Source organism: Oryza brachyantha, chromosome 4, assembly GCF_000231095.2.
Source record: "Oryza brachyantha chromosome 4, ObraRS2, whole genome shotgun sequence".
Classification (NCBI taxonomy): Eukaryota; Viridiplantae; Streptophyta; class Magnoliopsida; order Poales; family Poaceae; genus Oryza; species Oryza brachyantha.
In genome coordinates, this window is record NC_023166.2 from 17,733,877 (window position 1) to 17,868,075 (window position 134,199).

The 134,199-nt window shown below is 42.2% G+C and overlaps 22 protein-coding genes and 2 long non-coding RNA genes across 30 annotated transcripts; 10 read left to right on the plus strand and 14 right to left on the minus strand.

Moving 5' to 3' along the window:
* Positions 1–693: 693 nt before the first annotated feature.
* On the minus strand, positions 694–2,340 carry LOC121054129. 2 transcript variants are annotated; one of them, XR_005811538.1, is made up of 4 exons: positions 2,200–2,340; positions 1,227–1,400; positions 1,081–1,146; positions 694–893 (listed from the first exon to the last, which is right to left on the minus strand). It is a non-coding gene; the product is annotated as an uncharacterized LOC121054129 (long non-coding RNA). The 2 variants fall into 2 exon arrangements; XR_005811537.1 differs by lacking the exon at positions 2,200–2,340 and having other exon boundaries at positions 1,227–1,401.
* A 1,722-nt stretch (positions 2,341–4,062) lies between these two features.
* LOC102709640 lies at positions 4,063–5,942 on the minus strand. Its single transcript, XM_006652697.3, has 4 exons — positions 5,734–5,942; positions 5,491–5,626; positions 5,313–5,385; positions 4,063–4,522 (listed from the first exon to the last, which is right to left on the minus strand). The coding sequence occupies exons 1-4, from the start codon at positions 5,771–5,773 to the stop codon at positions 4,253–4,255; spliced, it is 519 nt and encodes a 172-aa protein (XP_006652760.1). The 5' UTR covers positions 5,774–5,942; the 3' UTR covers positions 4,063–4,252.
* Positions 5,943–7,259: 1,317 nt separating this feature from the next.
* On the minus strand, positions 7,260–8,433 carry LOC102706100. Its single transcript, XM_015836463.1, has 4 exons — positions 8,355–8,433; positions 8,120–8,231; positions 7,955–8,027; positions 7,260–7,863 (listed from the first exon to the last, which is right to left on the minus strand). The coding sequence occupies exons 1-4, from the start codon at positions 8,392–8,394 to the stop codon at positions 7,591–7,593; spliced, it is 498 nt and encodes a 165-aa protein (XP_015691949.1). The 5' UTR covers positions 8,395–8,433; the 3' UTR covers positions 7,260–7,590.
* Positions 8,434–9,009: 576 nt separating this feature from the next.
* Positions 9,010–11,212, plus strand: LOC107304033. Its single transcript, XM_040523241.1, has 4 exons — positions 9,010–9,078; positions 9,178–9,333; positions 9,437–9,514; positions 9,628–11,212. The coding sequence occupies exons 1-4, from the start codon at positions 9,010–9,012 to the stop codon at positions 11,044–11,046; spliced, it is 1,722 nt and encodes a 573-aa protein (XP_040379175.1). The 3' UTR covers positions 11,047–11,212.
* A 116-nt stretch (positions 11,213–11,328) lies between these two features.
* Positions 11,329–13,661, minus strand: LOC102710200 (V-type proton ATPase subunit G1-like). The gene is made up of 4 exons (XM_006652699.3): positions 13,557–13,661; positions 12,390–12,484; positions 11,836–11,936; positions 11,329–11,746 (listed from the first exon to the last, which is right to left on the minus strand). The coding sequence occupies exons 2-4, from the start codon at positions 12,475–12,477 to the stop codon at positions 11,603–11,605; spliced, it is 333 nt and encodes a 110-aa protein (XP_006652762.1). The 5' UTR covers positions 12,478–12,484; positions 13,557–13,661; the 3' UTR covers positions 11,329–11,602.
* Positions 13,662–13,834: 173 nt separating this feature from the next.
* Positions 13,835–16,177, plus strand: LOC102706380 (multiple organellar RNA editing factor 2, chloroplastic-like). The gene is made up of 4 exons (XM_015836076.2): positions 13,835–14,250; positions 14,341–14,438; positions 15,115–15,180; positions 15,791–16,177. The coding sequence occupies exons 1-4, from the start codon at positions 13,901–13,903 to the stop codon at positions 15,940–15,942; spliced, it is 666 nt and encodes a 221-aa protein (XP_015691562.2). The 5' UTR covers positions 13,835–13,900; the 3' UTR covers positions 15,943–16,177.
* A 216-nt stretch (positions 16,178–16,393) lies between these two features.
* Positions 16,394–18,953, plus strand: LOC102709920 (thylakoid lumenal 29 kDa protein, chloroplastic). Its single transcript, XM_015836652.2, has 11 exons — positions 16,394–16,687; positions 16,769–16,864; positions 17,059–17,143; positions 17,232–17,266; positions 17,351–17,416; positions 17,512–17,552; positions 17,669–17,799; positions 17,964–18,070; positions 18,197–18,334; positions 18,456–18,590; positions 18,678–18,953. The coding sequence occupies exons 1-11, from the start codon at positions 16,571–16,573 to the stop codon at positions 18,786–18,788; spliced, it is 1,062 nt and encodes a 353-aa protein (XP_015692138.1). The 5' UTR covers positions 16,394–16,570; the 3' UTR covers positions 18,789–18,953.
* A 67-nt stretch (positions 18,954–19,020) lies between these two features.
* LOC102706654 lies at positions 19,021–26,069 on the minus strand. Its single transcript, XM_040523242.1, has 9 exons — positions 25,574–26,069; positions 23,408–23,981; positions 23,246–23,317; positions 21,235–21,770; positions 20,876–21,124; positions 20,339–20,473; positions 20,050–20,232; positions 19,716–19,877; positions 19,021–19,603 (listed from the first exon to the last, which is right to left on the minus strand). The coding sequence occupies exons 1-9, from the start codon at positions 25,838–25,840 to the stop codon at positions 19,199–19,201; spliced, it is 2,583 nt and encodes an 860-aa protein (XP_040379176.1). The 5' UTR covers positions 25,841–26,069; the 3' UTR covers positions 19,021–19,198.
* A 401-nt stretch (positions 26,070–26,470) lies between these two features.
* On the minus strand, positions 26,471–30,479 carry LOC102707212 (maltose excess protein 1-like, chloroplastic). The gene is made up of 9 exons (XM_015836271.2): positions 29,993–30,479; positions 29,760–29,915; positions 29,393–29,683; positions 29,141–29,230; positions 28,216–28,317; positions 28,013–28,131; positions 27,299–27,361; positions 27,139–27,200; positions 26,471–26,936 (listed from the first exon to the last, which is right to left on the minus strand). The coding sequence occupies exons 1-9, from the start codon at positions 30,236–30,238 to the stop codon at positions 26,854–26,856; spliced, it is 1,212 nt and encodes a 403-aa protein (XP_015691757.2). The 5' UTR covers positions 30,239–30,479; the 3' UTR covers positions 26,471–26,853.
* Positions 30,480–33,911: 3,432 nt separating this feature from the next.
* On the plus strand, positions 33,912–38,740 carry LOC102710488 (pectin acetylesterase 7-like). The gene is made up of 13 exons (XM_006652700.3): positions 33,912–33,991; positions 34,121–34,263; positions 34,402–34,484; positions 34,608–34,734; positions 36,561–36,640; positions 36,716–36,802; positions 37,029–37,153; positions 37,251–37,311; positions 37,468–37,521; positions 37,608–37,685; positions 37,851–37,956; positions 38,090–38,238; positions 38,379–38,740. The coding sequence occupies exons 2-13, from the start codon at positions 34,122–34,124 to the stop codon at positions 38,484–38,486; spliced, it is 1,200 nt and encodes a 399-aa protein (XP_006652763.2). The 5' UTR covers positions 33,912–33,991; position 34,121; the 3' UTR covers positions 38,487–38,740.
* A 402-nt stretch (positions 38,741–39,142) lies between these two features.
* On the plus strand, positions 39,143–42,291 carry LOC102707489 (pentatricopeptide repeat-containing protein At3g22150, chloroplastic). The gene has a single exon (XM_015836078.2). The coding sequence runs from the start codon at positions 39,243–39,245 to the stop codon at positions 41,640–41,642; it is 2,400 nt and encodes a 799-aa protein (XP_015691564.2). The 5' UTR covers positions 39,143–39,242; the 3' UTR covers positions 41,643–42,291.
* Positions 42,292–42,441: 150 nt separating this feature from the next.
* LOC121054175 (alkylated DNA repair protein ALKBH8 homolog) lies at positions 42,442–45,437 on the minus strand. The gene is made up of 6 exons (XM_040523130.1): positions 44,932–45,437; positions 44,721–44,807; positions 44,056–44,181; positions 43,598–43,882; positions 43,055–43,120; positions 42,442–42,915 (listed from the first exon to the last, which is right to left on the minus strand). The coding sequence occupies exons 1-6, from the start codon at positions 45,343–45,345 to the stop codon at positions 42,856–42,858; spliced, it is 1,038 nt and encodes a 345-aa protein (XP_040379064.1). The 5' UTR covers positions 45,346–45,437; the 3' UTR covers positions 42,442–42,855.
* A 934-nt stretch (positions 45,438–46,371) lies between these two features.
* LOC102711061 (dual specificity protein kinase YAK1 homolog) lies at positions 46,372–54,755 on the minus strand. Its single transcript, XM_006652702.3, has 18 exons — positions 53,912–54,755; positions 53,240–53,439; positions 51,955–52,108; positions 51,762–51,868; positions 51,596–51,665; positions 51,069–51,151; positions 50,894–50,975; positions 50,751–50,791; positions 50,466–50,588; positions 50,107–50,251; positions 49,917–50,016; positions 49,357–49,445; positions 49,034–49,108; positions 48,531–48,605; positions 47,672–48,432; positions 47,224–47,379; positions 46,753–47,009; positions 46,372–46,654 (listed from the first exon to the last, which is right to left on the minus strand). The coding sequence occupies exons 1-18, from the start codon at positions 54,086–54,088 to the stop codon at positions 46,575–46,577; spliced, it is 2,775 nt and encodes a 924-aa protein (XP_006652765.1). The 5' UTR covers positions 54,089–54,755; the 3' UTR covers positions 46,372–46,574.
* A 1,529-nt stretch (positions 54,756–56,284) lies between these two features.
* Positions 56,285–59,837, plus strand: LOC102707769 (probable protein-S-isoprenylcysteine O-methyltransferase). The gene is made up of 5 exons (XM_040522910.1): positions 56,285–56,580; positions 57,614–57,857; positions 58,013–58,141; positions 58,472–58,581; positions 59,363–59,837. Exons 1-4 carry the CDS (start codon positions 56,349–56,351, stop codon positions 58,560–58,562), a joined length of 696 nt encoding a protein of 231 aa, XP_040378844.1. The 5' UTR covers positions 56,285–56,348; the 3' UTR covers positions 58,563–58,581; positions 59,363–59,837.
* A 1,998-nt stretch (positions 59,838–61,835) lies between these two features.
* LOC102711341 (putative glucose-6-phosphate 1-epimerase) lies at positions 61,836–67,051 on the plus strand. The gene is made up of 9 exons (XM_006652703.3): positions 61,836–62,109; positions 63,693–63,767; positions 64,119–64,175; positions 64,271–64,431; positions 64,534–64,674; positions 65,597–65,699; positions 65,766–65,865; positions 65,981–66,220; positions 66,775–67,051. Exons 1-8 carry the CDS (start codon positions 61,981–61,983, stop codon positions 66,190–66,192), a joined length of 978 nt encoding a protein of 325 aa, XP_006652766.1. The 5' UTR covers positions 61,836–61,980; the 3' UTR covers positions 66,193–66,220; positions 66,775–67,051.
* A 781-nt stretch (positions 67,052–67,832) lies between these two features.
* Positions 67,833–70,999, minus strand: LOC102712074 (probable E3 ubiquitin-protein ligase RHG1A). Of its 2 annotated transcripts, none has more exons than XM_006652707.3 (5): positions 70,882–70,999; positions 68,882–69,650; positions 68,596–68,667; positions 68,291–68,437; positions 67,833–68,193 (listed from the first exon to the last, which is right to left on the minus strand). In XM_006652707.3, the coding sequence occupies exons 2-5, from the start codon at positions 69,635–69,637 to the stop codon at positions 68,059–68,061; spliced, it is 1,110 nt and encodes a 369-aa protein (XP_006652770.1). In that variant the 5' UTR covers positions 69,638–69,650; positions 70,882–70,999; the 3' UTR covers positions 67,833–68,058. The 2 variants fall into 2 exon arrangements, with proteins under 2 accessions (XP_006652770.1, XP_006652769.1); XM_006652706.3 differs by having other exon boundaries at positions 68,882–69,656.
* A 3,076-nt stretch (positions 71,000–74,075) lies between these two features.
* Positions 74,076–80,299, minus strand: LOC107304034. 4 transcript variants are annotated; one of them, XR_005811665.1, is made up of 3 exons: positions 80,000–80,299; positions 74,998–75,484; positions 74,076–74,448 (listed from the first exon to the last, which is right to left on the minus strand). XR_005811665.1 is itself a non-coding variant. In XM_040523420.1 (2 exons), the coding sequence occupies exons 1-2, from the start codon at positions 80,082–80,084 to the stop codon at positions 75,291–75,293; spliced, it is 279 nt and encodes a 92-aa protein (XP_040379354.1). In that variant the 5' UTR covers positions 80,085–80,299; the 3' UTR covers positions 74,863–75,290. The 4 variants fall into 4 exon arrangements, 1 of the variants encoding a protein (XP_040379354.1); XR_005811666.1 differs by lacking the exon at positions 74,076–74,448 and adding an exon at positions 74,455–74,846; XR_005811664.1 differs by lacking the exon at positions 74,076–74,448 and adding an exon at positions 74,455–74,856.
* Positions 80,300–83,490: 3,191 nt separating this feature from the next.
* Positions 83,491–85,424, plus strand: LOC121054254. 2 transcript variants are annotated; one of them, XR_005811678.1, is made up of 2 exons: positions 83,491–83,960; positions 84,914–85,424. It is a non-coding gene; the product is annotated as an uncharacterized LOC121054254 (long non-coding RNA). The 2 variants fall into 2 exon arrangements; XR_005811677.1 differs by having other exon boundaries at positions 84,938–85,424.
* On the minus strand, positions 84,215–92,419 carry LOC102712526 (villin-4). The gene is made up of 23 exons (XM_006652708.2): positions 92,343–92,419; positions 91,963–92,077; positions 91,388–91,487; positions 90,807–90,875; positions 90,479–90,721; positions 90,229–90,406; positions 90,003–90,144; positions 89,683–89,845; positions 89,299–89,449; positions 88,884–88,984; positions 88,413–88,568; positions 88,081–88,149; positions 87,725–87,793; positions 87,459–87,596; positions 87,230–87,358; positions 86,462–86,609; positions 86,328–86,338; positions 85,946–86,086; positions 85,726–85,851; positions 85,527–85,592; positions 84,905–85,220; positions 84,650–84,810; positions 84,215–84,568 (listed from the first exon to the last, which is right to left on the minus strand). Exons 2-23 carry the CDS (start codon positions 92,016–92,018, stop codon positions 84,455–84,457), a joined length of 2,847 nt encoding a protein of 948 aa, XP_006652771.1. The 5' UTR covers positions 92,019–92,077; positions 92,343–92,419; the 3' UTR covers positions 84,215–84,454.
* Positions 92,420–94,131: 1,712 nt separating this feature from the next.
* Positions 94,132–95,422, minus strand: LOC102712800 (xyloglucan endotransglucosylase/hydrolase protein 24-like). The gene is made up of 3 exons (XM_006652709.3): positions 95,054–95,422; positions 94,731–94,930; positions 94,132–94,643 (listed from the first exon to the last, which is right to left on the minus strand). The coding sequence occupies exons 1-3, from the start codon at positions 95,420–95,422 to the stop codon at positions 94,241–94,243; spliced, it is 972 nt and encodes a 323-aa protein (XP_006652772.2). The 3' UTR covers positions 94,132–94,240.
* An 11,589-nt stretch (positions 95,423–107,011) lies between these two features.
* LOC102713348 (xyloglucan endotransglucosylase/hydrolase protein 24-like) lies at positions 107,012–108,303 on the minus strand. The gene is made up of 3 exons (XM_006652711.2): positions 107,933–108,303; positions 107,627–107,826; positions 107,012–107,541 (listed from the first exon to the last, which is right to left on the minus strand). The coding sequence occupies exons 1-3, from the start codon at positions 108,215–108,217 to the stop codon at positions 107,190–107,192; spliced, it is 837 nt and encodes a 278-aa protein (XP_006652774.1). The 5' UTR covers positions 108,218–108,303; the 3' UTR covers positions 107,012–107,189.
* A 3,975-nt stretch (positions 108,304–112,278) lies between these two features.
* LOC102713620 (xyloglucan endotransglucosylase/hydrolase protein 24-like) lies at positions 112,279–113,629 on the plus strand. Its single transcript, XM_006652712.3, has 3 exons — positions 112,279–112,581; positions 112,747–112,946; positions 113,036–113,629. The coding sequence occupies exons 1-3, from the start codon at positions 112,279–112,281 to the stop codon at positions 113,418–113,420; spliced, it is 888 nt and encodes a 295-aa protein (XP_006652775.3). The 3' UTR covers positions 113,421–113,629.
* A 56-nt stretch (positions 113,630–113,685) lies between these two features.
* Positions 113,686–117,136, minus strand: LOC102708055 (xyloglucan endotransglycosylase/hydrolase protein 8-like). The gene is made up of 3 exons (XM_040523430.1): positions 116,786–117,136; positions 116,068–116,261; positions 113,686–114,274 (listed from the first exon to the last, which is right to left on the minus strand). The coding sequence occupies exons 1-3, from the start codon at positions 117,107–117,109 to the stop codon at positions 113,824–113,826; spliced, it is 969 nt and encodes a 322-aa protein (XP_040379364.1). The 5' UTR covers positions 117,110–117,136; the 3' UTR covers positions 113,686–113,823.
* Positions 117,137–130,183: 13,047 nt separating this feature from the next.
* Positions 130,184–131,584, plus strand: LOC102713896 (WRKY transcription factor WRKY51-like). Its single transcript, XM_015836307.2, has 3 exons — positions 130,184–130,861; positions 130,973–131,098; positions 131,208–131,584. Exons 1-3 carry the CDS (start codon positions 130,254–130,256, stop codon positions 131,398–131,400), a joined length of 927 nt encoding a protein of 308 aa, XP_015691793.2. The 5' UTR covers positions 130,184–130,253; the 3' UTR covers positions 131,401–131,584.
* Positions 131,585–134,199: the final 2,615 nt, after the last annotated feature.

Consider the following 134,199-nt stretch of genomic DNA (forward strand, 5'->3'; position numbering starts at 1 on the left):
GGGCCTCATTTGGGTCTCTCTTCGTTAAGTTAGCAGGCCTTGGCTAACCTTGTCCGGACGAGGGATTGTGTATCTGGATAGGCGGAACAACTAATGAACTAAAGATGGTCTTGTTACAGGTGTGGGAAAGGCTTATTATAGGAATAAGTTCATCTGAGATCGCTCAACTTAACGTCGAGTCTGTTTAAGATCCCTTAACCTAAGACCAGAAATGTGTACCCCTAAACTCGTATAAACCATTTAAAAAAAAGGTCCTCGATAGTATTAACTCAACTTTTTACCGGTTTTACTGACATGGTGGGTCCCACATGTCAGTTTTTTATTTTATTTTTCCCTTTATGCTTTCATTCCCTTTCTTTTTTCTCCTGTCTTGTCATGTCTCTCTCCTGGCTCGCAGGCTCGCCCGCTGCAACTGCCGTCCGTCACATCAACTACGACGACTACGATGGGCACCGCCACCTGGTTCGCATACTGCCGGGTCACCCTGTTCATGCACAGGTTGGTTCGGGTTTTGGTGGTTTTTTGACCTAGCCCACCAGCGTGTGGTTTAGTCAGATTGGGTTGGTTTCAGCGGTTTGAATTGATGTGATCTAAACGGGTTGGTCTGGTCCGGTTTTACAGTTTGAATGGTTTGAGACCAGTTAATAATACCTATCAATTTCAGTTGCTGCTAACAACGTAACTATAGACACCAGTAACGCACACACCATTTTCAGTGAATGTACGTGAATACACAAATATAAGATTTAAATCACTTTATACATCGACAAGGACAAAATGGAATGGTCAGACTTTGAATTGATCTGATCTATTTCACACATCTTTCGTCTAATCAAACATCATTATAATCCAAAATTTTGTCATGTTAAGCCCACGCCTGATGAAAAGAGATCCTGCAAACCATAGAATTGATTAATTCATAGCTTCACTAGGTCAGTTCTGAATTTGAAACAATACAAGAGAAGGACAAATCAAAATAATCATCAGATCAAAATACAATACACAGCCTGCTACAGAAAATGGTCAACCAAAATAAACTATGCAACCGACTCTAAATTTCAGAAGGGACAATATTCTAACCTAGAGTAGCAATATAATGTTAGCAAGCTAGTTAACTTGTGCCTCCACCCACCAGTCTAGTAATTTCTGTAAAAAAGATAAACACCATGGTCATTTTAAGTTATGCTCTAAGCAGACTTAAAATATGCAAACATAAAAAAATTTACCTCAATTACATAAGGTGTTTGGCCCCCAATAGTCGTTGAGCTAATTCTGGTTGTGCTGTTCACCTCAACAAGATTTGTTACCCTGGTTTGAGTTTCAGATATTTCCGTCGGCACAGTCATAGTGTGCTCAGCCTCCACATTAAAATAGCATTGTGGTGCTACTTGATTGTCCATCTGCAATAGAAACATTCTTAAATTCAGAATAAATGTTATGAAGAAACAAAACAAACAAGAATCATCTCGCTGAATCTGAATAAGAAATACTAAATAGAGGACTAGTGCAGTGACAGCAATGTACAAACTCATTCATAGATTAATTTTAATCTATGAATAGCTATATTAACAAGGGTACAATTATTAGAAATCAGATCGAATTAAAAAACCTGCCACCATAATACAATAAATACCTTTTCAATCCATATATTCTTTTGCAAGAAAAAATAAAACCTATGCATGTTTCAACAGGTGAACCATAAGTCAAATATTCTCAGTGAATCTTACTACCAGACATTTCAAACTAAACACTAGCCTATTCACACAAATTACTGCTAATACCAGGCATCAGACAAAGGTCACAAAGGTTCCAGCCCACACGTACTGCATATATGAAAAAGAAACATATTAAGTGCTACATACTTACATGCCATTGCCTATATGCCTGACACTTGGGCATCATTTTCTGAACAAACGTCAGCACAAATTAGACCAAAATAAATCTAATAGTTGCATCAGTGAATGATAATGCTAATCTTGAACGGACTGCATCACACACCAACAAGAAACATGACAGTAAAAAAATGTCTATATCGAAAATCCTCTATCTTAGGTTCTTTCCTGACAGATCAACCCATCAGACTTAATCCAATCAGAGAAAAGATGCAAATCCAATCCATAGGATGAATCAGTGACCCATACCTCAGAACGGAATCAGAAAGCGTACCTTGTGCGCTCAGAACGGAATCAGAAAGCGCACCTTGTGCGTGCAGAGGAAGGACGCGTCCGCGACGGAAGAGGCAGAGAGAAGGATGGCGAGGAGGACGAAGCTCCGTCGTTGCCGCGCGCGTCGCGCCGCCGCCGCCGTCGCCGTCGTCGTGTGTGGGTTTCGAGCGTGAGAGCGTGGATTGAGACGGGTTTGGTGGTTTCACTGGTTCTACCCACCCTAAAATCTAACCCGTGAGTATTTTTAGTGGTTTTGACCCGGGAACCATCAGACCCGTTAAAACTATCAACAGCGGATTGGTCCGGTCTGGTTTCACGGGCTGGGCTGGTTTTGCTCGACCCGTGTGCAGGGTGACTGCCGGGCATGCATGTTAGAGTAAACCTCGTGCAAGCTACATTTCGTTACATAGCTGCATGACTTGCTTGTTTCTCCTTTCCGTTTTTCAGTCAAGACCTGCATATGCACGTTTCTCATGAGGTTCTTAGGCATGCATCTAGGATTCTTCTTGGCAGAGACTTGCTGCGTTCTCGTCGTGCTTAGTCGTAGCTTAACCTTCAGAATATCTCGCATGCATTCGTGGACGTGGGATGGCGCGTCTAGATCGAATCATGGCAGAGAGATCGGGGTGATTAAGTTGTAACCCTTGCATATAATAAGAGGTGGAAGAAAGCAGAAAAGCTGCGGCAAATTTGAGCAGCACAAAATACCGTGTCTAAAGTTTTCTTTGAACTTTGCTAATACCTCTGCTCTGTGCTTCCATCAGAAACTTGCTAGATTGGCAACAGTGCTTTAGTGTCTGATCGTGAGTGCTCCAATGAGCTGCAGTTCCGTGTCATCGGCTAACATGCCACGCTGCTGCACGAGTGGTTCGCAGAGTCGCTCAACGACGAGGACAACCAGCTGACGGTGAACGACGCTCGCCGCCGACGAGGATCCGGACGACGAAGCTACGACGACATCTGCCGAGCCAACACCTGCCGACACCTGTACATGGGCGCGGCGTGCGACTGCGATCGAGACGACGTGCGCCGTACGACCAGCCCTAGCCGCCGCCACCACCGCCTGCGCCGACTCTAGCCAGCGGCACCGCTCGTTCCTAGCTCGGCAAGCCCCAGCCTGTCCAGGTGCCTGCCACCGCCGCACGCCCAGCTGCCCCCCCCCCCTCCCCTGCGAAGTGAGCAAGAGGAGAGCATAGGAGAGAAGAAAGAGAAAGAAAAAGACAAAAAAAAAAATCTAGCTACTGACATATGGGATATCTTATGTCACGTCAGTGAAATCGGTAAATAATTAAGTCATCGATTGACCTTTTTTAAACTGTTTATACGAGTTTAGGGATACACATTTCTGATTTTGTGGTTAAAGGACCTTAAATAGACTCGACGTTAAGTTAAGAATCTCAGATGAACTTATTCCCTTATTATACCCTTTCAGTTTCAGCCTAATGGCCTCCCAGTGAGAAGGAAATCGCATTTAAACGACCCAAGGAAAGGACATTAGAGAGGAAAGCGAAATGCCAGATTGAGATATAGGAGGTTCATCTATTTTTTCGATAACTATTTAAAGGTTTAAACGACTAAAGTAACTATTAAAAACTAAAAATCTTGTTTTAGAAAGACCAAATGAGGAGTTTTTATATATAGAAATATTTTGTGCGAAATATACGTCTAGGAGTTTGAAAAGCAAGTTGCAAAAATTTCATACTCTCGTATTGTAGCTTTCGAGGGCAGTTGGTCATCCATGTTTTTTCTTCTCTGGAGAATTCTGTCCTCCATTGGAAGAAGGGCAAGAAAGCAAAGCAAATGCCGAGTAGCGCGATGACTTTATTTGGTCCCCAGTGGTTGCTGATGGCAATATGAGCTCAAAGCATAAGCCAGTAGTTCCAAGAGCCACAAAAGATTCAGAGAAAAAAGAACGAGTGTTTACAAGCGAAAAAAAAGTTCCATTACAGCATCGAGCACAATAACAAATCAAAGCAGCAACATCTATATATATCCCAGCTGCCTAATGCAGCATTTACACGTTGCGATCATACGATGCGTCGTTGCGAGCTTAGCAAGCTCTGAATCCCTGATTCGGATTACCTTGTCTACTCGACGCCCTCGGTGGATTTCTGGGCCATGACGACACCGAGGGTGATGACGGAGGCGTAGATGGAGTTCGGCACCTTGCGCACCACCTTGCCGACGCCGGGGACGCCCTCCGTCGCCCTCTTGGTCGCCAGCGCCAGCGCCGGCGCGGCCACCAGCGTCACCAGCAGCTTGAGGCTGATCGCGCACAGGGAGTCCGCCGTCAGCTTCCGTATGAACTCCGCGAACTCCTCGCGATCCAGGAGCCCGTCCAGGTTAATGTCGTATTCCTGCGCGTGTAGCATCACTGTATCAGTCGTGCCAAATCCAGAGGGATAACCGGACAAGAAATGCACCGAGGTAAAAACTGTCTTGTTTGTGCTCTAGGAGTAGCTCACAGAGTTGGTGCCTCACTTGTTGCCTGACTGCAGGTAGCGGTGCAAAAGAGTAAAAAATCGCAAGGTACACAATTATCTATACTTGTGATGGTGGTGACTTTGTCATCTACACTTCTATTTTCTGAATGGAAAAATAACTAAGACCTATATATGAAACTATTTTTATTAATTATATTTTAATGACAAGCTAATTTTATATTTTTAATAAAATTTTGTTATAACGCGCGGACGATACTACTCCATTCGTTACATTTAAGTATTTATTAGATTTAAATTTTATATTAAAATATAATTATTTCTAATACTATTCGTAAAAATATTTGTTCTATTGATCACTTTACATTCAAAATCTTTTTCATTTTATCTCCATATATTCTCATGTGCGTCAATTTCTTATGTATCAAAGACTAATATAGTATTTTTTTCAGCTTTTATCCTTCTAAACAATTGAAAAATAATTATTGAAACAATAAACAATTTAAAAATGATTATTGAAACAATAAGGTAGCAGACAAAGTGATTCCACTGTGCATAAGCTGAAACAGAGCATCATTCACATTTACCGAGAAACAAAGAGCAGCAGCCGAGATTGCTTTGCTTTCGGTACAAGGAAAAGCTGGAAGAAGTTCAATTGAAACTGATTATTAAACAATAAAGAGGAGGAGATGGGGTGGTGATTTACATTCATCATGGATTTAAGATTTTCCTTGGACGGTGGATCATAGTGCGGCCCTGGCAAGTACTTGTTGATGTCGCTGCCCACAACAGTCGCAAAATCCAATTAGGGAAAAACAGACAAGAATAGTAAACACAGGATAGATGCAAATACGTGTAGAAAACAAATCGGTTTGATTTTCTACTTGTAGACGCAGAGGACGGCGATGTAGACCTCCTCGAAGGTGAGGGCCTCTTGCTCGCGCTTCTTGGCGTCCTCGGTGAGGTGGTCGAACACCTTGTCCGTGATCTTCCTCACCTGCTTCTCCTTCCATTGCCTCCCTGCACCAACCAATTCGATCCGTATTTCACTCCCGAAGAACCCGCTATCCCCATAGTTCCGGATCGCAGGAGGACGCAAAATCGAGTGACGATGGGAGGTGGGTTACCTTGGAGCTTATCTTGGAGGGACGCCCAGGCCTGTCCCATGGCGACGGCGGGGAAGAAGGCGCCGGAGCGAGGCGGGGGGTTTGGAGAGGAGAAGGCTAGGAGGGGATAGGAAATGGAAGCATCTCCTCACTATCTCCTCCCTCTGTGGCTTGTGATTCTGGTTTTAGCCTAATCTAATCATGTGATTTCTGATTGTTTCATCTCTCCTCCCCTTTGTGGAGGCTTCTGCTGCTATGGGTACTCGTGAAGTGCACCCAGAGGTCGTTCCCACCGTGCAGCATTGTGGTAGATTAGGGCCGCATTCGGCCCCTCGTGTTAATTAACTTATCTCCCTCGAAACACGTATGTTTTTCGAACTGCTAAATGATGTATTATTTTCAAAAATTTTCTATAGGAAAGTTGTTTTAAAAAATCATATTAATCTATTTTATATTTTTTAATAACTAATAATTAATTAATCATGTAATAATCTATTACTACGTTTTCCGTGTCAAGGTAAGTTATCTTACGAGCGCTCAAACCAACGCGGCCTAGATAAGGTGGTGATTGGTTGCATTTTCTGCTATGTTACCATGATTGCTAAGAAGATAAGTAAAAATCTACCTAAACTTGTTTAGGAAAAAAATAAATTTCCTTGGGATTTTAATGCAAAGTACAGCAGTTCACATCCTTAAGCTAAAACTTACCACCCAAAGTCGAAATGCAGTCTTGATATTTATTTGCATGGAAAAGGCTCATGATTTGTACAACTTAGACACCTCAACAATGGTGTTTATGGCTCTTAGTGTTTACTCATATTTATAGAATTCTTATATTTCATGCAACAAAAAAATTTGCTTAGTCCGAGAGTTTCATATAGACTCTAAAACTCCTCACTAACTCATTTTTCTCATTGTAATGTCGATTTTTAACGCACAATCATTCCTTGTACTGTTATGGTTGTGTTCGTTGGGTCAATAAAAAAAAGAAAGATTATATGATTTTTTATAGTTATTTAATAAAATAAAAGATGAACTTAACTGCTGCAAAATAAAAAAAAACTGCTCTACAAATACGAGACGATGAAATTCTATATAGAATAATACATCTTTAATAGTTTAGAAAAAATACGCAAAAGCCTAGAAATAATCCAGCCTAAAAGAAAGCAACATTTTTATGCATGCTTTCATTGGGCTATGGATGATGTTTTTTTACCACCTATTCCGAGTTACACTATACTCCATTCGTCTTAAAAAGATTTTATTTTTGGCCAATTTCACACATACTAACACAAAGATAAAATACTTATATTGTTATATATCTTACCAAACTTTAATGTATTTGTCCTCCGTATTTTCACATGCAGTGGATTTGTCCCCCTCTTTAGCAAATTTCATGTCTTGATTGCTCTAAATATGGAGTCTTCGTTGGACAAATGAAGAGGATAAAAAATAAAGTCTTTTGTGCTAATTAAATTATAATTACACCCTAATGTATTGTAGTTACATTTGATGGGTTTTGAGGGGTTTTTTTATCTAATGTTACACCATAATCGTATTGTAGTTATCACACCATTTGAAGCACATAACACATAAGGTTACTGATATAGTAACAATCTGTCTAATGCTATTTTGTTTGCGTTGGGGGCACGGATGTTTTATAGAAGATTCTTACTGATTAGCCTCATTCTCTCTCTATAAGCACCTAACATAAGCATCCAGGATTGGGGATGGTCTAATTTGAGCATTTTTCATGCCTGCAACAAAGGCCTTGAACAGTACACGATAATACAGCAGAAATGCAGTTTACGTGAGGCCTAATGCATGCCACTCAATGAGTTCCTGCGAGCCCAAGTGATTCGGATGATTGCGCTTCGCTCATTGCTTGCCCGCCCGGATGTCCTGCAGGAACATGAGCCCGACGGAGAAGACGGTGAAGAGCAGCGGCGTGGGCACCTTCTCCACGGCGGGCCCGATCCTCGGCACCTGCTTGCCGGCGTTCTTGGCCGTGACGGCCAGCAGCGGCGCCGCCATGATCGCCACCGCGGCCTTGTTCGCGAGGACGAGCCGCAGATCCTTGCGGACCCACTCCATGATCAGACCCCGGAACTCCTCCAGTGTTATCCCCTCGATTTTATTCTTCTTGAAGGACTGCAAAATGTTGCAGTCAAAACGAAAAGAAAATAGATCATCATTACTGATACTTTGAACATTTGGCATGCCACTTAAGATCAAGCCGTACCTCCATCTTTTTAGCGACATCATTCATGCACGGCGGATCCTTATGTGGGCCAGCTAATTGCTTGTTTATCGAGCTGGATGAATTTTACGACCAAAACGGAGAACATTTCAGAAAGCCCATAGTACTCGATAAGGAACAAATGATTTAGAGTGATTCATTTCTCACTTGTAAACCATGAGGGTGGCGACATGGAGGGAGTTGATGTCCAGGAGCTGCTTGTTCTTGTCGGCCAGCTCCTTGAACACCTTGTCGCAGATCATCAGCACGTACAGCTTGCCTGTAAGCAACACGGGTAACGCGAAACGGGCCAAACGGCCCTGGAGACACATTAGCTACTATCATAGCCATCACAGCATGAACAAGAAAGGGAGAACAGGAACAGGATCGATCGATTGCGTACCCTGCGCCCTGTCCCACATGCGGCCGAAGAACTGAGCCATCCTTTCCTGGTCTCGTCACCGTCGGTGGATGAACTCGAGAAGAGGATGACGCCACATGGAGGACGGCATATTTATGCGATCGAGGAGAGCTGTTTTGGTTCTGGATGCCCCCCAAGTCGCTTGTAGGAAAGGCACTTCTTTCCTTCCCCTTGCAGCAACCGTACAAAAGAAAAGAAGGGAAAACTTCTCCGTTGTGTGGGCCTCTTTGGCGTGGAAGTGGCCCGGCCCACCGGACACTTCGGCCCGTCGCTCGGTCAGGAATTGGTCCCATTTCATCCTCGCACGCGCCGACGATTGCGTCCCCGTTCGCGGTCGCGCCTTTTGCCGCGTCGTCCCTCCTCTCCTCTCGCTCCTCCTCCTTGTTCGTAGTGACCAGTGTTTCCAAACGCGGCAGTTGCTCTTGCTCCTTGGAGACGCGGGAACAGTACCAGCAGCGGGGCGCGGCGGCGAGGCCACCGGAGTAGTTGGATCGACTGGACGTCGCCGGCCTCTGGTACTGTCAGGATCACTGTTTTTTTTTTATTCTCAGGGTGTATTCATGCGAGAATCGCTTTCACGAATGAAACTGCTTTGCGACACACTAGCACGAACGGCCGGTTTCGTATTGGTCTGATGATGGTGGCACATAAGAAGATGGATCCATCGGTTTCGTCTTCCCGTAAGCATGGTCTGTACCATTTTCTGGCATGTTTTTTCTTTTTTTTTTCCTTTTCGTTCAGAGACTGAAATTTCACTCGTTGAGGAGTACACCAGCGTATCTGTTTATAAGCTTTTGATCCATAGCAATCTGACGATCAGTGTTTTATTGGTTCTTCGATCGGCATCTCCCCTGAAGAAATAGGAACGCTAGAGCAAACGGAGATGGAGCAAATTTCTTCTGATCTACAGTCGTTGAAGACGCTCTATGGGCTGCTACACAAAGGTCCGGCGGATGAAAATGTGAGTACATGTAAGATTAAGACGAACGTTTCATCAACTTCATGACTTGCTATTCTGTACAGTTGTTGCTATCAATTCATGCTTATGTTTTGACGATTTACAGTTAGATGAAACATCAAGAGCCTTTCTGATGAGGATGTTAGATGATGCTACTCAGCAGACTCTCCTCAAGCAGGCAAAGGTGACACATTTTTGACCATTTGATCGTTTGGACAGTGCTTGCATCATTCCATGTGTTTCATCTCCGTTTGTTCCCGGCAAATGCTGATCCACGGAAACATCGCGTGTCTGCAGATGCTGTCAGGTTCCGCAATGTCTCCTGCGCTGGAGAGGAAGCTCTCGGTGCAGCCTGATCGCCGGAGGCGCGACGACGCCATGCCGTGCCTGAAGCCGATAGCCTCATTCAGCCCCAGCGTCCATGCCAGCGAGAGATCAAGCCGGCCGAGGGCGCAAGGCACCGTGAGAAGCCGAGACAGCCGCCATGTCCAAGGCGATCGTTTCCTTGCTCGCGTGGCCTCCAACCTCTCGTCAAGAACCGCCGTGCCGCCGCGCCGTCCGGATCAACGCATTTCCCGCCTCGCCTCGCCTCGTTCTTCGTTCAGGCCCGTGACGCCGCAGCACGGCACGGTGGCCGGTGGGACGCCGCGCTCCGACAGGAGGGGTAATGAGAACGGCCCGCGCCGCGGCTCCAGCGGTGGTGATCAGTCGTCGACGGAGCGCGGCAGCAGCAGGCGCGGCTCCGTCTACCGCGAGCCGTCGGCTGTACAGAAACTGCATCGCGGCGGCTCGGCGGCGGCATGGCCACATGGAGCGGAGGGCTCCTCGACGCGCCATCTCGGGAGGACGGACTCCGGCTTGTCCGTGAGCGTGCGGCCGCGCCGTGCCTCTCAGCGAGCCGCGCGGTGCGCGGCGGCGCCGAAGCTGACCTCGTCGAGCAACGCGGCTGCCACGATACGCAGCCGCATCGGGCCGAACCGGTACACCATGGAGCGCTCCCTACATCGAGCTGGTGAAGTTGAAGAAGAGAGCCTGCGGCGGCGACGGGGGAAGGAAGTCGCCGATGATGCCAGCGTCAACATGGGCAGATCAAGCCGGCCGCCGCGGCGAACGCTGAATAAGATCAACTCCGGCAGCACGTACAGCAGCGGCGGCTCATCACGTGCCGCTGCCTCGTTCGCCTCCTGGAGCCCCACAGAGGCGTCATCGTCGGGAGCTTCAGCTTCCGCCCCGTCGTGGGTGTCATCGAGGCCGAGAGGCCATGCGCCGCCGCAGCACGCATTTGATATAGGCGCGTCGACGAGCCGCCATCGCCGCCGCCGGGAACGCCAGGAGAGGAGGGTGGGGCGGCTGAGGTGGGTCAAGAACAAGCTCGCCCTGGTGTTCCATCACCGCCATGATCACCACCACCACCACTTCGGGCCCTCGGGCAACCAGAACCAGGAGGGGCTCCTGGCCAGTCGTGGCCACCACCACATGTCGCCGTGGGGGTTTCTCGGGGGCGTCTTCCACCGTGCGAAGAAGACTGTGCAGGCAAAGCGGCGTGGCGGCGCGCTGTTCAACGCACCGCCGGCGTACGTATGGGACACACGGAGGCCGCCGGCCGGCGGTGCGATGTGGCGTATGGGCAGCCGGCTGAAGGTCAAGAAGCTGAATTGGTTGCAGCGGATGAATCCACGGCGCCGCCGCCGTTCAGGATATGGAAAAGCAGTGTAGTCGCATACGTGATATACGTTCAAATAGGCATAACATGTGTGTTGTAATTTGTTTCACCAGATGTTCATGCCAATAAAAGGTTTCGGGGTATGTTAATACTCCGTAGAAAAATGTCGTTGGATACATAAATATGTTGTTCTATGAAATATAGATGATGCAAGGAGTACGTCACAAACTCACAATGGGTTACCCCAAACAAGAGAGCTTCATTTGCATCACTAGACCTCACTCTTCAAAGCTAATATTCTCCCATGAAAATTTCAGTTGTCAGAACAAATGAGAGACAGACAAAGCAGAGGAGAGATAGAATAAACTAACGTGAAACGATTCTCACATTATTTCGTTCAAAAGATACATGAAAAACAATATTTGCCAGCCAGGCAAGAAGGTTTTGGAAGTAGTACCAAATAAGGTTGCTGAAGAGGAGCACCAGCTTATTCCGTTATTCAGAACAAGGATTACAGCTAGAAGTGACGAAGTCATTCTTACCACCCTCTCAAAAAATAAATAGATAATACAACTTTGCCACCATATGTAGGGTAAATTGCACAACCAATCAGTTCTTCACAGTGGTGACATGCCTCAGAAGCATCTGAATCACTTCAGGGGAAATACTTGCAGCCTGCTGCTTGAGCTGTGCTATTTTCTCTGCTGTCTCTTGTTCAAGGCGCTTGACATTTGCACCAGAGTCACCGCTACTCTGGAGATAATACAATGGATATAAAGGAAATGAGGCTCTGTAGTTTTATATCAAACAATGAAACAAAAAGGATCATCAGATGCACATACCTCTGCAACCTTCCTCTGGAATTCAGCCTCCATCTGAGCACGGTATTCAGCTATTTCCCTCTCGGCCTCCTCTTTTGCTTGCCTAAGCCTTGCCGATTTAGCTGACAAACACAAAATATTTCATTTAAATTGCAGGCTTTATTGAAATGCATTTTGCGTTTTAACAAAAATCTATAGGAGCTCAAGGACATATTTCTATGGTTAATGCTATAGGATAAAATATGTTCTATTAATTCAATGACACAAGGTACAAATGCACTTTCACCCACTTCATTTATAGCTAAGGTTGATAACTGCAATGCTCCAACTTCACATAATATCCCCATGTAATTTTCAAGTGATATGTGGTCTAACAAGTAATAAAGTCATAGGCTGCAAATAATTCAGCGTAAGCTTAAGACTCGTCCTACCAACGTTCGTGTGTGTGTGTGTGTGTATAAATGATCTTTATATTCAACTGAGCATAACATGTTCTTCTTGGACAATCTACATCGTACTTCTCTAATGTTATGCTTATTCATAATGTTTTCTCAGAGGGCGAGAGAGAGAGTTACCGGCCCTAGCAGCATTTACAATTTGCTGAGCCTCTTGCTCTGCAGCCAACAATTGCTGAATTCCACTCTGGCGCCTGTTTGCATCCATCTTTGTGCTGAATGAAGAGTCAGAGTCAATAAAAAGCTCAGAAGAAGACCTTGATCAGAAGGCAGAAGCCCAAGTAAAAGCATCAAAAGTCCAAACATATATGGCACACATATTTTTGGACATTCTAAACAGATGGGACACATCTATGATCATATTACATCTGACAAGAAAGATCTGATCCAACCATTGTTCACAATACAACATATAATATATCTACACATAATAAAGCTGAAAATCTAATGTGGACATAACCTTTATTCAAATTTATTTTGTTTCAAGTTCAACCTGCTGAACTAAATAGTAGCGCATATTGCCCGTTTCAGAACTAATTACTAAAGTAACGCACCAACTAAAGTAAATATCAGTTATTATTGGCATCCACCACCTACACTATAACACACACTCCCTATAGCAAACACTAGTATTACACACTAAACTTCCAGATGAGATCAATTAAGATGCACCAACAGATTATATACTAGCAGGGGTGATCCCAACATAGGAATTGTAGGTTCAAATAAACTCCAAATACTTTTTTGACAAAAAATGCTATTAGCAATTAGTTTAAGGCAAAGGGAAATCTTCCAAATCTAGAAGAGATACTGAACGTTAAAGGCAAAGATGTGCGTATGGGTGCACACCGACGAGTATGGGCGAGTATGCGGCGGAAGCAGCAAGACGCCGGCGCCACTGCTCGAGAGTCAGAGATCGGCTCTGGCGGCGGGCGAACTCGTGAGGAGAAGGGTGTCGGCTTGAGGGAACGGGGAGATCGGCTACGGAGCAAGGAGGTAGAGACCAATCGCGCTATGGCCAATTACAAGGGGAGAAGGAGATCGACTGGGAAGCAAGGATCGAACAAGACCCAGCAACACAGGCTAGCTACTCAACAAACCACTCAAATTTCCTACCACCACCCAATCGGATCAAGCGAGCAGGATCGAAATCGAGCAGACGTACACGGATCATCTCCCCAGAGCAACCGATTCCCTAGCAGATCTGGTCAAATCGACGCAGCAACGCGAAAAAGGAATCGAGAGAAAGAGATCGTGTGGGGAGAGGGATCGGAGGCGGCACCATACCTGCGGCAGAGAAGACTCGCGAATCGAACCTGGGGGAAGCGACGAGATTTCGATTGGGGAAAAAGTTATTATCCTTCGTCCTCCTCCTCGCCCATGGTTCGAAGCCTATTTATTTCGGCTAATTAATTATTAATCGTTTTGTCAGCGTGACGGGCCGTAGTGGGAGGCCCAATTCTGTTCGGTTTTGACGGCCCATGAGAGCCAATAGCCCAAGCCCAACGTGGCTGCAAATATCTCCTCATCTCTTCGTCTCCAAACCCAATCAAAACCCCATCCGATTCGACGCCCTCCTCGCCATTTCGCCACCACCACCTCTCCTCCGCTTCCCCTATTCACTAGCTGCCATGGCCACCGCAGCTGCGCGCGCCGTCGCCGCCGCCGGACGGCCGGCGCAGGGGATTCCGTTGTCGCGGCGCCTTGCGGCGTCCTCCTCCTCCTCCGCTCGCCCGCTGCGGCCTCGCGGCGGCCGCGCCGCTGGGTCCGTCCGCTGCATGGCGCGGCGGCCGGACTCCTCGTACTCGCCGCTTCGGTCGGGGCAGGGAGGCGACCGCGCGCCCACGGAGATGGCGCCGCTCTTCCCGGGCTGCGACTACGAGCACTGGCTCATCGTCATGGACAAGCCCGGCGGCGAGGGCGCCACCAAGCAGCAGATGATCGACTGCTACATCCAGACCCTCGCCAAGGTCGTGGGAAGGTAATTACTACACCATATAACTCGCTTAAGCCACCCAATGCATTTTTGCATCCGAGGACGGCGCTAATTTTGGATGTCTGGTGGATGTAGTGAGGAGGAGGCGAAGAAGAAGATATACAACGTGTCGTGCGAACGGTACTTTGGGTTCGGTTGCGAGATTGACGAGGAAACATCCAACAAGCTGGAAGGTACACCTTGGCGAATTCTTATACATTTCCATACTTTAGAGCTTAGACATACTTTGTGATATCTGATAAATGGATGCCAATTTAGGTCTCTATTAATGTGCACACTTATTTCTGTTTTCATATTGATGGATGACTGTTGTATTAACACTGTTAAGTAATGGATTTTCTAAGTACGAGCCAAAAAAGATTTATCTGAGCACCGAGAATATTGTACAGTGTTCCCTTGTTGGGAATTGGTGTTCAAGGCTTATGTACTTAAGTTTGTCCTATGCTTTGTATAGTCTGTATAGTGTTAAACTGCTGCATTTGGTGGTCCTTTGGTATTGGTCTCATGAATCTTACCATTATATATGACTGAACTTCTTTTGTATTGTGGTAATACGTGAGTTTATCATTATTGGCATAATGACGTTTTCATATATATGAACAGTATAGTGCTTTGATGTAAGCATTTTCACATATACACTTGTTGCATGTTAAAAGAAAAGATCAATAGCTCGTCTAAAGATAATTTACTTCTTGCAGCTGAATATGTCCTTTGGTGTTTTGTGGTTATAACATTGCAAATGTGCAAGAATGCATCTGTGGGATGCCCGTAACTAATCTGTGAAGATTTATTTGTTGTTTAATATTGCTGTTATGGCTTGTAACTGGAGAGTATGTCCGCATTTGACAGGGCTCCCAGGTGTTCTATTTGTACTTCCTGATTCCTATGTTGATGCGGAGAACAAGGATTATGGAGGTAAGCTTTTTATTACCTACCTCCCCTATATATATTTTTCTTGTGTAAAGTGCTGTTAATTTTCCACTATCTGTTGTGTTAATTTACAGCCTTATTGTTTCACTTAAATAAGTATAAGCGAAATAACATATTACCAATTAAAAAATATTTCGTGGGTAAACTTTTGTATACGAGCTTTTATTGTTCTAAAAGCAAAGACTGTAAAATAAATTATGATGAAAAAAATCCTAAGATCTACTTCAAAATTAAGTTTTAAAATTTAAATTTAGCTTATAAGCATAAACATAAACAAAACGATAGGATCTATATTCCTTGATGGAAAGCCTGTTGTTTTTATTTTGGTCTCGTAGGCTTTCTTTTAAGGTTTATTGCAAGTTTTTTTTATTATGGAAATGATATGTTCTCTAAAAAAGAATCAACGTTTATTGCGCCCTGAATTCATTCGTCTTTAACTCTTTGTTCCATGTTCTTACTTGCACAACCATACCTGATGTATTCAGTTCAGACCTGAAATTTGTGCTGACATTCTGCACAGTTGATTGCCCTCAAGAATTAATCCTCAATATGAACAATTTAATCTAGGTTCTCATGTCATTGTCATTCTATGCAGCGGAGTTATTTGTAAATGGAGAAATCGTTCAAAGATCACCAGAAAGGCAGAGAAGGGTGGAGCCAGTTCCTCAGAGAGCACAAGATAGACCCCGGTACAGTGACCGAACTCGTTATGTGAAGCGGAGGGAGAACCAGGCGTACCAGCGGTGAAGACTCACCGAACGTTCAACCACCTAGATGCATTGGCTCCTGCTCCTGAGCTTAGAAGTGAACACCGGCTGTCACACGAGAAATGCCTTCAATTATATATGCTGCAGTGGCTGCACCGTATAATCTGGCCATGTTTTATGCATTTGGGCATGATGTATTTCTTGTCTACTTTCTTAGACTAATAAAAACAATCTATTGAACCGTGGCATAATATGAATTTGAACTTTGGGCGTCAGTTTGTTCTCGCACAAGCCGTGTTGCCGATGCCAAGTTGCCAACGATGGCAACGAGAATCGCCTACCGGCTACCGTGCAATCTGCAACGTTGCATCCGGGCTTGTGACGCTTGTCTGGTCTGGGTATCAACTTGGAAGCTATCGGCGCACGCCACGGTGGCCACCGCGGGTGAAATGGTGATACGCCCGCGGGTGCAACGTGTGGTGGAGGCGGGAAACACTAACGCACGCGATTCGCAGCCTTATCCTGCTTTTGCCCCGTGTTTTCGCCCCGCCAGCCGCCCCCCGCGCGCGACGCGACGAGGCCGCCGCTCAGCAGCAGCAGTCAGCCAGTCAGTTCAGGCTCAGGGCCGGTCGTGCCGTGCGTTGCGCTCGAGCGAAGCGGCGGCGAAAATGGCAGGCGCCAACTTCCTCTCCACCGTGCGGCATCCTCCCGCGCCGCTGCTCGCCTCCGCACGCGGCTCCGCCTCCGCCTCCGCCGTCTCCTCTCCCGCGCGACGGCACGCGCACGTATGTGCCCCGGAGCTCGCTTGGTTTGAGCTACTATCGTGGTGTGGTTTGTGTAATCCTCTGGATTTCTTTTGGGTGTAGAATCAGGTGTGCTGCCACGCTGCTGCGCAGGACGAGCCTCTGCAATTTCGTAGAAGGGATTTAATCGGCGGTTGCTTAACTACTGCCATTGGCTTGGTGAGTCTTTTTATTTTCTTATCATTTTGTTTGCAAGATCAATGTGGTCATCTTCCTGTGTTGGAACAAGAAAGTGAATGAAATGTAGTATTGGGAGAAGGATGTTGGCCTGCAGTTAGTGCATCTTTTTGGGAGACTGAAATTAGTTTTGTTTCAGAGGCGATAGACTTAACTACTTCATATCTTTTGGTTAGGAAATAATCGAGGGCTCTACAGGATTCACAGGAGTGGCTACAGCAGCTGATCTGATTGAGCGTCGACAACGCTCTGAATTCCAATGTAGGTCAGCTCTGGTTGTTTTTCCCCCCCTTGAATGCTATGTTCTTCTTGCCATGATTGTAATTGCTGCTTCCGATCCTTTATTCAGCAAGCATCAAAACCACCCTGGCCACAGCCATAACGGTGAGATTCCATATCAGTATTAAGTTATATTTTGTTTCACCTATCTGTCTCTTTTGCCGGCTGAAATTTGATAAATTTTTGAAGGCTAAGAAAGAGCTCATTCCGTCTTTGTTGACCTTGGCACTGAATGATGCTATGACATATGACAAGGTAATATCTCTAATCGACTTCCTGAATTATCAACTGAACCTCTCTGTATATGTACATGTCAGTGACACCTAGCTATTCAACACTCAAATTTGCAGGCCACAAAATCAGGAGGTCCAAATGGATCGATCAGCCTAAGGTAGTAGCTTCTGTTTGTACGTATTTGTGTTGACATTGGAAATATGCTCTGCAGATGAAAATCTAACTAGTTGCTTGTCCTCGTCGTTCCTTCATTTTCACCATTAAATAATAAAGTGCAGAAATAAGCAGACCTGAAAACCGTGGACTTTCTGCTGCTTTGGATTTGATAGTTGATGCAAAAAAGGAGATAGATTCCTACTCCAAAGGAGGACCCATTTCATTTTCAGATCTGATCCAATTTGCAGGTGTGACATACTTTGTACATAATTTTACTAGCACCCATGTATAGTTACCAACCAAGTCTATTGTTCCTTTGTTACTGTTAAGAGTTCTTTTTACAGTACTTGAAATGGTACCAAGAAGTAATGCACAGTAATAAACTACTCAAATTTGCTTTCACTTGCAACAGCACAATCTGCACTGAAGCTAACATTCCTCGATGCGGCCATTGCCAAATGTGGCGGGAATGAAGACAAAGGAAGAACACTATACTCAGCCTACGGTTCAAATGGCCAGGCATTCCTTGCACCATGCTACTCTCTTTGTCAAATAGAACTGCATCATGCTGAATTTCTTCAGCCTGTACTAGCATTATAGCATTATATTTTTTTGTTGATGTTTTGTTTGCATTTACCGCTGCAGTGGGGTCTTTTTGACAAGCTATTTGGTCGGCAAGATGCACAAGAACCTGATCCTGAAGGAAGAGTACCTGACTGGAGCAAAGCTTCTGTACAGGAAATGAAGGATAAGTTCGTAGCTATTGGTTTGGGTCCTCGCCAGGTCAGTACTGCCTTACATCGCTTAGCTATCTGTGTTACTGATCAATCACTTAATCCATAGGACTACAAAAACTGTGATCCAGCCGGTCTTGTCTTTAACACGACAAAATTTTGCGTTTAAGCTTGCTGTGATGTCGGTCTTCCTGGGGCCTGACCAAGCTGCCACAGAGGAACGGTTGATCGCTGATAAAGATTGCCGTCCATGGGTCGAGAAGTATCAACGCAGTCGCGATACTGTCTCTAGAACTGACTACGAGGTATGACCTAGCCATTTTGTGCATAACGGCAGTAATGCTGCAAGATTACGAACTGTTGATGCTAGAATGTGCTTATCTATGCGTCAGGTTGACCTGATAACCACGCTCACAAAGCTGAGCTCCCTTGGGCAGAAGATAAACTACGAGGCCTACACGTATCCTAAGCAAAAGATTGACCTAGGTAAATTGAAACTGTGAAGATTGTTACCTCGGTCAGTTGCGCTAATCAATAATGAAGAGCTTCATCTGGTATTCTGGTTCTGTGTGGCCATTTGGTTGCCTAAAGAGTGCTTTGATTTGGCGGGGACGCCATGTTCCTACAGTTTTACATGGCAATAAAGTATGTCATGTATAGATGGTTCAGATTCAGTGTCCACTCTGCTCTTATCCGAAGAGGATTCAGGCATGATGATTTCCATAAGCTACAGTATTCTGTAAAATGATCTTTCTTATATGCATGTGAAGAGGCAATAGCACCCCACTAATTAATAGCAAGTGTTTCTTCAAATCCTCTCCAGTCGGAAAATCACCAGACCACTGACATGCAAGCAAACCGCAGAGATGATGGCGAACATAAGTACAGAACCACAGACAAACTGTGAAATTCTTTAAGCTCTTGATTTGAAGTTCAGTACACTCGATATATTTTGCAACAAATTTCCAAATAGACCACGATGTGGTCTCTGCATTCTCGATATCAGCCATTGGTAATCGTCCAGTGCCTTTTCTGATAGAGGCTCTAGAAACTCGCATTTTCCCAGGATTTCAAGGGGTGGTGCTCCCCTGACAAGATTCGTGTCCAGCTTCGGCTTTCTCTTGTTTCGTTCTTGAGGAACTTCAGGCACCGGGTTCTCAAGGAACAATGGCGATGCTCCTGGGATGACATCTTGCCGAAAGGGTAAGCTCCTAGCGCTCTGCAGGCAGAAGTCAAACCACTGGTGGATAAGCGGAGATGGGCCTCTTGTTCTGCCGCCAATTCGGTCAGTCTGAAATTTGGTCGCAGACGGTATCGCCTAGAATGCATAAGATCAGATAAACCAATAAGAGACTGAGACCAATACATCAAACAATGCAATAATGGCCATAGGGAATTCGTAAGTTATTCATTGGAAAATCATAACATACCCATAGATCAGCCCATAGACTACTGCCTGACTTGGGAACCACCACTGCAACATTAGACATTCGCTTTGCAGCAGGAATGACATCACTGCTCCAACCTACTGCAACCCATACATCTCCTACTCCAAACGACTTAAGATAGTTCATGTTATCAAATAGTTGAACCTACAAAACGCAAGCGACAATACATATTGTGTCAGACATCACAATTTCAAAAGTTAACTCATTCCTAATATTAAGACATGTGCAGCCTTTTCACCCAAATTCTGGGTTGTCAGATAGAGAACAGATGGAACATAATATATAGGGCTGAAAGGGCAAGTTATTTGGTGCGGACCTGCTTCTGTAGTTGAGTCAAACTTTCTAAGACAGTTTCCCTACCACCATTCACTTCTGATTCCATGTCATTAGTGTTATATGTGGATCCTAGATACTTCAGGACTGCACCAATAACTTCTCTAGGAGAATCTACCATTGAAATTTTTCCAGCAAGTTCAGGCCTCCACAGATCCTCCCAGTCCTACATATTACACATCAATATTGAAACACCTACTGGGTGATATGTATTTACATAGAATGCCATGGAAGAAGTCAGTATTACAAATTTTATTTAGGAAAATGTTTACCTGTATTGGTTTCAGGTTATGCCTTTTGAACTTGTTTTTCTTGTAAGCAATGACCACGGTGCCCCATCTGTATGGAACCCCCCAAATTGAGCCATTAGGATCTACATCGCCATTGTGGTTCCTGCACAGATGAATCTGGTAGACTATAATGAAAAATTGAAAATAGAAATAACAGCTTACAGTCCTCTCCATTTTTTTAGATAACGACAGTCCTCTCCATTAAGTCACAGAAAAGGAATAGTCAATGAAACAAGTAATCGAAGTAGATATTCTCAGATATGAAATGCAAAAATGCCTTCTCTGAAGCAGAGAACAAGCAATAGACCTAGGTGCTACTCTATAAAATAACAAGAGTACAGAGTGGCCTAGTCTTTTGTAATTTTGAAATACTAGAATGGTTTTCTTGAAAGCTTTATGACCTAAACAAATTATATCTCAGCAAGAAAAATGTTCTCCATACCTAAACATTAGCTACTGCGGCATCCAAGGCAGCTATCATACTTGTTAAGAAAAAAGGCTTCAACTTTCAACTCTCACCTTCCATCTGTCACTTAGGCTACGAAACCAATCCTGTTCTTCAGCGTTCTTGACAGGCTCTAACAATCCCTTACGAATGGCATAGCCGAGCCAAGAGTCCCCAATGGAAACAACATCAGCTGCCATTGTGGATTTCGGCTGAAGTTGACCCTTCTCTAGACACTGTGACATCTCTGAGAAGAGCGCATCAAGGCTACTCCGGAACTCCGGGCTGAATTTGATCCTCTTCCCCTGAGCTTCAACAAAATCCTAGAAACACCAACACATAGTTACCCCCATTAACTAATAGAACCATCTGGTGGCTTAGATTCTAATGATAGCTTAGTATTCGAAGATGAATTGCAGTGTTTGAGCAGGACCTTGATCCACGCAGGAGGGAAGGAGCCGCGGAGCGCGACGACCCGCAGGGGAACAGAGAGGGAGTAAGTCTTGGACTTCCACTGCTGCAACGCGACCTTCCACTCCTCGTCGTCATCCTCCTCCTCCACCTCAACGGCGCCGGCAGGTGGGGGCGGGAGGGCGCCCACGCAGGCGCGTGCATAGGTGGGAAAGAGGAAGGCGACGGAGCATAGCGCCAGATGGAGCACCAACCCCGCCACGACGGTTGGCGCCCACCACTCCCGGCCTCCGCGGCTAGGCGTCGTCTCGGTCTGGTGGCTTGGCCGGCGCCGCAGGGAAACACCCAGCTGCCTCGCCTTCGGCCTCGGGCGCCGGTCGCTGAGGAGGATGCGGGAGGCGCGGAGGCGACGGCTGGGTACGAGGCCCGCGACGGGGAGGCGAGGGTGGGAGAGGAGGGGACGCAGCAGCAGCTTCCCCTCCATTGACACCCTTCCAGTTCCACTGATCGGTCGATCGATCCATCTTATCCCAAATGCCAATATTCCCAAACGTTTTCCTAGGGTGATGAAGGCTGGGCGCAGCTGTGGCCTTGAAATACCGGCCCAGTTTAGTTTTTTTTTAACACCGATCACGATATAAAACGCGTATTTCAAACGGTTAAACAATAGGTATATTTAAAAAAAATATCATCTCACCTTTTTGGAAACGGTTAAACAATGTATTTTTAAAACGATCATCATTTTATCTTTTTATAATATATTTTTAACTCGTACTTCATCTGTTCCATATTATAAAACTTTCCAGATATATCTAAATTCATCTATATATCAATATATAAATTTTAGATACGTGTCTAAATTCATTAGCACACAAATAAATCCAGCCAAGTCTAAAAAGTCTTGTAATGTGGAACGGAGATAATACTATTTAATATCATCGTTTATATCATTAAATATCTATTATAAAATAAAAAACATTTTATTTTTCGTCAAGAAAAAATACTGTTTTAAGTCACTAATGTTAGAGCAGAGGGAGTATATACAACAAAGGGAGTATATACGAAACGGATGAATGAATTAAATAAATAGTGTTAGTAAGTTAACAAATTGAGTTTCAAAACTATTTAAAAAAATAGGGATAATTTCGTTCTTGATTTTACCCCTCATTCTTAGGGTTTCATTTTTACCCATTTTTTTAACTCAATCCACATTCTGCTCCTCTTTTGGATGGATGATACTAACGGTATTAAATCAGTTGTTAAAATACTATTTTACCATTTGCCAGAAATTTTATTTTTATCCCTATATTTTTTTTTATCATTGTTGCTTTGCCCTCTGTTCTAAATCTCAATAACATATATAAATCAACAGAAGCACTATTAAGAATACATGGATAAAAATAAAATTCTCGATAAAAGATAAAATGGTACTTTGATGACTAACTTAACACCGTTAGTATATTCCATCCAAAAGATGGGCAGAATGTGAATTGAGTTAAAAAGGCATGGATAAAAATGAAAACCCTAAAAAAGAGGAAGGTCGAAAATAGGGGTAAGAACAAAATTGCTCCTAAAAAAATACCGATGAAGAAAGTTTTTTTTAAAAAAAATAGTATAACACCCTAAAGAGGTATAAATTCATTACAATATGCTAAGAATGGACCCTCTATCTAGCTTATGGCTGATGGATTATGATTCTCTAAATTATTTTAACACTGCTTAAATGGCTTGTTCTAAGTTATTTATTAGCTTTATAATATATATTAATATTTAATTCATTCCTAGAAGCAACTGTCCGTAATAGTCATATATTTCAAACGGGCAGTGAACCTTCTTGTGCAAAAAAATTCAAGACAGGCTGGTTCTTCTGAACTCTGAAGTCCACACAGTTACTTAAAATTTTTTTGTATAAGGTCAAAAACTTGCTGAAATACTGCCATCTATGAAACATATATGGACCATTGTATCGAACTTATGGTCTGATACTTACATCCACAATAAAATATTGTATTAAAATTAGTACACTAAAGAACGGGTAAAGAATCCTAAAAGCCTAATGGAAATGCTACAAGGAATGTTCACTCCAAGAACAGTATCTGCAGTAGCTACAAAGAATTGAATAGAGCATGAAAGAAAACAATATCAGCTACAGTAACTATGAATTGTGTAGGCCAAGCATCAGTGCATCACTGTCTACAGATCTTCCTGTAACAGTTTGTTCAAGAGTGTGGTCAGTAGGGCATCCCTTTTCTCAGCTCGGTCTTCTTCTCTCATCCTTCGTTGTTCCTCTCGTTCCATCCAGGTGTGCTCCAGCATCAGTCTCTCCTGCTCCAGCTTTTGCAGAGACTGTCGCCATTCTTGTTCAAAAACAAGTCGTTCCCGGGAACGCTTCTCCATCATCTCATGCCACTGAATATCCATGCGCTGTTGCTGCGCCAGGAAATCCTGCAACAATTCATGGATGCTTGAAATGCTAGTCCTCGACTTTTCTGCCCTTCGCTGTGATTGTTGCCTCTTATCAGTAGTTTTCCTCTTTCTGCCTCTTAAGGGTTTCTCATCGCCACTTTCTTCACCGGCATCTTCCTCATCGTCCGAATCCTCCGATGACAAATTACCACTAGGCCGCTTTAGTTTCTTCTTAACAGATGGCCCAGATTCAGACTCAAGGAGTTGTTGTTGCATAGTTCTAGCTCGTTCAGTGAAGACTGCATGCAGTTCATCAAAGAAAGGACACTGCCTACCATTTTCCGGATCAGATGTTTCTTTTCCCTGATGAAAACGATGAATTGGAAATGATTTATTAACCTAGCTAATGAAGAATAATGAAAGTCAAGCTATCATTGCGGTAATCTCACGGCGAGTCGACAAAGGTGCTCAAACAATACCTATTTAACCACAGCTTCATAACAACTGCATTTGTGCAAGAATAAAAAGACATTTTTTAACTTAGAGATCAAAATTGGACCCAACACCCACAAAACCAACAACAGCAGGCTCTCGATCTCATAACCCTACCATGGAATTTCTACCTTATAACTGGGAAACATACTTGGTCTATCTTACCATATGCCTGTCATCAAAGTCTTGCACAACCTTTTAGCTACTTATTTTCTGATGAATTCAACTAGACCATTCTAATCCTGAAATGCACAACCTTTTAGCTACTTAGTTTCACCCCTTACTTAACAACACTAATTTCAGTTTTATCAATGCTCATGGTAAAGCAAAGAAACTGCCACATTTTTAGGAACTGCCGATGCAATTTCTCAGGGAGAATGGCAATGTAAAACGAATAAAATATTACTGTCCCTTTTTTGACAGAAAAACTGGCTGGTGATCACAAACTACATTCTTTCATTGGACAACAAATTCTGCAAGGTTTCCTACTCGAATTTTCCCTAAAGCAGACAGATTATGCCTTGATTTTTAGTGCTTATTATCGACACAGATGTTACCATATTAACCAACTCACCAAATGTATTAATGGAAGGCCACATTTATTCCTCCTTTCTACCATGAGTGACTACCCATTCTTGATGGCACATTTCTAGCTATCTCTTGTAGCCTCAAACAGATAGCTTTTACCTCAGAACAGAGCAAAACGGAAGGCATCTTCATGCTTGTCATTTAGAAGCAGCTAGCATCACTACTAGACAATCATTGTGGGGGAGCAAGGAAAGTATGTTTTTGCTGAGAAAGGATTAAAAGCAACTCTGCCTAGTAAATTAGCATAACACCAGCATTTCTATTCGAGCTTCAACATTTCATTAGATAACTAGCAGCACTTCAAATATGTGCAACTGGAACACATCATTTTCCAAATTATGCTAGCAATCTACAATGCAAAACTAGACGCCACTGCATCAGTCCTAGCAGGTAAGCTATTCCATCAAAATGTGAAGTAATGCCTGGTGTTTTTTAGATAATGGATTATATTAAACCCGGCCTCTACTCTCAGCTTCTCTATAACATCAGAAGGGAATCCTCCCAAAAGATGTTGAACAGCTGTTCAAGAGGACTAAAAGATACCTCACTATCTCAATCACCTCCATGATTGAGATGCTACTGCAATTAAAACTGCAAACGGAACATATTCCTAGATCCTAACAACCCCAAAAGTAGCTCTCGAGATAGAAGAGACAATTTGGGGGGCCCAGAGCGTAAAGTCTAAAGATGCTTGTAACTATCAATGCATTTCTGGTCGCCATAATGTATGAATTCTAGAGGAGAATCCGTTGCTCGTATAGTTCGGAACTGATCGCTGAATGCTTGCCGGCCACAGCGTAGCAGCAGCATGGGGACTTGGGCAGAGACCATTCGGGAAGCAAAGCAGATGAGGAAGGGAGCAGCAGCGGGGGCACCTTGTATCGGTTGACGAGGTTCTTCCACTTGCACTTGCATTGGTCGGCGGTGCGGCGGTACCCGCGCTCCCGGAGGCGAGCCGACACCGCCTCCCACATCGTCTTGGCGCTGCGGCGCGCGGCGACGGCCTCCCGCTCAATCTCCCCGCGGGCCGCGATCAGCTCCCGCGTCTCCTGCGCCCCCCACTGCGGCACCCGCTCGTCCCTCCCTCCTCCTCCTCCTCCGCCGCCGCCTCCTACCCCTTCGCCGCACCCGCCCTCCATCATCTCGCCGCCCCACTTCCACTTCCAGCTCCCTCCCGCCGCCGCCGACGACGACGACGGGGGCACGAATCCCTAGCGAGCCCGGCGCGGCGCCGGCGCCGGCGGAAGGGCTTGCTCGCCGCCGCGGCCGCGCGCTTGCTCGCTCGGTCGCTCTGGTTTGCTTGCGTGCGCTGCGACGCGACCTCCTCGCCTCGCTTTTCTTCTCGCCTCTCGCCGCTGCCTGCCATTACTTTTTCCGCCCATTCACACCCCTCGGGGCGATCGGTTCAGAGAGAGCGGGGCCTCCACGGTTCACACTAGCTGTCTTTACGTTCGTCTCATTTCCACATTCACTTTTACTATTTTATTTCAACTGGAGATTTCGTCACAATAATAATGGAGTATTAACTAATGGTAATTAATTAGTACTTGTGGGCTTTAAGCTGGATTGGACCGGGCCCTATCTTCGGTCGTCCATGAGCAGGACATTCTTTGGTTTATCCAAGGAATTTTTTTTCCAATGATATGCAAAGAAAATATTCCGAGTCAAAGCAATAATAATTGAATTATACAACTACAAAAAATTCAACATTGCACAATAAACAAATAACCGAGAAAGCACAAATCACCAGGAATCGAATCGGCTGAAGCTTTTGGACATCACCAATGACCTAAAGGACAGTGGCCAGTGGTTGCATATTTCCATACCAGCATGACCTGACAATCTTATTCAAGATGAAAATCATAAAGTTCTTTCTTACAAAAAAAAAAAGATCTGCTACACACTGTACTCTTCTCTGCCAGATGCACAAGCTGGCCACCTGGTAACTTCTGTAGGAGCACATGCCGCTTTCTGCAAGCTTGGGAGGCTCCAGTTTCACCACGACAAGAAGTTGTCGACCAGAGTGCTTCATCTCAATGCCAGGATCGAACAGGTTTTTGCTAAGTCACCACAAATTATTGTATTCGGAGAACTTCCTACCTGGCAGCAGTTTGCTGCTGGGACATATGGATTAATGGACATGCTGGAGCTCTATTCACTTTCCGAAAAGAAGCTCCTTCAAAGATGTCATGGGTGAGCTGTTACCATGGGCAATTGTATCTCTCCAGAGAGTAAGTCCTGGGAAAAAGGTAAAAGAAAATGCACATATGATCAGGAAACCAACCATGCACACTAATAGCTCATCAAACAATTCAGTCATGCATTAACTATGGTTGTAAGTCAAATAAATGCTGAAATGTTTGAGGTAAAGATATCCAAATTTTGACTGAAGGGTTTTCCTTATGAAGAAAACAAAATGGAGTTAAGAGAAGAAAGAAACCTAGCCACAGAAGAAGTCCGAATGTTGTTGCCAAGAAAGATTCTTTGCTGATGCTATGGAAGCTGAATGTAGAATATTAAAGTACAGGGGTTAGCCATTCTTGTTGGAGTTACTGTGATAAAAACTCTTATGGTAAGCCAGGTTAGTCATAAAACCATACCAGTACATGCAGGCCAAGTTACCCCAACCCTGTAGGAAAGATGCCCAGGCAGAACCAGTGAACCTAAATTTATTAAAGGTATCATGATCAGGGGCCGTATATGAATGCAGTACAACGGCAAAAAAAAAAAAGATGAGAAAGTGTAACTAGCAGAAAAACATCAGAAACAAATACATCTTTTATCACAAAAATAAATTGCACATGAACTTCCATGAATGCGATGTTGATAGTTTTTCCAATCCTAATTTCAGGAAATGAACATGCAACTTATTGTCTGTAATGCGCACTGAAGATTTTAGCAAACAAGCCATTTGGGAGGAATTTTCTTTTCAAAGAAATACTTGGAAAACACTAGATTGCCTTATTAGTCATTAGTGGAAAACTCTTGCCCTATGACTTCATCTCATGTACAGCAGACACTTCCTATAGAAGTAGTGTTTTATCCACTAAGAGCTCCTGGTTCAGATACTTATCAAGCCGGCACAACCATCCCATATGTGATAAAACTATATGTAGAAGTCTCTATACTGTGCAACAACTCTTAAGCCAGGAGGATGTGATTAGGAACACCTTTGTTATATCTGTTGACAAAGTGGAAAGCAGATTCCGTGCAGTTGATTCTTTTAGAAGAGAAATTTATTTTATTTCATTTTTCCCATAAAGCTTTGCTTGAAGTTTTAAAGGAGTAGTCAAGGTTGAAGATAAATAAAATACCACATGAGATCTCTGATAAATACAGCACGAGGAATCATAAGTCCATTTCCAATCATTGCAAGCAACATAGTGAAAGGTGACAACCCTTTTATGTTACTTGGGTTGAGGTAATTTGTCCACTGCAGAAACCACAAAACATATTTTAAGTTAGTGTCTCGGTATTAGGTGATTTAGAAGTGCTACAAATGTGAAAGTTTAAATACCATCTGCGCAACTGGCATCCACATGAACAGAAGTGTGGCCGTCCAGCCAGATAATGATCCAACCAATTTAGTACCTCCCACAGAAAGCTTTCCCATTCTTGCCTGAATTTAATGTACAGAAAAAATATCAAGAGGTAACACAAGATTAGTGTAAATATGGTAAAACAGGACATTGCATCATGAGACTGCAACCTATTTTTAATCTAAAATTCCGTTAATCATTAAGAATTCCCTAAAATAAACATATACAAGAAAGGTTAAGCAAAGTAAATATACTTTGCCTTCTTCTATGTAGAATGCCATGGAGCCCTACCATTCTTATTGACCAAAATTTTCCTTATGAAGCAGATTGGACATCTTTAGATATGCACACATAAAAAGCAGATTTGAAAAATGCTAAATAAAACACGAAAGCGATATTAGTGCCATGCTAAAAATAGTCATAAGCATACAGGTAGCATACTAAAGAAAATGTAAAATATTTAGTAAACATTGCACCCTAATATGGAACTGAACTTCATTATAGTTCATGCAAACACTTTACACAAAGACCTTCCTTAAATGCTCACACTACTTTTATCCTAAAAGGTAGAGAAAACATCCTATCTACCTCGGTGTTCCGACGTGCAAAATTTTCAACAATTAACAAAAGAAAAATGGAGATTTTTTGAGATAATGGAATTCATTCCGACTTTTACTTTAGAGAAGCTACAGCCAAGAAAAATGGAGATGAAGTGTGGGGCTTATTCTATATCCCAAAATCATACTAGGTTTGCACTTAAAAGCTATCTCATCCAAAAATTTACCTTGGTCAGCTAATTACTTATGACCTTTTTCTTTTCTTACAAAGACATTGAGATGGCAGTAGAGCAAACACACATGAAGTTCGAACAAATAATCCTTAAGTTATGAGTATGTGTCATACCATTACGACGGCGGTGGCAGCCAAAGAACCAGAGATTATTCCAGGCAGTAAGCTATTGGGGATGAAGGGAACAAACGTTGACCACATAACCTGCACATTGATTTCATACTCAGAGAGGGAACCCGAATCACACTTAAAATTGGATTAATTTCACAGTCTGGAACATAACACTGTAAGACATAGCAGCAACAGCAGCGGCGGCAACTAAATCTGTAATGTGACACGGGTACACAGCTGGATGGTCATTCTCACCTGAGGGAGCACAGCAAGGCCACCTATTGTGATGAAATCCTCCCATAGCAGCCAGAGGGTTCCCGGGAGCCACCCGAAGTAATTGAGGAAGTTCAATAGCAGCCCAGCGGCCACAACTGCTGAAGTGGCCACAAACTGTGGCAATGGCATGGACTCTGCCATGGCGAGCTGGGCAATGACTACATAGGTGGAGATGACACCCAAGGTTTGCACGATGACTGCCCCTGTCTCCTTCTTCTTGGCGAAATAGGACAGCAGCGACAAGTTCCCGAGCAGCCCGGTGAGCATCCCCTGAGACACAAAATCAATAGACAAATCAATAAATGAGGGAAAGTGTGGAGGGGATTGAAGGTGAGGTGGGACGTACGAGCCACGGGACGGCGAAGAGGGCGGTTTTGTTGCCGGCGAGGAGGTTACGGGCGTTGAGGATGATCTGGGGGAGCTGCAGGAGGAGGAAGGGGACGTTGGCGGCGCCGGCGAACTTGGCCGTCAGGGAGTCCCATTCCTGGTACTTCTTCGGGTCCTACGCGCCAATCCACTACTCACGATTTGCCGCCAATGTCGGGAGCGAAGGGACGCCAGGAGCACGCATACTCGTACCTTGAGGACGGGCTTGGAGGTGGCGGTGGCGGCAACCGGGGGCAGCGCATACCGCCGGCGGCGGTGGAGGAGCAGCGCGGAGTGGTAGGACGCGGGCGCCTTGCACGCGAGCGGCTTGACGACGACGAGCGCGGGAGACGGTGCCCCATCGCTCCACCCGCGGCCGCGGCAGAGCGGGGCAGCCCGCGGTGGCGCCGCCCGGAGGAGCGGGAGGCGCACGGATGGCACCGACGGCGACGACGACATGGGCGGCGCTCTGGGGGCGAATCGGTGGCGAAAGCGAGAGCGAGAGCGAGAGGCTTCACGAGGCGGGGCAGAGGCGAGCGAGCGAAGGGGATGGGAGGCGCAACGTGAGGTGAGGTGAGGGAGGGGAGAGGAAGGAGAAGGACGCGCGCCCCCCGCGGCCGCGGTCGCGTCGCGCCACGCCAGGTGTGCGTCCCCGCCTGCCTCGCCGCGCGCTCCCGATCCGATGGACCCGCGCCCCGGCCCCCGCACTGCGCTGCCGTTGCTGTCCCTCTACCGCTCCTGTGCTTTTTCTTGTACCCCTTTATTTCTATTTTAAATTCCTTCTTTCCTTTTTTTCGTCGATTATTGGAAAAGAATAAATTTATTTAAGGTTGTTTAACTTGATAGCAAGCTCGATATTTATCCCAAAACCGCAATTCCAAATATAATATGTTCCTCAACTGTTAATTTAACTTAGTCCTCAACCTATAGGTAGGGTTGAAAACGGATCGGAATTTTTCCGGAATTCAGACCTGTTTTCGGAAATAGAACCAATTAGTCGGATTTTTTTAAAAAATTTTCAAAAATGGTATCGAAATCGGAATATTTTCAGAAACGGATACGATAAGAGTACTATTTGCTGGAACACAAAATCGGTTGAAAACTTTTTAGAAAAATTTTCGAAATTCCGAACAGTAACCTCATATGAAATAATGAAATTGGCCCAACCCAGTCTCTCAGGCCGGCCCAAAGTGCACTCCTTGGGCAGATGATTACGCACATGTTATTCACGTGAGGCAGCAGCAGGCAGCAGCAGGACGGTGCGTCCGTGCGTGCAAGCGGAGGCGGCTTCTGCGGTGCCGCCTGTGTGTCGTCGACTTGCCGCCCGCTTCCAGCCCCGCCGCCCCGTGCGTCTCAGCGCCGACGAGATCCTGCTCCGCCCCGGAGGCGCCGCCGCCTCCTCTAGCCCCCTCCAGCCACCGCCCCTATCGCCAGCGCCGGCCACCGACGCCAATAGACCAGGCGCCGCTTCCAGCTCCCTCCGGCCACGACTCCGTCGGCCCCAGCGCCACCTCCAGCCTACGTCCCCTCCTGGAATAGTGTGATGCGATCAGTGGGAGAGGTTGTAGGGTGATCACAACAGCAAAAGTCACACCAAATGGTAGAATGGAAGTGAAGAGATTAAGTAATAGCAATATTTTTAAAAATATTAGTCATGAATGTTTCTTCTTATGATGCAGTATTCTAGAATTTATGATGTGTTGTTCTCTTGGTTACTTTGAGAAGTCTATATATTGCTTTAGAAAAAATTACATACTTAATCCACCTATCAATGGGCCCCATTTTTCTCTCTGTCTCCACAGTGAGTTGATGTCGCCTCCTCTCTCCTCTCCCGGGGGCATTTAACTACCTACCACTCTTATAAGTGGTCTTTAACATTTTGCCACTCACATGTGTTTATGACATGTGGATCCAGACCCACATGCCATGGACACATGAGATTAAGATCACTCGTAAGAGTGGCAAATGGTTAAATTTCCTTCTTCCCAGCCATCCTTGCGTCAGATATTTTGTTTTATTTTTTTAATTGTTAAATTTTGCCACGTCATATGACTACCGAGTCAAATTAGTCACGTAGGTGCCACATGAGTTGAAAATGTCATTGTACTGGTTTTTTTGACAGTTGAGAGAATCGTTTAATCTAGTTTTTATGTTGGAGGACGAAAATTTGTGTTAAGGGACCTCAGATGAACTTTTTTTCTTCTGGATTGGGCGTGCGCTGCCTCCTGGTGCGGGCTGGTTCTCTCCCGGCGGTGACAGTGTGGCCCATGTGATCGCGGTGCATTTACGAGGCGCGGGCTGATGGGTTACTCATTTCTGACGGTGTGCGTCCACCGCGGCTGCACATGGTTGATGGGCCCAGCCCGCAGACTGCTGCATGCAGCGTGGTGTTTGCCAGCCATTTCTTCACCGACGACGACCATGCACGAGGCATGTCGGATACTGGTTCCTAGCTTTACTAGCGTCTAGCGGCGGCGGCCGGCGGCGGCATCTCGTTGTTTCCCTCGCAGCAAACGCAAAACCGGGGGTCACTTGGGTTCGTTCATCGCCGGAGATTCGGAAAGCCGGCGAGGAATTCCTTCAGGCAAACCAGGAGGTACGTTACGTTGGCTGATCGTGGACAAAACTGGACACTAAACAGGACAGGGCGTTTGGATGGTTTCTCGCCACACGACACGAGCGAGCAGCTGGAACTTCACGTGAGCACCACCAGTCGCGCGCGACGCGGTTTCCGTTCTTTCTCCGGCCCCTCGATCGCGCCCACTCCCATCATCCTCGGCCTCACACACACAGGTTTCAGAGACCCAGGCCAAATCGCCAAAAATGGGACAGTACGAGGCGACGTCTGAATTCCCTCGCTCGTTTCTGAGAGAACTACAGGGGATGTGCAAGAAACCGAGATTTACCATTGGATCGTCAGATCCCTCTATGCACTGCCCACTAGTAAGCGGTGAAGTGTTGCTGAAGACTATAGTGACGATGCGATGCTCGTGGAGGCAGTGAGTGGGCAAAGAATCTTTCCCTGTCAATCTGCCATGCAGATGCTGAGATAATGGGTGATTGTTCCACAACATGTTCACCAATAAAAAATAATTTATAAATAAAACTTTTATATGAGTGATCTTCACAATCTAAAAGTCAATACTAAAAATAAACTACACTAAATGAACCCTAAAACTAACTCTGAATTTAAGGTTGAAAATTTTAATTTGATTTATAAGCATGAGAAAAACGAAAAGATTAGGATAGAAATAGCTAGGAGCGCATTAGGGCACGTTCTTTTTAGATAACATACACTCGATTATCGTTTCCTAACCTTCGAGGCTATTTTTGTAAGAGGGTGATTGTTTGGCTTTTATGACATATTTGTAAATAGAAAATAATTTATAAATAAATATTTTTTATGTATGTGTTTTTATCGATATGGTAAAGTAAAATACAATAAAAAACTATAAAATTAACTCTAAATTTAAAGTTAAAAATTTAAATTTTGGCTTATAAACATAATAAAAACAAAAAGAGGAGGGTGGGAATGTTTCTCACCAGCTACCATTTTTTTGAACTTTTCAAAAATCATTTAATTTTAGAACTTTTCAAATATCACATACTATTTTTTAAAACTATGCATAAATATATTAGCCAAATAGGTAATATAAGCTTAAGTTTGGGGTTTCTTGAAGCATTTAGTCTTAAAACATGAGGTTTCTTAAAAGACCATTTTTCCCATCCTTGAAAAGATACCATGAGGTATATCAGGAGAGGTACATTAGGAGGTATCAATTTATATAGAAAACAGTGATACCTCGTGGTAACTCCTTAAGGACAAGAAAAATGCTCTTATTAAAATAAATCATTGTACGTGAGGTTTTGCGTTACATATACCTCTAAACCTGGGTTTTTGTGAAATTTACTCTAAATAATTTTATAGATTCAGCTATATTTATCGTCCATCGACACTTTAGAACGTCCGGTAAACAAATAATGACAACTTATTTCAGCTTTGCTAGTAGGGTGCTAGCTGCTTTGAGAGCCATCCATATATTCTTTGCTTGACGCCCCGTTACTGTCGGCACCCTGTTCTCTCCTCCTCCCTTTATTACTTTCTCGCTCTTCGCAGCACGACTCCTCTCCCAGCTGTGGTGAGAGGTCGAGCGTCTCAAGCCTGAGAAGTCACCTTTTCTTTCTCCGTGTTCTTCTCCGACGCGCACACGCGTATGTGTTCTTGACTTCTTCCTCGCATCTTGCTGATATCAATATATGGTCTCTCTCTCTCTCTCTCTCTCTCGGCCTCTTGGGAGTTGGGGCATTTGATAGGAAGGGAAGACGTTGTTGCCTTTGCAGAATGGTTGCTGCTGCTGCTGCGTCCGGCGCATGGCTGACCCGAGCAGCGATGGCGTTGGTGATGGGTGGTCTCTTGGTGGCGTCTGCTAAGGCGGGCGACGTGGATATGGTGTTCCTGAAGAGTGCAGTGAGCAAGGGAGCAGGTTTGTGCGTGTGTGCTCCAACAATGTAGTTTCTGTTCTTCTTCTTCACATCCATATCGAAGCATTGCCGAGAACAAAATCACAATGCCGCTCTTGATTTGTGCGAACCACGGTTAAATTTTGTTCTCTGTGGTGCAGTTTGCTTGGATGGGAGCCCCCCAGTTTACCACTTCTCTCCTGGCTCTGGTCCTGGTGCCAACAACTGGCTGGTTCATATGGAGGTGATTAATCTCTAAACACGTAGAAGACGATGCGATTTAGATCGTATATATATATATATATATATATATATATATATATGGATGATTGATTGAGCTAACATGTTCTTCTGCTCGCTTTGGAAGGGGGGAGGTTGGTGCAGGAATTCTCAAGAGTGTTCTGTCCGGAAGGGTAACTTCAGGGGCTCTTCCAAATTTATGAGGCCGCTCTCATTTTCAGGGATCTTAGGTGGCAGTCAGAAATACAATCCTGGTACGTCACGTGGCATGTCTCGTGTGCTCTTTCACCATTCAGCATTCCCATCTGTATCCACGATAACCGTGCAATTCGAAACCTAGTTATGACATTCAAAACAAAGAAATGTGGTGAACGCATCAAAAATATAGGAGGAGGCCATAAGCCCACCACAATGTAATCTAACATTTCAATCCCATATAAAAGTAAACAGGTAGGAGAAATGCCAATTATCAGTACTACATAAACATTTTTTTATACGGCTAAAACTTATTTTCACAGGCAGCCAAACCAGCCGCTTGCAAGTAAGTGTACGTGAAAATGGGTACTTTTCACAAGTGACTAGTCGGCTGATACAGGAAAATCGATTTTCACTGGTTGTTGTTAAGGTCGGTGGCGGAGCCAGGACGAAAATCTACATATGACGAACTTAATACTACTAAGGTCGCGTTCGGCCCTCTATAAGTTAACTTATACCCCTCGTTTTCTACGCGCACGCTTTCCAAACTGTTAATCGGTGTATTTTTTTGCAAAAATTTTTTATATGAAAGTTGTTTGAAAAAAATCATATTAATCTATTTTATTTTTTTTAACCATTACTATCTCCATCACGAAATAAGATCATTTTCAGTTTTTTGATACAATATTTTGACTCTTCGTCTTATTTGAAATTTTTTTGCAACTAATATTTTTATTCTTACTAGATGATAAAACATGAATAGTACTTTATGCGTGACTAATTTTTTTAATTTTTTATACAAATTTTTCAAATAAGACGAATGGTCAAACGTTGGATACGGAAAAACAAAAAATAAAGTTATTATGGGACGGAGGTAGTAGTAATTAATTAATCATGTACTAATCTATTTCTACGTTTTCCCGCTGGATAAGTTAACTTATCTCCCTTACCCCGAACGCGGCCTAAGTTCTAATTTGTATATAAGAACCACATATGTAAAATAAAATAAAGCTATAATGTATTAACTTATAAATCATCATGTGAATGGTACTCCATATAAATCACAATACTTATAAATCATCTTTTACACGCGCGATGTACAACACTGAGTATGACGAGGGGTTTTGCCGGCGGCCAGATATGGCGGCCGCCATAGCTCGCCATATAGATGGCTCCGCCACTGGTTAAGGTGGTCTGAAAATCGATTTTCACATACAAGTGTCTTAATATGGCCGCATATTTTTATGTGCCAAAAAAAAAACCAAAAATTATTTTAGAATTATAGTATACACCTACACACATTCACATAGCACACTATTTTTTGCATGAAATATGCATGCGTATGGTTTATAAGATTTAAACTTAAAGACCTCAAATCCATCCACACCAGTTCTTACTATCAAGTGTTTGTTGTATTTAAAAGCAATATACTATTCTTTTAACTTCACATCTCCAACTTGTAATGCTTATTTGGTTCTTTAAATGATCTTAAATAAGACAATCATCAATTACAAAGTTGTAGGTCTAGTTGAGCTCTATAGTTTTGATATAAAGCACATTTTCATCGAAGGTAGTTTGTTTATATTTGGGCATCTAAACAACATCAAATTAAAAGGTTGTCAACTATAAATTTTTTTCAGGCGCACGCTTAAGCCGCCTGCCGATGAAAATGACCTCATTTTCATATGCGGCCGGTTTAAACGTCCATCCGTAAAAATCGATTTTTGCATATGGGTGTGGACAGAAGATTATCTACATATTTTTGCGTGGTGGTAGTGTATATTTCAATAAGCAGGAGTAACAACCCAGATGTGTTACAAGGGAAAAAAAACTACACCCCATCAACACAGAAGCTAACTTTTTTGTGTTCTTTCTTATTACGCAGATTTCTACAACTGGAACAGGGTGAAGATCAGATACTGTGATGGTTCATCGTTTACTGGTGACGTTGAAACAGTGGAAACTGTAAATATCTAGACCTATGGATTGTACATTCAGTTATGCCGTAGATTTGAGATTAACCACACGTTTGCAATGCAGTCGACAAACCTCCATTACAGAGGGGCCAGGGTTTGGAATGCCATCATCGAAGAACTATTGTCGATGGGGATGAGCAAAGCACAAAATGTATGTTCAAGTTTGACTGCTGACACCCAGTGACAGCACACTGATACTTTGATAGTAACATCAACTAGGAACGTAACTACGATTAATGTAGAAATGCATAGGCTACCGAACACAAACAAGCATGCTCAATTGCTCCTGCGCTAATTTACATCGCACCACCTTCCTGCATAAAGCTTACATCTTATGGTCATAGCCTCATAGAGATGAACAATTGCATCCACTGCAGGCTCTTCTTTCTGGCTGTTCGGCTGGAGGTCTGTCTGCCATACTGCACTGTGACAAATTCCGAGATATGCTTCCAGCAACGGCAAAGGTCAAGTGCTTTTCTGATGCTGGTTATTTTATTGATGGGTACGCGCCATTTGGTTCTGACAGTTTTTTTATGTGTATTATTTTTCCTATTTTTTTTTAAAAAATAACATAATAAACATTGCTATTGCCATTGCAGAAAGGATATCACCGGCAATAATTTTGTTAGAACATTCTACAAGGAGATCGTAAATCTACATGTATGTGGATTTCCGAATTTACACTCCTAAGCTGTATGTTAAATTCAGTGCCCCGGGAATTAGTCTGGGGGGCACCCTTTTCTTAAGGATCAACACAAATGTTTCAATACTACATTTGCGTGCAGTTTTACAGATTAATGAGCTACTATCTTGCAGGAATCTGCTAAAAATTTGCCAGTTTCATGCACATCAAAGATGTCTCCTGATATGGTCAGTTTTGGCCTTTGGGCACTTAACTGGGATAAACACTCCTGAATCCTCATTGACTCTGTGCTAATTTTCAAAAACTACTGCAGTGCTTCTTCCCGCAGAACGTAGTGCCAACACTGCGCACACCGTTATTCATACTTAATGCAGCATATGACTCATGGCAGGTAAATTTCTCAGCTTCTCCTACTACTGTAAAACTGTAGTGTTTCTCTGCAGTATGTAATCTTGAGTCTTGATGTTTAAGAACTTCAGTCAAGAATAAGATAGACTGCACCAGATGATTCTAAATTTATGAAAAGAGAACTAATAAGCTAGCACCTTAATTGCAGATCAAGAACGTCCTAGCACCTAGTGCCGCTGACAAAAAGAAGACTTGGGCCCAATGCAAGCTTGATATAAAGAGCTGCTCCTCGAGCCAGCTCACGATCTTGCAAAGTGAGATTTTATTTATAAGTCACACCCATCATTCCATTATAGTATGAGTTAATCTTTAGTGCAGGTTGCTAGACCCCTCAAATTACATGAGTTCAATGTTTTGTTTGTCTGATCCACTTCATCTTTGGCACAGATTTCAGGGCAGAGTTTCTGGCAGCGCTTCCGAAACCAGGGCAATCTCCTCCCACTATGAGCATGTTCATAGACTCGTGCCATGCCCATTGCCAATCTGGGTCCCAAGATACATGGCTCGAGGAAGATTCACCTAAAGTTGAGAAGACGGTAAGTCTGTTTCAAATGCTGAACCGTTAATTCAGAGCTCAGAACATGACTAGCACGGAATAAATATAGAAAAAGTGTAGCAAGCCCAACCCAAAAGTTAGCTGCTTACTACAATATGCACTGTTTCTATGTGATTGCAGCAAATTGGTAGAGCGGTAGGAGACTGGTTCTACGATCGGGAAGTATCCCGGAGGATTGATTGCCCCTATCCCTGCAACCCAACCTGCAAGAACCGTGATGATGAATAAGCACTACCTGTACTTCGGTTCAATGCTTCTGTGTTGCTAAATATCAAGCTAAGCAATAAGGCCTTCTCCGTCCAGAGTATAGATAGGTACAGATAGGTGTTTCCCATAAACGATTTCTTCTGTTCTTCTCCATTCTGGCTCTGTGCCTTTGTCGACGATGGATTATAAACAAGTAAACATAACCAGTGTGTTAATTTTTTTCTGTTTACCTCTACTGAGACTGAGAACCAACAAAGGAAAAGATGCAAAACAAACTTGCAGAGTTGCAGTGCCAAATGCCAATGTGACGTCATTAGGGGTGGTGATAGGACTAGACCCTTGGATCCTTTCACAACTTTAGTGTCACTCATGTGACATGTTGCCATGTCATTTAGACCGCAGTGACGCCGAAACCGGAGTTCGGAAGGACGAACACGCCGCCGGTGGCTCCTCCGGTGAGGAAGGCGACGGCGTGCAGGCGAATGGCGGCGGTTGCGAGTTGAACGGACGGAGGGCCGTGCTTGCGAACATCTATGGGTCATGGCCGGGAAAACATGTTGCCCGTTAGATTCGAATCGAACGGTTCAGATCCAGGTGGAGGGGGGGCAGTGGCTGCTGCCGAATATAGAAAGCGGATTCTGGAAAGACGCTTCTGCCATCGAAGCGCCTGTGGCTCACCCAGCTCGGCGACGCGCGAAGCAACGGAAGGGATGAGGAGATGAGCGGAAGCTGCAGGGGTGGAGACGTCGTCACCGCGAGGCGCCGCGCCACCCTCTCATGTTCTCTCCTCGCTGCGCCGTCTCGCTCTCTGCCACCGCCGCGACCACCACCTCCAATGGCGCCGGTGGCGGGGGCGGCGGGAGGAGGAAGCCGCCGGCGTCGCAGGTGAAGAAGCTGTGCAAGCAGGGGCGGCTGGAGCACGCGCGGCGGCTGCTGCTGGAGGTGCTGCCGCGGCCGCCGCCGACGCTGCTCTGCAACGCGCTCCTCATCGCCTACGTGTCCCGCGCGCTCCCGGAGGAGGCGCTCCGCCTCTACGCGCTCCTCAACCATGCGGCCCGCCCGCCGGTGCGCTCCGACCACTACACCTACTCCTCCGCGCTCACGGCCTGCTCCCGCTCCCGCCGCCTCCGCCTCGGGAGGTCCGTCCACGCGCACCTCCTGCGGCGCGCACGCTCCCTCCCCGACACCGCCGTCCTCCGCAACTCACTCCTCAACCTCTACGCCTCCTGCGTGAGGTACAGGGATGCACGCGTCGACGTCGTCCGGAGGCTGTTCGACACAATGCCTAAGAGGAATGTCGTTTCTTGGAACACACTGTTCGGCTGGTACGTTAAGACCAGGCGTCCCCAGGAAACCCTCGAGCTATTTGTGCGAATGCTTGAGGATGGCTTCAGGCCCACGCCAGTCAGCTTCGTGAATACATTTCCGGCAACCGTAGCCGCTGATCCAAGCTGGCCATTCCTGCTGTACGGATTACTTGTGAAGCATGGGATAGAGTATATCAATGATCTCTTTGTTGTGAGCTCAGCAATCGACATGTTTTCTGAATTTGGCGATGTTCAGTCAGCTCGCAGAGTGTTTGATCATGCTGCCAAGAAGAATACTGAGGTTTGGAATACCATGATAACTGGGTATGTACAAAATGGCCACTTTTCTGAAGCCATTGATCTCTTCAGCCAAATTTTGGGATCTCGAGAGGTTCCCCTGGATGTTGTGACCTTCTTGTCAGCCCTCACAGCAGCCTCACAGTCACAGGATGTTAGCTTGGGTCAGCAGCTGCATAGCTATTTGATTAAAGGAATGCACAGGACTTTGCCTGTAATACTGGGTAATGCATTAGTTGTAATGTACTCGAGATGTGGCAATGTCCAAACTGCATTTGATCTATTTGACCGTTTGCCAGAGAAGGACATTGTTACTTGGAATACCATGGTGACTGCTTTTGTGCAGAATGATTTTGACTTGGAAGGTTTGTTGCTGGTTTATGAGATGCAGAAATCAGGTTTTGCTGCTGATTCTGTGACGTTGACTGCAGTTCTGTCTGCAGCATCAAATACTGGAGACCTTCAGATTGGTAAACAATCACATGGTTACCTTATCAGGCATGGCATTGAGGGTGAGGGCTTGGAGAGCTACCTAATAGACATGTATGCAAAATCTGGCCGTGTAGAAATGGCTCAGAGAGTGTTTGACAGCTTTAAAAATGCCAAGAGGGATGAAGTCACTTGGAATGCCATGATAGCAGGATACACACAGAGTGGGCAGCCTGAAAAGGCACTCTTAGTATTCCGGGCAATGCTTGAGGCAGGTCTTGAACCTACTTCAGTGACAATTGCTTCGGTGCTACCTGCATGTGATCCTGTTGGAGGATGTGCAGGGAAGCAAATACATTGTTTTGCGGTGCGCCATTGTTTGGATACCAATGTCTTCGTAGGTACAGCTCTTATTGACATGTACTCTAAGTGTGGTGAGATCACTATAGCAGAAAACGTCTTTGCTGGCATGACTGGAAAGAGCACTGTCACCTATACGACAATGATATCTGGTCTTGGTCAGCATGGTTTCGGCGAAAATGCGCTTGCTCTTTTCAACTCCATGCTAGCAGAGGGATTAAAACCCGATGCAGTGACTTTCTTGTCTGTGATTTCAGCATGTAATTACTCTGGACTGGTCGACGAAGGACTAGCTTTGTACAGGTCAATGGACGCATTTGGACTTTCAGCTACTCCTCAGCACCACTGCTGTGTTGCAGACTTGTTGGCTAAAGCAGGAAGGGTGGAGGAAGCATACGAGTTTATCGAGCGGCTGGGGGAGGAGGGCAACTTTGTTGCCATCTGGGGAGCGCTGCTTGTATCCTGCCGAGCTCAGGGCAAGCAGGAGTTGGCAAAATTGGTGACAGAGAAGCTGCTTGACATCGAGAAGCAGTATGGTCATGCAGGCTATAACGTTTTGTTGTCACAAGTACTTGCTGCTGAAAGTAACTGGAGTAGTGCTGATAGTCTGAGGAAGGAAATGAAGGCAAGGGGGTTGAAGAAAGAAGCAGGCTCTAGTTGGATTAAAATCCAGAACACAGCATCGCAACACAGGTTTATTGAGAAAAAACAAAATTACCTTGAAAATGAGCACATCTTCTCGATTCTGAATGGTGATACCGGCAGTATGGATGGAGTCATTTAACAAGTTGAAAGTACTGCACGTAACATGGAATGCCGCGAGATTTTTTGTGGTCTAAGCTCATGCTGACAGGCTGACAGATTAGTCTCCTGGTTTACGGTTTACCTGACTTGTCTCCACTCAGTAATCAGAATTGGTGCACCTCTGGAATATTTGACTGCAGGGTAACTCGGTCCGCGCATGCAATATCAGACGGCCACACAATAAACTTGTTGCTGCGACATAAATCTATGCATGCAGTTGAGAGTCCGCGCATGCAATATTCGACGGCCAGATGCAAAATAAGTTGCTCTTACAGGTGGTCAGTTTGTAACTTGTGTACTTGACAAGCATAGCGCAGTCCTTAGACGAATTTTGTGTGAACTGTACAGCAATTGCCTATAATTGTTTCTAGTGATAAGGTGGGTACTGTCATGTGCTTTTTAGATCCAATTGGTGCTGTAATATGTCAAGAGCAAGCACTCGGATACACGATCATACGAGCAATGTGATTATGTGAACGATATTTTTCTTTTGTTGTAAATGTATATGCAGCATCTCAAATGAATATTATTCCCACATGGTTATGGCCAATGCAAAGGTGAACTTTGTGTTGAATTATCTGTAACTAATCATGCACTACATGTTTTAAACTCGAGTGGACCTCTTCCAAAGCTTCTTTTAGCAACACTTCTTTGTAATAGCAACAGAAAAGCTGCGGGGCTTGTCTGCAAACTGCAATACTTTCCATGCAGGACGTGTGGGAATTGCAGAGGATCCGGGTCCATAGAAAAGGTATGTCAAAGTTTATAGTTACTGCCTCCCCACCTCAATTTTACAGCTCGACGAAACTAGTGACAGAACTGTACAACAAAGTTCCAAAGCACTCCAATTGAAATGAAAAATTCCATCAAAATACCATCGCCCTGAATATTAGGATCAAATTCCAGAAAATCAACAATCTGAGGGTCATAAAAATGAAATACAACAAATTAGTGTAAAGCAGACAGCAGGATGACAAACTGAATGCTCCATTTGAGAATGTCAGTATAAAAATTAGTCTACAAGCTATAGAATTTGCAGGCAGCAGGCTGATGATGCGGTACCGTGATAATTTATCCATTGGTTTTCTGAAAAATCTATTCCAGCTGACTTCCCTTAGTGGGTGCACGATTGTTTTGTTGTGCTGCAGCAGCTAAAGTTCTTGGTTCTAGCTTTGGTCCCAGCTTGGTCTATCTTACTTACTCTGGGAATCACAAAACTGCCTATATTCACAGTTGCAAAGACCCATCCTCACCTGTAATGAGAACCCAGAAATAAAGGAATGGGTAAAACTAGGAGGATGTTTCCAAACCCAATTAGGAAAGAAATGTTATCAATTAGGAGGATGTTAGCATGCCAATTAAAAGCACCTTGAAAATTGAAAATGGACAAACCTTTCGAAAAGTAAAGGAAACACGTCGTGTATTCCTTTTGATGACTTGACCACCCACATCATCAATCTACAAGAAAGGATAGCATTGTAATTGTGTTTTTTTGGTATAATATTCAAGGAAAGCCTGGCCAAAAATGTAATATAAAGATTATTTATTAAGAAAAACTAAAAGCACTGGTTAATTTATGTAATGCTAGGAAGACTATTGATCATTGTTACTATGGCCGCGTTCGTTTGAAACGTTGGTAAGATAACTTAGCCCGCGCGGAAAACGTAGTAATAGATTAGTATATGATTAATTAATTACTAATTATTAAAAAAATATAAAATAGATTAATATGATTTTTTAAAACAACTTTTCTATAGAAAATTTTTGCAAAAAATACACCGTTTAGCAGTTCGGGAAGCGTACGCGCGGAAAACGAGGGAGATAAGTTATCTAACATTAGGGCTAACATTAGGGCCGAACGCAGCCTATGAACTATTGTATGCGACAATTCTAATTAGAGAAGAAGAAGAACATGCTGGCTAAAACATCACATACTTTATGGTGTGGTATATAGTGATGCCAAGCATATCGACCTTCTCCAGACATCAGTAACATAGATCGAGGAGGTAAAAAAACAGCTTTTCTGATGCATTGTGGTTCTTGAAGGCTATCTTTATCAGTTCCACTGGCCATACTTGGAGCACGCCAATTGCCTTCAGGATATTTTCTGAACTCCATAATGCATGGTCCAGCCAAAGAAAGGCTAAAAATCATTTCTTCAAATGCTGAGTGTGTGTCTATATGTGGCGACAAACCTACACCACAGGGATATTCATTCACCTGTAAGCATAGAAAAGTTAATTCTATTAAACATTGAATTTTAAGAGAGGGTTCTATTGTCAATGGACAGCAGCTCAGAACAAAGATCCACCATTGACCTTGGACCAAAGCAAGAACAAGGAACACAACCAATTGAATCCAAACGATAAAATAGTAAGTGTTTGCAAACTTACTGTCAATTGATCGACCATTTTGCTAGTACATTTAGTTGCACCAGGAAATGAGATGATCTTCTGAAGTATCTTCGAAACAAAAGGTGGCAATTCACCTAAGAACTGTTTTGAGTCAACATTCCTTGTCTGCAGAAGTCATCAAATGTTCAGTTGTTACAATGCAAACCAGGGACAGCTTTCAGCTTATGATATGATGATAAAACGGAAATTTCGTATTCATTATGGTTTGACATAATTACTTAGATATGTACATATTGCTGGAAAAGCAAAAGGGTCAACAGGTTTGGTTTGACTACAACTACTTGAAATGTGTTTGGATAACATCCTTTTTCAATTGGGTATGTATGGCTTCGACCATTCCCGGAGTCAGGCAATTTGTTAACCATAGATTGACATTTTTTTACGGTCATCTAGTCGGTATACCAAGTTTTCTTTGCAAAGTCTGAGATATTGTTGCTATGAAGGATAACCAATAATCAAAACACTTATTCAAAATCTTGTCTGCAGAAGTCATCAAATGTTAAGTTATTACATGCAAACCAGGGACAGCTTTCAGTTCATAATATGATGATAAAATGAAACTTGTTCAACTAAAGTTTGTCTACATCACTGTCATACAAACCATTCCTATCCGGAGTGTCAGATACTTACAAGATCAAACTTACTTCATACATAAACTCGTAACCATAGTGCTGAACTCGTCTTTTCGCCAATTTTTTCCACGGTCTACTATCCACAGCAGCAAGAAATTCCTGTGGAAGAAGAACAGAGATACCACTTTCAAATCTCAATACGAATGTAGAAGGGCAATACCATCATCTAGTAACTTGATCAAAGATAACCAGCTCGGGGGACTTCAAATATGAAATCACCCACGTGTTCCTCCGCTGCCGTTACGAAATCCTCAACCAAGTAAATACCCGGCACGCCCAGCTCCGACGCCGAGGTGGCCACCGGAAGCGAGCCGCCGACCGGTGCCTTCGGCTTGGCGGGCACAGAGTACCGTATGTGCAGCACGCGGTCCTCGAGGCTGGCACAAGGGCGCCCATGGAGCGCCGCCATCGCGGCCTCCGCGGCGCTGGGCTCGCGGAATCGGACGATGACGCGGGCGCCGCTGCCGTCGGCGTCGTGGACCCCCGCGACCTCCCCGAAGGCGCCGAAGGCCACGCGGATGTCGTCGTGCGCCAGCCCCACTGCCGGGCCGCAGTTGGCCACGTACAGGGCCGTGCTGGGAGCGGCGGCGCCTCCCTCTGCGGGCGGCGGCGCGCGCGCGTACCCGGAACCCGCCATTTATCTCTGCTCGCCGCGAGCCGGAGAGGAACGGTGGCGCGCGCTGGAATCACCGGAGGAGGAGAGCAACGACCAGAGTCAGATCGGAGGACTGCGAGGAGGAGACTTTTGTCGCCGCCGCGCGAGGCGGGAGGGTTAGCGGCGGCGCCGGCGAGGCGGATGCGAGGTCGAGGTGGGTTTGGCAGATGGGCCTTAGGAAGGCTGGAGCCGCATTGAAAGAAGCCCACTGCACCACTCCTCGGTCGAGGGCTTATCCAGCCCAGTTCCCCAAATTCGAGACGGAAACTTTAGGCCCAATGCGCATGACCAATTGACCATGTTGAGATCCTCAAAGTTCAGGCTTTGAGTTTATTTGCAGAATTGCATCTTCCTAGAAAAAGTTATCTTTGTGTCAAACAACATTGCCCCTTCCAAACAACCTACGGAGGTATAAAATATTCATGCCATGTGTCCAAAATTATAATCCTTTTAAGAGTAAATTTCACCGATTGCAGTTGTTTGAAATAAAGAATCATAAAACTACTAATTTAAAATGATGTTTCGTAGTACTACAATTTAACGCTATATTTATCACATAATCACATCACTAACATAGTATTACAGAACTAAATACTTATAGTAATAAAGTGATCACACAACTGTAAATTTAGCGCCATCATTTATAACTTGAACATGGGCACTTGGCAATAGTGCTAAGGATTTCAATTTAAATATATAGTTTTATTATAACCTTATTATTGAAATGTAGTTTTATGGTATTTAACCTTACATTTGTAGCTCGGAAGTTTTATGATATGTGGTGTCAAATATGTGGTTCTTTGATACCCCACCTTAAATCTGTAGTTTATAGTAATAGTTTAACATTGCTTTGATAGCCTACTTTTTTCCAAGCTATTTGTTAGCTTTATGGTATTAAGTTTATACATATAAGCAATTCCTATCCACAATCTATGACATTATGTGGGTGAGGGGTAACTGGGACCCCAAAAAAAAATCCGGAACAATACGAGTAAAAGGCACAACGGATGCTGTAATTATCGATCACATTATGCCTTCATATAATTGTGCAAGACAAAGGACCACCCAATCGAAGAATGCAAGTGCAGCAACACTGCAAAAGAATAATCGGACGGGGCTGAGGCAACGCAACTCCCAGTTTGCCAGTACAAATGAATTAGTACAAATAATCCATGTCGCCAGCAATGAATCGCACTGCTCTGAGTCCCGCGCTAGACGATGCTCCCATAATCCTTTCTTGGAATAGATGAAGGTAGCCCAGTTGTTGTAAATGGATGCCCACTCGTTCCTCCTGCAGATCGGGGTATGTGCCTGTCAGGGTTAATATTCTCGAAGAAACTTGCTTCTCTAAATTCTATTCCATAAGAAGAAAACGAGTGGATAGTTTACCCCAGGGCATTCCGTCGACCATGTTATAACCGCGCCATGCAGGTTGCCCGTTGTGGTGACTCCCCCTAGGATGATTTTGAGTGGAAGTTGCCTGGTTGTGTCGATGCTGAAGAAATGGTTGTCCATGCCGAATTCGGGTATTTTGTTGGAGATGATTTGTTGGGTTATAGCCACCATAGTTAATAGGAACAGCAGAATGAGTACTCCCTCCGAGTGGCCCATGAGGAATTGCGTGAAATAATTGGTCTGCTCTGTAACTGAAAAGACAATTGATAATTATTAGTAACAAAAATACCTTTAGAAAGAATACAGCAGCTTGTTGTCTAATGATTATAGCTGAAAGACTACTCTTGAAGAGCAGCTCAAAATTATCTGTCTGCTAGTAAAATATGGACAAAATTGGTTTAATGATGTTTAGGCTCCAGTTTTTGAGTGAAAAAGATAGCAACAACAGACGCAGAACATGAATACCTTTCGCCTGCAGGTAAAGGGTTTGAGGCCACAAAAATGTGGCTTTGGACATTTGCTGCCCTAGCAGATCCACTTGTCTGATTAGCTGAATCCCCAAGGTGAAGACTGTTCAAATCGGCTGACAATGAATTGTCTTCTTGCAATAGTGACTCGTCACTGCAAGATAGAACAGTATAAACATTTGTCTTCATACTCCCTCTAGTTCCATAATACTTGTCGTTTTGGACAAGACTAATGTCAAAATTTTAGAACCTTTATTATGAATAACTTTTAAAATATCTGCTTTACAAACATGGATTGCATAAATATATTTGTTGATATATATATTATAATAGAAAATTTGTCAAAGTTGCTTTTGGAGATTGTGTCCTTGTCCAAAACGACACGTATTTTCAAACTGAAGGGAGTGCTACCTTTACAAAAAGCAATCAAGTATGCATTTCCTCACCTAAAATAAGGGTCCCAATAAGCATTGTCAAGTGTAGATGGAGCTGTTGTATCAGACAAATTGTCAAGCGTTTGCAGACGAGGAGCAATGTGTGAATGAAATGCTTGAGAAGGACCATGACTAGAAGAGGCCTCCAAGGAAAAACTACTAACAGAACCAATTTGTGGTCTCCAACTAGAATAACCAGAACTTGGTATTGAATTCTGGGAGTAGGCAGGATGTCCTCGAACACTGGCATCAGAATGACTAAAACTGATACCATCTCCATGACGTCCTTGTCCATGCTGAGATGGATATTCATGAGGTGCCATTGGCAAACTCCTCTTGCTGTAACCAGATGGAGTTTTCCCCAATGGGGAGCCATGGATGCCTCCACTTGCAGGCGAACCAGAACCATGCATTCCAGTGAAATTAGCTGGGATTTGCATTTGGTAGTTAGGTGGGGTAAATTGTGATGGGCTGGGGCCAAGAGACATAGGCCCCATACTTCCAGGGCTCAAGCGAATCCCTCTATCATGTGAGAAACGGGGTCGCAGTCTAACATCTGGACTAGACTCAATTTGTTTAAATCCAGGACCTAATGGTGAATAATACATGTTGACAGCATTGGCATCACCAAAGCTTCCATAGCTACTAGCAATACCAGCATTACCAACATAGCTACCATGGCTACCTAAGCTCCCATAACTACTCCCATAAGAATAAGGTATTTTTGGAGGATAGGGATTATTGGGTGGTAGAGACCTGTTAATACTTCCAACCTACAAAAGTTTGGAATATAGGTACGTCTGTTAGAGGGTTGGATAAAATAGATGCCATAAGAATAACTCAGTAGCAGCCTGAGAAGTTTATTTATCACCTGAGGAGATAGGCCTGCAGCTAGCCAGTGTCCTCCTCCGGGATTGTGTTCAACTGCTGCAGCACGAGCAACAGGCTACACCAAAAATTTATGACAGGATAGGTTTGAGAAAAGGAGCCACGTGAACACAAATTTATACTCCAATAAATATAATAATTTTTCATCAGAGGTGAGAAAGTTAGAAAGCTTTCTTACACATTCCACCAAGCAATACACAGCATGAAATTCATGGGCAAAAACAACTGTCATTTTCTAAAATATTTATTGCAAAGATGAATCAGAAAGTGTAGCAACTGTAACAGTAATATTTGTGGTTCCAGGAACATGCCACTGAAAGCAAGCAATAGCAATACAGACTAATTTGATTAAGGTAATAAGTATCCCAGTCATATATTTGTTCCTAATTAGATATAATTTAGCTCTCATACAGAAGAATATCATCGGTAATGATATCAATAATTTTTAACATGAGAAAAAAAAACTTGAAATGAGACCATACTCACAATTTTGGGAGTCTCAGGTATGGGTTCATATGGACCAGTGAAAGGTTCGCCTGTTATAAATGGATGACGTGAAGCCTGAAATAGGATTTAATAACAAAATCAAGTCCTTCCACGTGCATATGGATCCCTTGGGATGACAAATTTGTGTGAATGCAGAATAAATTGTGTGCATGGTGTAAATTGCAAAACTATCCATGTTTTTTGTGCTGTTAGATAAAGACTCACCAGCTCAACCTGAACATAGAATGCTTAAATATGAAATGAAAAATATTCCTTGTACTTTACAGAAATGTAATGCAATAATGATTCAACATTGCACATACCTGCAACGGTGACCATCGCTTATTGGGATCAAATCTCAGCAGGCCCTTCAGGAAATCAACTAGTATCACCCTCTCTGCCTTTTCTGTCTCTGAATCAAAATGCAAGACCTGAGAACATATATCAAACTTCCATGCTTTATTCTAACAGCTCTAATTAGCAGATTCAAGAGAGCCATACAATAATAACTAATGAGCATTTTATAAAACATTAAACCCAAATTCAAACAAGTATTCTCATGATCTACATTATATATCCCATATTGGTGATCATTAAACCTGTGCAAAAAGGCATTCACTTTAGCTTTGTTTGGAGCGCATAATTTGTTTTCCTTGATTCCTGCAGGAACACATATTTCCTTTTTCATATCTAGGAGAATGCCCTACTGTAATGGTTATCCTTGATGGCACAAGGCAAAGATAATGCCTTACATAACTCAATGGTAAAATAGAAACAATGTCATTACTGCACACAACAGCAAAGGTCAGACTGTAAAAGCGCGGGGGGCAGACAATCCTGCTTACAGAACTAAAAGAAAATCACAGAAACAAAGATAACAAACCTGTTAGTTCTGAATTTTTCCATGGGTAACTGCATATGAGTTGGTCAAGTCTGAGTTGTGGGAAGTACCATTTCACTACCTTCGGTTTTTCAGACTCCCTCTGTATTTGACACAGATAACAAGATAGTGCTTATGATGCAATATAATGGAACTTATCATGGTTCTATAAGTGAAATTACAAGAAGCTTACCACTTCAATCTCTTCTTCAGTAAACATTCTGTAAGAACTGCCAAGACCATCATGTAGTTCGGTGTCATGATAAACACTTCCAACATGTTTAAAAAGTTTTCCAGAGTTTTTAGCTTCCCTTAGCAGCCAATCTGGTGGTTGGCCCCTATAGAAATTGAATTACAAGGAAAAGAAAATGAAATTAGTACAAGCATTTTGATATGGCGAACTCCATATAACAGTATTTCTGGAAGAGGGCTAAATGTATGGACCAACAACATTACACTAAAGAAACTCATGTGCTTTAGTAATTTATGAAGCATAAATGGTTGGATGCCAAACAACAGAGCTAGGAGAGAATTATAGGTAAAAGCCCTTACCCGAGAATTTTTACCATACGCTGGAGCACATCATATTCTGATGCTCCAGGAAATAAAGGGAGCCCTAAAAATAGTTCAGCAACTATGCAGCCAAATGACCACATATCAATTGCAGTATTATAACTGTGAAATGTTAAGGTTCAAGCAAGCCACTTGGAAAGGCCAGAGCAATGGCACTTCATTGAAGGAAAATTTCGATGCATATGAAACAGCATACCATGAAATGCGGATCAAGATGCTAATGGGTAATAAAATGAAACAACATTGAATAGATGCAGAGGATACGGATAGCCAAGGATAACTTCTGGAGATCTGTAATAGCGGCTCTAGCAAAAAGGAAGGAAAGAATTGAAGTCATACTCTCAACTGACTGGCATTGTTTAATAAGAACTTTAGAAATGATGTGTACTAAGTTTCAGAAAGAAAACCTGAATGTATGAGTATACTGTTTTACCCTCCAAGCATGCTGAACCAAAATCAATCACTTTCACTGCTGCATTTGTTGTAACACTGTAAAATTCAACATACAACGATCAAGCTACAGTTTGCTTTCACCCAAAGGCTAAAGTAATGCAAAATCCAATATCGAAAAGGCCAACTTGCCTCGGAGTTAACAGGATATTTTCAGGCTTCAGGTCACAATGAATGATCCTAGCATCTCCCATCACAACCATGGCATCCAATATCTAAAAACATAAAAGGGCAGGATCAGGCAACAAGCATTAATTATACTAGTCTATACCCCGCACATTGCAGTAGGGAATTTAGAAATACATGTAAGAAAGCTCAAAGAAAACAATTTGGAAATTGTGTGGTCATAATGCCTATAGCAGTTGATATAGGATTTCAATTGTACATGACAAAGGATGGTTATGATCGAGCATTAGATAAATCCAATGGGTACTATTTTTTAGGTGATATGGCTCAATGCATGTTGAGCTTTATAGTAATAACTGCACTAAGTGGGCTGTAAATGCACATGATATATAGATGGTTGTGATCAAAGCATGAAAGGGATCCAAAGGCTATTATTTTGTTGATAAAGTGGTTTCTAAATGCATGTTGAGCTTTTGGTTCCATCTATCTAGGATATATAGATATGTAAAGGGTAATACAGATAGACACCTCACCTGTTTTGAGAAGGTGCGCACAAATTTCATTTTCAGGCCTCTGAAATTGTTCCTTTTCAATAACTCATACCTAAAATATTGGAGTTTATAGTGTGGTTTGAAGAGCAGCAGGGGCAAAATAATGAATGACATAGTAGCAAAAAAAGTTCTAAAGAAGCTAACTTACAGGTTTTGACCAAGCATTTCAAATGCTATACACAGGTGATTTTCGAATAAAAGATAGTCAAGCATGCGGACAATGTTATACTCATCAGGATCGAATTTTTGATTCAGCTGCAAGACCACAAATAATTCTAATGGTGAGTTATGGGATTATCGCATATAATAAGCACAATAAAGTCCCCAATGTACTGTTATACCGCTCTCAGTAATGAAACCTCCATGATCGCTTGATGATAAAATGCAGGCTGGTTTTTTATAACCTTCACAGCAACATAGTCATTGGTTTCAGTGTCCAAGCATTTGACAACCTGACCAAATGTTCCTTGGCCAAGCATTTCCTTGACTATGAACCTGAGCACCATAACAAAGAAGGAACATAGAATTCAATGGTATGCTAAGTTGCTAACCAATGTTCAGCATTTCCTGAGAAACGAGGAATGTCAAAGGAAAGATAAATGGGACAGAATTCTTTAACTACTCCAAAGTATTCAGTTTGTAGCGTTGATTGTTTGCCATACAGCCATGATTCTCCATCTGCCAGTACTAGTCTAGGCAATTTTCCCCCTTATGATATCAAACAAACAGTCTGCCATGATGATGAATGACTCCGATAGAAGGATAAGGGCAGTGGAGAGTAGAGAGTTGTCAGAACTTATAATTTTGTTTAAAGGGTTGGAATTGAAATATGAAGACTCAGAAGAAGGACAAGTGACAAAAATTATATACCTCATCCCACGGTACTATGAAACTAGATGATTTCTCCCCTTGTGGTATCAAGTAAAAAACTTTGGCATACCCTAGCTATCTGCATTCCACTCCTATATTGACATGAGTGCATGACTGGCAATTAGGGGATTGTCCCGCGCAGTTTTGCGCGGAGCTAGATAATTCACGTAGAGTTAGATGCAATATACAACTCTAAAAAATATTATTATAGATAACACTGCATGTAGAAGTATATTTGGATTTCATATACAACTCTTAACTTGTATTTCTATAAGGTTCAGATTTCATATACAAGCCTTAGCTTTTATTTCTATAGGTATAATTGTATCGTATATACAACTACATCAATCAATCTATAACGTTATAATCTAGACCAACCATGATCTAACAGTTAAGATATTTCTCTTTTTTTTCTAATTAACATGATAATTTCTAGCCTCTAGAACGAATGTGGTGCCTCCTTTTCGAGTTGTCTTTATGTAATATATAATATATAATAGATGGGATAAAATATCATGAAAGCTTGAAGAACACCTAATTGGTACATTAACCACTCCTAATACATATCCTTGGAATTTTATGCAATATCATTATTTACAGTTGTCAACTCATGTATTTATGTATCGCTGATTCTTAAATAAGAATCTAGACAAAGAAACCAAAATTTAGTAATGCATAATGCTCCCTAAAACCGAACAAAAAGACAAAGCAAACCAAACACAACACAGATAGCATCAATTCTGAGAAAAGTTAAACCTCCGATTTGATGTCCTGTTGACCAATTCCAGGTTGACATATAATATGAGGTCCCAGTTCACATTATCAAGCCCATCATTATGAGCTGGGGTTGAAGGATTCGTCAGAAAGATCTTTGGGTTTAGTGACTCTGAGTACTTAAACTCAGGATTGCATCGTACAAATGTTTGAATGATATCTGCCGTTAGTCTTGCAACAAACTGCATAGCAAAGAGTATCAGCTTGCCATGGTCAACAAAGCATATAGGGTTTGAGGTGCATACCATAGTCATAAAAAAGGAATCCTAACAAATGAATGATAAAACATGTCTTGTAATGGAATACCAGATTAATAATCGAGCATATTAAGCAAAGTTAATAAGAATGGATGTCTTGTAGTGTTATTCAATGCTGAAATGGTGGCTATGCTTCAGTTCTTCACTAAACACTTGTTAGGGGAAGAGCTAAATAGACTAAAGGTGAATACCGACTCAAAGAACATTCTTCGTACACACAAGTACACAACTACTGAAAATCAGAACAGCAATCATATTCTCTCCCCGTCGCATGAGCAGGAAGAGCAGACAAAATGTGCAGCGGCAGCAACTGATATAACAACACTATTTCTGAGCAACCCCATTATCCGAAAGGATCGGTTTTTTTGCACCAGAGAAGGAGGAGAATGAGACTTACCGGTTTCCTCTTGACGCCATGAAGGTTGCTTATACGGGTCGCAACCCCATTGCCCGAGGACGAGGGTGAGGTGAGGGACGCCTCCTGTGAACGCCCTGAAGCCGCGGTACCAGCGAGTGGTCGGAACACCGTGCCCACGCTCGGCTTCCACGGCGGCGCCGCCGCCTTCTCCTCCATGGCCGCCAGCTATTCGGCAGCTCTTGAAGTTGCTCGGGGAGATCTCCAACCAGCCGCCGACCACCACCCACCACTAGCTCCGAACCCAATCCCAGTGGCAACGATCACACCATCCGCGGGAGCAGCCGAGCAGCCGCCAGAGGAATCCAGCTCCATCCTAGACTGCGGCTGCGGCGGCGGCGGCCATCTCGACACTCCGATCCCCCCTTCCTCCGGCTCAGCGCGACGGCGGTGGTCAATCCAGGAGAGCGAAGAGGCAGCTGAATCCGCACTGGAGTACAGATCACCGATGGATGGCTAAACCAGATAGGGTTTATTGCTTCACGAACGAGAAAAATAATAAAATTTGGGGATAAACACCAACAGAGCGGTTGGACTCCGGTGCTGGGGATTCCGATTCGGCGGTGGCGCCACCGAAATTAGGGATTTGGGACGGGATTCGAGGGACGAGCGAGGCGAACGCGAATCAATCCCCAGCCCAATCCCCTCCCCCGATTTCCTCGATTTCTCGCCGCCGTTTCCTCCTCCGTTTCTCTCCGCCTATATTTCCCACCCTTTTCTCTCTCTCCGCCCCCCTCTCTCTCCTCTCTCTCTGTCTCCTACTTAAAAATGATATGTACTTCTAGATTCAATTACTTGTTAATGGAATAATAAACGGCGTGATAATACAAACAAAATTTTTTCCCCCAGCTGACTACGCTGTTCCTCAGCTGCACCCATGTGTCCCGCTTCCATGTGGGCCCGTAGAATCTGCTGTCAGGGCGGGGGGAAGGATCGGACGGCCGAGGAGCGCGTGCGCGGTCGGGAGCGGACGGGCTGGATGCGCCTCGCGTGGGAGCCACGTGAGCGAGGATGCGTGGCGCGGCGCCCATGCCCCACGCGGTGTTACGTGGAACCCACGTGTCAATGGCTTGCGCCGTTGGGGGTTCCCACCTCTTTCGCTTATCCCTCCCTCCTACTCCGCACTTCTTCCAGGAAACTGTCCAGGTGAGATGCATCCGGACGAAATGACGAGAAGATGTCTTCACAATGATGATTACCAAGGGTGCCCACTTTACATCCCTCGTCTGCCTCTGCCACTGATTTGTGATTAACCATCTTAATTTTCGTTGTCACGGTTTGTTTGTATTTACTTATCTCACACAAACTGAGATATTTTTAAGAGTTCATCTTTTATCTCATGAAAATCACGTAATTTTTACTAGTATAAGTTTCCATGAACATGCAAAACTGACGTGTTCTATACTGTACCTGCAATTATTGTGTTTGTACCAGCAGATATTGCAAGCTTGCATGTAGAACGTTTATCATTAGTTGAGTTAACAGCTATATAGATGATGATTTTGTAGCCTGTTCGGTAAAGGTCAACGGAACGGATTGAGGGAACGTGCACGCTGGTGTAAACTGCTACAGTAGGTATGATCATGGATCATCTGCCATTTCTGGCTTAACCTGGTTTTATCTCCGAGGACTGGTGACTACCCCTCTTTCCATAATAATTTTATTTTTTAATTTCTATGTTCAAAGTTTGACAATTTATCTTATTTATTAAAAAATTTAAAAAAAATTAGTCACACATGAAATAATATTCATGTTTTATCATCTAGTAACAATAAAAATATTAATCGCAAAAAATTTCAAATAAGACGGAGAGTTAAAATATTATATCCAAAAATGAAGTTATTTTGGGATGGAGTTAGGCCGCGTTCGGCATGCTCATGAGTTAACTAAGCTCCCTTCGTTTTCCACGCGTACGCTTTTCGAACTGTTAAACGGTGAATTTTTTGCAAAAAATTTCTATAGGAAAGTTGTTTTAAAAAATCATATTAATCTATTTTATATTTTTTAATAAATTAATCATAAATTAATCTATTACTACGTTTTTTTTCAGGTCATAGATTAACTAACGTACCCCTGCCGAACGGGGCTTCATTGTCGACGGGAATCACCTATTCCATACTAGGGAGTACTAGTACATTTTGAGCCAATTAGAAAGTTTTTTGGAGATGCCCTTGCAAAAATTGCGGTTTGTGAGAAAGGAAGGTTTTTTGCACACTGTCTGGGCCTTCAAGCCCGTACTATTGGGTGGGCCCAATATACCATCCTTCGTACCCAGGCCTCCACGGGCTTATATTAGGCCCAACTCGTCTATGTAGTATGTAAAGCCTTCTTTCTCGCCGTCGGCGTCAGCGTCGCCTCGCATGGCCACTCGAAGCTTTCCCCGTCCAGGCCCCTAGCAGGAAAAGCTTCCGCTCCCCGTATGCGGAATCTGCCCCCGGCAGCAGCAGCCGCGCCCCGCGAAGCATCTCCCCCTCCTCACGCCGCGCGAGCGCTGAGCCCTATTGTTACAGGCGCCGTCGCCCAGATCCCGTCGGTCGCCATGGCAGCGAGGGCGCAGGCGTGGCAGTTCGCGGCCGCGCTGGTCTTCTTCCACGGCTCCGAGTACGTCCTCGCCGCGGCCTTCCACGGCCGGGAAAACGTCACCGCCACATGTGAGTGAGACGCCCCCGCCCCCCCCCCCCCCCCGCCTCCGTGTTTTCCGTGCGTGATTTGAGCATGGTTTTGGATGGCGCTTGGGATCGTTAGATATAGAAAAAAGGTTTGTTGAACGATGGGTTCTTCTAGTTGTGGATTCCAGCGCTCTAGGAGTGGTTGGTAGTCGAAGCGAATTTATGTGCTCAGAACGGTGAGGAAATGCCTCGTGGGAACTGATTCGATAAAATTGCCTTTGGTTTGGCGGTGTTCGAACTTCGAACGCATGGGATTGGGGTTGCATTGAGAATTATGCGACGTGATAGATGTTTCTGTAGTTTTAACATCTAAAATCGCATATGAGTTGTTGGCAGAGCGCTTGATTTGTGACGTATTGCTTAGTTGTTTCCTTCACTTAAATTACTTGGTTTTGTTCCACCTGTTGTTGAACTGACAGGTAGCCAGAGTACAGAATACATTTTGCAATCTGAACTGCTTATGGCGTCTGATGTGCTGCAGCTATAGCAACCTTCTATTAATTTTAACAGAAACAAGCCTCCACGTGCTATACTAAATTTAGAAAAAAAAATACATTGATGGGAATGGCTCAATTCAAAGTTGAGACAGAGCGCTGAAATCAGAAGCTCCAAATGAATGAACTAATTACTTCATAAAATTGCAATAAATTTCTTCAATTTTAGAGTTTGATTTCAGGCCAAAATAGCTATTCTCACTTTGCTGGGATGACGCTTTTGTTTCCCGCCAAAATACGGACCATGTACACAAAATTATGTTTTTGTGGAACAAAAAGTCTTTATTTGCTAGGAATTGTGAAACAAAATGTTTGATACACCAGAGATCATCAAATAAAAGTAGGTCTTGATTGGATAGTCATAATGGGTTACAATAAATTTTTTTTGAACCACTGTCTACAACTGGGCGCATAATATTTCTCTCATTGTTTTTTCTTTCTTCCCTTTTAAATTGGAGCTGCACAGTCCTAATTTTTCTGCATGTCTGTGTCGTGAGTTAATAAAAGTTCTTCTCATGCAGCACTTCTTATCAGCAAGCAGTATGTTCTGGCAATGAGTTTTGCAATGCTAGAACACCTGACAGAAGCTCTTCTCTTCCCAGAACTGAAGGAGTATTGGTTTGTCAGTCACATTGGCCTTCTAATGGTGATTATTGGTGAAGTTATTCGTAAAATTGCTGTGGTGACAGCCGGGCGTTCCTTTACACATGTTATAAGAATTCACTATGAAGATCAACATAAGCTGATTACCCATGGGGTGTATAGGTAGCATCCTATTTAATCATTTTGCATGATGGCTGTTTATAGTTCCTGACACTCATGGGGTGTGCATATTTTTCCCCCTCATGTGAATTAGCATGATATAATTCTTGAGGACCAATTACGAGTTTCTATTGCTAATATTATACTTAAATGTACAGGTTTATGCGCCACCCCGGGTATTCTGGCTTTCTTCTATGGGCAGTAGGAACCCAGGTTATGTTGTGCAATCCAGTATCCATAGTTGCATTCACATTGGTGCTGTGGCGATTCTTTTCAAAACGGATACCGTATCCTTATAAAAGAATGTTACTTTATCCTTTATGTTATTTTAGGCCACCCATCTGTATATTTACCCATCATAGCGTACCTTTTCGCTAAGAGAAAGAGTAAGCTACAAGCTCTGATGATTTATCTGTAGAGGAAGGTTTCCTACAGTATGGCTCTACTGCTGTAGGCAGTCGATCAAAGAGGATGCAAATTGCAAGAACAAACTCTGGAGATGCCTTTTTATCCAATGTTTCTTCACCTACTGAATATGAGCATGTTCATATGAGTTCATTATATAGGTTTTGTGCTTCTCAATGTTCTTTTCTTTTGATTCCTTCACTCAAAATCAGTTATGAAGAATTTTTCTTAAGGCAGTTCTTTGGCCGTGAATACGAAGAATACGCACAGAAAGTGCACTCAGGATTACCATTTATAGAGTGAAAGTCTTGAGCTTACAAAAGTATGTTTTCAAAACCTTCCTTTCCAGGATTCATTATATATATATATGATCAGACTGAACAAACTTTGTTGTCACATAATTTTTAATTAACCAACCATAAAGGTTTGTCAGTTCTCACTTAATATTGGTAGATACCTTCATTTCCATTAGTGTAAGAAAAGTAAAATTTTAAAAACTCTAGTTTTTCTCTAAATAATACAGGTACCTTTTTTAGTAGTTTGAAGGAAATCCTGTGTTTGTACTTTGTACATAGTGAATTTACACTGCTAATTTTCACCTGTTTGATACATTGTTAAAACTGTCTCACATTTGTTGAGGTGTGACAATTAATATTGTACTACATCAACTAGCTTTCAAAAAGTGTGGCATGATCATCATTTCAATAAACACTAGCTAAATGCATGTGCGTTGCAACATGTTATTACAAATAACAAAATTAAGTCTTGTTGAAAAATACTTTTAATTGGTTGAAACAAGATTGCATGTGTGTTATACCGTGCTTATAAAATACACAAAAAATATTTCGTTTGAAAAAACAAAAACACCATGATTAGAAAGTTAAGTTATAGAGCATTTCCACAAGTTATGCTCATATAATGGCCTGCATCACAGTGATGGTGGTGGTGACCACCACCACTGCTGTCTTTTATATTAGTATAGATATAAATATACTACTTGTACCAGTGTTGTGGCTGCTAGCTAAACAGGCACTTTGTACCTTTTTCTATGCTAAGAGACATTGGTAACTACTTATACTGTTTTTTTCTTTTTTTGGGTACAGGTGTGCTTACTTCCCCGCTGGCACCGTCATTGATGTGTCAGAGTACAGGACTTAACAATATGCAATGAAAAGATAACAAACTAGCCATATGGGTTGCATACAATACAAGACAAATCTTCATTTTGTAATCTAGATTTAAACTGGTGAGAGATTTTTTCAGTTCACCAATGTGAAAATGTGAGAATTGTTGGACTGGTCATTCGGTTTGAAAGCTAAAGCCCCTTCATCATCATCAGCAGTGATGCTTGTTACAGATAGATTTGTTAAACCATGTCATTCATCCGATTTGAGGAGGAATAGTTCAATGTGTTATTGATTATCTCCAGTAGTTTTTTATGTCAAAGTTTTTCCACAGCAACTGTATCAAGAGTGTTTAACATTCTCCAGATGGAACTCCTTTATTTGTTCCATGAAATCTGAAAACATGCTGCAGTTTTTCCCTGGGGGCACAGTTTAAGTTCATGATTCTCTTGTCGGTTTATTCTCAGCCTGCAATTTTCGAATCTCTGGAATTTGAACAATGTGGGAAGATGCCATGTCCTCATCCGGTAGAAGCTCCTTGAAGTTACTCGATGGTGTGTCGAATCTAATTCGCGTAAGCGATAATTATTCGGATTTATCGATCTGAGGAACTTATCGGTCTCAGCAGTCAGCCTGGCTATGACGCGAGGCCTATTGGGTGCTCGAAGAGTCAAGAGGATAAATATCAGCCCGATCAAGTGGATATCAGTGGGTGCGGAAGAGTCAACTATGCTTTGACGCTTCAACTTTCAATTATGCCGCCCATTTTAGGGGTAGTTTAGTTTTCATTTTTTTTCTAAAAACATCATATTGAACATCTAAATACAGTATTAAATATAGATGAAAAAACTAATTACATAGTTTGAAAAAAAATCGTGAGACGAATCTTTTGAGTCTTATTAGTCCATGATTAGTCATAAGTGCTACAGTATCTCATATGTGCTAATGTCGAATTAATTAGGTTCAAAAGATTCGTCTTGCAGTTTCTAGGTGAGATATGATATTCGTTTTTTTCATTCGTGTCCAAATTCCCCTTCCGACATCGAGTAAAACGTCTAACTGACAACCAAAAATTTTCTTTTTGTTAACTAAAAGAGTTGTGCGACGTTAGTTCCATTCCATCCGCCCTTTATCAGCAGTCACCCAGCCATCGCCGTACGGCTCAGGATACGTGTGATAGGGATTAGGGAATGGTTTTAATTATTTCGTACTGGAAAGACACTGGCGTATTCCATGCATATAAAAGAATAACTGGGATTGTCCAGCGCAATTTTATGTGAAACTAGATGGTTCACATATAAAAGAAAAACTGGGATTGTCCAACACAATTTTATGTGAAGCTAGATGGTTCACGTAGATTTAAATTCAATATACAGCTCTCAAAATTTATTTCTACAGATAACACTATACGTAAAAGTATATTTAGATTGGTATACACCTCTTTGCTTTTATTTCTAGAATGTTTAGATTTCTTATATATATATATTAGATTCTATTTGTATAGATATGATTGTAACTATATCAATCAATATCTACTGTTATAATCCAGACCACAATAATCTAACAATTAAGACTATATTTGGATTTTATATACATATGTTAGCTTATATTTATATAGATATAACTGTTTTTATATATAACTCTATTGATTAATCTATATTGTTATAATCTGGACCCTAAATGATATAACAATTGAGATTATATTTGAATTTCACAAACAACTCTTATCTTATATTTCTATAAGGTTTGGATTTCATATACAACACTTAAATTTCATTTCTGCATGTGGATCTTATATATAACTCTCACCTTATATAATTGTATATTGTGTACGATATACCAATCAATCTATACCATTATAATCGGAGCCCACCCTGATCTAACAACTAAAACCTTTTCCTTTTATTAAGTTAACGTGATAATTTTTAGTCTCTATAGTGAATGTGGTGTCTTCTTTTCAAGTTGACTTCTTTTAATTTAATGATATGACGTGTATTTTGCACTTCATTAACTTGAGTTCGAATAGCGAATTTTAGATTGGGTTATTTGAGAGGCCAATTCCCTACTTGGACTTAGGTACCATTTTAAAATTGGCATATATCCAGTTAGATAGTTAGATATAGAGGTCGGATAAATTTACCCAAGTTATTTTTTAAAGAAGATGTTATGCGTGAAAATAAAGAAGCATAAAAGTCAATTGGTATAAGATAAAGTGATATAAACATGATTAGACTAATGATTGTATAAAAGTTGATTGGTGAGAAATAAAATATTAATTTTGATATCAAATTTTTTTTATATTGTTAAAATAATTTCGAATGACAAAAAGTAATCTATTACTGACCCCGTTCAACTCCCTTCAATTTACGAAGCTCCAAAATAATCAACAATTCAGCGTCACAGCTTCACCACCTTCTTCCTCCTCGCCTCACTTATAAATAGCCTTCTTCCTCTGTCCTCTTCTCCCCTTTCCTCTCCACCCCACTCCACTCCATTCCACTATCCCCCTCTCTCTCGCTTCTAGAAGTTGGGAGGGGTTAGTGCTTCCTGTGAGTGTGTCCTCACCAGAGCTTCCCGTTGCGCGAGCTAGTGGTGGCATGGCCGCCGCCTCCTCGCCGCCGACGCCGAGGTCCCCGCGGCCGCAGGCGCCGTCTGCGGAGCGCACGAAGGGCCCCTCCGGCCTCGAGAAGGTCGTGCTTCGCGAGGCGCGGGGCTTCTCCGCGGAGGTAACCAGTTCCCGTTCCGCCCCCTTATTCCGGTGCTCCCTAGTCGTTTCGAGTCGCATTTGCGTCGATCCATCGCCGTGCAGCTTTTACTGAGGGGCATTGGAAATTTCCGCTGTAACGGAGCGGTTTGTGTGCTTTGGCAAATGAAGAACTGCATTATGCGATCCACGCTGTTAGGATCGCAAGCTTATTATTCATCTTAGCAGTTCAGTTTTGCGATAAAAAGGGGGGAAATCCATTTTTTAGGTGCTGCGCGTTATGCCACCTGCATGTCATGGATGTTCAATCGATTAAGAATGCTGTAATTAAATTTCCCTGTGTTGGTCCCAATGGTAGAAGAGATGTGATTTTCTGAAATTAAGAGATGCTTTTGCTCTCGATGAAGTGGTGTAGTTTTGATCACACGTCACTATGCCATTCACAACTTGATAGCTGGACAGTAAAATATGATAGAGAAAGACTTGAAGTCATATACGGACAGTTCTCTTATTGTGGAACCCAGTGGGAGACGCACCGACTATGTTACTTGAAAGCGAAAGGCCTAGGTTATCCTCTTCTGTTTCTAGGATGGATAATCCTTAGATGTTGGGATTTGATTCTATACGCATTTAATTGCCTTTGTTGAACAGGTCCTATCCTCCTTGAGTGTGGATGATATAGGAAGTTATTTCTGACTAGCTGTCAAAACTGGGGACCCCTGCGAGCCTGTGAGTTTTTTAGTTTCAGCTTGTAAGGGGGGGTGGATAGCATACCAATGTTAACTTAGATTGATAGATTCTTGGTGTATTTGTAAGGATAATTGGCGAAGTTTCTCATGTAACATCATGGCGTATCTATGGACTTGTTCGATTGCATAGCATGGGAAATTGGCACTAGATATAGGATGCTGGAGGTATCGGATTTTGTGAACTTAACTGTGCTATAGGTAACTTCAGAGTTTCAAGCTAATCTCAAGTTGGTTCCTTTTTTTCAGTCGCATATTTGTTGCAATGAAGGGGCCAGAGGTAAAAGGCCAGTATTAACTTCTTTTTTTTTCCCTGTTATTCTTCCTTTCTTCTTCTTCTTTTTTGGCTGAAGTACAACTACTCCTGCATAAGTCTTAGAGCATAGCTCATTCAGAGTCACAATGCAGAGCAAAAAGGTGAAATTTGGTCTTAGTAGAAATTATTCACTGATTATATGATCTCATGAAGTGAAGACATGGTTCTGCGGTATGGAGTTTACACAAAGCTATTGTTATAGTAGGTGAATGAGTTGCATCATGAGAAGTAGGTACCTAGATGAGCCTTGCCTCTTGACACAATACTTAGCTTATAGCTAGATTTGTTATGCCCAAGTTTTCTAAACTTTTCTTTGGGCGTCGTGCTTGCATGTAGCTAGGTTTTGGATCACCCATTTTAAATGTGTCGTGTTCTTGCTGATGTAGTTTAGTTTGTTTATCCAAACTCAAGGTTTATCAATATGGAAGAAGACAACTCTTCATGGTCTGGGCATGGACCCTACATGAAATTTATTATTGTTATCACTTTTAATAATTCAGGCTTTAACTCTTGTAGCTAATCGAATATCTTGTCTTTTGCTAGGTCCATCTATATGGAGGTCAAGTTACCTCTTGGAAGAATGACCGTGGGGATGAATTGCTTTTTGTCAGTAGCAAGGTATGAAAGCACTCATGAGGTCATGGATGACCTCATTTGCTAGGCTATTAATTTGATATATTGATGGATTTGCATGAGATGCATTGGCGCTACATCCCTGTCATCTTTGTCCCCAGACCTAATAATAAAATTGGCCATTAATTAGATTTTTTTTTAATTTCACTAGGACATTCTTAGGTCAAGACCGTTGGATATCTTGGCACTTATATTCTTTAATTGTTTCTTCTGCTCCAATTGATGTGTAGTCCAATTAAGCGACAATGTGACGTAATATTTGTTTTGTTCTTTGCTACTGTATTTAATAGGAGCATTTCCAAACCATAGTGTTGAAATAAAATTCTTCCTTTTCAGGCCACTTTTAAGCCTCCAAAAGCAATTCGTGGCGGCATACCCATTTGCTTTCCCCAAGTATGGCAATTCATTTATAATGACTTCTCGTATATTCATGCTAGAAAAAAAAAACTTGCCTCTCCCAATTATCCAAATGAACCATATAAATGCAGTTTGGAACGCATGGAATTCTCGAGAAACATGGATTTGCAAGGAATCGATTCTGGGCTATTGATGATAACCCTCCACCTTTCCCAACAAACGCTGCTGTTAAAGCTTTTGTTGATCTTATTCTGAAGCCTTCTGAAGAAGATCTCAAGATTTGGCCTCATAGGTTTGTGTTAACCAGCTTATGCTTTGTTCCTTTCTTTTTGTGTATGTTAGTCTCACTCCCCTACTCTTCCCCGTGTTTCTTGGAATGAATAATGATGTGCAGCTTTGAATTTCGATTGAGAGTTGCTCTTGGGCCTGGAGGAGATTTGGTTCTCACTTCTCGAATAAGGAACAACAACACTGATGGAAGACCATTCTCATTTACATTTGCATACCACACATACTTCTCTGTATCTGACATAAGGTGTGTGTGCACTAAATGCTGCATTTTTCTCCATTGTTTCTGTTATCAGTTCATGTAGTTTAGATATGAAACTTATTTAAGGTTGCAGAACTGGAAGAGTGAATTTCTCTTGTGCATGACTTTTGGGCTCTCAATGGAGCCATAAGCATGGCTTACGTGCCTTTGTGCCATTTTAGTCTGCTAGATGAGATGTATATTTAGGAGCCAATGTGCATAATCTGGCCAATTTTATGGCGGGTAGATCATCTGCAAATTGTATTTCACCAGGTGTAGAAGTTAGACCATGGGACATACTATTTTCTGTATTTTAGGTTGTGTGGAATATAGACTATAGATAAAGGGAGTTGAAACTTGAAAGCACATCTTAGAACAAATCCGTCTGGGTTCTCTCTCATTTTTTGGCTGATAAACATGAGTTAGTAAAGAACATGTTGTAGAATAGTAACTGTGTACTTTAGTGTTAATACGTTTTTTCTGTCTGAAGATTCAGTCAATAGAGAAGGCTCAACTACTGGCTTACCCACCTCTTTTGAAGATACTGTGCGAACCTAGTAGCATTGTGGATGGAACTTTTTTTAGTTCAGCACATAAGCATTGATTAATTTGTAATCTGAAGCACTCGACAAAAAAGTAGCCCATCTGAGTAGCTGCTGTCATCAGTTAAAACAGTGATTTTTTTCTAGAATAAAGCAGTGATTTTTTCTAGAAAGAATAAATATACTCGTGTGGGCATTTCAACATTTGATAGAGGGCTGTAAGAACCAACGGTGATTCATTTAACTTCGTGGCATGTACAACCGCTTGGTTTGTGAACAATGTTAAGCATTTTCAGTCATGTTTTTATATATGTACCTTTTTAAATGGTTCAAATTCGGGAATTCAAGTTGTCTTCTGTGCTTACCCAAGCTGCAAATTACCTCAGTGAGGTGCGCATTGAAGGCCTGGAGACACTGGACTACATTGACTGTTTGAGGGGAAAAGAGCGGTTCACAGAGCAAGGGGACGCTATAGTTTTTGAATCAGAGGTAAGTAAACCACTTAAATGATATGAATGATACTACATATACTGATCTGTAAATGTCGTGATGAAGGTTGACAAAATATATCTAGATGCACCCGCAAAAATTGCAATAATTGATCATGAAAAGAAACGGACATTTGTCTTACGGCAAGATGGGCTTCCAGATGCTGGTAAGCTTATTGTTACACCAGTTCTCTTTTGTGAAAGAATATGATTGTAGATCTTTGTATCTGGCTGTGTCAAGTACCAACTTGCTTATCAGAGTGCATACTTTTCCCTTTGTAGTTTTATGGAATCCATGGGACAAGAAGACAAAAAACACACAAGATTTTGGGGATGAGGAATTCAAACATATGTTGTGTGTTGAACCTGCAGCCATTGAGAAGCCCATTACATTGAAGCCTGGTGAAGAGTGGAAAGGAAAAATGGAGCTCTCTGCAGTTCCTTCCAGTTACTGTAGTGGACAGTTAGATCCAAATAAGGTTCTTCAAGGTTGAGACTTCTCATTTGCTATACCATGTACAGGTAATGGTGCACTGCTTCGCTATACCTGTGCAATCTTTGTGGTGGCTTGGCTGTGAACTTAGAAGAAAAGATACTGTAATTGTAACAGGTACAGATAAGTAGATTACTCCACTATGCCTTGCAGTTCTCTAATGTAGAAAGACAGAAAATCTTAATAATATTGGCTGTTGAAGCAATCTGGCACGTAGCTGATTGCATACCATTAGTACCTCATACTCAACAGTCATGTCAGGAACCTGCTCCATCATTTATGCCATATTTTCATCAAATGCCCCACCAGATTTTAGACAAATCGGCACAACCAAAAAATGTCTTGAATTTTTAATCCCAGAAGTATATAATAGTATTTGCTTACCTTCCTATAATACACTATATACTTGTTGATAGATTCTTCTGCAGCATCTGCTTTGTTTCTAATCTGTGGCTTGCTCTGCAGGAACACTTAATTGCACTTATATTTTGGCTGGTGCTGATGCTGCATCTTAGCATCTACTTGCCGTCCACTTTATTTTCTTACCATTTTCGCCTTTTCTTTAATGCCGATTTCTTTCCAGTACATGAAGAAGCAGGAAGACACTGAAGTAACAAACTATCCCAGACGCTATCTTGGGGAATCTGCTGCCAGTAAACTCAATTACTGATTAATAGAAGTACTTAGTAATGTTCTGCTGGACATGTGGATAATGATGATGTATTATTCTGCGTCACGGATGTATATCTGGCTAATTATGTTTGCAGACTTCCTGTACCACCATTATTATTGATATTATCATCATCATCATTGCGAATTTGCGAGTGTACGTGGTTAATTTTATATTCCTCTATCGACCAATACTCGTCAGAATACCAGACTTCGACCTTGCAAAATTGTTCTGGTTGACGGATATACTGGAGTGGAACAAAAATGACAGCGATACTTGCGGTAAGCTTGTGCTTGTGCACATCGCACCATGGACGGTGGGCAAGCTCGGCGTGGCCGTGGTCCGTGGAGCGATGAGCGATGAGATCGCCGGTGGAACGAAAGGAGGTGAGAGCGATCATGTGCGTGGAGGCGCTGACATGTGGGCCCTACACCTTCATGGGCCCACATGTACGTGAGACGGTGAGAGGAGGCTCGTCCACCCGGTCTCTCGTAGTCGCCGGTCCGCTGGTACCCCCAGCGTGAGCTCCACCGCCGCCTCGCCCGGAAGATCCCGCGTTCTCCGCTCCCGAGCTCGACAGGCATAGCCCACCCCTTCCCTTCCGTCGTCTCGTCGGGGGAGACGCGGGATGGCGGGACTTGCCTTCCCGTCACCCGAAACCCCGGCGGAAGCATCCGGTGGCGGCGCTGGTCCACCGCACACGCGGACACGCCACCTCCTTCCGCCATGGTCTGCATCTGTGACAGTCAACTGCAGATCGAGGAGCCGCATTTGATGGCTGTACCTGTACTCGTCCGGAAGCGACCATGTAAGTTGCCTCGCAAGAAGTGTTTACTCCTTCAAACAAATTCTATCCAGACTTACTGCTCACCACCCTAAGAAAGAGACTTAATGATGACGTTGATGAGAGAATTGTGTAATCCACACCTCAGATCAAGAACATGAACTCAGCACTAACAGTAGGTGAAACAGACAGAAAGAGGAATCTTTTTTTTCTTCACTTTTTCCAGGAGTTATTTCCTGATCCCTTTCCATGTTCTCACTGTACAATGTGAACTGTAGGAGACCAATAATTTCAACAGGTTTGGAGGATGCGAATGAATGATTCGATCTAAAAGAGTAGCAAAAAAGAATACAAACTGTGTCTAGATAGAACATTCATGGAGAATCTGTACACTTGAGCACACTGCTAGAGTTCTAGTTGGTATTCAGGGCGACGGATTTACAGATGGGACACCAGTTCTTCTGCCGGAGCCAGTTCTGTATGCAGGAGAAGTGGTAGTAATGTTTGCATACCATCTTGCCTACCTCCTCACCAGCTGAATACTCCTCCTGAATAATGCACGCAGAAAAAATTACATGGTCAGTACAATTTCCTCCAACTCTGCAAACAGTATCATGCACAATCCACTGATGCAAATGAACTTGCCTGGCATATGCTGCATTTTCTGTCAGAATCTTCATGAGTTCCTGGAGCTGTGGCCATGTACATGCTTCTGTTTAGACACTTGGACAACGTGTCTTCTGAAAGGCCAGTGCTTACGGTGCCGATTCGCTCACCCAGCGCTAGCAATTCCTACAATTCAGATTATCACAAAATGGTCTGATAATTGAGAACATGTCATGCCAAATGAAAGATGCTGCAGAGGCGCAGACTGAAATGTGCGTGATAGAGAAAATTGTGAAGGAAAACCAGGTAGTAACAGCATCCTCAGAGAAACGTGGATGCCATACCTCATAAGACATGCCATCAATGTCCATTCTCATCCCTCTGTGCCGATCATTGAATATGAAGTAGTTCTCAAGCTGTGAGGTAGAATTGAACTTTGTGAGCACCAATGGACAAGTAAGCAAATAAATATTTTGGTTTGCAAGTCATGGATAATTTAAATCCTTCAGATTTATCACTGCACCAATGTTAGCTTGTCTGCAAATAATTCGCTTCTTTCATTAATAAAGAAGGTAATTTTGCAAATCTCTTAGGGACATTGTGAATGTGCAACGAGAGAATGAATTTTACCTCTTCAGTCCCTTCCATATCAAAGCGCCAATATCCATTTGCATCCTCTATGCTGTCCTCCAAAGATGAAAATCTTCCCTGATGAGAACTTCTATATCTTGCCAAGAATCCAGATATGAACCCTTCAGTACTCTCTCTTGCTGCCTGCTCAACTAGCAAGAAATCATCAACTTCACTATCTGGATTCCTCCTGGTATCTCCACTGTTATTTCTGTGTACATTTACAGCCCCTGTATTTGCACCTTCGTCTGCTTTCCTTATCCGAGAAGCCGCCCGATGCAATGGTCTTGAGATAGCGCGGTTACTACTTGAGGAAGTAGCACTTAATCCATTTGGTGACGATGGACTGTTTTCTCTGTTCAGTGATCGTTTTCTTGATGCATTGACCCTCTCTTTGAGACGAGCAATTAAATCACGCCCAGGTGTTTCTCTTGGCATATTGTCATTTTCACTAGAGGAGCTTGCAACATTCCTGCTGATGCTCTCAGAAGCAGTACTTCTCTGAGGAGTCCTTGTGCTGGGTTTTCTGAATAGTTGTGATTTCCGAGGGGTTTCTGATGCTTCCTTCGCTGCTGCTGCTGCTGCTGTCCTGTGTGTTTGCCTGTCTTTGCCAGCCAAATGCTTACTGCTGCAACCGTGTCGCGTGCAGCAATTGGTGGCCTTATGACGTGCACTGTCTTCTCTGAAGAGAAGAATTGAACCACCTTTGGTGAAGAGAAGGCCGCCAACCGTCCGTCTTCCCATGTGGTCATCCATCTTAGATGTTCACCTGAAACTGGAAATGACTCCATGAGATCGGATATGTTTGTTAACAAAAGATGGTCATGATCAAACTGATGGAGTGTATCTTCGTTCAACATACAAGCACGATAAATTCTGATACCAGGTTGGTCTTATGGAAAAGGAAATCTGATAGCAGGTAATGAAAATTTTCAAACTTCAAAAATGATGCCAAACGTCGTATTGTTGCAAGTTGTTTCACATATCTAGAGATGTAACTCTGAAGCTCAAATAGATAGCCCTTCATGCACCCTTGTTTTACCTATATGATTATTTATTTAGTCTACCCTTTTTTGTAAGTTTTCATGTTTATAGAAGAAGCAAAACATATATGTCAACCGAAGGAAGTTGCCACAGTTTTTTCTCCCTATAACACTATCTAATTGAAATAATTTCCTTTCTATTCTGAAAGGACAATTCTTATGTCAAAAAAAAAAAAGTCAATTGCTTGGCCTATACACAGTTACCCACCCTAGCAGGCTACATACCGGTCTATGGAGTAGTTCGGTACTGTATCGAAACCGAAAGTTAAGCTGCTTCCTCTTTTCAGGAACCAGATATTCAGATGTAAGGGGAGTTCTGACACGTACGAATTCCACATGGAACTTCATATATGTCCCATATGAAACAGTATTTGTAATAACTGAATAAAACCGGCAAAATTTTTGAAAAGAATAGATAAATTAAATTAGAGAACTGTTGGGTTTAAGACCACACAGCACAAGCAATCAGAACATGCAGGTTAATAAACATATTTCAGTGGAGTATTATACAAACTTCTCTTTTGCTTAATTTGGCACGCCAAAAAAAAAAAAAACAGAGCGATATCCGAGGATGATGATGATGATGGAGAAGAACAAAAACGATTGGCTGCGAAGAACAAGAAACCGGAACTTCCATGGAGCCCCACAGCCTTGCAAATCCCAAGAAACTAATAATAAGAATCGATCGATGATCAGTACCACCTCTATTCTAAAATCTAAACCTTTCTGTGCCAGTACTCGTCGCAGGGAAAGGAAGAAACCACCTCACAAGAACACCAGACCTGAATCGGCTAAAAGAGACAGAAACCAATACGCAGTCACCAACACACGCAGGTGGAGGTCGGGTTTATCACAGGACAGAGACAGGATCAATCGGAGAGACAACACAGCTAACATCGGAACAAGATGCACACGTACGAGAGGTAGGGAAAAAAAAGAAAAGAAGAGCAGCCAAACCTTTTCCTTCTCCCGGCTGCTGCTAATCAAATCGAGAAGCAGGCCAAGAACAAGAAGAGCCTGAGACCGAGAGAGAGACCATTCCAGAGTCGGAGAGAGGAAGAGGAAGAGGAGGGAGGGATAGGAAGAATCGGTGGAGTTGTTATATATACATGCCGGAGACCACACGGAGGAATGAGAGAGACGGAGACGAAGACGAAGAAGAGGAGGAAGAAGAGAGGAGGGAGGGGTCGCGGGGCCCGCCGGGATCGGATCCGGACCGTCAGATGTGGCGCGAGAGCAGGAACGGACGGCGGTAGATGCGGCCGGCGTGGGGCCCGCTCAAACGGAACCGCCCCCACCACCCAACTTCCCCTGCCCCCGATAACTTGCCGCCCGTATCGACGCGCGGGTGGACCCGCACGGACACTGACAGGTGGGGCCACTCCTGCAGCCTGCGTGTTTCTCTCTCTTTTTTTTTTCCTCTTCTTTTTTCCTGTGAAGCAGCATCAGTGTTTCCTGCGTCGCATTATGAAACTTCGGTAATATTTTCTACATGGTTTGATTGCTGTAGTATAAAATATCTCCCAAAATAAAACTTTGTGCTATAAAAAATGTGTGAAATTACAGAAATAGGCATTCTTTTATGGTACCGTGTTAATTTTTTGGGTGGCATGCCATGTTGTAAAGGGCAATAAAATTTGTTGAGCTAGTACTTACTTTTTGTGGTGTGATCAGAGATGCATGGATTAATTGGTTATTTTGGTTAGGACGGACCAAAGCTTTTGGATTACCAACTTAGGGATGAGGCTGTAAAGTGTAAAGTATCATTGAGTACTTAGCTTATTTTTAGTCTGTGTTTTCCGTAAAATCAGAGTGGAGAGGTTGCATAATTGGTTTGATCTATTTTAGTTTGCTGAATTTCAGTCTTTGCTCACCATAATTCAGGTCGATTTCTTAATGATATAGCAGAGTTAATTGTCTATGGAGTAGTACTTGATAACAACTGAGCTTTCATTTGGATGCAACACATCACACATACTATCAAGTATTGACTCCAACCTAAGCTTGTGAAAACTTATCTACAAAAATATTCTAATTGCACAAGAGATGGAGATAGAATCTTCAGAGAAACAACGGCCAGCCAAAGGCTGATATCGTCATGCTGCCGACTTGGCGATCTCTGGATTATTCAAATTGAGGGCAGGATAAAAAAGGAGACAATTTTTTTTATCTACAATTCCCTGTAGTTTGTGGCTCACGCCTTGGTCTGACTTATACGGCACAAATTTGATTAGAAATCATTTTCATACGAGTGAGGTGGCTTGTGTAGACGGCTCCATAGGATGCTTTTACTTCCTTTTTCTTCTCTTATCCCCAGCTGTCTGAATAGAAATATACTCAAAGTTGGGAGTATAATCTCATTATTATCTCACTAGAGTTATCTTTAATCCAAAAATACTTCAAGATTAGAGCAAATACATGAAGTGGTCAACTAATTCTTCAGCAAAATTAGGGTGTACATGCATGTGACATGATGGTTTTTTCCGCTTTATCTTTTGTTTGGTGTAAGCTACTTAAAAAGTTTTTCTTAATTGGTGGCTATGTGTGTGTGGCCGGCTTGGAGTTGGAGTTGGACTGAACCGTGCCACTAGCAGCGCGATGATGGTGATGCAGGCCGGCACCGAAGAGAGAAAGCTAGGCGACCAAAAGGAATCGGCAGTTGACGTACGGGATTTGCTGGCTGCTACTCTGAATTTCAATTCCTTACCTTTCATTTCATCCTTAATTTCAGTTATGCTGTTGAAAATAAAAGCAAAATTAAGTCGATTTCTTGTTGAACGCACATGTACACTGTATGTTCTGAATTCTGATGTTCCAAGAAAAGTGAAGCTGAAATCTTGGAGAATCCTACACCAAGCAGCCAGCAACTGCCAACGGTCAGAGACAAAAAAAGAAACTGTTACCCTTGTGTCATCCTTTGGTCAAATTGGTTGCAAGACAGTTATGGACAGTACAGTACACCGGTTGGATTAGGCCACCATAGCTTACTAATTTAAGTACACATGTCTTGATATGAACCACTGAACCATGGGATTCTCTTTGGCAGGTTGTTTTTCAGAGGTAGTTGGCTTTGAACAATTCCAACAACATGAGCTCCGTCAAATGGCCTCTTGTCGTCTCCAGTTGTTGAGATCGGCAACGGATGTTGATATCTGAATATGTAGATACATACATGAACATGATCCAAAGTTACAATCCTAGAAAGATTTTCACTGGATTATTTTCAGAGACGTCGATATTCTTGTAGTTTTCGCCTGCGTTGTACTGTCTTGTAAGGCCGACTGTATTTTAATTGCCTCAATCCCGAGACCTTTTAGGATTTGGAGATTTCATTTGCACTCCTTGCATATATGCATCATGGTAGGCATGACTCTGAAGCCTTGTGGCATCCTTTTTCACCTCCTTTGTGTCAACATGATTACAAGAGGAATCAAAGAAGCAAGCTAACACAATTATGCAACTAGGAACCTTTTTTTTTATTGCACTTTGTGTTAGCCAAAGTTACACACATCAGGAAACCTGTCTTTGCTTTCCTTTGCATTCTCATGGTGGCCTCGGTCCTCTGACCATCTTGTACCTTTTATATTCTTCTCGGGCTGTATCAAGTATCAACACCATACTATCATAATTCTATTCTGTTCTTGTTATGATTCATGCATAGCTTATGCCGTCCAAAGGGGTTTTCCTTTTTGCATCTCTGACAGGGGTAGGTTCTTGGCAATTGGCAATTAGCTTGTTTTCAATACCTTGGCCTACTAATTAAGCTGCAGGTCTGTGAAATCACATAATGCAACAATCAGAAGAGAAATGGTTAGGTTTTTGTGTTTTGTTTTTGGATTGAGGTGCCTTTCAGTGTGTTGCTGTTGGTGTCATAATTCGACACGGCACGGCAAGGCACGATTTGGATGGCAACCATCTCTTAATCTCTTTTATTTAGTTCTCTTAGCACTTAGCTTCCTAAAAAAAAGCTTCCTAAAAAAAATCATACTTCAGAGTGCTTGATTGGCCTCCCTTTCAGTTGCCCCCTTAATATTCCAATTAGTCACTTTCACCCTTAGAAGTAGAAAGTGTTCCAAGTGAGAGGATAAGAGATTAACTGTATTCAGTCTTATTTAGAGTTAGGATAATTATTCTAAAAAAAATGTTTGAACAGAGATGATTTAAAAAGTACTGTAGCTTTCTTGATATTTGTATTGCATCTGATACATTTCCTTCAAACAAATACATAGAGGTTTGAGGTAGCAAATTTGGAAGTATCTTACCTGACTTATGTCTTCCTGTCAACAAATAATTTCACTTTCAACAAACCTGCAAGCTGACGCTATGTCAATATACACACAATCCTGTATAATATGCTTCTTATACGCCTCATATTTCTGTCAGCTTCATGATGAAAAGAGCCACAGCAAGTTGCCAAAAAACAAAGATTAGAGTATCACCAAGAACTCTGAAACGGTTTCTCCATTTTGAGCGTACAGACTCCAGAGCATATCTTGTGCTCAGTGTATGGATACACTTTAGTTGCTGTGCCAAATTCAAATTGATACCAAGCTTATCAGAATGAAAAAAAATATATATGTTTACTACTACCGAACAAAAAAGCATGCATTAAGCATGTACAATCATGCTGCTTGCCAGTATATGTTCAGACCAAATTCATGTTATTAATAAAAGGATTAGTGGAGGCATGAGCTACGAGACTAGGATGGCATCATGACAAGGGAAATCCACAGCCCATAGGACCATATACAACGGGTTGCTTCTTTGGGGTTGCTGAGTTCTGTTAAGTGTCAACTTCTGGCATGACATGAACCCTACAAGTTGCATCTGCCAAAACCCACTTAAGCCCACACAGCACAGAAAAAGGCAGAAACTTTGAGCCTGCAATTTTCTTCTCCTTGGGAAAAGTTTGAATCCATTATCTGTGCTATCCTACATCAAATTCACAAAGCAAAGGAGGGCACATACTGAAAAATCTTTCATTTAGAGATTCTTCAACAGAACATAAACGGTACAGGATGAATCATAGGTAAACAGGAATAGGAATACACTTGAAAAATAAACCCCTCTTACTCCATCTTTTTCCTCCGGAGTTTTTGCGAAAAATTCAGCACAGCCGCCATGTAAGTATGTACAGATTTTCTGATGCTTATGTCACAATTCATGACCTGATGCTATTGAATTTTTTCGACTTTTGCCGGACAGATGGGCAGGGGGATGATGCCTGACAACTGCGATTAGACATTTAAGTACCAAGCTAATAGCTATCAAGTAGAAGTAGTAGTACTAAGTTTTGGTGTTCTTAACTTCTTATTAGCCGGTGCCACCAGAGCTGCTGCCATTCCGTGTCCGTGTCATGGTCGTCTCTATTGCGCGGCCGCGATCGACGACGACCGGCTGGACCACGCCGACGGCGGCCTCCATGCCGCCGGCGGCTTTCGCTGCTTGGGAGTGCGTGATTCCTCCAGTTCAGATTTCAGAATCTCGAACATCACCTGTACGTCCTTGTATCCACAGGTTTGCACATCCTCGTGAAGCTTCAGTATGCTGCCTCCACTGTCTGCACGCACGCACACGGGTTCAGATAAGGGTTTCGTCGCTATCATGGATAATACATAGCCACAAAGAGAGAAAATATATCTGACAGAGAAATATCTTTTTCGCCCACTTTGTAAGTGGAGAGAAAGCATCAAATATGCTAGCTACTTTTAGACCTTACAATTTCTGGGCAAGATAATTATGATATTTTTTTTGTTAGAACTCACCACTCTAGTTGATGTCAATTTACCCATGCTGATGTAATTCTTTTAAGAAACAAGTTAGTGAGTTCAAACATCACTGAAAAAGAAGTTGGGCACCTCTGTCAGTCCTAGGATTTTTGTCTCATTTACCAACCTTGTTTTATCTACTCCAGAAAATGTTTTTGGCAAGAATGGTTCTCCCTATCTGCCTACACCCTCCGTCCCAAAATAAGCGAATTTCTGAGTTTTTGGATTGAATTTTTTACTCTTCGTCTTATTTGAAAAATTTTTATGATTAATATTTTTATTGTTATTACATGATAAAACATGAATAGTATTTTGCACGTGAATAATTTTTTTAATTTTTTAATAAATCTTCTAAATAAGACGGATGGTCAAACGCTTAATGGATAAAACTCAGGAATCTAATTTTTTTGGGACGGAGCAGTACTTCAGTATGCTGAATAGTCAAATAGTAATGGCCCTAGCAGGCTACTCATGAAGAAGGCATTAAGGCCTTTAGGCCCATGTAGACATGTAGTAGCAGCTTTGGATTTATTACATATTGGGCCTCCAAAGATACAGGTGGGCCAGCAGGAAATCTAATCCAATTGCTGAATCAAGGGTATCTTTATTCTTTTTTTAAAAAAAGATCGGTATCTTTATTCTTTGGACGAAAGGGAATGTGTCCTTGCTAAAAACACGAGCATATCAGCATAACATTATTACCTCTCTTTTTCTCTCAAAAGAGAAAGAAAAGGTAAAGGTAGAAGAAAACATTATAAAAATTGGCAGACCTCAGAGTCAGGTGTACAGGACCAGTAGCTAACATAGACAAAGAAAAAAACCTATCTGAATGCGAAGAGATGAACTAGGGAGGCATCTGATCCAACAAAAAGAAAAACAAACAGTAAGGCAGACGCTACACTTTCCTACATTCGATATTCTACTGAGATAGCTACCTCTACCTGTACTGCATCCTTATCTAGAGATCAAACTAAAAGGAAAAACATCAAAACAATTCACTCTACTTTCTTCCTCTGCTCTTGCCAAGAAAAGTGTCTTCAATTCCTGCAATAAGCAGTAACGGCAACGAGGCCTTTATTTATTCGACCATGACCCGAACCCCAACCGAGAGAACGAGAGCTACAAGTTACTGAAAACCCGCGCCCATTGTTTCACGCAAAACGGCGTATTAGCAATTAAAAATAAAGAAATATTTTAAGATATTCTTAAATAATTATAAGCCGTTCTTGTTTTGAAGGTAACAGATCTGGTTTTATTATAATACATCGATAGTACGTGTATGTGCAGTAAAAATTCTATAGGAATAAAATTAAAATATATAATTTTACGATAAATTTGGGTATCATGTATCATATTAAAATATATAAATTAATAAATATATCTTAACAAAGTTTCGAATAAAATATTTAATTATAAAAATACGTATTACTATACTACAAACACTACTAGTAAAAGGTATTGTAACAATATCCAAAATAAATTATTGGTAAAAATTTTGCATATATGTTTTTATCATTTTAAAAGCAAATATTATAAAATAAACTATGATAAAGAACCTTAAAATTAACTTTAAAATTAAATTCTAAAATTCAAATTTTGGCTTAGGCTTACAGGCTGTTACCAAGACGATGAGGCTGATCGTGACGTCGCTTTACTATGGCATTAACAATCCAATGGACGGCTGGGACAAAAAGAGGAAAAGTACAGTGGCTTCCGAAAGATGAAAGAAATGGAGAGACCAGTCGTCACCAGTCATCAGTTCATCGCTCATCAGCTAGCTAGCCATCACACTGCAGTTCATCACTCATCAACTGGCTAGCCGACGCCGTCACACTGCAGCACCATCAATTCAGTACTAGCGAGTAGCGAGCCCACTGTCAATTCAATTTCACTCAATTCGATCAGTGGCTCGCAACGTCCATCCGATCATGAGAAATTCAGCTGTTAATCCCGGGCCCCGGTTTGATTTTCTCCTTGCAAGTACTCAACTCATCAAATCGGTAGAGACGAAACAGTATAGTGGTACGTACTAGACCAGTAGCAGTACCAGTCAAGTAGATAGATCAGTGTCGGCGTCCTGCTCATGGCATAGCCAAAAGATGCATGGCCCCTTGTCTCGAGTTCTAGACAAGCTGGTGGTTAAAAGTTGACGGGCTTACGCGTGGACGGCATTATCTCCTATTAATTGTGCTGTCGCGTACGTGCGACGTTGGTACAGGAAACCTCTCTAACCGCGAAGAATCTTTCGGTGCAGATCAGAGGCGGCGGCAGCAGCCGCAAGTAGCAAATCTCAGTTCATACCGCAAGGTCGGTCTGAATTATTGGGCACGATCAGGTCAGGGAAGCTGCCAGAAGCAGCACAAACCAGAACAGGCAGAACGATCCCACTTGACAATATACTCCTAGTCCCTACTGCTTTCTCACTTTGATTTGCTTGCATGATGTTAAAGCAAGCAGAATCTGTTGCAGATCTGAGGAGATGCAGGGTGACTAATTGTACAATCATGTTTGATTGGGTCATTACTGCTAGTTGACAAAGCAAGATGTTGAGATCGATCGAGCTGGCAATAATTGGCAGTGGTACTGATCTTGGGACCCTATAATATCCTTGCACCTACTGATCTTCAGTGTACTGCGCCAGCGACCTCGTGACAGTGTGACACTTGGTGCACCTATTGAATGAGGATAGTACTGGAGCAGCAATGCATAGCATTGTGGTACAGTCCTACGTAGTACTGCCAATGGCAGGATCTCACTGTACAGTGCTGATAGCTAGGTAGTCCCTAGCAAGTCGCTGCCATTTCACTGTTGTGTTGTACCCACCGGGAGGTTGACTTTCAGAAGAGCATTTAGTTTGGTGCCTGATGCAAAGCTGGAATTTTGGCGTTGCCTATGGAACAAATTCACTAAAACTAAAACCCTTTGGAATTACAAAGGAGTTTTAGCATTGGTGATCGCTGGATTGGCAACCAAAAAGAGGGACCGTATCACCATAGACTTTTCATCTTGGACCCACATGTTAGAATTGAGTAGTATTAGATGAGCTCGATTTTTGGAGAATGTTAGTGGGAACTGAGATGGTGCAAAAAGGAAGATTGTTTCCAGACTTAACCTGCAAAGTATCATCCACTCAGCAGCATTGTGTAGTGGAAAAGAATCACATTCCACCATGGACAAGAAATTGGTTGATGTGAATGAAATTGAAGAATGGTCAACACTGTAAGAGTAAATAATGGTGGAAGAAATTCTAGATTTTGCATTAAGCAAAATTGTTTCCATTTCCCAGATGGCATAGACGTTAGACTGAAGTGGTGTTTAGTTGGTAAAAACTTTTGGTAAAAAGATCACGTCGAACATTTGACCGAAGGTCGGAAGGGGTTTTCGGATACAAATCGAAAAACAAATTTTAGATTTCACCTGGAAACCGTGAGACAAATCTTTTGAGTCTAATTAATCCTTTTTAGCACATGTTGGTTACTATAGCACTTATGGCTAATTATATTGTAATTAGGCTCAAAAGATTCGTCTCACAATTTTCCCCATAACTGTGTAATTAGTTTTAATATTCATATATATTTAATGTTTTATTTAAGTGTTTAAATATTCGATGGTATGTTTTTGAAAAAAGTATTTGAAAACTGAGCAGGAACTGAGAATCGCTCCGTCAGTTAGTCTCTTAGAGAGCATCACCTGACAAGACGAGATCAGAAGAAAGAAAACAGGAGCAGAGGGCATGATGAATGCACTGCCAGTTTAGTTCCAAACAGCGTCTCTGCTTATATTTTGGAGTGAAGATTCCAAATAATATCATGTTGGTTTAAATTTAAATTCCGAGAAGTTCTGAATTTAAAAGGAGAAAAAAAAGGGCAATAATCAATTTAATATTTTATCCTAAATAAGGTTCAACGATGCTATTTTCAGTCTTTGACCCATGACTTCATGAGTCATGGCACTTACCCAACTGTTTTATTATCTCCGTGAAGTGGTAAAATGATCTAGAACTGAATTCCAATATAATTCCGACCTACACAACTCTCCCTCCACATGCGATTGAATTAAGCAAAGAACATCTGAGAAAACATTGGGATCTCGCATGGCGTCGCGTCAAGAAAAGAAAAGAACTTTATGGATATAGCCAGACCAAGAAGATGAAATCAGCAGCGAACTTGGTCGGGCTCGGAGAAAGAAAGCATAGGAATTTTCACAGAAGAACTAGCTAGCACGCCAGGGAGGGAGGGGAGCATCACGTATGCATGTATCCGTGGAGATGGAGATGGAGATGGGGACTCGCGCGCCGCGTCGCGTACCTGTCTTGCGGGCGCGGACGCGGGTGGAGACGGCGGCCCACGCGCGGCGCGCCGGGAAGACGACCTTCGCCCGCCACCAGGCCATCACCGCGCGCACCGGCGCCGGTATCCTCGCGGTGGCGGCGGCGGCGGCCAGCCTCGACGACGACGTGCGCCGGCCCGGCGCGAGCTCCCCTGCCTAGCCTGTCCTGTCCTGTCCGGCCGATCTCACCTCACCTCACCTCACCGGCCGGCGCGCGCGCGCGGCTGCTCGCTGGCTGTGGCTGCTGCTGCTGCTGATGATGATGATGGAAGTGCGTTTTGTTGTCTGTGGCGGCTGTTTATAGCGACCCGTTTGGTATGGTTAGTTACTGCCCGCCGTCGGCTGCGCGTGTGCAACTGCTCTCCTCTCCGTCCGTTCTACTCCCTCCATTTCAAAATAAAACAAACTTTTGATCATCCATATTCAGCTCCCTCAATTTCAAAATAAAACAAACTTTTAATCATTCATATTCAGTGTTTGACCATCTATCTTATTTGAAAATTTATAATTTATCATCTAATAAAAACAAAAATATTAATCGTAAGTTTTTAATAAAACAAAGCGTTAAACATTGTAGCTAAGCTAAAAAAATAAAAGATTGGTTTATTTTGGAACAAAGGGGTAAAACGTTTTAACCTACATGTACTATCCCTTCCAAAACATAATTAGATTTAATTCAGATATCAAAAATATAACCATTTATAGCAAATACTATTTATCATATTAATCACTCCATACTTAAATTCTTCTCATTTTATTCTCAATTATCATCTCTTTCATATTCATTCATTATTTATTTGAAGACATAGTATTTTTTTGATTTAACCATAATCGCTAAGACACATTTTATCTTAGTATCTTACTAAGACAAGGTTTCTGATCAACCATTGTTGTAAGAACACACTAACTTCCATTATTTTCTCCTGTAGTTTAAGATGAACATTTAGACTTATTTTCTTTGTTGACCGAAATGTCAACTAATTATGTCCAAAGTAAGTATCATTTATGCGACATAAAAATGTAAGAGCTATTTTACGGTATTTGAGTAGGTACTGAGATACCAAAATTTTAGCGTAAAATTTGATACCTCCTAGTACCTAGGTATCAAGAGGTACCAAAATTTTACACTGAAATTTTTGTATCTCCTGGTACTTCTCAATGACGGTAAAATTGCTTAAAATGTAATCATAGAGAAATATTTTTAGACATAAATTTAATGACATCAATTCTATAGTAAAAGTTTAAAACATTGCATTCTAATAGAATATTTATTGGTTAATGTATTATTCTAACAAATAAATTGCATATTATATTTTGAAATGTAGCAAGTACTGTGTATTTGCATGCTCTGCCTTTACACACCGTGCCTTGTGGGTATTGGGTTACAAAATGATCTTCAATTGAATTTGGCAACAAGTATTATTACAGGCAAAATACAAGAGGAATTATTATATAGTGTGACTATTCAAATTCGCATGGGAACTCTTGTGAAATTATATTAGGAGCGTGAGAAAATCACATGAGAGATTCAGTCCACATTCATTGCAAATCTGCAACGACGAATTACCATCTCATCAGGAAGGAAGATCAGAGCATGTGAGCACAACACACGGCTCATCAGACCCCATAGCCCATGCCCCATGAGTCCTTTAAAGTGGCACGTGCTAGCTAGACTCTTCACTCTTGTTCGTCGTAGTCAACTACTGACGTACTACCACACTTCTCCTGCCCAGATTCGGTTGAGTGTTTGCCTTGGAGAGCGCATCCTGCACAAGTTGCATAACTGCAATGTGCTATGTATGTGTGGCTTCTTCGACAGTTTCACCCTTGAGAAAAAAAAAGGAGAGAACAAAATATAAACTCTTGGCCTCTTTCGCATGCTGACGGTTCATGCACCGGCAAAGAACGTGTTTCTCGAACCAGTCTAGAAGACGGTCAAAAATGAGCCACGGCTGAGGCAGGCATGCAGTTCGTCTCGACCAAGAAACGGCCGACGCATACACGCAACCGAGCACCACCGCTCCCAAAACAAACAAACAAACGGCAGCGCGGGTGCCGGGCCGTGCCGCAGCTCACGAGTGATCGATGCCCCGGTGCCGGCACGACGCACCGAGCTCGGTCGGCGGGACGACGGCCGGGCGCCGACACACGTCACGTCCGCGCCCCGCCACACGAGGGAGGCTTGGGCTTGGACGTCTTGGTGGGGGGGGGGGGGGGGGGGGTGAGTTCGGCGACGGCGAAAGCGACGTGATAGCCGCTGGCGGTATGGCCGCGTCGGCTTTAGTCTCCAAAATTTTTTTATCAAATCTTTGACATTTAGATAAAGCATTAAATATATATAAATATTAAAATTAATTACACAGTTATAGAAGAAACAGTGAGACGGATCTTTTGAGTCTAATTAGGACGTGATTATCCATATGTACTACAGTAACCAACATATACTAATGACAGATTAATTAAACTCAAAAGATTCATCTCGCGGTTTCTAGCCGGAATCTGAAATTTGTTTTATAATTAGACTAAGTTTAATACTTTAAATATATATTTAAAGTTTTGATGTGATGTTTTTTAATTTTTTTTAAACTAAACAACCCCTCGCGTCGTGGTGGTTAGGTGGAGGTTTGACACGCACGCGGACCACCGGTCTCAGGAAGGGTCAGTGCAGGCAACGACTAACCGTGCATCTTGTCGTTGGGATTACACTCAAAGGTCAAATTTAATTTAATTTGGGCCTCCCCTAGTCCCTATTAAGTAACGGTTTGTTGTTCAGAGGTTGGTTTTAGTTGGCCAGTTCCTTCAGGTTTATATAATGGCTCTTATGATTTGCGCCTTATACAGCTGAAAATAAGAATACACGAAACAATAATTTATGATATAATCTTCATGTTCTCGCGATCTAAAAACAAATACTATCAATAAAATATGGTGAAAAAAAAATCTAAAATCAACTTCAAATTTTAAGTTCAAAAATTTAAATTTAGCTATAACAATAAATATAACAAAAACATGGACATCTTTGTCTTTTAGCAACGTCGGTGGAAAACGAGTACTCCCTCTGTCCCAAAAAAAACAAATTCTTCGGTTTTAGTGTCTAACGTTTGACCATCCGTTTTATTTAAAAAATTTTTAGAAAATTAAAAAAAATTAGTCACACATAAAGTACTATTCATGATTAATCATCTAATAAAAATAAAAATATTAATCGTAAAAAAATTGAATAAGACGAAGAGTCAAAAATTAAAGATAAAAATTAAAAAATTGGCTTATTTTGGGACGGAGAGAGTAAGATAGGTTTGATGGCAGATCTGCCATGAGGCTGGAAGATCTCTAGCCTCCAATACTGTCTCTAGGCCTGTGGAGAACCGCTAAACCAATATTAAATTTTCTGTCATAGGAAAGAGATGTTGAAGTTTAATATGAAGGTTGAAGAAGATGTTATTTTCTTCTAGGTGCATCCCACTGCTACTTTCCTCTCGATCCGTCCTGGATAGGCTGATTTGTAAAAGAAGTTTTTCATAACACCCTATTCATATTAGCATAACATAGAGATTCAATTTTGCAAAACACGCCCTATTTTTAGCATTTCAGCTCAGCATTTTTCATAAAACACCCTAGTTCCTATCTCCTAGAGTTTCTTAGCGGCGGCCGGCGGATCTGTGTTGAGGCCGTGTTGAACGCTGAGGAGTCGAGGGCAGTGGCATAGGCGGGGGAGGCGTTTCTTGGTGGCTGGCGCAGTGATGCCACGGAGGAATAAGGGCAGCGAACCGGTGAGTGTTGCGGGCAGGGGAAGCACGAATGCGCGGCAAGCAGCTCCTTGGATTAGATCGCCGCCCCCTCCCTGCGAAGAGCTCTCCTCCACCCTAAGATTCTCTGTCTGCATCCGCCGCTGCTAGAGTCCTGCAGCCAGGGTGGCGTCTTGGCAGCCAACCCATGAAGGTTAGTACTCAATCCCCTCTGTTTCTCCTCGTTTACCATTGCTTGCATGTGTGAATCGTGTATTGTATTATTACTTGTTGATCTGTGTAAATTTGTAATTTTTAGAAACATAATTCATGCCATATCGATGGAACCTGTTGATCTAAGGAATGGTGTTGCTGTCAGTAGAACTTGTGATTTTGTGGAGGAAATTAGATAATAGTGACGCCCTTGCGCTCTCTTCATTAGTTGAGAGTCGGTAGAGACATCTGAGAGATAGCAGATAGACATTTTTCTTAAAAATTGCATTAGTACAAAAATGTGAGACCCACAACACAACATTCATGAGCTCTCTAGATCAATAAAGGGGAAAGGCACTACCCGAGACCTAGTTAACTTGTTGCTGCTGAAAGAATAGATAAAGAGAAGAAATTGATAATGGCATGGAAACTCGTGTGCCCTCAAAAAATTTTGAAGCCTCCAAGGTGAGTACAGGGACATTGCACAGAGTTAAGCTAAAAGAGTTGGAGATCAGACTTTAGCCTGTTCTGCTTCCATTTCGGAAGATTGTTGAATGATGCTCTTGTCATGTTAAACTTCTCTTTGAACTCACTTGATGATAAGTAGACCTGCATTCAATTGAAAACAGTTCCATTGTGATCATTTTACACATCAGGATAAACTAACAAGTGAAAATTTTAGTTGCTCACCTCTCGCTTGGTGACATCAATGTCAGGAGCAGGATCATCAGATGTGATTATCAGACGTTCATATGGGTAGATTGTTCCCCCCTCGTCATCGTCTAGGTCATTTTCACTTGCACCGGCTGTCGAGCCTTCCTCCTGTATTGTCTTCTCTCCTTCGGGGCTCGCTTAATTTTGCATAAATTCATAAGGAAAATTATAAGACAAATTGAAAACTTGCCCAGATTCTAGTGTAATATGTGATATTGATATTGTGAGTACCTTTTACAGATTTAGGTATTGTGCTTTTCGTAGGACCCTCAAAAGCACTGGTGAGAGAACTGATAGCTGATTCTTTGGATGATGTCTTTGAGAAATCAGACCCAACGGATTTTGGGAAGAGTTTCCGGACAGCAGGGGGAGGGGTGGAAAGATTTCGGGTACTTGGATTCTCAAATGCAGAAGCTATTGCAGTGAAAGCTGGAGATCTTCCTCGGACACGGTGACGTTCTGGACTGTGGGACATACTTCTTGTGCGCTGAGATTTATCTTGTCCTGCGTTCCTTCCTGAAAATGCTGCTGTTCGCCTTTTGGGTTTCTGGCAACACATAACAAACATTCAGGTAAGTTAATCTATATAGATTGAAAGAGGGGTCACTATATTGCTTACTACTAGAAAATTTCCCTAGTTAGAAAGGCACTTAGACAATACATCACCAAACATGTAGCTGTATAAAAATGTACAACTGGGCAAGAAAAAAGAGATCATCAAATGCTAGCTGCCTGTAACACTTATCTCAAACTTACTCTCAACATTATATTTTAGTTTATTAATCATATGACCACCAAGAGTTTAAAAATGGCTCAATGATACAACTGGGAGAAGTAACTGGTTAAGACTTACATCAACCGATGGAGTCACTCCACCCTTTACAATGGCAAGCTTCCTCTGGTATGAACTACCATGCATCTGTGACAAAATAATAGAATTAAACATGATGCATTTGATTTCGGAAACCAAAATGGGATGTAATGTTTGGGGGCTCATCTAGCCAACATAGAAAAAAAAAAGATATTCAATTTACATATAACTAACTACTTACCCGTGATTTTGCTGAGTCCCAAATGAAGAACCTAGTAAAAAACGGTGGCTCACTTCCTTCTGTAACAATAAAAACCGGTGTGTCTTGGGAGAGATTTTCCATAAGGAAATCATGTAGAAGAAATTTCTAGCACAGTTATAGTAAGAAAACGAATTAAGATGCCAAATAGAAAAATGTGATTTCTAATTAGAATAGAAAGATCAAGTAACTTAGTTATTACCTCGGCGATATCCATCGCCTGTGATCTCAATTTGGTATCCACCTCCTGTCCAACCCAAACAAACAAGTCGGAGTGGCAATCAAGAACGAAAATATCTTCTGCCATCAGATCATCCTGAGTAAAGTGGTGTATTTCTTTGACCTAGTCATGTAAATTCCAAAGGAAGGATCGATATTAGGCATCCACATGGAGACCACACTTAGTAAAAAGAGTTTTTTTTACCATCCTTGAAAAAATTAAGGTACCATATTTTTCAGTGTAAAAATTTAGTACTTTGAGATACCAGAATTTTGCACTAAAATTTTTAGAGCCTTAAAGTATTTCTCAAGGATGGTAAAAAAATGCCCTAGTAAAAAAGTCTATGCATTTTTTTTTGCCTGACCTTCAAATTTTCTTCATGAAACACCACCAACAAACAATGGAAGTGCAGGAAGAAGCAAAAATGTCAATAGATGATGAAATGTTAATCCCACTAAGTAGACCATATTAAACATTTAAAAATTTCTTTGTGATTACCTTTGGATAAAATACATGAGAAAAGATGAGGGTCGCTTTCATTTTCTTTTCCTATTTTTTGGTTTGAATACTTGGATTTACCACCTAAAAGTTCCCAGAATTGGTCGGTTTCTTTCCCCTCCTTTTGTGACCTGGATGGCAAATCTGGCTGTATCATGAAAAAAAAAGAAGTACAAATAAGTTGTATAAATGGTCAAGGGACACCCATACCAAAGTTAATATTATTTCATAACATAGGTAAACAACAGGGACATTATTTGGGGCATATTTGTAAACGAAAAATAATTTGTAAATTAAACTTTTAGTTAAGTATTCTTAGTCATCTAAATGTAAAGGCTGAAAAATAAATTAAGATGAAAAACCTAACATCAACTCCAATTTTAAGGTTGAAAATTCAAATTTTGGCTTATATGAATAAATAGAAGTGAAAAGATGAGAACAAACATATGTCAAATAAACCATGATATAAAGCAGAACGATTATAATTTGTGGAGATCATAGACATCTAGTATCCACATATAACCACATGCAAGGAAAGTTATAACAAGATAGATGCATGTCTCACAAAGTTTTTGATTTTACTTCTAAAATTATAGTTGTATCCCTCCTATATATTAATATATCCACATTATTTAATCTGGGCGTATCATGATCAAACTACTGTAATGTCTCAAGCAAGGGTTTAAATTGATAGGAGCATACTAAGTGTCAAGAAAATTGCGTGGATATAAAGATTAATATTTGCCACAATAAGAAAGGTATTCACACCTTAATCACATCTAGCTGTCTCTCAACCAAGTCATTATCCAGTGAGGTCGTAAGGTTCCCAATCCATGTGAACACAGTATTTCCATCGTGTAGAATATAACAGTAGGATGAATTTAATGATGAAGACTCCTAATAAACAAAAAACACAATAGAGATGAAACCATTGATAATAGTATAAGAATTATGCTCTTGCATGTATCTTTTACCAAATAGATGCCTTTGAACTTACTGCATCAACTTGAATTGCTTGCATGTTTTCTGATCCCAAGCCTTGAATCCGAAAGAGAGCAAGCCCAGCTTCTACATAAGTGTCGTCTTCGATACCATTTGTAGCAATAAAGTTCTTGTATCCAGAGCTAAGTCCACCCTACATTGGAAAGTTAGTGTGAGGGGAGAGGGATTGACCAATTAAGTATCAAATTAATGTACATATCTATCAGCCTATCTGTCAAATCAACTAATGGATATTGACTATCTAGTAAGTAGAAGAAAAACCTTAAAAACTTGAAGACTTTGAAATATGACAAAAAATTGGATTGGTTCTTTCCCTTCATAGAGGCGAGCCTGCACATGAGCAATAATGAATTAGAGAGTGTCACACCCATCTTTTCGCTTCTGCTTATACTTAAATATAAGCCAAAATTTGAATTTTCATCCATGAATTTGGAGTTAATTTTGAGGGTTTTATTACCAAGTTAATTTTTCATCCTTAGCGTTTAGATCGTTAAGAATATGTATATAAAAGTTTTATTATAAATTATTTTTTGTTTGCGAATATGCCGTTTGGCTTTTAAACAATCACCCCTGCCATTGTGATCTAACATATCATTTATGGTCAATGAACATGTTACCTGGACAGCTTGGAATTTTGCAGCCTGAACCATCTTGCTAGCCAATGAAATTGCCGATGTCCTCTCCTCCTGAAAGTAATTAAGATTACCCACATGTAGAAACTTGAATTTATCACACACTAGTTAAACAACCACCACATCATGTAATTACCTCTGTTGTCTTATCAATCTAAAAAAATATGCATCTAACAACATCAGATTGGTAACTTTTAAAATTGCTTACTCTATTAATAGCTTCACAACAAATATTTAATTAGTTCCTAGCACATATGTCCTATGATTCCATGTGTGTTTCAAAAAAAAAAAAACTACAACTAGTGGATAGATATTACCTCAATGCTTTTCTTTCCAAACCAAGTTCCAACAAGACATTCCTCCTTGTCATCTCCGGTGTATGTGTATTGAAAAATGTAGCAGTCTCCAGTGTAAAGTTTTGATTGATCAGAAGGTGAAAGAAGAGTCTTGTCATTGCCATTTACTCGCCAAACCTATAGAATCACCATTAAACAAACACTGAAATAATTGGTTGAATGCAATGTAAACAAATGTCGGTTCAAGGGTGGAGATGAAACTGCCAAAGATGGAGGGGTGTAGATTAATTTCATGATTTAGTTAGATGCCTTTCCATAAATATAGTGCCTTTATTAATTTATTTTTTTGCGTGAGTACATTGGCATTTGAGAGGCTTCACATCTCAAATTTCAAAAGTTAGCTAACACCCTAAAATGGTGTGTACACAAACAAATTTGGAAGGATTATTGCTCATGGCAATGCAAATTCATAAAAATTATGAAAGATAATACCTGTAAATGACCTGTGCAATCAATATAAGGCTGGGGTTCTTCTTTTACAGGATCAGCTTTCATCAATCCTTTGACATCCAATCCTTGACTTCTGAGTAGAGCTGTAGTAAGAATATACATGATAAATGTGTGGACATTGGATAACTTTTAGCAATACATTGCACTTTAACTAATGATTTCTGAATAAAACTTTTATATATGTGATCTTTTGACTTTTTTAGGGAAAAGGCCAAACAACTTATCTGCGAACGAAAAACTTTTATATATGTGTTCTTAGTGATCTAAAAGTAAATGCTGAAAAATAAATTTCAATAAGAAACTCCCAAAATAAACTCTAAATTTAAAGCTGAAAATTTAAATTTTGACTTATAAGCAAAAGCATGAACAAAATAATGAGGCTGATGTAGGAAATAACCTGCCACTTTCCCTCTGCCATCCTCAGATGATAGCTTCAAATCAGGTGTAGGTGGCCACTTGTTAAATTTTGACTTGAACACGATTGTTTCAAATCCCTCAATCACTTTGACAACATTTGATCTTTTCCGGTTTTCATCAATGAGCAATTTCTGAAAAGAAGTAAGAGAAACGCGCACAACAAAGTGAAATGCAAAATATGCTTGTTTACTTTTAAGATGGAAATGAATTGACTTTAAAAAGTATGTATTACTCCATATTAAGTTCCACCTACATTATTCTCACTGGTGTTTCTCTAACACTATAATTGAACGGAGAGAACCATGAAAAAGTTCATCTTCCAATAATCAGAAACTTCATACATGTATGGCCAGTAAGAAATTACCTCAGCAGCTTCACTTGCACCCTTTCTTTGTTGCAAAGAAGTACCTCTCCCCGTCCAAACATACATTTCAGCACCACAGTCCATCAAGTAGCATTTGTTTGTCTCAAGCAACTCATGCTCCAATAATTCGTAATTGATATGCTCTAGTGTTCCTTGGTTAAAACTGAGCAGAAGTAATAGAAATCACTTATTTAGTTTCATAAATTTGAAGAGAAATTTGACCTCACTAGTGGCATCATTTGATTGCAAATGAATCTCATTCAAACTTACCACCCTTTTAATGAGGATAGAGGGAATCATGAGAGTGATTTGGTTATTACCATAGCAATTTGGTTACAGTTTCCTTATCGTCTCCATTGTCCTCATTGTCCTCTGAAGATGTCTTTCTTGGGAGAGGAGCAAAACCACCAAACAAACCCCAAAATTCACCAGCTTCAGCATCAGCCATCAACTTTCCATCCTCTATAAGATGAATCCAGATTGTCAAATACTTTAAATGTGATTTTAAAATATTCAAAGCAAAAGGACGGAAACAAAATTGCTTACCAACAGCTGCAACTTCACACTTGCCCTCATGGAAGGTGTCTTTGATATATTGCACAACTTCAAGAGCTTTTGCTCTCTCTTGAATGCATGAGTTAGAGCCATTGAATTGGAAAATTTTGTTCTTGGTATCCAAAATGAATATGTCCTCATGATTAAGGGATGAACGAGCAAAAGGAACCTGGTTTGTATACAAGACGAATATAAAAAAACACACACACACTAGGGATAATTATCAACTTCAACAGATTACCTCTTTGACATGAACAACATGCTTTCCTTGGCACACATATAAGCGGGTAACATGATCTTGTTGATTGATCTCTACATGATTGAACCCAGAAGCTACCCCTCCTGGCTGTGGCATGATGCAGGGTCTAAAATATGAGAGAAGCTTTTCAGTTTCACTGCCTTGTACTTCCCTATATTGCACAGCACGTCCTCCAAGGGCAGCATCAAGCTCCACGGTTAGAATTGCAGCAGTTCCAGCTTCATCCTTTCATAATATTATAGGCATTTATGTATTAATAGTTAGCTTGGGAAAGTTAAGTGAGATGTGTTGCAAAATTATTTAAGTCTACCTGACTAGTATCCTTCCCAAGCCAATAGTGGAGGTCATGGCGGAACGAGCCATTTTTCAAGGCCGTTGTCTATAGGGAGAAAAAAATAATGAGGCAACAAAAACACATGGTGCTGTAAACATAATGCAAAAAAAGGGACTTGAAACCATATGCAAGTTACGGCGTCAAAATGACAATGGTGTGGTTAGTGAAGCATGTGGTTCACCAAAGTGACTAAGAATTGCACCATCTACTACACTATAACATAAAGAAAAAAAATAGTTTATCATGTCATGGAATGTTTTGGCTGTGTTCTTTTTCACCATATTATTTCTTAATTTTTGTGCGCATGTTTCTTAAACTGCTAAACGGTATTTTTTTGCAAAATAATTTATATAGAAGTTTATCATCTCACCTATGTATAGTATATTTTTAATTTTATAGTAGCTAATTTCATCGTTTATATTATTAAATAGCTAATAAAAATCAAATAATATTTTATCAACCAAAAGAGCTTTTCAAAGATGAACAAGATAGTCTATGTTTGCGACTATGCGCCAATAATGTTCAAAAGGAATAACAAGGAACGGATACTCCCATACCTTTAAGATAATATATGAATCACCCATGTAAAATTTTCCATATGAAGATGTTGGCACGGGAACAGGCTTGAAATTTTCAATACGCCATACCTCCAAACCACTGCAAGGTAATTAAGGAGTACAAAGCATGTGCAAGCTACTCCTATGAAGGACATAGTGTAGGGCTACAATTCTCATGGGGGTTTAATGTCAAGTCTAATTTTGTAGGATAAATTAATAGCCCTCCTTAGCCTTCGTTTTATTGGACTGGTATTTACTTATCTTCATCATTGTTTTCATTTAGTTTAGTCACTCTACGATCTAATGGAATTGCATGGTCCTTTTTCTTATAGATACAAAAGGTAATAAATTCATGAAAGCTTTTTATTCCAGCATATTGTCTATATTTTTAGACTAACTCATGACAATTATTTAATGCCGAGAACAATTAACGATCGTTCTATCTATGATTACATATCTTCCTTTTTGTGTGAGTCGGTAATCCTATGGTCACAAAATGTATTTTCTATGAGATCAAATCTCCAAGCCATGAATAAATCTGGAACTATAATGCAGTGAAGCAATCTGGAGGATACTCCTTTTGTCCAACTCCGCGGAAAGACGGGTCCACATCTTTCATAGAAATTGACATGCTTGATGTTGTGAAAGAGCCCCTTCCTGATTTTGTCTCAAAACAGTGCTAACATCATTCTGGAATTGCAAACAAGAATTAAAAAAATATGAATGAGATATGATTAATTCAAGCATCACAATGGTCACCCCTCATACCGACAAATTTGTTATGATATAGTCAGCAACAAATTACCCCAAAGCACGCAAAAATGATTCACAGAAACACCCCAAAATCACTGAAAGAAAAAATTAATTAAAAGAACACAAATGCGGGTAGCATCTCTCTACACAAAAATCATCGAAAGCAATACAAAATAACCCAAATGTTTGTAGCCCCTCTTACCTGAAGCCGGTGTGTGTGTTCTTGATGGCAATCGAATTAGAAAAATCCTTGTGACTATTGTGAGGAGACAAGGAACGGCCTAGACTCCGGAGAGAGGACAAGAGGGGAAAAGTTAAGGGCCATCCGCGCAAAACGGATTAAGGCCAAGAAATGGTAAATTTGTGTGTGCATGCACCCAGTGCTGTAAGTGGATGGAGAAGTGGATTATTTGCATATTGCTATCTATAGCAGGGGCATGCACCACTCACACTTTTACCTTTTCTTCCAAATGGTGTTCATAGTGCAAAATCAAATCCCTAATATAAAATGGAATTTGTTCTAAAAATATATACAATGGAATTTCTCGTGATCCAAAATATAGCTCTTGAGCTACTTCTATCCAAAACTCGTGCCAGATATACCATGGTTATTAGTATTTATTTAGGCCGTTGTAACTACATCTGTTTTGTAGGATTTCAGTTTTCAACATCCAAGTTAGGGATGTAACAGGTCGGGTTTGGTTCGAGTAGAGCAATTACTCGCCCGCTAATTTGAAGGCTATGGGTAAAATTCTCTACCCGTACCCGTACCTGTAGGTAAAATTTGATATCCGTACCCGTACCCATCGGGTACCGAACGGGTATCGGATACCCGTCAGGTCTGTCATTTCGTATATCAAAGGCACATCAAAATAATCATTCCAACATATACAACAAACTAAATATGCTGCTTATAATATAATATTGCATCACACGTGAAAAGTTTAACAAATACAACATATTGCTCATAATATCAAAGTTTTTAGCTAAAGAGAGTATATCACAAATATTATTACATGAATAACATAATAACTTTTTAGATAAAATTCAATATGTGAGTCACGTTCGGGTACCTGACGGGTTATCCGCGGGTAGGGAAAATACCCGTACTCATACCCGTGTCGATTCGGGTCGGGTAAAAATACTACCCGCGGGTAAAAAATTGTACCTGTATCCGCCTCCATCGGGTTGGGTATCCGGTACCCGTACCCGAATTGCCATCCCTAATCCAAGTAGTGTTGCATATGAAATATTCTGCATGTATAGGAAAAAACTATAAAACTAAATGATTAAAGATGTCATTGTTTTTTTTTCGTATCATAGTGGTAAGCTAGGGCCCTTCATTTCTGGCCTCGAAACTACTGGTTTGAGAATCTTAATATCATAAAAATAAAATTACTCTTGTCATGAAATTTTCTCGGCCTTTCTCACCACAAATTGTCCAGCTCCGTTATTTTGGCACATTACAGAATTTGTTCACTTCATTACCGGCCCGTTGTCTTGAGATATCTATTGATACCCAACCTTTACCTTTATATTTGAGGCTGGCGGGGTGCTACATGCTCCCTCTGTTTTTTTATTCAACACAATTGATTTTTATCAACTTTTGATAATTTGTCTTATTTAAAAAATATATAATTATTAATTATTTTATTATAATTGGATTTATTACTAAAGAAATTTTAAGAACGACTTATAATTTTACATATTTACACAAAATTTTTAAATAAGATAAATGATTAATCATAGATCTAAAAATTAACGACTAACGACGTACATCAGCAGAGAGAGTAATAATTAGGGGTACTAAGTATAACGAAGACTATTAAAAGAGTGGAAAGAAAAATTCATATTGTCAAGTGACCTTCCAACTGGAAAAATTCCAAATGCTTTTGAAAAATTTCATTCAGAACGAAACACTCAGATAAAAAACCCTCAATTTCTTCTGAAACTTTTCTGCTCCTATTTTTGTCTTCCTCAGGTCAAAGAACGAAACAATCTTTAACATTCCAGTAAAATCTTCACAAAATGGAAACTAATCCAGTACATTTCGTGCATTTTTCACATGCTCGCCGAATCAATCACCTGATCATCTATATCCTACTGCAGCCCGCACTCCTTGGGGAAACCATCCGGGAACCGCTTGTGATCGGTGCAGTAGTCGTAGATCATGTACTTGTCCTGCGCTTCCCTCAGCTGCTGCTGCTGCCTCACGTCGTCCAGCCCCCGGCCGAACCAGTCGCCGGCGGCGGAGGAGGCCGCTGGGCCCTGGCCGCACACCCAGGCGTACGCGCCCGGCACGCAGCCGTCGGCGGTGAGGTTCCGGAAGTAGGCCACGAACGGCGCCTGCGACCAGTCGGTCTTGACGCGGCCGCCCTCCGTCGCCCAGTCGTCGGCGTCCCACAGGCAGCCGAACAGCCTCATCGGCTGGTAGATCGGGAACGGCACGCCGGCGTCCAGGTGGTTCTTGAATTGCCGGATCGGCATGTTGTCAACCAGGATCCTGATGAAATCGACAGCAGCATTCAGCCATACACGTTTGACATTGACTCAACGTTGACACATGTTGTAATTTGTAAATGCAGCTTACAGGATCTCGTCTGGGTTCCAGATGACGGAGTAGGTGTGGAAATCCTGGGTAGGGTCGAACCAGAGCCGGTACTGCACCTCCCTGCCGCCTTCGCCATTGGCGAAGATATTGGTGTGCAGGGTGTACGGCTGCCCGGTGACGTTGCCCAGGAACTCGAGGTCGATCTCGTCGTGGGTGTTCCAATCCTTCTCGGATATCAACTGCACCAAACACCACATATATATCACCAAGCTAGACAGAAAATGCATTATGCATGGTCACATGCAGCATGTCAATGTGACAGTGTCGATCCAGTGTGTGGCTGCTGTTTCATGGTCACTTACGTATATCGTGGTGACGGTGCCGGCGGAGTCGTTGGCGACGAGCTTGATGTCCATGTCGATCCTTGCGAAGAGGTAGGAGGTCTTGGACCTGAACGCCGACCCCATCTCTCGGTCCAGCGTCAGCGCGATGGTCTGGCCGCCATGGCCGTCGCTGAGCAGCTGCGTCTGGCCAAACAGGACCTCGAGCTGGTCCGTCATCAGGGGGCCGCCGGTCACCGGCGAGGCGGCGGCGGCGAGCAGCAGCGCAAAAGCCGACAGGCAGGCTAGGAGGTGCGCCCTAGCCGGCGCCATGGCTTCCGGCCGGTGGTGTACTGAACTGTGAAGCGAGTGCGTGCTCTGTGCGGCCATGGTCAAGTGCTGGCTATACATATGCAGAACAGTGGCACCAGGGTCAAAAGACTTTCAGATCGATCTCATCGAACTCGGCGATGCATTAGATATTTGGATTCTTGGAAGGTGTAAACAAGTTTGGATTATGGGCTGGCTACTTGGCTAGTAAAGACCTAGGCATAGAAAACAATCAATGGACGATGGCTAAGGCCTTGATTAGTTCCCAAAATTTTTCTTCAAAAACATCACATCGAATTTTTGGACATCTAAATAAAATATTAAACATAGATGAACCAAAAAACTAATTGCACAATTATGAAAAAAATCTTGAGACGAATCTTTTGAGCCTAATTAGCCCATGATTAGTCATAAGTGCTACAGTAATTAATATATGCTAATGACGGATTAATTAGGCTCAAAAGATTCGTCTCGCGGTTTCCAGCCTAGCCGTAAAATTCGTTTTTTCATTCATGTCCGAAAACTTCTTCCGATATCCAGTTAAACAATTGACGTGACACTTTTCCCAAAAATTTTCTCAACTAAACACCACCTAAAGGTGAGCAGAGCCGGGAAAACAAGCAAGAAGTTGACCCGATTAAGTGTTCATCACGTGTCCATTGTCCAGCACTACTGTAGTGAGAGAGCTGCGGTGCGCAATGTAACTTTCAGAAGTGCAAGTGGAGGAGACATTTGGAGCGAGGTGATCAATGGGGGTCAGTGAAGTACCCTTGAACAGTTTGATCACTAGATAATTCACGTTTTTACAGCATTTTTAAGCCATAACGGGGTGCTATTGTGTTAAGTGGTAGGAGTGAAGAAACTGTACGACGATCAAACGATCCTGTGGGGACCCAGAAAGAAAAAAGAAACCAAAAGGTAATAAGGTCAAAAAAAAAGGAGAAGGGTGTGGGGGTGGAGTGTTGGAACTATAGGTGGCACCAGGAGGGTGCCTAAAAATGAGTACGTCATATTACTTATGACGCCATCGCTTCCTTCTTGGTTCGTCACATGGTCGATAGAACCCGTGCACCGCTGGTGCAACAGAGCCAGATTTCCTCCGTGAAAATAGATTTTTTTTTTGAGAAGGGTAGTTTTTACCCGACATCTAAACAACTTAATCCGAAATTCGCTACTACGAAGATTTAAACTTAGAATCTTAGAATGTTAATCATATCACTGCAACCACTAAACTATAAGCCATCTAGCAGTTGCTAATCGCAAATATGATAACATATATAAATAGATTTGATTCATTGTGTTAGAGAAAATAAGTGATCCAGATTAATTCTAATACCAGTGAAGAGCATAATAAAACACCTATAGCATTCAACGCATAGATATGTTCAATATTAAGACTGCTCATGTGCATATCTTTCGAAGTATGTATTTTTGCCTTCTAGAGGCAGGTAAAAAAGCTCGAGACTTGGGAGTAGCTCGAGTTTAGCTTGTTTGGGGCTCAAGCCGAGTCCAGGATGAGCCATGCCTGAGGCTAAGTCCAAGCTCTAGAGTTTGCTTTTGTATAAGTGGTATTGTTTATTGTTTATTGATAAGCTAATAGATAAATAAATATTATTATGTAACTATGCAATAGATTAGCATGTGTTAGCAATTTATATCTATCTTTTTTTTGAAAAGAATCAGTACGAGATCGTGCTATTTCATTAATAAAGGTGGGGAAGAATACAAACCCCTAGGGGCGAGAGCAAAAAAAAAGGGAGAGGGAAAGGGGAAACAGGCGCGGTGGCCTCTACATGTTAGAAGCAATTAAGTCTCCAAGCCTTTTCGTACCTGCCAAGGACCAAGTTCTGGTCTTATCTTTATTTATTTATTTATATCTATCTTGATCTCTTATCTACTATTTTATTATATAATTAACTAAATTTAATTATATTTATCAGAAGATTATCATTAAAATATATATTATAACGGTGACTTCAAGCTCAATCAAGCTTGCTTAGAAACTCAGAATGTGGAATAAGCTCAGCTCGAGGTTGAATCGAGCTCAAACCTGGGCAAGCGAGCTTGTTGACAGCCCTATCTCCTAGTAGTAGCTTCTTCACTCTCTGTGCATACACGCGCGTAATACAGACTTTGGGTTGGCAGTTTGACTGATACTTCAATCGATGTATCGATGTCACAATCACGCCTGCAGTATGTACCACCATCCTGCAGTTTAGTGTACGTACGACAGCAGTAAAAAAATTAAATGAGCTCGAGAGCTAATGAGAGCTACGCCAAACGAGCAAAGCATGCGTTGCTTTGCTTCATCGATGGACCTGCATTTGAGCCAGAATCAGCAGGATCCTAGAGGTGGTATACCAACTATGAGAGATGGTTCCCGTAGAGAGGTGGGGGAGGGAAAAGGGGCAATACCTAAATCTGTGATTAAATGCTTCAAGTGTGGTAAGGAAGGACATCACCAAGCCAATTGCACAAATCCTCCACTCTGTTATGCATGTCACAATTCTGGACATATAGCACCCCAATGCCCGTTGAACATACAAAAAAGAGGTGTTAGGATGATTGGGTTTGGGATACCTGGACAAGGTTTCTTCAGTCTCACTATTGACAATGCTAACATGGTTTCTGAAAAAGTCCCTGCGAGAGGTATCTTATCCATAATAGAAGGAGTTGGTTCTGTTGATAAGATTGAGGCTGAAATGAAACACATCTTCTCTGATTTGCTGTGGGAATGGAAGGTTAAAAAGCTGAATAACAAGGAATTTCTGGTGACTTTCCTGTCTGAGAACATTAGAAGACAGCTATCACGTCCTAAGAGTTTTGACTTCGATTGTTTCCCAATTAAGGCTAGTATTGTGGAGACAGCTATGACTGAAGATACTATTGATGAGCTGGTGGCAGTTTGGGTGAAGGTCTATGGAATCCCAAGAATTGCTAGAAATGAGGAACACATTAAGGCGATTTTTGAGTTGGTGGGGGAATTTGAGTTTACGGATGAAAAGAGTTTGTTGAGAGATGGTCCTATTAGAGTCAGAATTGCTTGCAAAGATCCTAATGAGCTGAATATTTCGATGTTAGTTTACATCAATAAAGTGGGTTATAACATTAGGTGGGAACCTGAGGGTTTCAAAAGGAAAATAATGGACCCACCCCCTCATACTCATAGAGATGGTGATGATCAGGAAGATGATGATGATGCAGATGATTTAGATGGTGAAGATGAGAAGGATAGTCTTTTATCAGATAAAGCCTTGAAGCACTTCCCTAAGCTTATCTCTGCTTCTGCTCCTTCTAAAGGGAAAGGAGAGGGTTCGGGTAAAACTGTGTCCCACAACAACACCCCAGGTAGAGATTCTTGCAAAAAGGAGAAATTACTACTTATCACCAATGAAGTGCACTCTGAAAAGTCTGATGAGTTAGCCTTGATTGTTTGGAAGATTGATGAGATGAAAGAGAGTGCTCAGGAATCCCAAGAAGAGATTCTACCTCTCAGTGCAGAGATGAATGAGGTGAATGAATTTCTGGACTCAGACAGGGAGATGAAAATCTGTGAGAAAGAGGATATGTTTGACACCCAGATGGGGGACATGGAAAAATGTGATATCCCCACTGACTCTGATATTGAAAGGATGAGAGCTGAAGAAGCTTTAGAGGAGCTTGAGAGTTTTGAGGAGGTCTACAACAAAAAACAAAAGAAGAAGAAGAGAGACAAGGGTCCAGTGCTGGCCAAAAGGAAGAGTGATAGGCAGAGAGGTCAGGCCATCCCCATCCACAAGAGAGCTGAAATGCTAACCAAGAAGAAGAACTTAGAGGAACAAGGTACCGTTTCTAATTCTTTTGCCCTTTTTCAAGTAGTTGATTCTGCAACCTTGAAAGACATTGCTTTAAAAGCTGGTTTAAGCCTAGGTAATTCTGAAGCTGAGATTGATAATAATATTGAAACGATTAGGGCTAAAGAGATTGTTCAGGCTAAGATAGCTGAGGTTGAATGGAAGAAGAAAAAAGAAAAAGAGGTGTTTGATAGATCCAGAGTTGAATTCAGAGTTGATAAATGCGGAGGAAAAAGTTAACCCTCCTTCTAAAGAGCAGAAAAGAAAGAGTTATAACAAAATTAAAAAACCTTCATGAAGTTTCATTTTTGGAATGTAAGGGGTCTGGGTAATTCCACTAGAAGATGTCATGTTAGAGAGATTAGTATAAATAACAAAATTGATATTGTGTGTCTTCAAGAAACTAAGAAAGAAGGTTTCACTGAGAGAGAGTTATCTTACCTTCAGGGTAATAGATCTTTAGACTGGAGTTATAAACCCTCAGTTGGTGCTGCAGGAGGGTTGCTTTCAGGGGTTAATAAGGATATTTTTGTTAATATTCAGTCCAGCTTCAGTGATTTTTTCCATAGTAGGGTCATTAGAAATAGAGATGATGGTTTTCAGTGGGAGAGTGTTCAATGAGAAGATTATTTTTCTTGATTGTTTAAAAAAACATGTTCTTGCTTCTAGTTTTCCTGTTATCATTGGTGGTGATTTCAATATGTATAGGTTTGATTATGAAAAATCTAATGATAATGTAGATCCTAGAGTTATGAATATTTTAAATGATTTCATCGATCAGACTGGTTTGAGAGAGGTATACAGATCTGGAAGTAAATATACTTGGACTAACAAGCAACTCAATCCAACTCAGGTTGTTCTTGATAGAGTGTTGATTTTTTCAGCTTGGGAAAATAGATTCCCTTTAGTTAACCTTTGTTCTCTCACAAGAGCTGGTTCTGACCACACCCCTCTTTTGCTTTCTTCAGGGGAAGTTGACAGAAACATTCCTTCCTATTTTAAATTTGAATCGAGTTGGACTCTGATAGAAAATTTTAAGGCCACGGTGGTGACTAAGATGCCAGTTAGAGATGAAAGTTATATCCTCAATTTCTGGAACAGAAAGTTGAGGAATATTAGACAATTTCTAAAAGGCTGGGGGGGCAATAATAACAGAGAAACTTCGAGAATTAAACAAGAGTTGGTTTCTAGAATGGCTAACCTGGATCATTTGGCAGAGTCTGCTAATTTAGATGCTGAGCTGTGGAATGAGAGATATAATCTAGAAAAAGAGTTAGAACACATTTTTGAGATGGAAGTGCTTTATTGGCACAAGAGAAGTGGAGAGAATTGGTTGCTGAAAGGAGATAGGGAACACTGCCTATTTTCATAAAACAGCTAATGGGAGGAAAAGGAAAACTATGATTCACTCTTTGATTGATGGTGAGAGAATTTTTCATAATCAGTTAGAGTTGGAGGAGCATATAGTGGGTTATTATAAAAACCTTTTTAGAGCTGAAAATGCCTCTAGTATTCATTTGTTAAATGATTTCTGGAGTGATTCTATCCTTACTAACCCTCTTAGAGAGTCTATTAGTCAGCCCTTTGATATGGCAAAGTTAGATAAAGTGATGTCACAAGCCAAAAACAATACTGCCCCTGGTCCAGATGGTTTTTCTATTTAGTTTTATAAATTTTTTTGGGATCATGTGAAACAATAATTTGAGATGTTGATTCTTCTTTTTCATAATGAGCTTGATTTAAAAAGATTAAACTATGGAGTTATTACTTTGATTCCTAAATGTGACAATGCCAACAGTGTGAAACACTTCAGACCTATTTGTATGCTTAATGATCGTTTTAAGATTATTAGTAAAGTGATTACTAATAGATTGTCTATAGTAGCTGCTGACATTATTTCTCATACACAAACTGCTTTTATTCCTAGGAGATTTATTCTGGAGGGGGGTATTGTGCTCCATGAAGTTCTCCACGAACTGAGAGCCAAAAACATGTCATGGGTTATTTTTAAGATAGATTTTGAGAAAGCATACGATAGAGTTAGCTGGGATTTTTTATTTGAAGTCTTAGAAAGAAAAATTTTTCCCCCAGCTTGGATTAAGTGGATTAGCGCGTATGTTGCTGGAGGCAAAGTTTGTATTAACATTAATGGGATTAGGTCCGAGTTTTTTAAAACTTCTAGAGGTTTAAGGCAGGGTGACCCTCTTTCCCCTCTTCTTTTTAATCTAGTGGGAGATGCTTTGGCCAGGATGTTTGAGCTGGCTAGAAGTAATGGGGTCCTTTCTGGTTTAGTGCCTAACTTAGTTCCTGGAGGTCTTACTCACCTTCAATATGCAGATGACACAATTATCTTTATTCCTTATGTGGATTCAGAGATATTAGCTACAAAGTTTTTACTTTACTGTTTTGAAGAGATTTATGGCATGAAAATCAATTACCACAAGAGTGAGGTTTTTTCTGTTGGTATCTCAGAGTTAGAGGAAGAGAGAATAGCTAACATGCTTAATTGCAAACCAGGATCTTTCCCCCTGAAATACTTGGGCCTACCTATAAGTCCTGATAGACTTAGAGTTTCTGATTTCTCTTTCATTGTCCAGAAGCTAGAAAAACGTTTAAATTCCTGGCAGGCTGGGTCTCTATACTACAGTGGGAGAGTTGTCCTCTTAAATGTTTGCCTTTCCTCTATTCCATCTTATATTATGGGGTTGTATTTTTTACCTGAAGCTATTCACCTTAAGCTGGATTCTATTAGAAGCAAGTTTTATTGGAAAGGGATAGGAAACAATAAGAGGTATCACATGGTGAAATGGGGTAATATAGCTTTTCCTAAGGATTTTGGAGGTCTTGGCTTTACTGATACAAGAACTATGAATATAGCTTTGTTGTCTAAATGGATTTTCAAACTAGAATCTGATAGTATGAGTTTATGCCTCAGAGTTCTTAGGAATAAATACATGAGAAATAATGGTTTCTTCCAGTATAAACCTTCTCACCCTTCTGGCTCTTTTTTTTTGGCAAGGTTTGCAAAAAAGCAAGAGTTGGGTGTAGAAAGGAATGAGCTGGTCGATTGGAGATGGTAATCACATTTTTTTCTGGGATGATGTTTGGGTAGGACAGGTGTCTTTGAGAATATCTTTCCCTTACCTTTATGATATCTGTAATTAACAAGATATCACTGTTAAACAAGTGGATGAGAGAGGTATTGATTCTTTGACTTTCAGGAGAGCTTTTTCTAACGAGGATGCCAGTCATTGGCTTGATCTGTGTGAGATTTGGGCTGATCATCAGCCTTTGTTTCGAGAGAACTCAGTGGATACCTTAGTTTGGGCTGTTAATGGGAAGGGTATTTTTACTACTAACTCTATGTATAGATTGATCACTTTTAGAGGGGTTGTTGATCTTCAAATGCAAAATTTGTGGGGGTCCCCATACCTTTGAAGTTGAAACACTTCATTTGGTTGGCTTGGCATAATAAGATCCAATCGGCTGTTCAACTGAAAAAAATGGGTTGGGTTGGTTCAGAATTATGTCAACTGTGTAATGAGATGGAGGATGTGACTCATATTTTCTTTTCTTGTCCTAATGCTATCTTTCTTTGGTGTGTCTGTCGAGATGCTTTGGGTTGGAGATCGATCCAAAAAAAACTTTGAAGATTTTGATAATTGTTTTGTTTGGAATTGTAGAGGTAGATATGCTAGAGTTCGTTTCTGCATCCTTGCTGCATGTTGTTGGCAGTTATGGTCTGTTAGAAATGATATGATTTTTAGAGATTTGTTTATTCACTCACCGCTACTTATCCCACTCCGGGTTATTTGTCTCTTGTTACAGTGAAAAAAGCCGTTGAAGGTGGAAGAGGCTAATCTTCTGGAGAGATGGATCATCGCTATCCAGAGTAAAGACCGAAGTATGCGGGGATCAAGATCAGGAATAGGATGAAAAAGTTGTTATAGTTCCAGTTCCCCTCGTGTCTTTTCCTAGCTTTCTTAGTTCTGTTTTTGCTCTTTTGGTGATGGCGAGTTTCGGTCTTAGGATGTCCTGCAACATTAGACTATAGTCTCTGAGCTTGTTGCTCTTTCTCTATTTTGCTGATCCTGTAAAACCGGCAACCCTAGTTCCCTGTGAACTGTTTCTGGTTTTATAAAAGCTGGGCTACAACCTTTTTCTAAAAAAAAAAACCTGCATTTGAGCTTCGAAATGTACGCAGCCACTCTGCTCCACATGTGGTTTTTTGCAAACCTACTCGCAATTACTCCCTCTGTCCTAAAATAAACCAATTTTTTACTTTTTACCTATAATTTTTGACTCTTCGTCTTATTCAAATTTTTTTACGATTGATATTTTTGTTTTTATTAGATGATAAATCATGAATAGTACTTTATGTGTGACTAATTTTTTTCTAATTTTTTAAAAATTTTTCAAATAAGACAGATGGTTAAACGTTGGACACGAAAACTGGAGAATTGATTTTTTTTTTGAACAGAGGGAGTACACCGGTGTCCATCAGCTTCCACGCAATGTTCCGCCGGCATCATGTAGCAACGGCGAGGGAGCCTCGATCGAACGCCGTCGTGACTCCTGATCAACCGAGCCATTTATTTCGGCTTTTTTCTCCAGATGTCCATGAGCGTTGTTGGGACCGATGGAATATGCACAGCCGGAGCACTGCACGGCATATGTACACAGCTAGATTGGGATGACGACATGTACTCCTTTCCATATTGTTTTTTTAAGATGCCCAGTTATACCTATACATGTAATATGGTGGGGTAGAAATTTTAATGAGATAATATTACAATCATTCATGTATCATATACTGTATTAAAATATATAAGTTGGTAAATCTAGTTGCGAATAAAATGTTTTTATATACTTGGAAAATATATAGTTAGATTTAATGTTTACTCAGCTACCACGGTACCACCGCTAGTAGTGATTACCACGTATGTTAATAGATAACATCATAGACTTTTTAAGACTTTTTAAGAGTATCCACAACAGTTAATCTTTCTTATTCTCTATTCTAAAAATAGAGAATGAAAGGTAAAGATTAAGTTCCAGTAGAACATACATCTCATCCTCTATTTTTACATGTCATCTATAAACAATTCATCTATCTCATTCTCTATCCTAAAAATAAAAGATGAAAGATAAAGATTGAGCTCCAACGGAACATCCATCTTATACTATATTTTTAGATGTCATCCATATTAAAGAGAAACTCTATATTTGAATGTTCTCTCTCCATTCTCCAAAGAAATATAAGGGATGTCATATATGGATGATCTGCTGAAGTATAAAGAGATATGGAAGATAAAACTGTTTTAGATGATCATTCAAATGAAGATATGAATGACCAAATTTAGATGATCTGTTGAAGATGCTCTAACACATGTTATCTTTCAAAATACAGAGAGCATATATGTATCCAGGATTTATTAGCATTAATATACATATAACAAGGAACCTAACCTGTTAAAGTATAAAACTGAGGTAATAACTCGTTTTTAGCTTTCTATATTTGTTTATGAATACCACCTCTGAAGTGCAATTGTGCAAATGAATGGATTAATCTGACTGTGAGTGCTACTACGGATGCTAGTGGCTAGAAAGATTCAGAAAGGGAAAACTACACAAGCAGCGAGCTTGCAGCGTACTCTGCCGGCTTGGAGCAGACACGGTCGAAACAGGAAAAATGCAAAGATGCGTAAACCAGACGATCATGTTCTGTATACTGTTTTCATTTCGGAAAAAGTCCACCAAAAATCTCTCGACTACGAGTTCGTTTTTCGTCTCTTAACCGAAATATCAAAAATTTATATCCTTTAACTAAATAAAATCATACAAACTTGATCCCAAAGCACTATTAACTTTGTTTTTATATAGTTTCGGATGATGTGGCATAAAATGGCCCACATGTTAGTAGCTTCAATTTTTTTTCTCGTTTTCTTCTCTTTCTTCAGCATCTCTCTTCTTCCTCAGTTCACATGGGGCGCGGCGGCGGCTGGGAACGTGCAGGCGCAGCTGGGGCGGGGGCTGGCCGAGCTAGGCGCGAGCGGCGGCGCTGTATGAAGTTGGCGCGGGCGGCAGCGGCGTTGGCTGGATTACTCGTCCGCTCGGCTGGTTCAGTAGCCGACGAGGTGGCGGTGGTCGACTGATCATGTCCACCTCCGCCTGGAACTCGCGCTCGCCTGCCCGCTCCCGGAGCTGAGCTACTTCACCGCCACCTCCTTCCCGTTGGGCAGCTAGCTAGAGATGTACTAGTATGCAAGTTGCATGCCATTATATTCTCAAACGACATGTTCATGTATATCGACCGACAACTACTTGTTCCAACATAGTTAGGCTCAGGCTGCAAGTTTATTTATTTGTTCCTGTATATCAATCATGCAGCTAGGTACTTGAGGACAATTTCAGGTAAGCACGACACATGTATGTATGCATGCATGCATGCTCGAATGGTCGATCGAAAGGTGACATGCACATATGTATGCGCACTGAGGAATATTTAGTTGATTGATTGAAAAGCTAGCTAGGCCAGTGTGTGTTCCGTGCAAGATCCAAGCAGTACATAACCGCACGGCCGGCCGCCGCTCGTGCCGCCGCCGCCTCCTCCCATGCCGGCTGGACTCGACAAGAACGCGTTCAGCTAGGAGGAGCTCGCGGCGCCGACGGGCGAGTTCTCCGAGAAGAACCTGCTGGGGCAGGGCGGGTACGGTACGTGTACTGCGGCGGCGTGCTCCCCGACGGGGCGACGGGAAGGAGGTGGCGGTGAAGCAGCTTAGCTCCGGGAGCGGGCAGGGCGAGCGCGAGTTCCACGAGGAGGTGGACATGATCAGCCGCGTCCACCGTACGTACCGCCACCTCGTCCCCCTCGTCGGCTACTGCACCAGCCGAGCCGACGAGTAATCCAGCCAACGCCTCCGCCGCCCGCGCCAACTTCAGCCAGCGCCGCCGCTCGCGCCTAGCTCGGTTAGCCCCCGCCCCAGCTGCGCCTGCACGTACCCAGCCGCCGACGCCCCATGTGAAGCGAGGAAGAAAGAAGAGAGATGTGAGAGAAGAAAGAGAAAGAAAACGAGAAAAAAATTGAAGCTAATAACATGTGGGGTCATTTTACGCCACGTCATCCGAAACCATGAAAAACAAAGATAATACTGCTATGGGTCTAAGTTTACGTGGTTTTATTTAGTTGAAGGATATATATTTCTGGTATTTCGGTTAAGAGATGAAAAACGAACTCGTCTGTTAGTTGATGGATCTTTTGTGCACTTTTTCCTTTCATTTCTGAGATTTTGGATGGGCCGTGTTCTACATGGGCTCGTGAGCTAGATGGGCAGCCTGGTCCAAAGGAACGCGTCGGGGCAAGTCTGAGCTGTGCTCTGCCTGACTCGGATGCTCTGTTTCTGCACTGATCGAAATGCAAGTAAAAGCAGTGATCTATCTACCCCTGTCATGCATTCATGCTTGCTACCTCCTACGCGTTCTCATCCCGGCTGTTGATCTTTCATTCGACGGTCAAATAACGGCGACCGAACTTACCAGATAAACAATGCTGATCTACAACGTGCATATTTCGCACGCTTTTGACGTCGTAACCAAACTGGTGGGCTTACGAAACACATGAACTGGAAGAATTGCGAGTACGTTAAAGTCACTACCTCTTCCTCTCTTAGCAAGAAACAGCTTGGATGCTCGAGTCGATGTTTCCTGAAGAAACGGATGATTCTATACACGCCCAAAACCACTCTGCACTCCATGCTCTGTTTCCCGAAGATACCGAGGCATGTATATATACTTGCAATGTCCAGGGAAACAAGACTCGCTCTTTTTCCAACTACCCTTTCATTTCTTTAAATCTTTCGTGCATACACATGTATACATATTTATATATCTACTTTACATGGAAAGAATGAATCAATTCAGGTGAGAGAGAAAAAAAAAACAAGGTCAAAGCCATGGGTGGCTGTGTGAGATGGAGTCTGCAATCAAAGTGCCTTCAGGCTTGGCGCGTCTCTACTCTACGGCATGTAGCACTCGGGCGGGAAGCCCAGCGGGAACCGCTTGCCGTCCTGGCAGTAGTCGTACACCATGTAGTTGTCGCGCGCCCACTTCATGGCCTGCTGCGCCGTCGCGTCCATCTCCTGGTCGTACCCGGCCGGCTCCGACGCGGCGTCCGCGGCGGTGAAGTTGCGGTACTGAGCGACGAACGGCGCCCGCGACCAGTCCGTCTTGACGCGCCCGCCCTGCGTGGCCCAGTCGTCGGCGTTCCACAGGCTCCCGTACAGCCGCATGCGCTGCGACGACGGGTAGGCGACCCCCTTGTCCGCGTGGTTCTTCGTCTCCCTGATCGGCGTCCCGTCCACCAGCACGCTGCGTTACGTAGAGGCTGTCAGCTGGATCGGCGTCCATGGCGGTGACCATTGATTGATATGTCAGTGACGTGTGGTGTGCTTACAGGATGTGCTGCGCGGTCCAGACGATGGAGTAGGTGTGGAAGTCGGTGGTGGGGTCGAACCAGAGGTGGAACTGCTGCTCTTTGCCGCCGGTGCCGTTGGCGAAGACGTTGGTGTGGAGCGTGTAGGGCTGGCCGGTGACGTTGCCGAGGAACTCCAGGTCGACCTCGTCGTGGATTTCCCACTCCCCTTCCGACATGAACTGCGGTGACAAAAACCCGATTTTCACCGTGAGCTCGACCGAGCCAGCAAAAAAAGGGTTTCGATCGCAAGGAATGCTGGGTGCTGTGATCGAGTGCTGGGCTTACGTAGCATGTGGTGACCGTGCCGGCGGAGTTGTTGGCGACGAGCTTGACCTGCAGGTCTACGCGCGCGAAGAGGTACGTGTTCTTGGACCGCCACCCGGAGCCGGAGGTGCGGTCGAGCGACAGCGTCATCACCTGGCCGTCCGGCGACACGCTCCCTCGGCCGTCGCCCCACATCACCTCCAGGCCATCGTCGATCCTCCCCGTCGCCGCCCGCGCGCCGCCGAGGCAGAGCCCGAACACGAGCACCGCGAGCGCGCAGGCCATCTTCCTCGGGCCGAACGCCATGAGAGTCGATCGATCCTTTCAGTCTCTTCACCTCGTCGTGTACGCGGTGATCCGTGCCTTGTGAGACGAGAGAAGGGAAAACTAGGTGTCTAGGTGAATGGGTGATCGATCGGTGTGTGCGTGCCTCCCAGGGTTTATATAGGAGTTTAAAGCGCGAGGGCGACGGGGGTGGTTGGGAGAGAGTGTGCAACCAATTGATCGAGGAGAGGGGGAGGGGGGGGGGGGGGTGTAGTACAGTGCAGGCTGCAGTGGCGAGGCGCATGTTCGTGTCAGCTTCGCTGTGGCTCGTGGGCTGGCGATGGGCGGAGTACAGCGGGGCGGGCGCCCCCTGCACTGCACGAGAGCGACTCATTGCTCACGTAGGAATTGGCGAGAATTCATACGCGACGCGAGGAGGGAAGCGGGGACGCCGGGGGGGCACGACAAAAGGTGGGGGTGGGACACGGTTTCGGGAATTCTGGTCGTGCGCTTTTTTTTCTCGCGCTGCGCGCAGCAGGGGGAACGCGCATTCCATTTCCCAGCCACGCGCGCGCGGGGCGGCGGCGGCGCACTGGCCTAAACGGGGGGACGTGCAGAGGCAACCCGGGCACCTGGCCTGGCCGCCCGGCCCCAACTACCGGATTGGAAACTGCGCGGAGGGCCGGGCGCCAACCGGATGGAGGAGGTGTGGTCGTGTGGCATTCGCCCGACGGACGCTGCGAAACGCGTAGGAATGTGGGTCATACGGAGTACTACTGTGTGTTGTGTTTTTCTATTGGATTGCGGGTGATACGGCCATGTGGTTTCAGGTCTCCAGCCTCCAGGTTACGATTGTGGTATACTACGATATATTTCATATGTATCTATCGGTTGCAACGGACAATTGGGGGCTTGATGCTGTCCCGATTCTTGCCGGCCAAATCGCAGCTGAGCTGTCGTAAGATCAACAAACAGATTTTAAGTGCAGCAGATGCGTGAGTTGTGATGGAGTAACTGATAAGGCCGACCAGCTGAGGCCTGTATTCTACTAGCGCCGTCCATGCTCGGAAGCTTGGGCCTCTGCCAGCGTCGAACTGGGCTAGCCAGCTCCTAAGGCCCGACACCGAACATGGACATCATCACTTGTGGGCTAGGATTAATAGTCCTACACAAAAACACTAAGGTCAGGTTAAGCTAAAACGGGCTGGAGGAGGCCTTTGGGCCTGATAGCGTGGTTTCTCCTGTGGCCCAACCGGGCATGCACGAGGTCTGCTCGAAGCCTGACACCGTCGAGCCGTTTTTCTCTGAATTCGAACGATGCCAGTACTGGAGTGCATGTACAAACAGCTCCAGATCACGTCGTATATGACTTTTTTTTTTTTGCTGCCACAGTTAAGGGGTCGTTTAGATTACAAAAATTTTTGGTAAGAGGTCACATTAAACGTTTGACCGAATGTTGGAAGGAGTTTTCGGACCCGAATGAAAAAACTAATTTCACAGCTCGACTATGAACTGCGAGACGAATTTTTTGAGTCTAATTAAGTCAGCATTAGCACATGTTGGTTACTGTAGCACTTATGGCTAATTATAGACTAATTAGACTCAAAAGATCCGTCTTAAGATTTCTTTCACAACTGTGCAATTAGCTTTTTGATTCATCTATGTTTAATGCTCTATTTAAATGTTCAAAAATTCGATGTGATGTTTTTAGAAATTTTTTAGGAACTAAATAAGGCCTAAATAAATCTGGAGTGCTAACTGAACAGCTAGTGTACATGAGCACGCATTACTCGAGTGCAGAAGTGCTACTGAAGATTCAGTATTAGAAGCAGTTTTTAGCACATGGGTGGATGTGCACCTGTTATTTGCATGTCATCTAAATAGTCATAAAAATATGAAAAAAAAATGACAAGATAGATAAATATAAGTTATATCACTACATAAATATGCAAGTTTAAATTCAACTTATATAAGTTGTAGTAAAAATAACGAAAACAATTATGAATATATGTATACTTAATCTCAGTTTTGTTTGTTTTTTTACTACAATTTGTAGAAGTTGAATTTAAACTTGCATATTTGTAAAGTGATATAACTCATATTTATATCTATCTTGTCAAAAAAATTCATATTTTTTATAACTATTTATACAGCATGCAAGCACACGAGTGAATGTTTACCCGTGTACTAAAATCTGTTTCCCATTCAGTATTACAACATGTATATATACTTGTATGTTCTCTCCAATCCAAAGTCTCTTCTATTATAGTCCTACTTGTTTCTTGTTTCTTTTGGTTTGTCAAGTCACCTATTACCCAGCTCCACAAGTTGCTTCATTTTACAGGACGCCTATGCGTACGTATGTCTACCTAAGTAGTAAGTAGTCATTGAAAGACCAGGCCACTGGATAGTCGGGTTAACTTCAATAAACGCGTACAAAAGAGTCAGAGGCGCGTACGTACGTGCAGCTTCAAAACAGAATTCTTTTTCATTGAAGTTTTTATTGGATGATTTTAATTAAGTATCTCATATATTAATTCCTGCAGACGATTTCATACATGTTTCATTGAGGTTGCAACGTTAATGGTGCCGTAAAACAGAAGGAAGAACACCGACCTCTCCAATTCATTGCTAACCTATACACAGCTGATCTGATGACGACAGAGAACCGTACCGATGCATGTCGCTGCAGGCTATCTCGCTGCCTAATCAATCAATTAGAAAACCGACCACGACGTGAAAGATTATGTATTCCCTGGCTGAGTAGTAATTAGCACAAGCCTGTCAAGTATAACTCGTGCTGCAAACTCCCGATCCCCCCATGTTACCTGGAAGTGGAAGTGCACCATGCGTCTGCCGTGCCGGCCGGCCTCTTTTGCCAGTTTGCATCTCACTTGCTTTGGCTGCGATGCAACACCGCCGGGAGGGAGGCGCTGCTCGCTCGTTCGCACATGCGAGCGAAACCCCGAGGCGCGCGGGAAGCGCGGCTCCTCTGCGTAAAGAAACCGAGAAAGTCACCATCTGCTCGCTCTCACAGTCTCGCTCCGACCGAGACGGTAAAATATCTCGCGCGATGAGTTGGGATTGGCCGAATCGAAACCGTGTGGCGCTTTCCGAGGGATTATTTTAGAACCAACCAACTGAAGCCGAAAGATGCCTTGATGTTCTTGCGAAAACGCATTCCTGGTATAGAAGCATGAAGAACAGAAGAAAGGGTGTGTTTTTTTAAGCCGTGGTGATCTGCTCCTCTGCATTCCCCGATGCCCCAGTAGGAAAGAAACTAAACTTAGGCGTTGCGTGCGAAGGAGCGTCGCTTAATCTTTGTGAGCCACTCTTCGTCCAACCTACTCGCCGTGTGCAGTGAGTGATCCATCGATCAGAGATGAAGTCAACACAGTACACCTCCAGATCAACTGACGTAGCACAGTGTGATATACAGCTCGGTGCAGTACTAGTATGGCATGTATAGCCAACACTAACAGGGCCCTAAACTATGACCCCTCAAATTTGTTTGGCAAGCTAGAAACAAATCTTAAGTTAAGTTAACTGTGTGTGACATGTATACCTGTAGCAAGGTCAGCATAATAAGATAGCAGTTTACCGAGATCTAAGGCTTCCCCTAGCTTTGACACGAGAAACAAATCTAATCTTAGTTCAGTTCTCCTTCCTCACTCTAGGTACACCTGATCCTCCTCAATATATCTATCGTGCATGCATGTGCTCAGATCGAACTCGCGTGATGAGACGACCTGCACTTGTTAAACGCTCATATCTGTAGGACTGGAGACTAACCAATAATGATCACCACGTATGTACACACAGTTTCTTGTGTAACTAACAGGACGAGGTATTGGATTCCCTGCTCGATCGATCGACTGGGTTTCCCCTCCTTTCGGCCAGCCTGACATTCGATTTCCTCGCTTGCCTCTCCCCTTCGTTTTCCTTGTCACCTTCGTCTCCAATCTCTTTGCTATATATATACACACGCAAACCACTGACCCCTCAACGACAGTGGAAGCAACAAGCTAGCCAAGAAAGACGCCAAGTTTCAGAGCTGGGCTAGCTGCAGGGTGGCTAGCTAGCTAGAAGCAGGCAGCGCATCGATGGCGCCATTGCTGCAGTCACCTGCTTCTAGCACAAAGCTATGCAGCTTGCTGCTCCTAACCCTAGCCTTCCTCGCGGCCGTCGACCAGAGCGCGGCGGGCATCTTCGATGAGATCGAGCTCATCTGGGGCGCGAGCCGCACCTACTTCTTCATGGACGGCGACTCCGAGGCGCTCGCGCTCTCCCTCGACAAGTCGCAGGGCTCCTGCTTCCGCTCCAGGGAGAAGTACCTCTACGTCCAGATCGACGTCGAGATCAAGCTCATCGAGGGCGACTCCGCCGGCACCGTCTGCACTGTCTACGTAAGAATTCTTCCAAATGATCGATCTTATCGATTACTGTGTCACTGTGTGCGCCGGCCATGCATCAGCTGGGTTTGCATGCCAGTGTACGCTTGAATTCGTCAGTGTGGTTGACTTTCGAAACACGCGGAACATTTCGATGCGCGCGCGTGACCGTGCATACAGACGATCTCGGAGGGCCCGTGGGAGATTCACGACGAGATCGACCTGGAGTTCCTCGGCAACGCCACCGGCCAGCCCTACACGCTCCACACCAACATCTTCGCCAACGGCGTCGGCGGCCGCGAGCAGCAGTTCCGCCTCTGGTTCGACCCCACCGCCGACTACCACACCTACTCCATCGTCTGGAACCCCAATCACATCCTGTAAGCCAATCGATCTGCGGCTTGCTAGCTCGTCTTTGATGAAATGATCTGCTCTAGATTAACAAATGTATGTGTGATTTGGCGAGCAGGATACTGGTGGACGGGAAGGCGATCAGGGACTTCAAGAACAACGAGGACAAAGGGGTGGCGTTCCCGACGTGGCAGTCGATGCGGACGTTCGGGAGCCTGTGGAGCGCGGAGGACTGGGCGACGCAGGGCGGGCGGATCAAGACCGACTGGAAGCAGGCGCCGTTCGTCTCCTACTACCGCAACTACAACGTCACCTGGTGCCGGCCGTCCCCCGGCGTAGCGTGGTGCGGCGACGAGCCCAGGGACTCGGCGCGCTTCGACCTGGACCAGAAGACGCTGGGCGACCTGCAGTGGGTGCGCGACAACTCCATCATCTACGACTACTGCACCGACACCGTCAGGTTCAACGCCTCCACCCTCCCCAAAGAGTGCACGCTGCAGTGAGAGAGAAAAATTAAAAACCATCGAGTTGAGGGGATCGATATGCTGATGATTCATCATTCATTATTCTTGTACATCTGAAGAAACAGGTAAAATTTTGATTCTTTCGATCGTCAGGCCTGTGACTGCGATCGATTAATTTTGGCCGCTCCGTTTTCTTTCTGGAGCAGATGTACCGATGCGATATTTATCTCACTTGCATACAGAGGAGAGAATGCTGTTACGTGCGATTCGTTTTACGACAAATCCAAGATTTTATTCAGTGATTACATACCGAGACTTAATTCGTCAACTTATTGTTCTACATGAATCGATGTTTATGTATTTTCTGTGAGTTATAATTAAGTGCCTACTAGTAACGAACACATTACAGTATCATGTATGCGAGCACGGAGACAATGGCCGGTTATGTGCGATGGTCGACGGAACGCTGGTCGAGGTTGCACTCAGCCGGCCGGCCCTGCGGGAACTGCCGCCACTGGTCGCCGCAGTAGTCGTAGATCATGTAGTTCGCACGCGCCCACGCCATGTCGCGCTCGCCGTCGGGGCCGAGCTGCTGGCCCATCCACGCGCCGCCGCAGTCGCACGACGTCGCGTTCGCCTGCCCGGATGAGCACGGGCCGCCGCCACCTCCGCCTGCAGCCGCCGGCACCGCGCAGGCGCTGTACGCGTAGGTCCGGTACGACGAGACGAACGGCGCGGCGGTCCAGTTGATCTTGACCTGCCCGCCGCGCGTCGCAAAGAAGTCGCCGTTCCACAGGCTCGCGTGCACCCTCATCGCCTGGCCGCTGGGGTACGGCACGCCGGCGGCCTCGTTGTTCTTGAACACCCTCACCGCCTTGCCGTCCACCGAGAAGCTGAGGTAAAGATCATAGCAACACGCCATCACATTACAGTTCCCCTTCATTAGCACCATCGTCAAGCCAATGTTGGTGAGCGAGATGCAGTTAGTTAAGCACAGGAGATCTAGCGCATTAACTCCCACACACCATTACCAGCGGTCGATCAGATGCGTGCATGGATGGGCCAGCCAAGCTTCATTTGGATATGATTATTAAAACTGTTAAGATTTGATTCAGATGTTTAAATCATTTTTTGCCAGAATCTAGTATTTGACTTCTCATATATAAACTTCTTCACTCTTTGACGATACTAGTTTTCTTTTTTGTAAGGCTAAGTTTGACATGTTACCTGCGCAGGCTTCTCATGTGCTCGTTCACGGTTTCCTCCTCCTTTTTTTTATATATAAACGATATAAAACGCATGTGGTCTACTTTGAAATGAGTGGGCGTAGGCATGCAGATATTGAACACATTAGAATGATTTGGTTGTAATCTCGAGGAAACGATGCATCTCTACTCTCTAGTTCTCTACAATCCAGTCAAACGGCAAGTTGTTGCATTGGCAGTGGCAGCAGTCCTTACCAAACTGACATTAATGGTTATTTGGAAAAGTATTTTCATCGCTCGATTGTATATTTACTTTTTTATGTTATCTAAATAATAATTGAAATTTTTGATAAGATAGATTAATATGATATATATATATATATTATCTCATGAACATGTAAATTCAAATTCTATTATGTAATTTCTAATAAGGTCCTATTCGGATTGCAGGATAGGAAAAATATATGATAGGAAAATCGTAGTAATACGAAAGGAATTGAGGTAAAAAACAAAGGATTAGAAAAACACAGGAATATAGATATGTTGTTCGGATGTACAAAGAAAAGACACAGGAAAAGCAAAGGAAATAATGATTTTTTCCTATGGTTTTCCCGTGAAATTGACAACATAGGAATTTTTCCATTGATTTCTCTATGATTGGTTTTTGCAATCCGAATGGTAGGAAAAGGAAAAAATCCCATGAACAGTATTTCTTCAAAAATCCTATAAAATTCCTACAAACCGAATAAGGCCTAAAAATAATAAATTTAACCATGAATGTTCGTATATTGATTTCAGTTTAATTTGTTTTTTGTTACAACTTGTAATATCGAATTTGAACTTACATATTTTGTGACTTGATATATCTCATATTAATCCATGTTGCCAAAAAAATCAATTTTTTTTGAAAATATTGAGATGACATTTAAGAAAGGAGTGTATGTCCAACCGAGGGATGAAAACTGTGGTTAAATTTGATGCAGCAATGCAAATTTCTTATACGAAATTTAGAACATTTTTTAGCTTTGGACGGTTTTCAAAGAAAAAAAATTGGAGGATCTCAACTGTTTCTAGAGAAAAATTCCTGTAAATTCTCCTCTGAATAGGTCCTCCCGAGGAAATCCACCTGACCAACGAGGCCCATAACCGTTCAAATCCGAGTAGGACTCATGCAGCAATCAACTTAGATCCATGGCCCATGGGCTAGTTTCCGTGTTAAAACTGAAGTCTAGTACGGTTGAACCCCAAGTCGGCTCAGGGGAAGAAAAATGTAGGTCTTGTACGGTCGTGTGCCCATCTTATTTCCCCTCCTTTGGCATGGACTTTGGACTTGCTCACGTACGTTTGCTTGTGTGTAAACTATGGAGAATATATGCAATCGATTCATACGTGCAAATTAAGCTAGCGCACGGCACACGTACGCACGCACGCACGCAAGAACACAAGAAAGTATATGAGCGCGTGTGTAACAATTAACATACATGATGTTGAGGGGGTTCCAGTTGATGGTGTAGCTGTGGAAGTCGGCCGTGGGGTCGAACCAGAGGTAGAACTGCTGCTCACGGTTGCCTTCCCCCCGCGCGAACACGTTGGTGTGCATCACGTACGGCTCGCCGCTCACGTTCCCAAGGAACTCGAAGTCGATCTCGTCGTGGGCATCCCCCTCCGATGTCAGCTACACATCACACACACATATCATCAGCGTCACACACACATTTGCATGATGCACTATGAACTACCCCGTTCGGTTCTTAGGCCACGTTCAGAAGGGGAGCAGGTAATTTAACTTATTCAGTGCGGAAAAAGGAATAATAAATTAGTATATAATTAATTAACTATTAATTATTAAAAAAATTATGAAATAGATTAATACAGTTTTTTAAAACAACTTTTGTATAGAATTTTTTTTTAAAAAATACATTGTTTAGCAGTTTGGGATACGTGCGCGTAGAAAACGAATGAGCTAAATTAACTTAGATGTCCCGGCGAACGTAGCCTTATTTGATGACCTTGAATATTGTATATACATTTGATTATTTGTATTATTGGAAGTTTTTGTCTAAATATGTAAAATCATAAATCATATTTAATATTTGTATAATAAATCAAATTATAATGAAATAGATATAAAAGATAAAAATAAAACAAATGATATTAAATAAACGGAGGAAATGTATATAATATGGGTGGCTTACGTACGTAGAAGGTGGCGACCGTGCCAGGCGACTCGCCGGGGACGAGCTTCATCTCCATGCTGAACTCGCCGAAGAGGAACTGGTCCTTGGACTGGAACCCGGAGCCGGAGGACTGGTCGAGGGTGAGCGTCACAACCTGCCGCCCGGCGCCGTCGGTGACCCTCACGTGGTCTTCGCCCCATATCACGTCGAATTCCTCGTGGAAACCGCTTCCGCGCGCCGCAGAACACCCCGCCACGAAGCAGCAGCACGCCACAGCGATCACCAGAGCCGACGCCGCCGCCGCCGCGGCAACCTGCTGCTCATGCTTCCCAAGTGATCGCGCCATATCAATATATTACTACGTACACTGCAACTCTTCTCGGGTTTTGGAGCGTGTGGATCGAAGAAACAGGGGAGTTGTGCTAGGGTTTATATACGCGCGCGGATCGATCGCTCGCGTGGATGCACGTACGCCATGAATAATGAATGATGCGTTCCATGGCGATTGACACACATGAGAGCTCTCGATCGATCGTCTTGCATGCACGCAAGGTACACGCGCGCGCGCGTACGTTCGGGCAGCAAGCTAGCCACTGGCTAGCAAAGCGCCGGTTGGGGTTGCACTTGCTCGCAAGAAAGAAAGAAGAACGCCAACACAGCGAATCGCTGACGAGGCGACGATGATCGGATTAGGCGCCAGGGCCCGCCTAATCTGATGGATTTCAACGACGTACATTTGTAGATCTCTGATCATACAAGATTACATGGATGGGGGTTGGATTCTTGCATTGACGATATGCATCCACGATTATTAGTTTGAAGTGTTGCGTGCTGCTGCGTGCGCTTCAACTTTGATATATGTATGTATCTTCCAATTTCCAAATATCTAGCTAACTAACTAGCTAGCTTGAAAGCTATTAAAGTACATATCACTTTCAGATCGATCGATCGGTCCCTGCTCATTGGGCGTACGTCGCGATCAGCATATGGGGGCCGGCGTCATGATCCATACGGAAGCGTGATCACGGGGTTCGTCGTCGATCGGTCGCCGTACGTATGAAGTTGTTAAAGGGATCGAGTTGGAAGGAAACGCCGTCGTCGATCGTTTGGATACTTCTCTACGTGACTGCACGTGCAGGCATCACTGCGTGCACATATGGAGTATGTATTTGTGTTTCTGATGCTGGCAAACTTAATTGCACGCCCGTGCTCTGACTCCTTCATATAATTGATCTATTATCTCTAATTTCGGGCATACATTTTTCCCTACCGAGAAGCCGAGAGCCGGTGGATATGGGTTATCCAGTGTACACGACTTAGGCCGTATTTAGCAGGTGTATTTTTTACAAAAATTCTCTATATAAAAGTTGTTTTAAAAAATCATATTAATCTATTTTATATTTTTTAATAACTAATAATTAATTAATCATATACTAATCTATTACTATATTTTTTTTGCCGTATCTTAACTTACACAGCCGAACGCAGCCTGATTTATTGTTTAAGCAAATGTTTGTCTTACTAACGGACTGAAGGCCCAGGACCCATTGGACTAACACTATCTTATGGGCCAAATTCACAAGTCTAAGACCCACATTTAGTGTGCCCCAGTGGACCCTAAGTTTCGGCTCATATATGCAACATGGATCGACTGAAGAAATTAGACAATGCAGTCAGCTTTGACGATTTGTTTGTGCAGTCACAAAATTGTGGATTATCACAGTTCAAACAAAGTTGTGGGTTTATGGGGTACAAATACAATCAATTTAACACACATCCAGAACCAGGAATCTCTGGTTGTCAGGGTACATAGCAGCTAAGTTCCGCGGTTCGAACAGATTGTAGAGCGTTTACATAAAAAGGTTGGCATGTAGCTCATGCATCCACTTTATGGACAACAATTTGACACGAGGGCCCCGATCATTTCGCCTTTTTTTCGAATTAAAAAACGTAACGGCTTATTAACAACCTAAAATAACTAAAATAACTTATGATTAAAGTATTTATATACGTGTCCACAGTAATTATAAAGCAAACACACTAAGATAAAAATACAATGGGAAAACACAAAAGTATAGTGTTTCTAAATTTAACCTTCTAGATTCATTCTAAAAATTACTATTAATTTTTGAAGTGATGGAGTGATGTCGAAGCTAAGATGTGATAAACATATGTTTGTGCATTTCGAGCCTGTTTGGTTGCGATATACATGCCTCGCCTGAGACTTGCCTGCTCCATTCTAGTCCTTGTTTGGTTGTACCCTGAGACTTCTTCCTCGCTGCGTAGCCTGATGCTCTCTAGTGCACCATTAGCCTGAGTCAGGCAAACCAAAATCGCTCGCCTGAAGCTATTGTGTGAAGCCTTCTCGCCTCCGCTGTCATCGGGTGAAGCCAACAGGGTATTTAACTTTTTACCACTATTAGAAATGACATCTAACATGTGAAAAATATTGAATAGGGAGAAAACAAAGGATCTGTTATGATCTGTATGATCTGTTGTATTCCGTTGTATTTGCACTGACCCTTATAGGTGTATTTATAGGGTACATAGAAGATAGAAACTTAAATTACAAGATAAATATTCTATCGTATCTCTCTAGGATTTTATTTTTATCTCTACAATTTCTAGTGGATTCCGTTATCTCTAACCGTATGTATCTATATCTCTAACATTCCCCCTCAGTCGTAACGGGAGCGAAGCGAATGATTACGACTGGATTTGAAATCTTGTGTTTCATCGTCTTTTCTTTTTTTTTCTCCATCATTGATTGCATCTCTGATGGATAGTCCTCCACTTTGGTGACTGCGTCTCCTTCTATGTCGTCTCGGTCCTCCACCTTGGTCACTGCATCCCCTTCTGTGTCGTCCCTTGTCTCTCTCCTCTATTCCCTCCTGCAGTCGTAGCAGGGGTGTCATGGATGAGAGCGATGACACGGACGCTTTTGAATGGAGTTGTCCAGAATGATTTGTTGTAATTTTTGTCGAGGTAGCCGATCATGTGATAGCCGTGGTCGTTTTGATGTAGCCGCATATAGCCGAAGGCGAAAAAAATTTAAAGACGGAGCTACGATCATAGATGAGACACCTTGGAAATGTCAGAGGATGCCATTGAAAGCGTCTTGCATATGTCAGAGGATGCTCTTGGGTCATCTTGCAGATGTCAGAGAATGCTGTTGACGTCGGGTCACCAATTTTTTGTTGTACTCCGTACGTCGTGTAGTAGGTCACCACCGTAGTGATGCCAGGTTAATGCGGTCTTTTCCCGTTGTAGATGACGCGGTCGATGCCGACGTCGATAAAGCGTCTTACAGAGATTCCTGTCAGAGGACGCGAGATGAATGTTCATCGTTGTGGACGTAGCGACGTTGTTCCCATGTTGATGTAGACAATCGGCGGTGTTACTTTAGTGTATGTTGATGGCGGATGTGGAGACTCGGTGAAGACGTCAACTGCTTGATGTAGTGTTTGCTTGTTGGTTGATCGATGTCGCCACACTTCTGCTTCTGCCGCTTGAGTTTGAGGGATTTTGTAGCTAGAAGAAACTAATCTAATCTAATCTATAGATGATATATATGGTGGTTAAAGAGAAATTAATCTCATGCTAATTATTGGAGAAAATCTAATCTAGAAAATTAAATACGTAGATGCTAGGTAGCTAATTGACTATTTGAAAATCAACCATGCAAGGACGTCGTTGCCATCTTGCATCGACGATGCACGGCTGCTATCATCGCCATGCATCTTGTTGTTGGCTGGCGTCGTCGTGGTTGAACTGCGGGATCTTGCCGCTGCACGATCTTGCCGCCAAGCGCATGCTTCACCAATCGGTTGGACAGGCTCGTCGGCGGCGAGCTGCCGTCAGCGTGCCGGCATTGGCTCGAATTTTGACGACTGGTATTAAAATCTAAGCTCTAATACCATGTGGAAAATATTAAATAGGGAGAAAATATATGATCTGTTATAATCTGTTGTATTCTGTTGTATTTGCACTGATCCTCATGGGTGTATTTATAGGGTACATAGGAGATAGGAGATAGAAACTTGAATTACAAGATAAATATTCTATCGTATCTCTCTAGGATTTTATCTTTATCTCTAGAATTTCTATTGGATTCCGTTATCTCTAACCGTATATATCTATATCTTTAACATAACATATTTGCCACCCACTTTCTATAACATATGAACCCTTATGTGTCTATGGCACGTGAATCTGTTGACAAATATGTTAGCACCATTTCTAAAAATGATAAAAAGTTAATTATTTCCGAACCCAACACCATCGCCAGTTCACGAGCCCTTGCCGTGTGCACGCGAAGCCCCTGGCGTTGTCGCCGTCGTGAGAAGCCGCTCCGTTGCCTCAAAAAATTTAACCCGAAGCATCCAATTCTTCAAATCTCTTCGTTTGTTGTGGCTTGGGTTGAAGCGCTTGCATGCAGTTCAAACGAATCGTAGAAGGTTTTTAGCTTGTTGGATCCTTCGATTTGGGGATCTTTTTCCTTGCACTCCCTTCCCCCTTCTTTTTCGTGTACGTTATTGATTTCTTTGTGGAAAACCATCTTTTATGTATGTGATTGATTTCTCTGTAGAAAGATGGATAGCATGTGGATTTTGGTCGGAGTAGAGCTGCAGTATTGCAGTATTCCTGAGATTTGTACTAGAGTATCATCTAAATTCTTCCGATTGATGCTTCGAGCTGTAACCATATAGAGGTCAATCACCTTTTGTTCCTCTCACGCATTGGTGACAAACTGACAAACCAAACAAGCAACTTTTCAGGGTGCCAGGACGGGTAAGCTCGTGAACTTCTGTTGTGTCTTTCAGGCATACCGCTAGAAAATTTTCAGGCCACAGACCAAACGGACCCTTTCATCTTGTACCGCTGTAGTACATTTTGCAACGATAGAGCTGCTTCCATGAGTGAGAGAGAGAGTTGACGAAGTTGGCGTGTCAGCTACATGCAACTGCTAACTGAAACGGGACAAGTACCGCCCTACTGTTTGGTGGGAAACTGGAGCTGGCGAGGGTCAGAGATGGCAGGACCAGCGCAACGCACACGATAGGTGCCTGAATGGTCCTGTCTCGTGTTTGGCTGCATGCACCTCCATTGTAGCGACAGTTTCGATTCACCCAACAGTCAAAGGCTGAAATAATTCGAACTATGTTCCCATGTACTCCCTCGGTCAAAAAAAAAAACTAATTTTTGATTTCTATGCCCAACGTTTAACCGTATTATTCACCATTTATTATTTAATAAAAATAAAATATTAATCGTATTTTTTTAAATAAGATAAAGAGTCAAACATTATAGGTAAAAAGTGAAAGATTAATTTATTTTAGAACGAAGGGAGTATTGTCTTTTTTAATAAATATCTATAGAGGAGTTCTTCTTACTCCTTTGGGAAGTTTTTGTTTTGACAAAAGATATACGAAACCAATTTACTTACATAGAATGAGATAAGTCAGTATCATATAGTTAGTTATATGTTTAGAATTTTCTAGAGAAACATTGTTTTAAAATACAAATAAACTTATTTTCCAAGTTTAAAATATACTAAATTGCATAGGTTGTATATGAACTTGTCATGTGGCTGTAGTTTAGTACATAAAATCGTAAAATAATCATTATGGTGAACAAGTGTGCGGACAAAGTATAACAATATATTGTTGGCGAATCACGCTCCAAAACAATATACTATGGTATGCTGAGATGGAGTTTATTAGTATGTCACACCCGTATATTAGGACGTGAAATGTCATGTATGCAAATAAACTTTATGTATGTTTTTTATCTATTTTATTTTCATTATTTCGTATCTGTTTCGTGCTCTCTTTATATCTTATACATAAAATAAATTACTTTATGTTTGATCAAGTGTATGTATTTATATATGTATATGACATTTATCTTGTCACGAGAGTTCACATGAGATCATAATCCATATTTAATTTATTGAAATTAGTTACTTGTAACATTAGCTTGCATGCACCCAGGGGAAGAGCTAGGTGCAGCCTTGGAGTTCCTAGGCACCCGGGTTAGAAAGTTTTTTTAACTATAATTTATCAATTTTCACCATATATGCATACTCTTAATCCAAATTCAGTCACTCGTAGTAGCCTAAATCCGATTTAAAGCACTAAAAACAAGTGAATGGCATATATCTTTATTTTGTTGTAGATTCTCCCCTGCATGCACCATATAATTTTGTGAACCATGATTCACATGTTCGTATACTGAACTGCATCCATCTTGCAAGTTTATACACCACAATTTACTCTTTAAAATAATCCACGCATAATTATTTATATGCTAATGATTGAACTTGTTTTGGTTGCGTAAATTGGTCCATCCCTTTTTTCCAAAAAAAAAAAGAACTCGCCCTTTAGTCCGGACCGAACTTGCATATGAAAGTAAAATCAGCAGTGCTGAGGTTCAGGTACATCATCAAGAATCAAGAAAAATGAATCACTTTTTGCTGCATCTACATTGGTCATACTAGATTTATCACTGAACTCACGTGTCAGAGACATATAAGGACCCATGTCTCATAGAAAGTGAGTGGTAAATCTGTTATTAATCATTTTTAAGAGTGGCAGAAAATTAAATATCCCAAGAAAAAAGAACACAGCTACTGTGGTCCGGCCAAATATAAATAGTGAGTAGAATATACGTGTTTGACCATTGGATAGTGCTTTTATTCGGTTCATGTATACGCCCGATTTCTGACGGCCAGCGACCAGCGTACATTGAACCGGCCATGTACGACAGAGTCGCAGAGAAGATCCTGATCTTTCAAAGAAAAGAGATAATGAGATCCTAAACAACCCTAGAACGCCACGTGCAGACGTGCAATAAGCTCGTGACTATTCCGAAATTTCCGTGGTAGTAATCGGCAAACACACTCCACATGCACAAGATCGATAGAGAAAACACGGCCATATGCATAGAAAAACTGTTGGTAAACTCCTGTACTCGTCACTGTCCATGAATCCGATGCCTACTGTTGCAGCTAGCAACAGAAAATGCCACGTGTTAGGCCGTTCTGTTCGCCCTTCTTTTTGTCAAACCATCTAGAATAAAATCGAAGATATATCACCAAATATGCATTGCGGTTTGCGGACCCCGAGCATTATGCAACGCTTGCCCTGACCTATAAAAAATAAAGTACTCTCATACTAGTAGTATTTAATTTTTAACATATATTTACTCGTTCTTTTATATAAGTATTATTTTATTATGATTAGAGTTATTATTAGATATATTTTAATTATAACTCAATTCACACATTTGTACAAATTTTTAATAGATAAATGATTAAACATGTGTCAAAAAAGTCGCATAGATATTAAGAGCAAAAAAAATCCTATGCACCTAAGCCCCACTCTTATACGATGGTACATTTGGATTTTGGTTGGCGCATTACCCAATCTCTTAGTCTTTGTGTTCCGTGCAATGATTTTTTATACAAACGATCCAAATAAGATCATTTTAAAGTAATTTAATTAATTTAGTGTTTAGACTCTCAAATAAGCCTAGTCAAGTTCTACATTCGTACTAAAAAGATATCATTTCAAAGTATTTCTCACAATTACCCTTAAATAGATACAGAAAAATCAAATAATTCTTCGATCTTTCAATCTTACTTATCTCAAACACAACTTAAGTATAGGAAAACAAAATAAGTTTTTCTTTTGTTTCCTACAAGTTTTTATATTAATTAATTTATGCATACATCAATTCTTATTCCTTCAGCTTTTCTATTGGTTAAAATTCCACAAACCTACTTTTTATTTTTAAAGCACGAAATTCCCTGAGCTTTTGATTAGGTAAGATGAAGCCATGAAGGTGCTTCGAAAGTCGAAACCGAACCTGCTTACTATCTAACACTTCTAACCATTTGATAATCTAAACAGGACTTGAAATAAACTACTCTGCTCAATATCTGCCTAAACTTTGTTCCTAAAATCAACTGCTTTGCTTAAGACTCTTCGGATCACATAAATTTTATAGGAACAAAACAGTTCAATTCCTTCAAAATTCCTATAAAATTCTTTCAAACCAAAGAGGCCCTTAATATCCTTTTTCTTTTCTTTAAATGAGACCAGCTGTCATGCGTCGCTGTTGATAAATATCACACAAACGGCATGTACTACCAACGTCAACCACAGATCAGCAGTGCACCACGCCACGCCTCCCGACTCCTGTGTGGCGCGTAACCAAAGTAAGCGGCGCTCGCTATACATACAGCGTGCTACACGGATGCGTACGTACGCGCGCGGGACACGTACAGGGGCATGTCAACGTGCAGACAGACGGCCACACGAGCTCGCTGCACCACGCGAACGTACGTGCAGCGCGTCTCACCACGGGCGCAAAGAAACGGAGCCAAAACCCAAACCGAACAAAAAGGTGGAAAGGTACGTGCGCGGTGCGTGTGTGGTGGCGCGTACTATATGCGTTGCGCGCCACACGTTCGCATCGGCAAAAGCGGCTCGCCCTCGCCTGAAGTCAACGAATCCGATTCCCAACTTACGAGTACTACGTCGAGCGTGGTCGTCGGACCACTGCCGGTGTAAAAAAATTACCTAAAATTAGTATATGATTAATTAATTTTAGTTATAAAAAATAAAAAACAGATTAATATAATTTTAAAGTAACTTTTATATAGAAAATACACCATTTGACTTTACGCAAAATATGCAAGCGAAAAAAACCAGAGAATAGGGTGGAAGAACTCAGCCGTAGAGGTCACTGTAGCCGAAGCTTTTCTGTGCGCTCACGCGCTGCTCGTGATGTTGGCCTCGATGGCCCAATGCAATGTCAAAGGTTGGGAGAAACGATTACGAAGCTTCTACACCTCGTCGTCTCGAATATATTTGTCGAGCAATAATGCAAGCCAGCAAGCTGATTCCGGCCAAAACCGTAGAAGAACACCCGAAAAAGGTGAGGTGATTGATTAGTTTATAAGCAAAAGGTTATGTTTGCAGAAAAATTTTACTCACCGGAGAATAATGTTACAGTAGAGAATATAATATAAAGTATATAGTACTTCCGTAGTCTGCTTCTGGGGAAGTACAGGATGATCGATGAAGCTTCATTTCTGGTAGGAAACTTGGGCAAAATAAAATCATTTGGTAGTGTAACAAAATTAAGTTGGTTGCACGATTAGGTTTGACGTGCTTTGTTTAACTTGCACATGATGATTCCTACCAGTTTAATACGAAGGAGGCCGATGGAGTCAACGGATGCTGATCTGATCCCAAGTTTTTATACTTGTGCGAAAGTCTTAATCTTCTTCCGTAAAATCGCCAAGAATTTCCAACAAAGCCGGGATAAGACATGTGTGAACGGGCGCGAAGTTGACTTTGCTATGTATTCTTCTATGCGAATATTTACTAATAGCTGGATATGTTTATTCTGAAATTTTAATAATAGAATATAGTTGGTACATATAACAATTAGTGTTAAGCTCCCTAATCCTATGTTATGCATTAAACATTTTTAATTTTGTTACTGGATACACATGGCCCATTCAACTATGAATTTAGAAATATGGTGGTTGCCATTATTTTTACTGCTACTCCGATACATCCTCAATTTTTTTAACAAAAAACACACTTATTCTGTTAGTGTTTAAGATAGTCGAGATTGAACTATCGAAGGATTATTTATTTTTTATGATGGTTATTAAAAATATAACAAATTAATTAACTAGTACGAAGTGCCAATGTTAGACCAAGTATTTTATATAGAGCATCTTTGCACGAAATGCATTAATGAGTTTTGGAAACGTTCCTGAAAATTCTAAAATCCCCACTTTGATCCAAACGAAGCCCCTGTCACGTAAAAATGTGGATTCCTATATTCCCAATGTAACACTAGTGGATAGGAGACTAAAATACCCCTCGTATAGTCATATTGGCTGATGAGAAGTTAGAGGATATTATACGTTCCTTCTACCCACTTAAAATAAAGGGTATATGACTTACCCCGTATCAAAATATAAATATTTATAGATTATCTAGGAGAGATTAGATTAAAAATACTTTAGCATCTATCAATAAAAAATCAATATATGAGAAATTACAAGGCTGTCATTATAATTTTGCTAAATTGAAGCTATAACATTCTGATCTACGTGGTATTGACTCATATGTATCCCACATATCAGTGAGATAATAATATCATATCTTCAACATTACAAAATTATAATATTACGGTTGCAAATTTTCTAATAAGGAAATGAGGCAGTATTATGAATAGTAATAGAAATATTTGTATTATTGAAACATATGGAGCATATATATTTTGAAAACAGCTTCTCCCTGCTGGCATTCCTGACTCCCACATACGGGATGATTGGTTGGTGTTTTATGGAAAAAACTAACAATATATATGTAAATAGAAAATAATTTATAAATAAAAATCTATATACGTATTCTTTAGTGATCTAAATCAAAGGCTAGAAAATAAACTTTGATTAAAAAAATTCTAAAATCAACTATAAATTTAACGCTGAAATTTTAAATTTTAGCATAAAAGTGTCTGAAATCTAAATCTTTTACTGGCAATAATTCGTTTTGAGGTCCACGAGTCCACGACCCGTTAACCAGAAAGCCAAAGCGGAAAAGGCGAGCACTACCTCGGAGCTAACGCCTGGTTTACCTCTTCAAACCGAGCGAGTGATGAGCCCCCATCCTTCTCTTCTCTCCAGCCTCAACGGTCAAACACCGCGAATCGGACGGACCAGCTTACCTCACTCGCCGGATCAGGCGGCCATGTTTGTCCGGGCTCATGACAAAAGAAGGAGGGCGTTGCTTTGCTTTGCTTCGATCTGCTTGCTCGGTTGCCGCGACGACTTCTCCACGTCGTTGCGTTTTTTTAGCCGCTCTCTATTCTTTCTAGAAAGGGTACTGCTTTTGCTAACGTAGTATAGCCGGCTTCCTCACCTGGTGTCTTCAAATGATATACCCGGGAGCGCGGGGGAAGACGATGAAATGGAAATGGATGAAAAATCTTGGAGTAATTACTATACCATTCTTTTCGTATTATGAGTTTTTTACCTTTATTTGTTAATCACTATATATTATTAGCATATATGTCTATATTTATTAATATTCTTTTATAAATATAGACAACACTTAAGTCTTATGTTATGAAACAGAGTAGTTCTAGTTACTGCAACGTTTTTTCCTGTTTATTGGAAGGAGCTACTTAATCACGATTATGCTTTCTAGATGGTTGTACATGGTACTTTTTATAAAAATATTTTCTATATATAAATTACTTTAAAACTTTAGATAAATTAATTTATTGAGTTTGTATTAGTTATACTTAATTAGTTATGTGTTGGGAACTTTTTTCATTTTTCATGTGACTTAGGGCATTCCCACTTTATACTTTATTTCATCATCCATTTTAAAATTAGAGTACGTAGGGAAAGTTACTCCGGTAGATACTTCATCTCATCCTTCAATTAGAGCATTATCTATATTGAAAAAAGAGATATTCCATATTTGAATGTTACCACTACTCATTTTATATCTCAACATCTAATCTCAAGGAAGAGAAATCACAACATGAGGAGATGATCATAAAATATTAATAAAATATATATTGATGATGTAATATAGATGTTATGTTGAAATGATAACTAAAATAAAAGAATCTATTTTATATGATAATCTAAATAGCAATATGGTTGGTCAAATTTAGATAAGCTACTGAAAATACTCTTATAAGCTAATAACCATAAACTGCAGCAAACACCGCCTTACAAGGCTCTAGATGGAACATGGGATTTCCCCCTCAAATTTAATAAAAAACATTTGTATCTCTTTGCAGTATTTTTTTATCATTTTTATAAAATATTTAACTAACTTTTTTTGGCTGGGAAAGATGTACCATATGTTACTTTTGTTGGAAATTAGCTTACTTGTCAACCTGAGTATTCGTCGGTGTGAATATATATTGACGAATTTAGGGGCTGTCTAGTTCCCAAAATTTTTTCGACATCTAAATGAAGCATTAAATATATATAAACATTAAAACTAATTACATAGTTATGGAGAAAGTAGTGAGACGAATCTTTTAAATCTAATTAGGACGTGATTAGTCATAAGTGCTATAGTAACCAACATGTGCTAATACGGATTAATTAGACTCAAAAGATTCGTCTCGTGGTTTCCAGGTAGAATCTAAAATTTGTTTTGTAATTAGACTAAGTCTAATACTTTAAATACATGTTTAAAGTTTTAATATGATGTTTTTGAAAAAAATTTACAAACTAAACAACCCTTAGTGAGATATAAAAACCGTGGATTTTCAACCACTTGCATTTGATATATGTTCCTACTCCTACGTGAGAACGCACTGCGCTGGTAAAATATTATACTTCTAACTGAATATCAATTGTCTGCAACATCTCGCCGATATCAAAATGAACCATCTGGCCACTTGTGACACTATTATAAAGAAGTTAAAACAAGGACACTGTAATAATTATATGCAAAACAGTTCAACCCATGATCTCCCCAGATATGCCAGCTCTCAGACAATCCGTCAACGGGATAAACAAAGAGAAAGGAGCAAGGTGCAAAAGTTCTCAAAGTAGGCGTGCAAATGCCTCTACCTGTTGTTAATTCGATGGAAAATTAAAGATGCAATATCTTCAAAGATATACTGATAGGGAAGAAATAATGCTCCTTTTTTTTATCATGCCCATCCCTTTTTAATTTAAAATAAAACAGACTCATTATTAGTCCCAGGATCACACCTCTCTTCCATAGTTGACTTCCAAGGCAAGATTGATGAGATATGCATTTGTTTCTCTCTCAGATAGCAATAAAGGCTTTTAAAATGATTTTTCTTCCTATCTCCAAAGTCCACTATCTGATGGCAAAGAAAGATGTCATTGTCATCCCACATACGGCACTTTTACACATAAGGCCGGGTTTGCTCAGTTTTTATGTATTGCAGTAAGAGTATTTTGAATACTAAAATTTTTTTGAAATACTAGTACCTTCTATATTATTTGAATACCATATCTTCACAGTAAAAAAACGATTGCCACTGTTCACCCTATGTAATTTGGTCCAATACATTATTCCACATGTAAGCATATAGATTTGCTCTGTTTTTGTTTATGGATTTTGATGAAACTTTACCTTTTTTTTACAGAAAAACAATGGAACAAACTTTGAATGTACAGCTCCTATTAAAAAAATTTGTGCAGTGTCACTGTGTCAGTCTTCACTTTACCAAAGAGGACAGGAGGAGCATAGCACGAATTCCGAAGGAATCCAAGGTGCTTTATGAAAAAGTCATAGCGCTCATTGACTCACATCTTCTCCTCTTCCACTTCTTCCCCCATTTCCACCTATAAAGGCGGCCATGGCTTCCAGCCACACCTCCACCTCCCAAGACACGCCGAGACTTGCCGAGTGCACAAGCCGAGATCTGCGCCCAGCAGCGGCGAGCTTCCAGCGACCATGGCCGTGGACCTGATGGGCTGCTACGCCCCGCGCCGCGCCGACGACCAGCTGGCCATCCAGGAGGCGGCGACCGCCGGCCTCCGCAGCCTGGAGCTGCTGGTGTCGTCGCTCTCCTCGCAGGCCGCCGGGGCTCACAAGGCCCCGCAGCAGCAGCAGCAGCAGCAGCAGCCGTTCGGGGAGATCGCCGACCAGGCCGTCTCGAAGTTCCGCAAGGTGATATCCATCCTTGACCGCACCGGCCACGCCCGCTTCCGCCGCGGCCCGGTCGAGTCGTCTGTTTCCGCCCCCGTCGCTGCTGCCCCTCCTCCTCCACCTCCTCCCCCGGCACCGCTTGCCGCCGTCGCTCCCCTCGCGCCGACCTCCTCCCAGCCGCAGAGCCTGACGCTGGACTTCACGAAGCCGAACCTGACCATGTCGGCCGCGACGTCCGTGACCTCCACGTCGTTCTTCTCGTCGGTGACGGCCGGCGAGGGCAGCGTGTCCAAGGGCCGGAGCCTGCTCTCCTCCGGCAAGCCGCCGCTGTCCGGCCACAAGAGGAAGCCCTGCGCCGGCGCGCACTCCGAGGCCACCGCCAACGGCAGCCGCTGCCACTGCTCCAAGAGAAGGTAAACTCCCATGCCACTTCACCTCTCAAAGCACCGGGAGCAAACAATTTCCCTCTGTTTTTTTTCTTGTGTCATCTTCTCACGTGGATTGGATTCTGTGTGCTTGCGCAGGAAGAACCGGGTGAAGAGGACGATCCGAGTGCCGGCGATCAGCTCGAAGATCGCCGACATCCCGCCGGACGAATACTCATGGAGGAAGTACGGCCAGAAACCCATCAAGGGCTCCCCTTACCCACGGTAAATCACTCCCTCCTGCTTGATCCCCACGAGACGAACACGAACAAAATTCATCGCCGTGCGCAACGATCTGACGCGCTCGTCGTCGTCCATGGCGATTCGATTTCAGGGGCTACTACAAGTGCAGCACCGTGCGAGGCTGCCCGGCGCGGAAGCACGTGGAGCGCGCCACCGACGACCCGGCGATGCTGGTGGTCACCTACGAAGGCGAGCACCGCCACACGCCGGTCCCCCTGCCGCCGGCCGCCGCCGCAGCGATGCCGGTGTCCGCCGCCGTGTCCGCCGGCAACGGACACGTCTAACCTAATTAGCTCCATAATTCTTTTTCACTTCTTTTTTTTTGAGTTGCTTCTCAATCTGATGATGATGATGATGATGATGCATGTAAAGAAAAAAAAACGACTGTAGAAAGAGGAAGAGGGGAACTTGATGCTAGAGAATTACCGTCCCCAGTTCGTTCTCAGATCCCAATTAACTTCTACCTAATTACCGGTTTACACGTTTGCTCGCGCGATCAAGCAACGTCGACGTTGCATTGGATTGAAAGGCAAAGAGAGACACGAGTTGACAGCAAACTAATCTCTTGCCTCTAGTGTAAATTCCTCCTTGACTTTCAGATCGGCTAGATTATCGTTTTACGCGCATGATCCGGGACTAGACGGAGAAATTTCTTCCACCGAGCCGTATACGACACCAAACAAAATTGAGGTCATCATCAACAACCATTCTGCTCGCCTCTATTAACAGTTAACAACGACGGATTTCTTTGACTCCGTTGATAGATTAAACCATTACAAAAAAAACACCAAATGCAGAAATGCCAACCAACCACTCCAAAAAAGAATGCATTAACGGAGTAGAGGAAGAAAAGAACAAGGAGTCATACGTTGCGATTATTATATATAATAAAAAAAATAGAGCAATAATTCAATCAATCCCCTTTTGTCGCGAGGTGCTGCCCTGTGCAGAGGTCAAGGGGGTGGGCGCCCTCTCTACTTTTTATTCCGCGCGACCCTCGTCCCGATGATGGGTGGGCCCCCGCGCGATGGGCGCCTGGTCAAAGGTGACGGGTGAGGGGTCGCTTTCCCCCCCTCGGCTGCACCCCGTAGTTGACCGCACCGTAGAGTACGTACTACCAGAGAGTAGTCTCGGTCTCCTGCTTTTACTTTTGGGATTTTTGTTTACTTTTTTTTTCCTTTCTTCTCGGCTTCGGTTTCTGCCTTAAAGTTAGAGGAAGTTTAATAGTACAGCGAACTACTGCCTATATATTTCAATTTATATCAAGTTATTTATAAAACATATCCTACTGTGCTATTAATACCTGGTCTCATCTATTGTGTATATATATAATGTCTCTCTTAGAGTTTGTATTTTAGCTAGCTATAAATTTATATCTCACTGTTTATTTGTAGCTAACTTATAGTCTGCTATTCTATACTTTAAGAAGATAAAAGAAAAGACAAGAGAAGTGAACTATAGTAACCAGCTGCAACACGAACTCTAGGACATAATATATATATATGACAGGTGGAATATTTGTTTCGTAGATAAATATTATATAAATTAATTATTAGATTAACTATAAATAATTTAAAGCTTATAAATAATTTAAAGCTCATAGCGCTATACTGTCGGACTTGCTCTTCGAGGCGTCGTGGTGGGGCCCTGGCGCCACTGAGCAAAGGGAGGGTTGTTTTTTTTTCCTCCTTCAACTCCTCGGTTTGCTCGCCCGTCTGCCTCTATTTTTTGCTGCTGCGGTTGTTGTTTGTGTTATTGTGTAGGAGGAGAGGCCAAAGCCGAGCAGCCATCCGTTGACTCGCGAAGCCCGTGCGGCGCGGCGGAGGTATTGGCTCACGTATTCGCTTCTGCTTCGGGGCTACGCGTGGCTCGATCATGATGTCTACGCTCCACAGTGCTGCGAGTGATGGTAGGGTAGGCTCTGTTCATTCAACGTTGTTTTGCTATATATTTTTTCAGACTTTTTCTTTAGTTTCACGCATACATTTTCTTAAACTGATAAGTAATATTTTCTTAAAGTTTCTGTATAAAAATTTCATATTTATTTTTAAGTAGATTTTTAACTTTTTAATGATTAATTTTATTGTTTATATTATTAAATAACTATAAAATTAGATAATATTTTGTCTTTCATACATAAAAAAACACATGCTTAGTTATATTACCAACAGCTCGCTCCAGTATTCACGATACAAACTCTCTCCACAATATAATTACTTATGGATATAAAGCAGTATAAAGATATTTTTTTCCTGAGATGACAACTGCAGCTATTCAGAGCTAGAGATATTTTTTAAAAAAGTGCAGGAATAGAGGGAATATTAAAGGCTGTAAATTATGATACGTTTTTCTAAGAAAAAAATCGTTTTTTGTCGTGGAAAAAGTAAAAAAAAAAACCTGGCAAAGTCTCAGGGAGTACATTATGTGCGTAATTTGCACGGTTCATGCTCCCTTTCAGCGCTGGAGCACTTCGGCTGGATCTGTGCTCAAATCCACTTGCATCGATGCACACGGAATAAAACTTGCAAGTTGTTTATAGCAGCAGCTCCTCTTGTTCTCTACTAGCGCATCTACTACACCATTGTGGAGTATTCAATTGGCAATTTTCACCTTTGCGCATGCATATATAGTGGCCATTGAGTTATATATCCAAGACTAGTGTGACAAGTCAACGAAGCTAAGAATATACAAATATCCTGAGGTCTTTGCCCTAGCAAGCGATCGGGCTAGGTTGTAAAAACCATTGCTGTTACTTTTATTTGAAGCTAACTAGAGAGAACATGGCCGGTGGAGGAGAAAGGGGGAGTTGGACAGCTAGAACATTCTTTGCATCTACCCCACTTTTAGCCTAACCCCATTCTGAAATCTCATTTCTTTAGTACTGGTAATCCCAGTGTTGAGCTGAGCTCTACCACTTTCCTTCCTCGATTGGATCAACCAAATGCAAGCACATTTCTCACTCGCTCTCACTCTCACTCTCACCCCTTGGGGGAGAGGTGAGCTGTCCTAGTGGACTTCCATCATGGGCTTGGTGTGACCTAAAGCTTGGCTAGAGTGTGATGAGCTACTAGTGATTGTCCTTT

Coding starts and splice junctions, on each gene's coding strand:
- LOC102709640 (XM_006652697.3), bottom strand. CDS start 5,773: ATGGGACAGGCCTGGGCGTCCCTCCAAGATAAGCTCCAAG. Junction 5,386..5,490: donor GCCGTCCTCTGCGTCTACAA/GTAGAAAATCAA, acceptor TGTTGTGGGCAG/CGACATCAACAAGTACTTGC. Junction 4,523..5,312: donor ATCTTAAATCCATGATGAAT/GTAAATCACCAC, acceptor CTACACGCGCAG/GAATACGACATTAACCTGGA.
- LOC102706100 (XM_015836463.1), bottom strand. CDS start 8,394: ATGGCTCAGTTCTTCGGCCGCATGTGGGACAGGGCGCAGG. Junction 8,232..8,354: donor CATGTGGGACAGGGCGCAGG/GTACGCAATCGA, acceptor TGTTGCTTACAG/GCAAGCTGTACGTGCTGATG. Junction 7,864..7,954: donor ATGTCGCTAAAAAGATGGAG/GTACGGCTTGAT, acceptor AACATTTTGCAG/TCCTTCAAGAAGAATAAAAT.
- LOC107304033 (XM_040523241.1), top strand. CDS start 9,010: ATGGTGGCACATAAGAAGATGGATCCATCGGTTTCGTCTTCCCGTAAG. Junction 9,079..9,177: donor ATGGTCTGTACCATTTTCTG/GCATGTTTTTTC, acceptor TTTGATCCATAG/CAATCTGACGATCAGTGTTT. Junction 9,334..9,436: donor AAGGTCCGGCGGATGAAAAT/GTGAGTACATGT, acceptor GACGATTTACAG/TTAGATGAAACATCAAGAGC.
- LOC102710200 (XM_006652699.3), bottom strand. CDS start 12,477: ATGGATGCAAACAGGCGCCAGAGTGGAATTCAGCAATTGTTGGCTGCA. Junction 11,937..12,389: donor TGTAAATGCTGCTAGGGCCG/GTAACTCTCTCT, acceptor TGTGTTTGTCAG/CTAAATCGGCAAGGCTTAGG. Junction 11,747..11,835: donor TCCAGAGGAAGGTTGCAGAG/GTATGTGCATCT, acceptor TATTATCTCCAG/AGTAGCGGTGACTCTGGTGC.
- LOC102706380 (XM_015836076.2), top strand. CDS start 13,901: ATGGCCACCGCAGCTGCGCGCGCCGTCGCCGCCGCCGGACGGCCGGCG. Junction 14,251..14,340: donor CTCGCCAAGGTCGTGGGAAG/GTAATTACTACA, acceptor TGGTGGATGTAG/TGAGGAGGAGGCGAAGAAGA. Junction 14,439..15,114: donor AACATCCAACAAGCTGGAAG/GTACACCTTGGC, acceptor CGCATTTGACAG/GGCTCCCAGGTGTTCTATTT.
- LOC102709920 (XM_015836652.2), top strand. CDS start 16,571: ATGGCAGGCGCCAACTTCCTCTCCACCGTGCGGCATCCTCCCGCGCCG. Junction 17,267..17,350: donor CCCTGGCCACAGCCATAACG/GTGAGATTCCAT, acceptor AAATTTTTGAAG/GCTAAGAAAGAGCTCATTCC. Junction 17,417..17,511: donor ATGCTATGACATATGACAAG/GTAATATCTCTA, acceptor TCAAATTTGCAG/GCCACAAAATCAGGAGGTCC.
- LOC102706654 (XM_040523242.1), bottom strand. CDS start 25,840: ATGATGGAGGGCGGGTGCGGCGAAGGGGTAGGAGGCGGCGGCGGAGGA. Junction 21,771..23,245: donor GCTTTTAGGATTCTTTACCC/GTTCTTTAGTGT, acceptor TCATCACCCTAG/GAAAACGTTTGGGAATATTG. Junction 19,878..20,049: donor TGACTCAACTACAGAAGCAG/GTCCGCACCAAA, acceptor TGCGTTTTGTAG/GTTCAACTATTTGATAACAT.
- LOC102707212 (XM_015836271.2), bottom strand. CDS start 30,238: ATGTCGTCGTCGCCGTCGGTGCCATCCGTGCGCCTCCCGCTCCTCCGG. Junction 29,916..29,992: donor CCTCCAAGCCCGTCCTCAAG/GTACGAGTATGC, acceptor ATTGGCGCGTAG/GACCCGAAGAAGTACCAGGA. Junction 28,318..29,140: donor CTGCCACCGCCGTCGTAATG/GTATGACACATA, acceptor CATTAAATTCAG/GCAAGAATGGGAAAGCTTTC.
- LOC102710488 (XM_006652700.3), top strand. CDS start 34,122: ATGGTTGCTGCTGCTGCTGCGTCCGGCGCATGGCTGACCCGAGCAGCG. Junction 34,735..36,560: donor CAGTCAGAAATACAATCCTG/GTACGTCACGTG, acceptor CTTATTACGCAG/ATTTCTACAACTGGAACAGG. Junction 37,686..37,850: donor CAGCATATGACTCATGGCAG/GTAAATTTCTCA, acceptor CCTTAATTGCAG/ATCAAGAACGTCCTAGCACC.
- LOC102707489 (XM_015836078.2), top strand. CDS start 39,243: ATGTTCTCTCCTCGCTGCGCCGTCTCGCTCTCTGCCACCGCCGCGACC.
- LOC121054175 (XM_040523130.1), bottom strand. CDS start 45,345: ATGGCGGGTTCCGGGTACGCGCGCGCGCCGCCGCCCGCAGAGGGAGGC. Junction 44,808..44,931: donor TAACGGCAGCGGAGGAACAC/GTGGGTGATTTC, acceptor CTTCTTCCACAG/GAATTTCTTGCTGCTGTGGA. Junction 43,883..44,055: donor AAATGGTCGATCAATTGACA/GTAAGTTTGCAA, acceptor CTATGCTTACAG/GTGAATGAATATCCCTGTGG.
- LOC102711061 (XM_006652702.3), bottom strand. CDS start 54,088: ATGGAGGAGAAGGCGGCGGCGCCGCCGTGGAAGCCGAGCGTGGGCACG. Junction 48,606..49,033: donor TACCTGAGACTCCCAAAATT/GTGAGTATGGTC, acceptor TTTTTGGTGTAG/CCTGTTGCTCGTGCTGCAGC. Junction 48,433..48,530: donor CTGCAGGCCTATCTCCTCAG/GTGATAAATAAA, acceptor AAACTTTTGTAG/GTTGGAAGTATTAACAGGTC.
- LOC102707769 (XM_040522910.1), top strand. CDS start 56,349: ATGCGGAATCTGCCCCCGGCAGCAGCAGCCGCGCCCCGCGAAGCATCT. Junction 56,581..57,613: donor GGAAAACGTCACCGCCACAT/GTGAGTGAGACG, acceptor CTTCTCATGCAG/CACTTCTTATCAGCAAGCAG. Junction 57,858..58,012: donor ATTACCCATGGGGTGTATAG/GTAGCATCCTAT, acceptor TTAAATGTACAG/GTTTATGCGCCACCCCGGGT.
- LOC102711341 (XM_006652703.3), top strand. CDS start 61,981: ATGGCCGCCGCCTCCTCGCCGCCGACGCCGAGGTCCCCGCGGCCGCAG. Junction 64,176..64,270: donor TACCCATTTGCTTTCCCCAA/GTATGGCAATTC, acceptor ATATAAATGCAG/TTTGGAACGCATGGAATTCT. Junction 65,700..65,765: donor CTATAGTTTTTGAATCAGAG/GTAAGTAAACCA, acceptor GTCGTGATGAAG/GTTGACAAAATATATCTAGA.
- LOC102712074 (XM_006652707.3), bottom strand. CDS start 69,637: ATGGATGACCACATGGGAAGACGGACGGTTGGCGGCCTTCTCTTCACC. Junction 68,438..68,595: donor TTGATGGCATGTCTTATGAG/GTATGGCATCCA, acceptor TCTGAATTGTAG/GAATTGCTAGCGCTGGGTGA. Junction 68,194..68,290: donor GAAAATGCAGCATATGCCAG/GCAAGTTCATTT, acceptor TGCATTATTCAG/GAGGAGTATTCAGCTGGTGA.
- LOC107304034 (XM_040523420.1), bottom strand. CDS start 80,084: ATGGCCTGGTGGCGGGCGAAGGTCGTCTTCCCGGCGCGCCGCGCGTGG. Junction 75,485..79,999: donor CGTCCGCGCCCGCAAGACAG/GTACGCGACGCG, acceptor GCGTGCGTGCAG/ACAGTGGAGGCAGCATACTG.
- LOC102712526 (XM_006652708.2), bottom strand. CDS start 92,018: ATGTCAATTTCTATGAAAGATGTGGACCCGTCTTTCCGCGGAGTTGGA. Junction 90,722..90,806: donor TTGGGAAGGATACTAGTCAG/GTAGACTTAAAT, acceptor ATATTATGAAAG/GATGAAGCTGGAACTGCTGC. Junction 86,610..87,229: donor GACAGCTAGATGTGATTAAG/GTGTGAATACCT, acceptor TTCATGATACAG/CCAGATTTGCCATCCAGGTC.
- LOC102712800 (XM_006652709.3), bottom strand. CDS start 95,422: ATGTATAGCCAGCACTTGACCATGGCCGCACAGAGCACGCACTCGCTT. Junction 94,931..95,053: donor GCACCGTCACCACGATATAC/GTAAGTGACCAT, acceptor TGTTTGGTGCAG/TTGATATCCGAGAAGGATTG. Junction 94,644..94,730: donor TGGAACCCAGACGAGATCCT/GTAAGCTGCATT, acceptor CGATTTCATCAG/GATCCTGGTTGACAACATGC.
- LOC102713348 (XM_006652711.2), bottom strand. CDS start 108,217: ATGGCGTTCGGCCCGAGGAAGATGGCCTGCGCGCTCGCGGTGCTCGTG. Junction 107,827..107,932: donor GCACGGTCACCACATGCTAC/GTAAGCCCAGCA, acceptor TTGTCACCGCAG/TTCATGTCGGAAGGGGAGTG. Junction 107,542..107,626: donor TGGACCGCGCAGCACATCCT/GTAAGCACACCA, acceptor TACGTAACGCAG/CGTGCTGGTGGACGGGACGC.
- LOC102713620 (XM_006652712.3), top strand. CDS start 112,279: ATGGCGCCATTGCTGCAGTCACCTGCTTCTAGCACAAAGCTATGCAGC. Junction 112,582..112,746: donor GCACCGTCTGCACTGTCTAC/GTAAGAATTCTT, acceptor CCGTGCATACAG/ACGATCTCGGAGGGCCCGTG. Junction 112,947..113,035: donor TGGAACCCCAATCACATCCT/GTAAGCCAATCG, acceptor TTTGGCGAGCAG/GATACTGGTGGACGGGAAGG.
- LOC102708055 (XM_040523430.1), bottom strand. CDS start 117,109: ATGGCGCGATCACTTGGGAAGCATGAGCAGCAGGTTGCCGCGGCGGCG. Junction 116,262..116,785: donor GCACGGTCGCCACCTTCTAC/GTACGTAAGCCA, acceptor TGTGATGTGTAG/CTGACATCGGAGGGGGATGC. Junction 114,275..116,067: donor TGGAACCCCCTCAACATCAT/GTATGTTAATTG, acceptor TCTTTACCTCAG/CTTCTCGGTGGACGGCAAGG.
- LOC102713896 (XM_015836307.2), top strand. CDS start 130,254: ATGGCCGTGGACCTGATGGGCTGCTACGCCCCGCGCCGCGCCGACGAC. Junction 130,862..130,972: donor TGCCACTGCTCCAAGAGAAG/GTAAACTCCCAT, acceptor GTGCTTGCGCAG/GAAGAACCGGGTGAAGAGGA. Junction 131,099..131,207: donor AAGGGCTCCCCTTACCCACG/GTAAATCACTCC, acceptor ATTCGATTTCAG/GGGCTACTACAAGTGCAGCA.